This window comes from Brachyistius frenatus, unplaced genomic scaffold, assembly GCF_029030835.1.
Source record: "Brachyistius frenatus isolate BFR_SWC_R1_liver_20210118 unplaced genomic scaffold, ASM2903083v1 Contig_73, whole genome shotgun sequence".
Classification (NCBI taxonomy): Eukaryota; Metazoa; Chordata; class Actinopteri; family Embiotocidae; genus Brachyistius; species Brachyistius frenatus.
The window spans coordinates 505229-632338 of NW_027210672.1; the positions used below are offsets into that span (position 1 = coordinate 505229).

Genomic DNA, 127110 nt, shown 5'->3' on the forward strand with positions numbered 1-127110 from the left:
TTTTCAAGGCCGACCATCACGGCACTTCAAGTTTAAATAGCAGTGTCCCGAGTCCAGATGAACCGAGTTCAAGTCTGGGATGCGCGTTGAATCGGATGTTACATAAGTTGTTGGATGAGAATCACGCTCGTCTTGTCCGGGAACACCGGAGGAGCGATCCTCGCCGTCGCGGCGTTTTCCATCCCAACAACCAGCTGCAATAATCAACACGTTTTATAATATGATCGAATCCGACGAACGTCAAAGTGGTCTCTTAAGCCGAGAGCGATAAAACAGCTCCGTCTTACGTCCTTTCAGCTCATTGTCTTGGTTTTTAAGCCCCTCCTCCCGCTTAACGGATACTTGTTGCTACGGCACTGGGATGTTCGACACTCGACTGCCGAAGATGGAAAGTTTTCTCTCACGGCGACATAAAGCAGGATTTTTGTGGCATCACAAGTTCGGGGGGGGGGGGGGGGGAACCGACGTGCAGCTTCCACAAATTTGATGCGGAAACTTGAAACCAACATACATCGAGAATTCGCTTTTCCAAGTGAGCTCGGCGACGTGTTGTTCTCTCGTGGTTAAACCTTTGAAACGAGTCGTATTTGAATATCTGGAGATTCAGGATTTGTTCCCCTGATGAGCTTTAGATTATCTTGAAGTCATTGTTTAAGAGGCTAACTGGTGAAGGAAATCAACAAAAGTCAAGATCAACTCTTTTGTTTTTTTCTGAAAAGATTCGATATTCATCAGGTGGTAAAAAACAAAAAACAAAAAACAAAAAAACATGATTGCGGTTGGATCGTGACGTCGCCGTGTGTCTGCCGGAGGTGGAAGAAGGCGCTTCTTTGGCCACCTAACAAATCTGTCAGAGATCTGAGGCCGCCTGCTTCATCTGGAGCCGCCGAAATATGATTAACTCGCTCAGCTTCCGGCTCACTGCTTAAGCGAGGCTTACACACGACCCGATTGGCCTATCTCGCTGTCAATCAGCGGATCATTAGCGCCGGTCCTCGTGAACGAGATGAAAAATCACAGCCGTTCGTAACGAGTCTTCGATTGGTGTTACGAGCAATCCCGAGTCTTTGAAATGGAAAAAAAAAAAACCTGAATGTGCACACAGTTTACTAAATAGTTGATGGTTATTTACTGGTTATGATGAACTGTTCTCATTGTTGGTGCGTTGAGCCTTTAAAGTCAGATGCTTCGGTTTGAATTGAAGTAAAAAAACCTGCACATCAAGTCTTTTTTTGGAGCAGACGAAAAGCGCCGCGGTCGGCTCTGGGGCGAGAAATTCAACTTTTAGATAATTGTCTTGACTAAAATGTATCGATGTCATGTGACCCGTTTAAAATGTCACGGGACCATATCAAGTTATAACTTCCTGCTCGCATGCGTGGAAGACGATGTGTTCCTCCGACTTCTATACAAAACGGTCTCCGGAGAGCGAGTCGGTGAAACGCCTTCATCAGCTGACAGAAATATTGTAACCGGGTCTACTGAGGACGTATTTGGAGAATCAACCTGCATATCTACAATATTTTGGCTCATAAAAGGTGTGAATGTGTAAACGGACACGGTTGCGATGGAGTGGAGAAGCTCGACTTTAAACAGCACGAGATCAAAAAGAGCTTAAAGTTTCAGTTTAAAGGCATTAAAAGCTCGCACTGAAATTGCAGGGAAAAATGATCGGTGAACCTAAATTCTACATTATAATAATAATAGTAATAATAATAATAATAAATTCTACAGCGTGACAGCAAATAGTCGCTTCTAATAGTCCCCCGTTTAGAAATACACATTGTTTTTCTGAAGAAGAAACACCAGTGCTGTGAGCAAGTGGAGGACTTCTGAGAGGCAGATACTTGGCAGTTCAAAGGGAAATATAAAAAGCACAGTTTACGGCCTGCGACACATACATGTCATCACAGGAGACATTCGGGAAGCACTCCAAAATAACTGCATCCCATCCGTGACATGACAAATGAATGATGCGGATACTTATTTATGCAAATTGCGTTGTTGTTGGTTCACGGGTTGGAGATGTGCACCTGCTCCAACTTAAGCTATTATTGGCATCTGAAAGATGTACAAAAGCAAACAGAAATGACTTATTTTGTATTTTTGAATGCTGCGGTTCAATTCACCAGCAACGCTTTGCTTATTTTGAAGTGGAAGTCCAGTTTTGACCGCAGGGCTTTTATTTTGTAAAACTGATTGTGTGCTTTTACAGCGTGCTCTTCCTTGCTGCTACTTTTGCTGTTTTGGCCCCTTGCGAACCTCCTGAGGGACTCCTTTGGGTAAGCCAGCCTTATGTTGGGAACATCCAAATATGTGCACTGTTGTTTCTTCCCATCCTCACTCAGGGCCATGTGCTTCCGGGGAGGCCCACCACAAACACTTAGTCTGCCTCTTTGCCCCTGTCACCACTTTTATCACACTTCAATCTCTGCTAAACTTTTCTTCCTCTTCTTCTTTTTCTTCTTCTCTCCCCCCCTCCCGCCCCCCCACCCCCCCCAAAAAAAGTCTCTATAACTGTCAGCCACCCGCCACCCCAGATGCCATATTTAGGATACAAATGTGAAGAGATGACAGCGTTGTAAAATGGTGCCCGTGCTGAGATTATAATTAACATTTCCAACCTACATCACTCTCCCTCCCACTTCTCCTTCTTCTTTTTTTTTTTTTTTTTTTTTTGCTTTGCCCTATTCACTCACTCCTGTACAATAAATGGGAAAAAAAAATGCACGAAGAAGAAGAAAGGAGAGAAGGGGAGAAGGAGAAGAAAGGGAGAAGGAGGAGGAGAGAGTGAGGGAGGGAGGGAGGGAGAGAGAGAGAGAGAGAGAGAGGGTGACCAAACGGAGGGAGGAGGGAGGGGGAAACGGCGTATGCTTGTATACAACCCTGATTTCCATTTTTTTCCCAACTCGTAATGTATTTAATTCAAGTGAAACGTAATCATGACGTGTCGTGTCATTAATCTCCTCGCCGCCTCTCCCGTAAGTACACTGAGTCTTTACTTTCAACGTATATCCGATATCTTCCTTTATCTAGTTGAATTTTATCTACCACTATGTTTACATATACACTTTTATGCGTGGCGGCGTGAAACACCGGTGATGAAACATTTCCAAAAAATTGGTGAATTTACTGCGACTGTTGTTGCCCTTTTTCTTTCTTTCTTTCTTTTTTTTTTTTTTTTCCTCCACGAGCAACACACGGGATAATGGCCAACATAGTTGTTGATGTGTTTTATTTCGCCGCTTTTGGAGAAAAAAAAATTATAATAATTTCGCCGTTCGGGCCGTCTGAACGTGTGTGTGTGTGTGTGTGTGTGTGCGCGCGCGCGCGTGTGCGCTCGCATGTGAGTGATTGGCACCGGAGCATGTATGTAACCGCGCGCTCCGGACCACTTTAACGTGTGTGTGTGTGTGTCATGTATGTAAGCCGGTGTATGTTGTTGGCGCGCGTGGCCGACATGCACCCGAGCTTTCAAAACCCCCTCGCGCTACAAAGCCGTGACATGACAAAAATAAAAGCGGAGAAATGCACCGTTCCCGCTGCACAGTTGAGGAGAAACACTCCCGGGCGGAACAGTTAAAACAAGTCGATTCGGCAAAGTCGACCCGAAATGAAACGCGACTTTTAAAATGGTTGCAAGTGCACGAAAAGTCACTCGGAGTGCTTTCAAAAGATGGATTTCAAAAATTCACGTAACTTCAACCAAGTTCCTCTCGTCAGCTAGCACTTATTTTTTTTTTATTTTTTTTTTTGGTGGGGGGGGAGGGGGGGTTGAGGGTGAAGGAGGGGGGGGGGGGGCTATCCACGCGAGGCAGTTTAAAAAAAAAAAAAAAAAAAAAATTATTAGAAATGTGGCTGCTCTTCTTTTCCTCTTTAACCTCCGAAAAGAAACGACTACCCCAAAAAAAAAAAAAAAAAAAAAAAAAAAAAAAAAGTAGTCGCTTTCATAAAAAAGAGGAACAAGTTCTCGGTGCGTAACGGAGGATTTTCGATAAGCCGCAGACATATTGTCCAGGCGTAAAAGTGTATTTATTTATTTTTTTGCACGTTATCAAGTTGATTTACAACGCGTTATTTCGTAGGTAGACGCGATTAAGCTCGACTAAATTCTTTTGTTGGACTCACATTAGGCATTGTGTGTGTAAGTGCGTTGTTTTCGGGATCACTTCCAATGTGGGGATATGCGCAAAAAAAAAAAAAAAAAGAAAAGAGAACGCATCCGCCGACGGGAATAGAGCTTTAAAAAAAAAAATAATAAAATCGGCGTACTCCCCCGCTACCTTTTCACTACAATGTGTTTACTACAATCCGTTTACTTGTCCTAACATCACCTCCGGTGTAATGGAAGCTCAGAAAAGTAGCATAGCAAGTGTGGCGTGTCGCCGTGTGTGTGTGTGTGTGTGTGTGTGTGTGTGTGTGTCTGCAAAACGCGTGTTGCCCAAAAAAAAAAAAAAAAAGAATTGTGCTCCGTAAAAGACAAGTTACCGGTTTTTAATGTGTGTAGGTTGTTTTTGTTGTTGTTGTTTCTTTTTTTTAAAACGCCTGTGTGGTTGTTGTTGTTTTTTTTCTTTCGGACGTGATGTCGCTTTTCTGGGACTGATGTCGGTGGGAGATTGGCAGAGGATTTCAAGATGAAATCCATGATGGCACTTTTTTTTTTTTTTTTTTTTTTTCCTGCCGTCCTCTCCCCGCTCGCTCACTCGTCTTTTTCCCCTCCCTTAATCTTTTGTATAGAAAATTTAAGAACAAAATGGAGCAGGGGAGAGCGCGATAGATGGGGCTGACATGACACACACGCGCCACCCCCGACTTCTCCAAACTACATCCTGCACTGTTTATGATTTTTAATCGCGTTTTTTTGGTTTTTTTTTTTTTTGGTGTGGATCGTGCGCGAACACCATCTGCGAGCAGGGTTAATCTCATTTCGGCGCGCGCGCGCGCGTGGACGGTGGAGGGGGGGGGGGTGTTTATTAGTGCATTGTTTGTTGATGGTTATTTATTTCATTAATGTGCCTCTAATTGAGATGGCCGCGAGAGAGAAGAGGGGAAAGAGCGTACTGAAAATGGTTGCACGTTATTGACGCACATCATAGGGGCGAGGAGGAAATTCCTCTTGAGATAAGGCGCAGACGTGTCATCTGGGTTGACCGAAGACACTCCCGTCGCCTTTTCTATATCCAATGGAATATGTTTGGGGATCCTGAAATGCCCTATTTTTACATCCACCCAAAATGTCACACTCTTGAGAGCGTGTGCATAGTGGAAGTAGGTTGACATTGCCTGCATGTCCTATAATCAGGGATGTTGTTTTTTTTTTTTTTTGGAGGATCCTTAAACTCTCTTTTACTTAATCTTTTTTTTATTTTTTATTATTTCCTTTTATTTGGACGTTTTTTAAACCTTGAAACTAATTAACTTAAAAAAAAAAAAAAAAAAAAAAAATCTACTTTTAACAAAATAAAAGCTGAAGAAACAGAACAATCAGAAAACGGATCCGAAATGAGTGCTTTTCTTTTGATTATCACCCCCAAGAGTGACTTTTTCTGATCACTGAAGCTCCCTCTCCCCGTCCGGGCTTGATTAACAACTAATAACGCAAACACTTTTAATGTTATCTTTATCTAAAAACATAAAGATAATCACCCCTCGGTCGGAAAAAAAAAAGTACCTCTACCCCCCCACCGCCCCCTGCCCTCCCCTCCCCTCCCCTCCCCTCCCCGCACATCTACAGGTTGTCTCGCTTTCTGGATCCGAGATGGTGATTTCCTCAGGAACCAGCTGTACTTGAATATAAAACACTGGGCCAACATTAAAAAGGCTCTAATGGTTTCTGCTTCATTCAGACCTCTGTCTGCTTGTTGTGCTCAAGTAGTATCCTCCTCCTCCTCCTCCTCCTCCTCCTCCGCCACCATCAATGCCGCCTACTTCCCATCTTTGTACATACTGTACTGTACTCGAAGGGGCACATACACGCCATCCAGGTGGCTCTTGGGAACGCGACGGAGAGACAGAGGGAGAGAGAGTAAAAGGGAGAGGAGTGTAGCACCAATCAAGGCTTCTGATTGATATAATTGGGTCATTAGTGCGCTGCGGGAGAGGCACCTGCTTGCCCTCAGTTAGGGAGAATCTACTGCATTGTGACATTTTGAGACTGTTGAGAGTTCTGCTGGCTGCTCAGGATTAGTGTGTATTTAGAGCATTAGGCTCTTAAATAGTACGCTACTTTTGCCACTTGGCGTCGAGTTTGCAGACCGGTTTGAAATGCTTTTTTTTTTTTTTTTTTCAGCTGTGGAATTGAGCAGGTTCGGTTTCCCTGCTGTACAGGTTTGAATGTATCGAAGCATAATGTCTTTTCTTTCTTCTTCTTTTTTTTTCCGGCAGTAAAGAAGGTCACGGAAGGCCTCTGCCGTGATTTAAAACGGCAAAGTCAAACAAAAGCTCGTGTTACAGGAGTTTCTTTTTTTTTTTTTTTTATAAGTTTCCAGAACCAGCAGCCGAAACCATGTTTAGCGCTTCACGGAGCCGTCGGTCCGGCGTGTCGCAGAAAGCTTCGCCCCTCAGATCAACTCCACAACTTTTCTGTCACTTTTAGTCCGTTTCAGCAGCTTGAGCGCACGTTAAACGCCTCCCGGGCAGTTCTGTACCACTTGTCCTCGTATTTAAATAATGATTCCCTGCGGAGGCCGACTGAGCTGACCTACAGCGTCCTTCTTCCCGATTAGATCCTCACCTTTAGGCTCGCCTCCCACGGACAAAGAAAGTTACCTCAAGGTGCCCTTGAGCACAAAATCCCACCGAGAGGTGTCGATTCAAATATTGACACCTCTCTCTCTCTCGCGCACACACATATTATATATACATGCACTTACAGTGTAACCGAGTGCGCTTCCAGCTCAGAAAGAGAACACATCCTCCTCAAATTTCCCCAGAGCCAATACAGAATCAACCTATTACTACTTTACAGCTGCTGTTTTTTGTTCCACAGCGAGGCTCCTCGATGTGTTCACATGTCGGATATATGTGAGACACAAATTCCACAAGGAGGTCGCGGTGTAGGGTCAGCACCCCCCGGGGGGGGGGCTCGTGGGTAGTGGGTGTCTCGCTCAAGGACACCGACGAGACGAGGGCGTCGCACGGGACGGGGGACGGGGGAGGAAAGGTTTTCGGACGAATAGTCGTGATTTGATTGACAGGTATCAGGGATAGATTTCGATTCATGATAAGGGTTAAAAAAAAAAACAAATCCCACAAAAACACCCAAAAAAACTCATCAGGTGGGTGTTTTTTTTTTGGGTCACCTGTAGGATACGTGATGGCTCCCTCCCAGCAGGTGGTCCTTGGTGTGCACGGATAAGCCTTTTAAGAAGAACGTCGGGTGATTTTAAATGCCCCGACCGATTCTTCTTTTTAAGGCTTTCAATCTCGTAATCCTAAATCAGATGAGTCAAGTCTCGCTCATCGGTTTAGACGCGGCGGGCGTCGCACGAGTCGCCGTGATGTTTCCAACGTCGGAGACGACGCGCGCTCGCTCAGACCTGCCGCCGCGCCGCCGCCGCCGCGAGTCGGGAGTGCGTCAGCCGGAGGAGGAATTCATTCAAGAAAAAGAGAAGGAGGAAAAGCTCAAGAGGGGGGATGAAGAGGTGTGGAGGAGGAGAAGTGAAGTGGCGAGGGGTAGAGAAAAAAAAAAAAAAAAGAGCGGAGGCGGTCGCAACATGAAGGCGGGAAAACGCTTCTTCGCGAGGATTTTGCTGAGGTGGCCTCCACCCGGTTTAGAAAGAGATGAGAAGGACGGGCCGCTTTTTTCTTCACCCTCCTCAAAAGTGATCTTGTCAAAAAGGTCAGCCGCATGTCAGGTTTAGCTTCCGGAGGCCGAAGGGAATCATTTCGCTTCCGTTCTCGGACCAAAACGACAAAAAAAAAAAAAAAACGACACGTAAAGGAAAACATTCATCTGAAGGAGCAAACCCACGACTTCCATCCTCGGAGACTTTCACCCCGTTATCGCCGCTGAAGACGAGGGGGAGCGCGCCAGCCAGCCAGGCAGGCAGGCAGAAGTTAGCAGCGAAGCAGAGTGTGTGTGTGTGCGAGAGTGTGTGTGTGTGTGTGTGTGTGTGCGAGAGTGTGTGTGTGTGTGTGTGTGGGGGGGGGAGTTCAGGGAAAGGTGAAGTAAAGGAAATGAATACCGTCTGTTGGGGAAGTTCGCCACGTGACCGCGTGATAAAAACCACAGGGCCGAATTATTCTGTACCACAGAGAGCGGACTTCCCCCTCTCTCGCTCTCGCTTTCTCTCTCTCTCTCTCTCTCTCCCAGTCACTCATCTTCTCTTTCACACACACATTTTAAAACATTTGTTGCGGTCAGTCTCTCGTACAGGCGCTCACCCCGAGCGGGGAGCCGCATGCCGACGGGCCTGGAGACGTGGACTTTGCTTCGGGGGCCCCGAGGCCTCGAGACCTCGCGGATGTCTATTTTTAGACACGTAGATGAGGGCGTGCGGGGAGAGGAAAAAAAACAACAACAACAACACACACACACACACACACATGCTCAGATTATTAAAAAAAAAAAAAAACAACTCCAAGGTAGCTGTTCCTGCAGGACGAGATCCCTCGAGAGGTCACCGAAGGTCAAGAAACATTTTGGCGGTTTTGCCTTAGATGGCGCGCGAAGCGAACCGTCGCGAACGCTAAAGAGCCGACGGACCAAATTGTACAAACCGCGAGCAGCTATAAAAAGATTGAGGGAAAAAAAAAAAAACAGCGACACACTCATTAACGTAAAACTAAAGGAGGCATTGCACTTCCTGCCCACACACACCGTTACGAAAAGTAAAAGGTGTTCACGCCCTGATATTTACAATTAAGACGTGCAGCTCGCCGGCGTGCAGGAACCTGCACCGACTTGGCTGCACTATAAAGCTGTGGATATTTACACAATGAGATCAACCCGCCCACCTCCCCCCACCACCACCACCCACCACCGCCACCCCCGCACAGCACCACCACCACCACCACCACCACCACCGCACAGACACAAATAAACTTGTCTGAACATATTGTGCTCCTACTCCCTTGGCAACTACGCTATTTATCAGGGATGTGATGTATGACTCAGCACCCCCCCCTCCCCCTCACCACCACCACCACCTCCCCACCAACCCCCCTCGACACACACCTTGTGGCAGTATTTAAACAATGGCCGTTTTGTGTTTTTTTTTTGTTGTTTTTTTTTCTTTTCTTAATGGTTGAAGGCACAAAAAAAAAAAAAAAAAAAAAAGTCAACACACTGACCGGGGTGATAAAAACTAATTTCCAGTGAATTCAGCACTTGAAATCAGTCATCTCCGTGCCCACAAAGTTACGCTGTAATTACTGTAATGACAACATCGCGGCGAGGCTTAACACAACAACGATATGCTTTTAAGCTGTCATTACCGAGCGAATTGCAATGTCATTACACCCCGACGCGAACGCTGCAAAAAAAATAATGATTAAAAAAAAAAAAAAAAATGTCAGGGTCAGAGGGGAAAGAAAAAAAAAAAAGCCGGAAATAAGAAAAGAAACACAAACAAAAACAACAACAAAAAATCGGCAAAAGTTCAAGAGAAATCTTTTTTTGTTCGTCCCCCCCCCCCCCCTCAACATGCATCTCACCTGACATCGAATATGCTTTTCCGCGATGCACTTTTAAAATCATCCGGTTTCTCCTCCCTTGCGCAAGAAGTAGCGCCGCGCACGTCCTCGCATCCTTCATGACTGACACCTCTCGTACCTGCACCCCGCCCCGTTGCTCCGGGTGCTGTTGTGTTTTTTTGGGGGGGGGGGTGTGTGTGAGGGGGTGGGGGTTGGAACACGGGGTGGGGGTGGGGGGTATGGATCGCATTTGTCGTTAGTGTGACTGCGTTTCTTGGGTTCGTTTTTTGCACCTGGCCTTTTTAAGTGCTTCTGCTCCACCTGATTTCCAATCTGATTGCTCCCCCTCTCCCCAACCCCAACACACACACACACACACACACACACACACACACACACACACACACACACACACACACACACACACACACACACACACACACACACACACACACACACACACACACATTTTTTCCCTGCATCCTTTGCAGCACCTTATCTCCCTCTCTCCATCTATCCAAATTTTTGTCTTTATTGGCTTGACGGGGGGCCGGTGGTTGGTGACCACCGCCGTCACGCTGCAACAATGCATGGTGATGCTGATATTCATATGATAATGCCATCAGACTTAACAGTGCTGCAGATACATTCAGATAGCCACTCTGCCTCTTTCTCTTCCTTTCCCGCTTGCCTGCCTCTCTCTCTCTCTCTCTCTCTCTCTCTCTCCCTGTGAATATTTCTGTGTTGACTTTTGAAACGATCTTTAAATCTGTTGTTCTCTTCATGTTATGCCACAGCCTGCCACTCCATTACTCTGATTTCTCTGCTTCCCTCTGTTCCAGCATGTCTCTGTTTTTACATTTTTTTTTTTTTTCCCCTCCCCTGCCATCCTTTAACCCCCTCAAACACCACGTTGGCCATCGAACGAAATCGTTGTCATTCACATGGCTTCTGACCATGTTTTTTTTTTTTTTGTTAGTTTCAACGCTGCCCAGTTTGTAACTGCACACTGTATTCCTCTTCTCTCTTTCTCTTTCTCTTTCTCTCTGTCTGCTTCCTTTCTCATTTCTGTGCTCTTCGCCATGTTGGCAGGGCCCAATCTACCAGCTGATATCAGCATTCCCTGGCACGCTGCCAACTGGCAACTCTGCAGGAGAGAGAAAAAACAGAGAGAGGGAGAGAGAGAGAGAGAGAGAATGAAAGAAAATTAGTGAATAATAGACAGAGGGAGGGAGCGAGAGAGAAAGAGAGAGGGGGATGGGAGAAGTATGAATCGGGGAGAGAAAGGACGACAGAAAAGGGAGAGGAAGAACAATAATGGTGGATTAAGAAGGGAGTCTGTGTGAGTGTGCGTCTGTGGTTGTGTGTTTACGTGATTGATATGGTGTGATATCCCTGTGAGTCATAGCTGAGCTAAAATGTCAACTGGCTACATGAGAATCTCTTTGTCATCCGGGCTCAGTCACACACACACACACACACACACACACACACACACACACACACACACACACACACACACACACACACACACACACACACACACACACACACACACACACACACACACACACACACACACACAGACATTCAAATCCAACAGATCACGCAAACACGTATGTGCGTGACACACCTGCGAACACAGATGTGCCATTGTTGGTGTCTTTTTGCCACATTGATTTATGACCTTTTGTTTTGTTGTGGGCGCCCGGCCGCTGCTTCTCAACGCCACCAAACGACGGACAAAAACAAGCCTATGTGCATAAATCCGGTCGACCCGACGCAAACTGCTGCGCGCTCCAAATATTTTGGGCGTGTGAGTGCGTCCGCTTGCCAAAAAAACCCCCCAAAAAACCCCGCTCGTGTGATCAAATACGCCGTATATCACAGTTTACGTTTCAGCTGACTCCCGTTATCTGGTGCTACAGTCAGACCACAATGAGCCTTATTTGGAAATTACTCCAGCAAGTAACCATGACTAAGCAATGTATGGGCGAATGCCACCACACCCACGCAGCAGATTGGGTGAATATCGTTGAGCTTAAGTGGAGCCATACTCTGTGTGTGTGTGTGTGTGTGTGTGTGTGTGTGTGTGTGTACAGTCGGGATTTAAGCAAAAAGGAAAAAAAAGGAAAAACCTGCTACTGTATGAGTGTGCAGGAAGGGCGTGTGGGGAAGTCAAAACATTGCGCGCCCATCCTGTTTGGGACAGTCCATGTCCTGTGGTGGTGCCCTTAACGCCTAAAAAAAAACCACACACACACACACACACACACACACACACACACACACACACACACACACACACACACACACACACACACACACACACAGAGACACACACCGATGCACACTCACACTCCGGCTAATCATCCCATATGTGCTAACAGTATGCTGGAGTCTATTGTGAGCGCGCGCAGGAGGCAGAACAGGTGCACACCTGTTACACATTAAAGCGCACGCGAGCGAGCCCACGCAGACCGAAGAGGAAAACGCAGATGAAATAAGGATCTGCTTTGTACTAAACACGTACATACATTAAAACGCACATTCAACACGGTGCTGTAATGGATGTGCATATGATTCTTTGCTATTAGCATTTGTGACAGAACGCATTTAAAGAGCAAACGGCTTTTAATCCGGGTTAATGAAAAAAAAAAAAAAAAAAAAAAAAAAAGAAAATCTGTAGATGGATAACAGCTTCAATAATGTGCTTTTTAAAAAAATGTATTATTTCTTTTATTTTTTTTTAAACTGCCGACGACACCAAGCGCTGTAATTGTTTGATTTTTAATTGCAAACGAGACGTGTGCGTTTTTGTCATCATGCGCTCATTGGATTCATCTTTGTCCCCAGAAAATTAAAGGAGGAGGCTGCCACAGAAGAGCGTCGCCCCTCAGCCGAGACCCTGAAGAATGGCATAACATCCCACACACTGCTGGTGAGTGTGCTGCCGTTCCCGTACGCGCACAAACGCTATATTTGTGTTGTTTTAAAGGAGAGCCGGTCAAAGTATTCTTACGGTTCGAGATAATTACGCAAAACATGCAAATTTAACCTTTTCTGGAGTTGTTTTTTTTTTTTTAAACTTCTCTCGAGTCGTCACAGTCACTCACTGTCTCTCTCTCTCTGTCTCTGTCTCTGTCTCTCTCTCTCGGTGTCCGTTTTGTGCCGACAGAGGATGGATTCTCCGCCAGAGTGTGTGTTGTCTCTTTCTTGTGAGCAGCCCCAGTCTCCCCCAACACTGCCGTCTCTGGACCACAGCCCCCGGGCCTCCTCTCCGCACGCCCAGCTCTCGCTCCCCGGCAGCCCCGTCGTCCTGCCGGTCCTCAGCCCCGACGACCCCTCCCCCCGGAGCCCGGACACCGCGCCTTATTTCCCCCTCTCTCCCTTCCCCCTGCACGAGGACGACGATAACAACCACCACCCCGGTGTCGATGAAGACGAGGACGAGGACGAGGACGAGGACGAGGACGAGGAAGGGCTGGATGGAGTCCCTCCGTCCCCGACCCCAGCGGTGGCTTTGTTCCCAGGAGGAGGGGGACAGGAAGCTGGATGCAGCCCCTGCTTGGACTCCTCTCCCCCGGACACGCCGTCGGCGCCGTTGCTCGGCTACGGCGCCCTGGAGCTCGCCCTCTCCTCGGGACAGAGTGGACACTGCAACGACGAGCTTGACCTCCAGCTGTTCCAGAAGGAGACGGTCACCCGGGCGATACCTGGAGCGGGAGGGGCCTCGTCGGGGCCTGCGCTCAGGTTTCCCTGTCACGTGTGCGGGAAGAGATTCCGATTCCAAAGCATCTTGTCTCTCCACGCGCGAGCTCACAGTCTGGACCGCGACCGCCGCGCTTCGGCCCTGTACCGGTCCGGGCTCCCCTCGGCTCCCCTGAAGCAGCACGTCAAAATCCAGCAGAATCACAAAGACCTGATCCCGAATCACAGAAGTCACTCGAACCAGCGCTTACTGCCGGGGACTCTCATCCAGCATCTCACAGAGGAGGAGGAGGATGTCAACGGCGAGGTCAAAGGTCTGGACGAAGGCCTGCAGACGGAGCAGAGCCCAAACTTCTTACTGGACGACAGCACGCCCTTGACCCCGCCGCTGACAGAGGACCCTGTTCCTTTGACCTCTCCCTATTCTTCCGCCATCGCGGAGGGAGTATCTGCTTCAATAGCGCCCACGTTTCGCTGTCATGCCTGCAAGGGAAAATTCCGCACGGCTTCGGAGTTGGCGCGCCACGTTCGCATTCTCCACAACCCGTATAAATGCACTCTTTGTCCTTTCTCTGCCAGCCAAGAAGAGAGCCTGGCGTCTCACTTGCAGGAGTGCCACCCTTCCCCTGAGGTACCTGCCCTGCCGCCGGCCTTCAATTCCAGGCCCATCATTGCCACCCCCGACACCCCGGTGCCCACCCCGACCCACACCCCGGCCCCGACCCCAAGTAACCCTCAGACGACGTCCGCCGCCGCCGCCGCCGCGTCCCCCACGCTGCCAGCGTTTCGTTGTGAGACTTGTGGCCAGCGGTTTACCCAGTCTTGGTTCCTGAAGGGACACATGCGAAAGCACAAGGACTCCTTGGACCACAAGTGCCAGGTCTGCGGCCGTGGCTTCAAGGAGCCCTGGTTCCTCAAAAACCACATGAAGGTTCATCTCAACAAGCTCGGCCTAAAAGCTGGGCTGGGAGCCGCTGGGGGGCCAGGAGGTGCTGACTCCAAGGGCTCTGCCAGTAATCTCAACGCCCTCTACTCCAGCCTCCTTCTGGCCCAGCGAGGAGGCGGCGGTAGAGGTGGACAAGGAAGATTAGACAGGGAAACTGGAGGTGGGATTGGGATGGGCTTGAGCAAGTCAGCCATCCTTGGCTATCTGGGCTTGCCCAGTGATGGCAGCGGCGCCAGCTGCATGGAAAGACTTCAAGCAGTTGCTCAAGTGGCAGAGATGGGAAATGGTGGTGGTGGTGGTGGTAGCTCAGGAGGAGGGGACCCGGGAAGAGGAGGGGGCACAACTAGAGGAGGGGGCACAGGTGAATCTACAGCGACCATGTCAGAAGGAGGGGACCAGGCCACCTGGTGGCAGCTGGTGGCTCGCAGCCTGGCGGTCGCTCAGCAGCAGCAGCAGCAGCAACAGCAGCAGCAGCAGCAACAGCAACAGCAGCAACAGCAGCAGCAGCAGCAACAGCAGCAGCAGCAGCAGCAGCAGCAGCAGAGGCCCCATCAGCGAGGCCAGCAGCACGGCCAGCGAGGCCCGGGTCGAAGTTCTGTGATCACCGAGGCCGACCAAGTCAGAGCCTACCTCGGAGGCCTCGATCCAAGAGAGGAGACCGGAGGTACGGGGGGACCGTGGGAATGCCCGGACTGTGGAAAGCTATTCCGCAGCCTGCAGCAGGTGGTGGTTCATGCTCGCGTTCACACTCAGAGGCCCCAGAAAGGAGGCGGCGGCGGCGGCGAGGAGGAGAGGAGCGGCGGCGGCGGCCGCAGAGGCGCCGGGCTCGGAAGAGGAGGCGGCGGCGGCGAAGTCAGACAGGAAGCTCAGCTCCACGGCGGTGGATCCCAACAAATGGGAGAAGTTAGACAGGAATCCAAGCTGAGCAGCAGTGGATCCCAAGCAGGCGCGGCGACAGGGTTTCACTCCGTCATCTCAAGCTTCAAAGGTATCACATCTGCTTTTTCTATTTTGTCTTTTGGGCTGTGTTTGTTTTCTCGCATGTAATGGCGTTTTTTTTTTTTTTTTTTTTTTTTATATGACAAGAGTATATTATTTTCAGACTGCTTTTGCGTTGTAAATAGAAGCTCTCTCGGGGCCTTTCGCACCAGCTGCTAGCGTTACATTTTTCCCACCTCTTTCTCCACTTGCAGGAGAAAATGGCTTGACAGCAGTCTCTTCCATACCTTCAGTTTCCACCAGGGAGCGAGTGCGCGGTAGGGGAATAAAAGACTGCCCCTACTGTGGCAAAGCCTTTCGCTCTTCACACCATCTCAAAGTGCACCTGAGAGTTCACACAGGTGAGACACTGCTGTGAGTTTAACAAACCGCAGTTACTTTTTTTTTATTAAAAAAAAAACAAAACCTTTATAAATCCCTGGAAAGGTCTCATTGAGCATCCTCTCTTTTGCAGAACTACCTTTTTTTTTTTTTTTTTCTTTTTTACACATTCACCCCAGAGAGCTGGCCAGCGCTAATCATAGCCCTTCTACTGCCGGCAACCGAGCGGCTCCACTGGAGCAACTCCTGCTTAAGTGCCTTGCTCGAGCGTATATTAACAGTAGTTTCTGAGGAAAAAAATAATATATATATATATATTTTTTTTTAAATCAAGCCACTCCAGGGATTAAAACTGGGAAATAGCTCACTTCTCTCACTTGCCTGTAACCTTAACCTCAATAAAAGGTAAAAAAACCCAAAACAAAACACGTTTTTGTTCCCTAATTAAACAGCATTTTCGCGAATTTGATCCGGATACTTCAAAATTCTGCAACATGAAAAAGGGTTCGGCAAAGTTTTTATTATTTCATCATCGTTATGAAATTAAATACAGCATTTGCTCAGATTTCTTGTGCTTAATCTTTTTGTGTTTGTTTGATGAAAAGAACCCGTAATTGCTTCCCTTAAATTTACCACCAATACTCTTTTTTAAATTATTGTGACTGCAGGAGAGAGACGCATAATACCCCAATAATTTCCAGGTTTTTAAGACCAAAAAAAACCAAAAACCCTCATGCTGACTGTCTGGTAGCAAGTAAGTAGGACTTTAATGAAAATTGGGATCTTTCACAGCACTCACTCACGCTCTTAATTAACGATCCATATTCATAAGACTTTATCAGCATCGTCTTTTTTTTATTTTTATTTTTTATTTTTTTTATTATTTGCCTTCGCTTGATGTATTTGATCAAAATTAAAACCCCTTCTTCCATTTTGGAGACGCCACCAACCACCAGCAGCTGGTAACTGGAGCACATCCAAGTCCTCGCAGTAAGACAGTGGCCAGAATGCACTCAGTAAAGTCTCTTTAGCGTTGCCATCGTCATTACTTCTCTGTGGCTGTCGGGACTTATCACATCGCTTTTATATTTTGTCACGATCACATACAGCTCTTTTTCTCATACACTGCTGCTTCTGTGCCATCAAGTGATTACCACATGGTCAGTGATTTAAGCGATGGTATCAAATTATGATAATGCTCTCTTGAGAATATCATTACCCCTCGAGACTTTTACACCATCATTACTTTTAGCTTCGGCAACAAAAAAAAAAAAAAAATTCAACTGTTCATGCATTTGCATGTGAATCTGTATTCATCGCCAGAGCTGTGCTCTTCATGTGGGATCTGTTTTTCGTTAAGGTGAATAAGATCATTTATGCTTTTCATATGTTTCCTGCTGTTGATGTGCAACATCATCCGCTCTATCTTTTCCAGCTGTGTAATGTCTAATCAGTAATGAAATACTGCCATCTTCCTTTGAAATGTGTAACTACAGCTCAACTGAGATGATCGCTGATGAGATAGCTTGTTGACTATAACTGCTGGCCATTTTATAGTAAATGCTGAAGGTTATTAGATTATTGAATGAATATTTTGACCTATCCAGGCAGCCATTGCTTTTTTATTTTTATTTTAATTTTTTTATCTATCAATCAAAGCCAATTAGACTTTTGAAAACTTGCCCTTAAAACAGTGAACTTCACATCTGTATCTAATTTAGCAAAATGGTTCAGACTAAAGGCAAGTTTGTCTTTATCACCTTAGCGTCCCAAAGCACCATTTAGCCTTTCACCCAAACATTTACAAGAACCTCGCCGGCCATCAGCAGCAACTTGGGGTTCAGTGTTTTGCCCAAAGGACACTTAAGCATAAGGACAGTAGGAACCGGGGATCGAACCGCTCACCTTGCGGCCACCCCCAGTTTGTTTTCGTTCCGTTTGTGGACGACGCATTGTAAGATGCTAAAAGTATACCATGTGGCCAATAAGATCCATCCAATCTAAACGTCTGACTCCTCTTTTCTCCAGGTGAAAGACCCTACAAATGCCCCCACTGTGACTACGCGGGTACTCAGTCTGGCTCGCTGAAGTACCACCTGCAGCGGCACCACAGGGAGCAGCGCAACGCCTTATCCGCCGCCTCCGGCTCCTCCCCCTCCGCTCTCACCTCCACAATCAACAGCCTGACCTCCGGAACCTCTGGACTGGCCAAGCAGCGACGATCTCAACTCAATCACTGTCCGGTCAACCGAGGCCCCACCGACACGTCCACCTCTCGGCCCGGCCAGCAGTCCTGGCTGCTCGGGCTTCCCGACCAGCGGGAGCATCGGAAGGCCTTGGCCGCTCTAAGGGATGTCGACCTGGAGACCCAGTACAGGTATCTGTCCGGCGTGATGGGGGCTCTTTACCAAGGTGGAATGGAAGGAGGCTGGATCAGGGAGTCTCCCCCGCCGAAGGCCCCTAAAGTGTCCCGGCGTAAGCCCCTCACGACGAGCCGAATGGTTCAGCCGTCGAGCGACAACGAAAGACCGGCGCCTTCGACTCACGAGGGCGGGTTTGAACCCCTGGATCTGTCCCGCCGCACCTCGCCTGGCCTCGGAGGGCCGGAGGAGGACGGACTCATGAGTGTCGGCGAAGGAGTTGGCGGCGATGGCGGAGGGGACAGTTCGACGGAGGTCCAACTGAGCCAGTGTTTGTTCTGCCCGTTCCGCACGTCGTCGGCCGAACTGATGGCCATGCATCTGCAGGTCAACCACACCAGTAAGTCCAGGCGCAAAAGAGGCTTTTCCACCATCATGGATGAGGATGGCACCCCAAAGGCCACCAAGCCGCGGACCGATCGCTCCGACATCGACCCTCTGACAATATGGAGGCACGTGAACGAGTCCCAGGCCCCCCTGGGGGAATGGTCCTCGACTCAGGCCCAGACCCTCAACGGTCTCTCTGAGCACACGGCCGAACATCTGGACGACGCTCTGGACCACCCGGACTCCATGGCCTCGGCGTCAAAGCGCGCAAGACGCAGTCCGGCGCTCCAGGGGAACATGGAGGTGGAGAGAGAAGACCAAGAGGAGGACTTTGAGGAGAACAGCAGTCTGGAGGATTCACAAGACCAGGATCTGAGGATGTCCCTCGCTCTTTCACCGGCCCTGAGCCCCAACCACATGGTGGGAGAGGAGGAAAGAGTCTTAACAGATTAAAAGCCTGTTGAATGACACCGTTCTGCCACAGATTTTGAAGAAAGGTGAGGAAGCGCTGCAGAGAGAAAAAGGGGTTCACGGTTAAATGAAGTTTTCGCCCCTTCATAGCTTCATTTTTTTGGGAAAGACACGAGGAGTCATGAAAACCGATGTTTGAGAGGGGGGAAAAAAAAACAAACCCCACAGCTGTGATGTTTCCTCCGACATTATTTGTCTACTTGAGTTCTGACTGTGTGGTCCTCCACAAAAATACACTAAAATTCCTGTAAAAAAAAAAAAAAAAGAGGTTGGATGCATCTTTTTGGGATTTTGTAGGCCACTTTTTTTTCTATTTTCTTTTCAAGCTTCACTCCAAGATGGATGATTTTTAAGATGATCTCCATTTTGATAAATGAAAGAAACGCGGGCATCATTCCAGAGTCGTGCATTTGCTCCTCACTAATTATGGACTGTGCATCCCAGACTACTACACCGACCAAGTCAAAGCCAGCTGTGAAGAGATGCTCTCCCGACTGACACCTTCGGCTTCAGGTTCCTCCTCGAAGCGCGACACGTACACGGAGGGAAGTTCAGTCTGGAGAAATTTCAAGCAAAACCTCGGCTCAGCTGTTTGGCATTACGTTAAGGCGCGAGGTGACTGCTGCAGGCCGTGTGCTTTTCCTTCAACTATGTATCACTGCCTTGTTTGTCAGAAATCTCGATGACTGTCCAGAAAGAAAAGTTTGTAATATTTTTTTTTTTTTTTTTTTTTTTTCAGTTAGTGCCTGTTCATGTATGTTGTCGAGAGACTCTCCGGTATTCCTGCCCGTCGAGGCTGATAGGTCATTCATTTTATCTGAATATACAGTTTAAAGCAATTTAAGTACAATATATTTGTTAAAAGTGGTTCTAGGGTGTTGTGAATAGTTAAGTTGTAAAAGAAATGCTACATCATAGCGTAAATGTCCTTGACACAGACTGTAGCTGTTTGCGGCTCGGCTCGAAAAGAACAACAACAAAAAAAAAAAGTAGATGAAATATGTGGTGAAAAATCAAAGGCTGAGCGAAAAAAAAAAAAAAAAAAAAAAAGAAGAAATGGGTTCATTATTCAGTGTTTACAATGGTAGCGAATGCGGGTTGGGGTTGCCAAGGCAACTCAAGGTCATCGTAAATGCGCGGAAGCGGGCGAAACGCAGCGTTTACGCTCTCGTAGGGGCGACGAGGCTCGAGCTCCTGAACACAATCAGCTGACACATTGTTTTAAAGAGACTGAGACTGTGTCGCAAAAAGAAAAAAAACATTTACATTTTTTTTTTTTTTTTTTTTCCTCCACAGGAGAGAAGATACAAGGTAGAGAGCGAAAAAGAAAGCAGTACCGCTGCCAGACAGGACTAAACCTGAGAAACAAACTGTACTCTTGGGTTTATGGTGTCTTAGATGAGTAGATTCCCTCTCTTCTTCTTCTTCTTCTTTTTTTTTTTTTTTTTTTTTTATAAGAAAAGAAAAGACAATGGTAGGAGTAATTATTAAAAAACTAACAAATGCATAGACATCCCAGTAGAATATGTGTAGCTTTTGTAAAGATGAGAAGAAAAAACAAAAACAAAAAAGCAGCAGACTTTTGTTTATTTTCATTTCCAGATGCTTACGGAAAAAGGTTATCAATATAGGTAATATTGATTATAATGTTTGTGAGCTAAGACTAGTTGGAATGTCTATACAGAGCACTGTGCAAGGTTTGAGTTCCCAAAGTAGTTGTTTTTGATTTTGACTTTATCGATAGACCAAACGTTATTTTTTTTCAATGGCAGTTGTCACTTTCTGTTGTCCTTCTTTTTTTAAAGAACGTGTGAAGTGTGTGGTTTTGTTAGATTTACCCCGGCGATTAGCAAAAACCTTTTCGATTAGGTGGGTCAGTGCGTCAAACATCCAACCGCCGAACTGGTTGTTAAAGAAAGTTCAAAATCAAAGTGCGTTTTTTTTGTGTGTGGATATATCAAACACATCGAAAAACTAAAAAAAAACAAAAAAACAACAACAATCTTATTATAAACTCTCGTGGTTTTGAAGGTATATTTATGAAAAAGAAAAAAAGATGAATGTGAGACATTAATATCCACTTAGTCTGGTTTAAAACCACTATTTATCTCCTTGGACTACATTCGATGGGGTATTCTATGATTGCAGCCACACTTTAACGTGCATTAATGTGTCTTTAAGTTCTTTTTTTTTTTTTTTTAGAGCACCTTATGAGTTCTGTAGTGAAAGTCCCTTAGTGGTGTCTCCTTTAACAACTACTGTCAATGCCACCGTGCCTTCTGTTTCAAGCACTTCCTGGTGTATTTTGTAAAACTCACCAAAAGCACTTAGCCTATATCGACACACTCTCTCTTTCTGTCCTTCCCACTTCCCTCCCCTTTTCCTCTTCCTCTTCTCTTCATCACATCAGCCCATTTTCCTCATCTTTTTCTCATGTCTCTTGCTGTATCTCCTGACCCCTCTCTCTGTCTCTTGGGGTGGGTGGGGGGGGGGTTCAGGCCTGTTAGGCCTTAAACAAGGTCACTAGGCCTTATTTTTACCCTCTAGCATGGCTAGACTCTTGCAAGAATGGACTACCTAACCCTTAGATGAGTAAAAAAAAAAAAAAAAAAAAAAAAAAAAAAATCACTGTAGATGTAGGGTTGGACTACTTTTGGTCTTAATACTAACCCTCGGTAAACCAAAGCCCAAATCTAAGACTAATGAATCTTGTATTTAATCTCATGAGGTGCCAAAACATGTCCGATGTGACACTAAAACATGGTTAAACTTGACAACCCCCCCCCCCTCTCTCTCTTTGCCCTCTCATGCTTGCTCTTCCTCTTCCTCCGTGCCCCCCCCCCCCCCGCCCTCCCACCACCTCGTCTGTAAACTGTCTCTCTCTTAGCACCACTCGAAGGTGACGTGTACTATCTGGTATTGAGGCCTTTATTAGATTTTCATTTCAGTTTGTGTGGTGTTTGTTCAATGCCGTTGAGATGGAAAAATGCTCTTATAATGATAAGTATTATTGTTTTGACATTATGGTTGAAAAAAAAACAAAAAACAAAAAAACACTACAAAAAAAACAAAAAAACAGAACTGTGTTGTTGAATGTTGTACAGATAGCACTAGAGATGTTGTGTTTTTTTTAAAGAGAGCACAAACTTGAGTGATGGTCCCTTCAACTCCTCCCGCTGGCAGACGGGAATAAAACGGCCTGCCAATCATCGCAGATGTCTAATCGCGGAAAGGAAAAAAAAAAAAAAAAAAAGTCCCTCGGCGATGACATGTTTTCAAAGTAAACCTTTTGTCTAAGCAGCGCACTTCTCTGAAGATTTGAATGTAAAACCTACGACTCAAAACTCCATTTCCAAATTTACCGCACAGAAAGGAAAAAAAAAAATTCTCTTTGAAACGACTGAAGCAGCACTCGAGGGAATCATTTTTTTTTTTATTCTGTTGAAGGTTTTAGTCGGAGTTGAGAGAAAATGGAACTTCTTTTACCAATTCAGTCCGAGTTGGACAAACACGAGGGCGCTTCGGCACGACGGGAAGTCGTTTCCAGCGCGCGTCTATCAAGGGGGTCTAGAAAACTGGTGAAATGCACCTTTACGCTTCTCCAAAGATGGAGATGGCTAACCGCCCGATACTGAGGGGCGCATTTCTGGAGATGCTGGTTTCCCTTTAAGAAGTGATATTACGTCAAACGCCTGTTCAGCCACGGTGGGGAATTTTTCGGAGATGAAATAGTTCCCGAACCAAAATGTAATTATCACTTTCCCCGTGTACTTCAGCATTTTAAAGTGCAACTCCACGTTTTTGTTTTTGTTTTTGTCAGAAGCATCTAATTAGACGTTGATTAAATTGTTCGCAAAGCAAAGGGTGAGCTCGCCGTTTCACAAACTGTCTTCAAAGAAACGAAGCATCCTCCAGTTCGTCGTGAGAAAAGTTACAAAATTCCCCGCAAATCGAAATAATCCCTTTTATGTTTTGCACGTGTTTTTTGTTGTTGTTGTTGTTGTTGTTTGGGGGGAAGAGGGGTGTGTGGATTCGCTCTCTTGTGATTTACAAACGGCCCCTTACCCTTCTGATTGTGAATCAGAGTACGTCGCAGAAAGGTTACGATTATAATTTAATGGGTATCGGATCAAGCTTGTCGTACTTATGCGAGTGCGGTTATTTTTCAAGCGTTTTTGTAAAAAAAAAAAATTTAAAAAAGGACAAATGGTTGCGAGGTTGAGGGGGCCACGCTGGGTTTGGGCTCTTGTGTAGTTGACTGCCATTGCAGTGAGGGAAAACTGACCTAACATAGTAGTGACTAATATAACTTTGTGGACAGATACAAAAAAAAATACAAAAAAAATAAAAATAAAACACATTAGAAATAAATAAACACAAACAAATTACCCCGTGTCTCTTTTGTTTTGTCTGTCCAGGATGCACTTTCTCTTTTAGGTTTCAATACTGTACATTTGATGTGATTAATACGTGTTTGTAAGATTGAGTGTTTATGTTGAGGGAAGTTTAAGACGCTTCGGAGCGAACTGGCCTCAATCTACAGTCCCTGATTCCCAGAAAGGAAAACTACTTTGTTGAAAAGAGAGCCCTCCTGTGGACATGAGCAGCACTGCAGACAAGTTGAACATTTTAAGGTCAAAAAAATGATCTCAAATGACCTGGAAAAGGTGAATAACTAAGTTACAGGCAGTGTTAGAAATCGGAGGACGCACGCTTATTATCCACGGGTTCATTCGTGCTCTGCATTAGTGGATCCCAACGTTTTTGTCTCGGCGGAAGGACGGATTCACAAGAATCTACAAGCGGTCAAATCTCCAGCAACACCTGCAGTTTGTGGAACAGCTTTCATATCAGACCAACGCGTTTCGGCTCGTGGCGTTCTTCGGGGTCAACAACGGGGATCGATGTGGATAATAACAACGTTTACGCCGAATGAAAAGCCACGAGCCATGTGGTCCGTTGGTCTGATGTTTAAAGTTGCTCCACGCGGTGTAAGTGTTGCTGGAGTCTTGACCGCTTGAACCTACAGACTGGGCTGTAGAAGAGTAGAGGCTTTGCTTTGGCTGGTGATGTTTCATTAAAAAAAAAAAACCCCTCTTTTGACACGAAGCTGCTGGCAAGTAAGAAATGAGACACGACGACGTTAGGCTGTCTGAATTTAAAAGATCCGGATATAGTTCAGCCATTTGGGCTGTTTCTTTAGATTCTTATCAACTATCATGGTAAATTGGAAAATGTTTACAAGTGACTCTTTTATTTTTATTTTATAGCGCGTAGGTTAAATTACTTATTTATTCCGTCAGTAAGTCGAGTCCTGATAACCCGACTGTCCCTTCTTGTAAACGTTAAGAAGCATTTGAATTATGTGCGTGTTTACATTCACTGGTTAATTATTTGACTTCGTTTATCTGCAAGTGAAAAGGGTTTAGAGAGGTTTTGAAATCTCAAATCAGAGGCAGTGTATCAGCTGATTATATTTGACGCAGCAGCCCCACCTAGTGGAGACATTTATAACAGGGTTGAATAGAGTTGGCATTAGATTTCCAAAGCCTGGGACTATAGAGTGAGGAATAAACGTGTCTGAACTTTATCTCAACCTCATTCTGACTGTAACCAACCATCTCTGCCTACTGGTCAACCCCATAAACTCAAATGAGGTCATTTTCAAATGACGCTAAAATGTAATTACATCGATTAAACTATGACAAGCTACTAGTTGATGTGTAAAACTAATTCAAGTTTGGTTGCACAGAAATGCAGATTAACTCCGGTAAAGTCAGCAGAACGTTTTCACAAAACCGGATGTATTTAGTTCCTTCAAAATAAAATTGTAAAAACTTGTAACTTAAAAAAGAAAATACCTCAAATTCGTACTGTATATCTACAAGTATCCCATCAAAGGTGCAACAAACAAACAAATCATATTACATACGGAATATTCTGTTCTTGTGCTTTAGAAAACTGGATTTATTTTGAAAAGCCAGACAGGAAATCACATGCTAATTTAAATTGACTGCAAAACTGCAGGTGTAGAAAATCGAATCGCTGTACTACGACAGCGAAAAGTTTATTGAAAAAAGTGCACTTCCATGTCTTTTATTTTGTTAAATTATAGGACACTCGTGTCTGCGCGGGCTAAATGGGCCCGGGTGTGTTTTCAAAGTAAAAGACAATAAATCTAAAACGTCAATTAACACTATTCCGCGCGAGGCAGAGCTAAATGCTCCAGGGTTGGCCGTATTATTATGTACCTATTAGCCTACATCCCTGTACTAGGGCAATAGTCTGCTCCCTGGTGACTGGCTGAGACTAAGTGGGCGAGACAGGGAGAGAGAGACAGGGAGAGAGAGAGAGAGAGAGAGAGAGAGACAGGGAGAGAGAGGGAGAGAGAGAGACAGAGACAGGGAGAGAGAGAGAGGGAGGGAGAGAGAGACAGGGAGAGGGAGAGAGAGACAGAGAGAGAGAGAGGGAGGGAGAGAGAGAGGGAGAGAGAGAGAGGGAGAGAGAGAGAGGGAGGGAGAGAGAGCGAGACAGGGAGAGAGAGAGAGAGAGGAGAGAGAGAGAGGGAGAGAGAGAGAGAGAGGGAGGGAGAGAGAGACAGGGAGAGAGAGAGGGAGAGAGAGAGACAGGGAGAGAGAGAGAGAGAGAGCGAGAGAGAGAGGGAGAGAGAGACAGGGAGAGAGAGAGAGACAGGGAGAGAGCGAGAGAGAGGGAGAGAGCGAGAGAGAGGGAGAGAGCGAGACAGGGAGAGAGAGAGAGAGAGGGAGAGAGCGAGACAGGAGAGAGAGAGAGAGAGAGAGAGAGAGAGAGAGAGAGAGAGAGAGAGAGAGAGAGAGAGAGAGAGAGAGAGAGCTCCTGTTGCCCATAAACCGCACCGTTACAGCCGCTGAAGCTTCCTTCCGTCATCTCTACCGGAGCAGAGCATCACTCCGTCAGCCCGCCGCTTCACGCGCCCCTCGGAGCATCATCGCCGCTGTTTTATCGCTTTATTCCTCCACAGTGTCTCTCTCGCTCTCTCCACACACACACACACACACACACACACACACACACACACACACACACACACACACACACACACACGCGCGCACACACACTGCAGCACTCTTTTTACGCTGTGGCTTCGGCTCTGAAGGACTGAACGCGGAGAAGACACTCAAGTCCACTTCTGCTGCAGAACGTCTCCAACATGAGTGAGGTGAGTCTCAACGCGGACGAAGCATTATTCGCCGCTATCAGTTTCTTCTCTTTTTATTTTATTTTATTTTATTTTTTTTAAACATTTGGCGCAGCCTGGCTACAAGTGCACTTCCTTGAGTTGATTTTTGTTGTTGTTGCGCGCTGGGGTCTTTTTTTTTTTTTCCCTCTCTCTCTCTCTCTCTCTCTCTCTCCATCATATAAACCCGGTGTGTCAACATCTGCACCTGACTTAAAACCGTGTCATTGCACTCCGGCAAGCGCGCGCAGCCAATTAAAAGCCTGGTTGTTATTTTCTCTCTTGCATGCACTCCCCCCCCCCCCCCCCCCCCTAACCCTTTAAAAAAAAAAATTAAAAAAAAAAAAAATACCCGCAACCAAGGTGCGGTTTTAACATGAGAACAAAATGTTTTAGCGCAGCGCTGCTCGACTCGGCTCGGCTCGGCTCGGCTCCGGTCCCGGGCGTCTTGACAGAAAGCGCCGCAATGAGAGGGAGCGCTGGAGCAGCAGTGCCGCCAGGTCGCAGCGCCAGTGGGCACCATAGACATCTGATGGAGAGAGTCCGGGGACCCCCGGTGGCGGCTTGTGAGGGGGGTGGGGGTGGGGGAGGGAGGGAGGAAGAGGAGGGGGGGGGGGGGGTCTCCATGAGATCCAAACCGATGACATTTAAATCTAAGCTTAAGGATGATTTGCTTTCCTCTTGGCATAAAAGGAGCGAAACGAAGCAGGCGGTGCGGTGCATTTTGCGGTGCCGCTTCAGGTGCAATACGGATTTTAAATACCTGCTCTGTCCCTGCAGGATGTAGACAGCGTTACTTCCCCGTGTAATCAGAGCTTATTCTCCTGCACAACCCACTGCATGGGTCGTCCCCACACTTGCTGCATCGATTTCCAACCTTGAATAATGTAATAGTTGTTTTTTGTTGTTGTTGTTGTTGTTTTTTAATCAGGCTCCGAATAATGAAGCGGGCTGTTGAAAGTACACAGCTACTTTTTGGTTGTTGCGATATGTCTGTAAGTCTACTCGCCTAAAACCTAACGGAGCCTTTCCAAGACGACGTTTGACTCGCAGTCGGTCTGTTTGGGCTCTCTGTCGTGTGCTTATAATCCTTCAGCTTCACTTGGAGATCAAAAAAAGGAAAAGAAAAAGGAACGGAAAGATGTATTCATCTTTAAATATGCACCCTCATATTAACAGCCCGGGTGCAAAACCTTATCCGATATCCATCTAAGGCGGGATCACGGTGGCTTGCCTATCCGTCAGACGGGCACAACGGGAGCGATAATCAGGCGAGATAAAAAAAAAAAAAAAGAAGAAGAAGAAGAAGAAGAAGAAGAAGAAGAGAGGTATCGCCGCGTTATGTAATCCACTAACTCGTACAGTAAAGCGTGTCGCGTCAGGAGGCTGCGGAGATGAATCGATCGATTCCACGTCGATAAAAAAACAACGCGTCCCCCGCGGGGGGGGGGATCGCTTCCCCTCCCGAAGTCGAGCGTCGCTCCGGCGGGACCGTTCATCTCTCTCCGCTCGCTGCTCGCTCTCCAGCCCGCGGGGGGGGCAGGCGGGACGTGCGTCGGGCGTCTTGATACGTAGCGGATGATGCCACCGCCGCGCATGGGAGGTGTGAAACGTAAACACAGAAGGATGGATGGAGTCGGTGGGGGAGCGTGTGTGTGTGTGGTGTAGGGTGGAGGGGGGGACAGAGGGTGTGGGGGGGGGGGGACGACGACGACCCGAGTCGTCCTGGCGTTCTTGGAAGAGCTGTTTCCAGTCAGAACTGGGTTTGAACGTGAAACCGTTTGGGAGGGAAAAAAAAAAAACCCCCCCCCCCCCCCCCCCCAAAAAACCAAGCGCGTCTGGTGGCGGAGGTATCGGACGTTTTTTTGGTCTGTAAAATGTAGAAAATCCTGCGCTCATTGAAACGTTTTAAAGCCTAAAGCAGATATTGAAAGGTCGGCGAAAATCGGTGCTTCCCGCGTTATAATGTTTCTTTGATTACAATCATTGTTTTAACGAGGGCCGAAACACTCGGTCGGTCGTTCAGCCGCCGAGTAAATCAACAAAAAGAACTCGCAGCCGAGGCCGTCGTCTCGCCAACGCTCGTCGATGCACCGCGTCGCGTTTTGTTTTCCCAAACTGAACACGCAAGTTTCGGTTTTCCTGAACGTGGCCTCGGGGTTCGCCACGCTTTGGGCGCAGGCAAAACGGTGACAGACACGGTGCCCTCTAGTGGACCGGTGGGTGTATTACACACCGTCTGTTCTGTTAACTTCCACTTTGAAATCTTTCAAATGGGCAAAAAAAACCAACAATTGATGGTTTTATCACACAGATTATAAAAATAATCTCTCCACGTGGCCAAAGAAACCTGAAACCGACTCCCTCTCTGGTGTTTCTCATATTTTCTGTTTCCCTTCGAGTAAAAAAAAACAAAAAAACCCCCAAAAAACGTCATTTCCGACACGACTGTGCTCTGCACAACATCCTCGCTTGGCCTTTAAACGTGGAACTTCTCGTGCCGTCCGAACGAGGGCGGCGCTGTATTTCAGCGGCTGACATTAACGACCCGGCCGTCGTCACGGCGCTCTTTCTGAACAGGCTGAAAGTCTCCGGCGGTCATCCCCGCTTCTGACGACGGACACGACTTGAACCCCCGTGACCTCGTTGCATTAGACCGCGGCCGTGCCACAGTCCCAGTGGGCTGAGGCACTAAGTGGAGTGTAAAAAGCATTTCTTCTCTCTCCCCCCCCCCCCACCCGCACTTCAGCTTTAAAACCTTCTCTTCCTCTCTTGACGTTTCGTCGTATAAACACCGAGCCCTGAAAACAAAAACCAGGATGCGGCGCACACGTGTGCGGCGCGAGGACGAGCGATAAATAGCTGATTGATAACTACGAGGAGATCTCACCCCCCCCCCCCCCCATCCCACCCCGTAGATCAACTCAACTCGCACTTCCTCTCGGTGTTAATTTGCGGAAGGAGCTGAAGGCGTGTGTCATAACTCCGCGGTGAACGCCGGGCGACACGCGGGTTTTTTTTTTAAAAAATTTTTTTTTAATGCGCTTGAAGTAACGGCGATGAGCTCTCGCCCCGGCACCTTCCCACCGCTTTGACAGACTGTCTCCTCCAGCTGAAACCCTGTCACCCACTGCCTCATTTCCTCCTCTTTTCTTTTCACCAGCTTCTATTCATCTCCCCCCCCCTCCTTCAAAGGCTTGACTGTATTCTCCTTAGCAACAGCGAGAGGACCCAGGCAGGGTATTAACACTTGGCGTGCGCACATCCGGGAGCCAACATCTGCACAGCGTGAGGCGCTGAAGTAAAAAAAAACAAAAAAAACATTACCAGAGAGAGAGAGAGAGAGAGAGAGAGAGAGAGAGAAGGAAGGGGAGGAGGAAGCAGAAGGAGGAAGAGGAGGAGGAAGAGGGAGGAAAGGGGGTCGACACTTTTTTATTTTTTTTGTAGGAATATGGAATACGCAGGGATTCAAATGAGTTTTCTTTTTTTTTTTTGGGGGGGGGGGTGTTATGTAACTCGTGTTTGGCACTGGCTCCACTCTTGACAGCTGTTTGCAGGATTTTCCTTTCATCCCAGCTCTCAGAAAGCAGGACGGCCTTAGTCATAAAAAAAAAAAAAAAAAAAAAAAAAGAAAGAAAAAGAAAAAAGAAAAGACTTTTTAAAATAAGACCTTGTAATCCAAAAAGTGCCTGGTGCGTATGGCAGAGTGTGCAACGCGCTATGGGAGAGAGAAAAGGTAGCTTTTTTTCATTATGCTGGTAATTAACACTTAGCCCCCCCCCCGTCCCGTCCTCCTCCCCGTCAACGTGTTGGCAGCGGGCTGGCAGGGGATAATTATCAGGGCCTGATGTGGCTCCGAGGGCCGACCCCAGAGGCTCGCGGAAGTGAATCTGAGAAAGCGTCAGCCCCTGCTTCTCTTTGTCAGTCAGTCCGTCTCCTCTCCATCTGTCGGTCCCTCTCTTTCACTTTCTTAACCCCCCCCCCCCCCCCCCACACACACCTTTTCTTTCTTTCCCTGTATCCTCTCCTTGCCGCCCCCGCCTTCCCCCCCCCCCTAGTCCAACCGAGATTTCTACAGCATCTGGCACGTCTGGAAATCACTGGCTTTCCCCTTCTCCTTCATGGAGGTATAATCCTTTTATTTCTGTCTATAAATACATTTCTGCTGAGCTTTTAGAGGCTTTCTGCTGCCTCTTTTTCCTCCCCAACCCCTCCCACCCCCCCCCCACCCCTCCGACAGCAAGTGCAGCACTAAGCCTTACGTGTGTGTGTGTGTGTGTGTGTGTGTGTGTGTGTGTGTGTGTGTGTGTGTGCGGTTTAAGAAATGTACTGTATGTGTGTTTTTTTTTTGCCAAAAAAGGAGAGACATCATTGAGAGCTGAGCAGAGACGAGCACGAGAAAACCTCAAATGTGTCCTTCGGGTTGTTGCGCCTGCTTTTTTTTTTTTTAAGCCATCGTTTTCTTCTCCACACCGCCATCATTAGCTTTGCCCCCCCGCCCCCCCCCTTCTTTTTTTTTTTTTTCCCCCTCCTTTGGTCTTTTTACCCAATCATCTTCCTCCGTTTCCCGAAGGGGGACGAGGCTGGAAGTGTTTATCCGCGATATCAAACACCGACGTGTGCATATATGAACGGTGGATGACAGGGAGACGTGCTTCGTATGTCAAAGTACGTCAAACCGACCGCTGAATTTCTCTCTTCTCATACTGGCAGCTGTTACTCGTATCTGTCTCCTGCAGTACGGCACAGAGGGAACAGTCACGCGGGTGTTTTGTGTCTTTTCACACTAGGAAATTGCGTGCAATAATCAGGCTCAACAGGGGAGGCGGACCTTAATTGCAAACGAAAAAGTTGCCCGACGGGACGACTCCACATCATTTGTCCATGAGACAAAATGTATTCTGTTTACAGCGGTTGAGAACAGCAGAGACAAAGCCTGTCATTTCAGAGGCTGGAAGGTGCCGACGTCTTCAGCATCACCAGCTGTGTGGAGTTCGGGGTTGGAAGCAGCGGAAACCCACCGTGGCGCCACCCGTTGGTTTGTGAACTTTGAGGCCACCGTGTCTGGCGTTTTGCCGTCAAGCGACCATATTTGGCCGAGTTGGGGAGGAGCTGAAGGAGTGGATCTGACTGAGAGCACCGGGACGCTGCGCTTGGCAACATGACTCCACCCCAGGCCTGTCAATCAAACCACACACACGCCTCCAGGTGCGCCGCTCTCCGAGGCCTGACATCTGATCAATTATGAAATTAATTCCAAAAACACTGATCAGAAAGGTGGGAATTTAGCGAATGACAACTTCGATGACTTGTGGAAGACATTTGTTCACTTCCTTAACGAGAGAAGTTGACGCTCTTTGAATTGTCTGGTGCCCGGTGGCCCTCGGTGGTATTGCACTTCACGGCACTTTTGCTTCGGCGTGACCTGAAAATATGTCGACAACTTTAGGTCCGACTGCTGCGGACTTCGTACAGACGTCCACGATTCCCTCTTCACGGAGGGAGCCGACATTTGTGGTTTTAAGTGAAACGTGACGACATATATATTTATGAAATTTGGTCCAGACAGTTTTGTTCCACTGAGAATGAATTGTAAAAACCAAAAACCCAAAGACATTCCCGTCAGCCTCAGCTTGCGCTTCGTGTTTAGTGCTAACTGGTAAATGTCGCAACTACGCTGGCACAATAAGCTAAAATCATTACAACACAGATCATTCGGTTAGCGTTCGCTTTTGAAGCATGCTAAGATCAGCACCCGCTTCAACTCTCTCCTGTTTCTGTTTCCGCTGACAAACGATTTCATTTGTCCCCCGTTTGTCATGTTAATTATTATTCATGTTTTTGTCATCCGGTCCACAAACACGTTTTGGTTTGTACGGGACAAAAGCCGTCGTGTTTTTAAAAAAAATTTTTTTTTTTTTTTACTAACGGCAAACGAAACCCGCCATCTCGTCGTCCCGTTCCCGAACCGTTTGCGCAGGTTGTTGAAAACATTTACTTTCATTCATTCAAGTAGGTTTTTAGTCGCAGCTAAAAGAAATCAATAAATCCAAACTGCGGTTTGGCATATAATCACACGACGTCTAAAAATAGATAATGCGGCAATTATATTGACACCCATACGCTCCACTGATAAATATTTCATACCAAGTGCCTCTCATGCAGCGCCGACCGACACGCCCGCCTTCCCCCCAGGAATCGCAACTATTTCTGAGTCCTTCTCTGGCCGCGCAGACCCCCACCCACCGCCTTATATAAAGCCATTAACCGCCGTGGTGCTATTTTTAGTGGGCAGGTACAGCGTGTTTCAGTGTGAGGTTGTCAGGGGCCCCGAGAACAGAGGCTGAGCTGCAGAATTTAACAGATGGAGGAACGGGCTTTGAAAATCAAAGTGGTCACGAAGTCAAGGGAGAAAGAAAACGGGGTGGGGGGCAAAAAAACAAGGACGTACAACCGCTGATTATTATTTGCATTACGCTGCTGTCGGTTTTTGCTCGTCTGTTTTTGATGCGGATCATGTTCACCGTGTTTATTTGGATGCAGAGCGCAGCTTTTGATGGACAGCGATAGATTAAACCTACGTAGTCCGCACGGGTTAATCCTTTAAGATGGAGCCCGTCCAGCACCGGAGACTGGAGCACGTTTTATAGGACAACACATCCATGACGGGAGCGTAATCTCGTGACCCCGCCGCCCCCTCCCACGTCCATTAAATCTCTTCTCTGTTTGTCCGACTGTGTCTCGCGACCATCGGACTCGGTCGTAGCTCGGGAGCTCGGCTCTAATTCTGGTTCTATCAGGGCCTTAAAAGTTCATTAGAACCTGCGGCCCATCAGTCCATTAGAATCTGTAATGAAGCTGCGAGAGCAGCCGGTCGGACGGACGGAACCTCTGGCTGCACGGAGAGCGTCCCGGCGGAGGAACAGCTCGGCCCGCCTAATGTACAGTAAGAGCGGCTCCCAGCAGATGTTCGGGGCTCGCGCAGCATCGCGCGCTCGGCACCGACGCACATCTGGCCGCCCGGCCGAACGCGGACCTTTAGCCGAGCGTTCTCAGGGAAGGGGAGGAGGAGGAGGAGGAGGAGGAAGAGTACACGGAGGGGGAACGCAGCGCCGACGAGATGGAAACAACGACTGAGTGGGTGTAAAATTGAAGGGTAGAGAGCAGAAGAGGACAGAAGAGGAGATAAAAAGAGACGAGAGCATGAGTCCGCCCGGGCTACAAACGTAAGCACTTGTGAAAACTATAAGGTGGATAAAAACAGCCCACCAAATGGCGTGTTTTATGTAAGAGAAGGGAAAAAAGAAAAAGAGGCAGGGACACGAGAGATGGGTAGTTAAGACGAAGGAAGACCCGGCGAACGGCAGCTTCCCTTTTCACTCGGCGCGCGCGCACACACACACACGCACGCGCGCACACACACACACACACACACACGCGCGCGCACACACACACACACACACACACACACACACACACACACGCGCACGCACACACACACACACACACACACAGACGAGACAAAAGTCAATAAATGAATTAAAAAAAACGGCGCTAACAACGTTGCCTCCCACGAATGAGGCGTCGTCCCTCCAGACCGAGCGATAATGAATCCAGTAACGTCATCCTTATTTTCTCACGTAATTATCGCAGCCCTCCCGGGAGAAGTTACTTTTATGGGTGCTCATTTTTCCAGTTTTCTTCAATCCCAACTATGTTTTCATTTTCCTAAATCGTCAGGTAGAAGTATTGTTTTTCTGGAGCGTGGTCTCAATCTCTTTGCGGTCCACTTGATATCGCATGAGACAAGCTGTCTCGTTCGGTGTTCGTCAACGGAGGCAGACCGCGAAGCAATTAAGAAACTTCCTGACGGACTAAAGTAACATTACACTAATTAATCAGCCGGCTGGAGGAGCGCACGAAGTTTGTGTATTATGTAGTGATGCTGAAGCGGATTGGCGTGTTTTTATTGCGCTGCATCTGCGAACCGCCTGCGGCCACGTCTGTTTGCTGCTGGACAACATTTGGACTCGTCTCTCTATTTGCATACTTCTGCCAGCGCACCCGCGTGAGGACACTCCGTCGCGTTCGGGGCGAATCCCGATCCGATCGGGAACCCGACGACGCCACGTGCCGCCCACCTGACCGCGCAAACGCGCCTGTCAATCAAACAGACACGCGGACCCCTAATTCATCGTTTCATTCGCTGCTTCATGCAAGAGTTTCAACCGCTGATGATCAACGAGAGCGCAATAGAGCAAAGAGTGAGCAAAAAGGGGGCAAATCAATCCAACGGCAACGCGAGTAGTAAATGGTGTGAAATACTTGCGGCAAAATTCTAAAACTTCACTGGTTATGATTGTTTTATTGTTTTTCACGTCTTCTGTAATCATGAACTTAAGAGCGATCGTTGGCCAAAACGAGCACAATCGATATTTTGACCAATTTTGTCCATTTTCTGTCCATTTACAGACCAAACGTTTAATCGGCTAATCGGGAAAATAATCAACAAAGGTATAAATGTTTTAAATATTTGTCACGTTGCAGCCCTAAACTGAAACTTGTGGACGGACGGAAACACTGAGATGATCCGCGGCCCTCAAATCTCCCACAAACCTAAACAACTGGTGCCCGTATAGTAAGTTTGGATTCTACGTTCAGACGGGAAGAGTTTGATTTGAATCATCTCCGACAATTGCAGGCGTCTCTCTCGGACCTTATATAAGTCATTTAATATTTATTATTCCGTGAAGACTTGGCTCGGGGACCGGGAGGACGGTGGAAAAGGGCCAGCTGGGAGCGGATAAAGAAATGCGACGGGAAGTGTGAGGGAAAACAGCTCGGAGAGGTGCGTGCTCCCCCCGAAGGGAAAACCCGGTTGTAAATGAAGTGCATCGCGCCGTGCGAGGGAGGTGAGGGCCGGGCCGGGCCGGGCCAGGAGGGGTGTGCACGTGTTCCCCGGTCTCCCCCGTGTTTGTGTGTACAGTGCACGTGCGCGTCCATCTGGACAATTTATGCCAGCTGAGTCTTTCTCAGAGTAGACGGTGTACGTTCCAATTTCTCTCACCAAGGTTTTTTTTGTTTTTTTTTTACCACCCTCTTGCTACAATGCCTGTCTCTCTCTCTCTCTCTCTCTCTCTCTCTCTCTCTCTCTCTTGCATGCCTCTCCCTCCATATGTGTCTTTCTCTCTCTATCACCTTCAGTGGCTCCCCAGGGCAGCCTGTTAAATGCTGCAATCTGTCTCTGTCTCCCGTCCTCACCCTCCCTCCCTTTTCTCTTCCTCTCTTTCTCTCAGCCGTTCTCCGAGGCTCATGAATCACGGCTCTAACTACTACATGTAAAAGTGGGAAATCCCTGACTAAAAGCAGAGGGGGAGGAGGGGGAGGGTGATAAGGATGTATCTCGAGGGGGTGTTAAAGCCGGCTCGTCATTTGTGATTAAAAAAAAAAAAAAAAAAAAAAAAGGGGGAATGTGGGCGAAAAGAACAAGAGGAGACGAAGACGGGGCGGGATGTAAAAAAAAAAAAAGAAAGGAAAAAAGGACGGACAGATGACAGGAGAATTATTATCGGAGGATATCGAGGTCGGCGGGGGTTACATTTTAATTTGATTTCAGCTCATTCGGAAAGTTCATTTGTGACACCATTAGACGCGGAAAACATCTTGGCGAGCAGAAAAGTGCTGAAGTGGAGGCGAATAAGGTCGCCCCGGCCGGGCTTTGATACAGTTCCTTCCCTTACAGGAAGCCACTCGGCTCAGTAACATTAATCTTGTGTCGATCACGGAGCGGCTTCACTGGAGCAAAAGGGGGGGTTAAGTGCCCTTCCAAACTAATGGTGGTAGTGGAGGGTGTGTGGGTGTGTGTGTGTGTGGGTGTGTGTGTGTGTGTGTGTGTGTGTGTGTGTGTGTGTGTGTGTGTGTGGGTGTGTGTGTGTTTCTAATAACGCTATTTCCAAGCAGAATTTCCCAGCAGGTCTGCGACACGAACTGACAAGCTACCCCGTGGTTACTGCTTCTTTTACCAAACAGTGACTCAGCTGTTCAGCCCCCCCACACCCTTTTTTTTTTGTTTTTTTTGTTTAAAAATTCTGAAAGCGTAGAAGCCTTACTCACAGTGCAGCGCACGGTGATTCAACAAGCGCCTATAGACAACCGAGGAGGAAAACTGCTGTTTGTCTGTGCTGCGTTTTTGCAAAGTAGGGAACTATTGCTGCTACGAGACCGGCATCTGAAAGTTGGTGCGCACAGTTTGAATGCCGAGAAACGTACATGTGAATTCTCCCTCGGCTCAGTCTGGTGAGCGTCGCGAGGTCGGATGACGTCACCGCCACTTATATTTCATCGAATACGACCAGGAGTGTCATCTATAGCACGGACATTGGACACCTCTGCTGGGTTCGCTTCAGGGGTTTTGGAATACAATAGAGGACCTGTGTCGTCGTGGTTACAGTAGGTGTGAAAGGGGAAACAAAAACAGCAGTCCCTTTTAAAGCAGTCTGGGTTAATAGAAAAAAAAGATGCTCCCATGTTAAAGCCCTGTGTTCGGCTGAACCCGTCCATCCGCCCCGGCATCCTCATACCTAATTTGGGGCTCTGTGACTACATCACTACGGGTCATAAGCTGCTTAAAAACCATAAGAACCACAGACTGAATATAAAAGTGGTCTGAAAAACGAGGCCGATGCGGAAGTGCCTTATTGCTGCAATACCACTGAGGGCCACCAGAGGTTAATTAGAAAATAAGCCTTAAAAATAAGCCACGTTTTGGGAGGGAGGGGGGCATGTTTGTCTGATTGACAGGCCCGTGGTGCAGTCAGGTCACAGCTATCGGTGGGCGGGACGTAGTATCGCCGTGTTTCCAATCAGATCGAGTCAGATCCACCGTTGGCTCACACCCAGCTCGTCCAAATATGGTCACTTCCTGCTCCAAACTAGCAGAGATGGCGCCGGCCAAATTCCGGACCGGAGGCTTCAAAACGGCCGTTCACAAACACACATCTTCCGCTATTTGAAGCTTATGTCTCGTGTCTCTTTTGTCTCTCTCAGTTTAAGTGTCTCTAAATCGTCCCCCACGAATCCTACTCGCTGTCTCTTACCGGCACTCTCCGTCTTTCTCAATGTCTCTTTCACTTATCTGTCATCCAACCCCATTTTGCTGCAATGAGGTGCCTGCTTACCCTCCTGCCCCCCCCCGCCCCCCCCCCCTCCCCCGCTAGTCATTAACATCTAATGGTGTTTGCCAGTCACCAGATCCACACATATCCAATAGCGACAGTAAAAAGCCCTTCAGGACTTTAAAGTGGGAATTCGGGAAGAGGGGGAACGAGACGATGAAACATTTTTTATTCTGTGTCGTGTTGAGTTTTATTTCTGAGCCACAAAATCAGGTTTGAACCATTTGGATTTCGTTTGCTTCATTCACACTTGTTTGCCACCCGCTGCCAGACGTAAAATTTAAAAAATAAAAAAAAAAAAAAAGCCACAAAAGAAGTGGCTCAATCTCTAGAAACAGGTTCAAACCATGAAGTGACCCTTTTTTCTCTCATGTATTCAGGTTCCTGCTCTAATTCGTCCACCGACAATATGTTTTTATGTATCTGCCTTCTCTCTGTCAAGACTTTCACCTGTGATTTTTTTTTTCATCCATGCCGTCATGCGTGTTAACGCCGACCACGCAGCGTTTCCTCTCCGTCTCTCTGCAGTGCTGCAGACTCGCTCGCTCGTATCCTGCAGCCTCTCTCTCTCTCCCTCTCCACCTTTCACACCTTTCTGTTTTTAGTTTTCGCCTCTCGTTCTCTCTTTCCTCTTCTCTCGTTCTGTTGCACCTCTGTTGTTCCTTTTCCTTCTTTTTTTTGTTGTTTTGTTTTGTTTTGTTTTGTTTTGTAGTCGCTTGCCTTGAGGTTTCGCCGTTGTTGCAGCAGTGCGGTACGAGAGCTCCTTTCTCTCGCCGGTGGGGGCTCAAAAATGTGCGGAAAACAGCAGATTGCAACGTTTCGGACCACGATGGCGATTTTCATTCGCGCTTGCTGAAATAAAGCACCGCCTGATCTAAAACACGTGGTGAGTCTGCGTGATAATACACAGGTCAAATAACACCGCGTCTCAATTTAGTCTGAGAAAAATCGGATTATAGTGGAATAGTCGTCCAGTTTCGGCCCCATTTATTTACACCTTACATCAAGCACGTATCTAATGTGACTTAGTATTATTATTATTATCAGTATAATTATGTTGGTTTGTGACTGTTAAGTAGCCCTGGCTAATTCTCCTTTGAATTTACGTCCCGTATTGAGAAATTACATCAAGAGATGAACTTGTTGTCACTCGACATTTAATATGAATGTGGTATAAAAAGTGGTGTCATTATTATTGATAATAGTTAAATAGCCGGCGGGTGATGGATGGATGGTGCTGCAGACAACCAGAGCTGCTTAAGCTAACATTATAACAGCCCCGTCTGACAGGATGAAATGCTTCGCAGCCCCAAATCCCACAAGTCCTGCTTCACAGCTTTAAATGAAACCAATTATGAGACGAGTCAACCGTCTCTCTTGGCCGGCAGTCAGCTATTACTCTGAAGGAAGGACTCGGATGGCGAACTGTTTGCTGCCGCGCGGCTGAAACCACTTTTCTTATCCAAACATCTGCGTTACACAGACGTTCGTTTTCCCTCACGTGTTTATTAAACTACAAAGGAAAAACGATGTACGACTAAATCTACAATATATGAATTTACATTTACATAAATTAAACTATTAATCTATTGTTCTTCTCTCCATGTTTGTTTAATGGCGGCTGACAGACAGCTTTTAGGCGCATTACCGCCACCTTCTGGCGGGAGTAACGCATTACAAGCAGGCGCCGGGGGGGGGGGGGGGGAACGGGAAATATACGCGTATACTGATAGATTTTTGTTTTTATTTGAATGACTATTTGAATATTGGAAAATCACGTCCCATCCCCGGTTGTAAATACCACAAGAGAGATGTTGACTCTTCTCGTAAACGTTGTAAAGCGACTGGACGTTAATGTTATTAGCGGCACCTGTCCTCATGTGGAAAAAAAAAAAAAAAAAAGAAGAGCCCTATTGCAGCTTGTCGTTATCACAGTTTGCTCGGGGGCACGTCGGAAGAAATCCTGCGCTCTTACGACTTCCGCGTGACTCGCTTTGTTATTGCGCTTTTGATGCGAAAGCATTTCTTTGCTCAGACACATCCAATTTCTACGTGTTTGTTTTGCCTGCGACTCCCTCCGTGACGCCCCGTCTCTACCTCGGCCTCCTTGCCTGTCATATGAATTTCCTCTCTCCCAGCTCTTTGTCTCTCCTCCTCTACCTCAGCGTCTCTCTCTCTCTCTCTCTCTCCCTTCTTTCTCTCGGGTTTCTCGCCCACTCTCTCTCTCTCTCTCTCTCTGTCACTTCCACCCGACACATACTGTAAACACTCAGTCGCTGAACATTAGTTTTTCCTCCCGGTCTGGCTTTTGAACGTGAAACCCGGGTTTTGGCTGCTGACCCAGACGCCGCCGCCTTCGCCTTCTTCTTCTTCTTCTTCTTCTTCTTCTTCTTTTTTTGCACACACACACACACACACACACACATCATGCTCACACACTGCATGAGTGCGGTAAAAGCTCCCACACAAATCAACACATCAGCTCACACGTGCACTCATGCATGCTTGAAGACATAACGCGCGCACACACGCGCGCACACACACACACACACACACACACACACACACGCACACACACACACACAGAGCATAGACAAAGTTACTGGCAGGGCTGGAGTGCTTCACCAACTGATTCACGCTCTGCCGGAGGATGTGTTATGCATGGGCCATTTGCTACTCGGATCATAAAGTGCAATAAGGACAGTTAAGCACGGACAGACGCACACTCGCATACGCACCGCTATGTATGCAAACACAAACGCTCGGACCACTTTTTTGTTTGTTCTCCGTCACGTACGACACCGCATATTGCGTAATCTCGGTATCCGTCCGAGTCGCTCCCCTCCATCTCCCGCTCCTTTCTGCCCGGCGCACTTCTTCTCCAACTCCCTACTCCTGGATCACTGACTCGCCCGGCGGTCGCAGCGCGACGCCTGGAGGGTCCCCGAGGGAAGCTTTAAGGGTGAAGGACGAAGCGAGTTTAGAAATCAGACGGAGACGCGAGGAAGCTATGATGGAGAATATTTAAACACGGGAGTTAGAGGAAAGAGTGGGATAGTAAGAAAACAAGAAAATATATATTTTTTTTTAAAAAGGAGCGTTTAGACGAGTCGGTCCCTCCAGGATCTGAGTTTTTGTGATTGTTGCGATCAAAAATAGATTTTGCTTTGGAAGTGAGTTTTTTTGGGGTTTTTTTGCAGTAAAGTTGTGGGAATTAGAAAGAATTGCAAATGTTTTTATTTATTGAACTTGGGACTCAAAAGTTACTAAAAAAAAAAAAATCCCTAAAAGAGATGCAACTTCCCAGAACAGACAATCCGTGGCTGTTCTATGGAAAACAAAGGCTACATTCGCCGTCTCTTACAACTTGAAGTCTCTATAAAACTAATTTACCGGACAGTATTCCTTATTTCAACGAGAAGAGCACATTTCCCGCTTCAGTTTTTCTCTGGCGCAGACTTTTGCTGTCCAGAAGAGAACGAGTCGACCCTCTCTGATCGTAAATAAGGAGTTATTTTTGCTAACAAAGGGAGTTTTGTTTGGAAAGGATACCTTATGCCGTAATAGTCTCATCAGAGCCTTTTTGCTGAAAAAAATCAAGGATATTTAGCAAATTTACAAACTCCCACGAACGTCGCGGAGATCGAGTCAATTTGCGTCGATTACTGTTGATTGCAAGATCACGGTTTCCCTGGAGGGAGTAGAGAGAGGGAACTTCGACTGTCAAGGAAAACCTTCCGGGATAACAGCGCGGCAAAAAAAGAAAGAAAGCAGAATGAGAAGTAGAGATCGTTCAGCTTTGTAAGCAAACACAACTTGAATTCAAGACAAGGGCACTAATAAAAAAAAATTAAAAAAAACGCCGATGGCGACGTGCAGCGCATAAAACGAGGCAAAGTGCGACACGCCACTGTCGGGCGGCGCCGTTCGGCAGAAGAGGTTACGCGAACAGATTCGGGGACAGATTTAACCGTCGCGCGCGTGGGAGTCGCGACAGTTATTAATAAAGCGAAGACAACCGGGCCATCGAGGAATCTGTTGCTGGATCGGGCCTTGGTTTGTACCTCGTATTGCGCAACAATATTGTTGATGAATATCTTGATGAAAAAAAACAACAACCTGTATCTCCTGACGGGGTCTCTTACTGGGATTCCTTTCAGATTGTTGGAGTCCAGCAGCAGTGCGGTGATTTTACAGTGCAGTGAATACACGGTGCTTCAAATGCTGTTCTTTTGTCTCTGCAGCTCGGATCCACTAACTCTGCTAACAGCAGCCAGACGACCGCAGCCGACAACAAAGGTACGTCACCCTTTATGATCCCCATCAAGAGGCTCGTATCTAAATTCATGTCGTCTCCTACCGTATTTTTTTTTTTTTTTTTTTTTTAATTTTGCCTTCTGTTGTTTGCATGCTTATGAGGAAAATGAAATAAAGTTAGAGTGTAGGAAAGCAGCTGCTCAAACCGATGCTCAGTTTGTAACTCATCGGACCTTTATAACATGATTCATCGGGGGATTTCCCGCGGACACGGACGTCTCGTCTCCGACCCGCTGTCCTTCCAGACAGTGCTCGTGATTGACACGCAGTGCCCGAGAAGCCCTTCGCTAAAAATACACGTGGTCTATTTTTTGATTGACACGGCGTCAAATTGCCCGGAGCAGATAATGCCGGGACAGGAAGCCGGGACACCGGAGCAGTATAAGGAATCCAGTCGGTTTTCAAAATAAAAGCACCACCCTGATCTTTCAAGAGATTCACTGTCCTCCTGCTACGGACCCTGTAGGTGAAATAGTACAGTGAAATAATGATGAGGATGAATGTTTTTTAACAACTAAAAAACAGCCGACTGTATTTACTAACAAATTTGGTCGCATTTGAACCAGGGAACGTGTACAAAATACATTCATCTCACAAAGAGAAGAGATGCTTTGTACCCTCTTTGTGAAATAAATGTTTACAGGAACGCAGATTTTTAAATCCCCCCCCCCCAAAAAAAGCCACGAAAGCCAAAAAGGTGCAAAGTCTTGTTTTTGATTTGTACTTCATGTAATTTAAAAGGTTTTAATTTGTTGCAGATAAAAACAAGGCGAAGGGAATCTGAAAGCAACTCCCAAGTGGCAAAAGTGTCTGAAAGTCCAGCTGTGTTTCCTCCACCGGCTGTTTTCCCGCTCGTGCCCGTCCCCCCCCCCCCTGACCTTCCACCGTATAAGAAATGTGACATTCTGCTGTACGCAGGGATCAGACCGCTCACTAATTTTCCATGAGCTAAGCAACCGAGGCAAGGCGGCGTTTTGGCAGGAAGCAGCGGCGTGTCAGCCAGGAAAAAAAAAGAAAAAAGTTGGCTGCGGCGGAACCTCAGTGCGACATTTGCTCATCAATAACCGATTCCAGCGGCCGGAGGAACATCCCATCCGTCAACGCGCCGTTCGGTCAGCCGCGGCGCTCGTATAGACGCGCGCTTCTCTGTTCCCCCTGAGCTGTGAAATACCGCGTACCATTTCTTTTTTTTTTCTACTCCAACGTACCTGAAATGAATTGCGCATAAAAGGATTTTCCGTTCTCGCCCGAAGGCAAAGTTCACCTGCGGTGCCTTGCAGCTGTATGCGCAGTAGAGATATAGACAGCCCAAGGTTATTCATAGTGCTCTGATTCACACCTATCAGACACGCGCAGCTACGCCAGGCGCTCCAACCCTCTTGTGTAAATTCACGCGGTGTCGCACGATAAAAGCCCAGTTCATGCTGCTTTTTTTTTTTTTTTTGTTTTTTTCTGCTACCGAGGTCGACGGCAAAACCCCATTTCTGTGGACGGTGATCGTGATTCAGCGTGATGAAACAAGCCCCCCCCCCCCTTTTTGTCAATTTCGCTCCTCTTTTTCTGGGGCAATCTTATCAAATAAAAGGAATCGGCGTTTCCTCCAGAAAACACAAACTATCGTGCTTCCCGTTCTTAAAGTGCCCACTTCACTTTATACGTTTTCTTTACTGTAGTATGTTTTTTTTTTTTTTTTTTTTTAAGCAGGCAGCAGCTTACGCTTTAATGTTTATCCCAGTTCACGGTGTTTTACGCGGACTTAAACTCTCTACGATAAGCTCGTCTTTTGCCAAAGAGGAATTTTTATGTGGAATATCTCGGTGCATTTCACCCCTTGGGAATACAACCGTTAAATGTCTGTGAAAAGGACGAGGTCCTTGAGCTCTGTGAACATAAAGGCTGCTGAGTCTCAGAGTGTACCGATCAATCTGATGGGTCTTGGGTACACAAAGACATTTTTTTTGCTGACTGGACACGTCGTAAGGTCATTTTTTTTTTTTTTTCCTTTCTTTCTTTTAATGGGGATCGAGCTGTTATTCATAACCGAACAATTGCAGCGACATCTTTGGTTTCACAAAATGTCCTTTGCTTTTTAACAAGCGCAAGATTTTTTTGATGAGATTTTCCGGCTTGCCTGCACTTATCTTACTGGATGTGCTGTTTGTTCATCCACACTGTTTGCAGAAGTCACTGCGGATCAGGCTGACACGCAGTGTGTTTTTTTTTTAAAGCACCATCAAACACGGATTTGTTACTGTCAGTTAAGTGCATTCAAAGTCTGTAGCTTATACCGCTTCTTTTTCAGTTTTTGTCGGGTTTTTTTTGGTCTTTGTTGTGATTTTTGCCTCTCAAATCGAGACATATCGTTTTGGAAGAGACGTTTCCCGAACCTCCGATAGATTTTCAAATTTTCCGCTCCCTAGACAAGCCCGGTTCGGTCAAGAGGAAAAAATAACCTGCAGAACTGCTAAAAAAAAAAAACCCGAAGTATTGACAGACACTTCCTGTCTGCTCCGCTGCGTATTAACCTCTACTTTTCGTCCTCTGCCCACCCCCTCCCCCCTCCTCCTCTTCCTCCTCCTCCTCCAGAGAAGGCATCGGCAGCGAAGCCTCAGGAACAAGAGGAGGAGGTCGACATCGACCTGGAGGCGCCGGAGACGGAGAAGGCAGCTCTCGCCATCCAGAACCAGTTCAGGCGTTTCCAGAAGAAAAAGAAGTAGAGTGACTGACTGTGATTATAAACGGAAAAACAAAACAAAAAAAATGACGAAAAAGAACAAAAAAAAACCCAAAAAACTTTCCGCAGATGTACAGAATTACAGTAAATGATTGAGAGTGGTTTGGGAGGGCGGTGAGGGAGGGAGATGGGGGAGGGGTGGGAGGGCAGGGGGGGGGGGGAGGGGGCGAGGTGACGGAGCAGGGATCTAAACTGTTCAGGATTTATTGTCAAATTATGCAAAGTGTCATGAAACGCCTTTTTGCATGAGAGACCGGCTGACGAGAGGACGAGGAGGTCGGGTGGGGTGAAAGGAAGAAGTGGGAGGGGGGTGGGGGGTGGAGGGGAAGTTAAAAAAAAAAAGAAACAAAAAAGGGGAAAAGGTGAAGATTTGGAATTTATAATCTCGCATGACGAAATACTGTAACCTCCCGTCACCACATTAACCTTCGCAAACGTCCCCGCATTTCACCCCGTGCGCCCCCCCGACGCTCCCCGAGCATTTAACCCCCCCCCCCTCCTCCTCCCCCCGAGAGTCCTCGTCCCTGCTACACAAAGCCACGGCACACACACGGCAAAGGTGTGCTCACTCGCAGGCGAAACACTTTTTCCTCTGTCTGGCTGACAGAACAAGCACACGTCCTTCAACGCTGATGAAACAGGAACGCACAAAGAGAACACGAGCACACTCTCTGGTTTCCAGGTTTCCTTTTCTGTTTCGGCCTCCGTTTGCCGACACAAGGCTTCCTTTCATTCTCTCTCTCCCGCTGTGCGCGGATAAAAATAACCCGGAGTAACTGTCTCAGGTGTAAAAATCACCTCTGCGTCGCCGCCTCTTGTGTAAGGCCTGACATTGGATAGCCGCTGCCAGTCTGATCTCACAGGTGACGGAGGCGGTGGTCATGGCAACAGGCTGCCAACTCGACTGGGGGGGGGGGGGGGGCAATTTGCCGCGGGGCGAGATCAATATGTGGTGGAAAGTGGGCGCGCCGCGACGCCACTCGCACGTACCTGCGGCTAATCATTGCGACGCATCGTCGAGTGTCGCCGTGACGACGCCCCCCCCCCCCCCCCCTCCCCGGAGCTCGTAGCGGTCCGCCGGGGACACGCGATGCCGTTTAATGTCAGCGGCCGCGGGACGAGCGGGTGGAAATTCATTCAAATATTCATACCCGCTCCTTTAAAAACAACCCCTTCGAGTGGCTTCAGATGAAGTCGGGTGTTATAAGATCTGCGGAGGCTGCGGTCGCGGCCGTCGCCGCCTCCGTCACCGATAGCCGAGGCTTTAATTTAATTAAAGACGTAAGGGAATACTTTCTCTCACACTTCTTGTGCTGTGAATTGACTTTGATCCGTGGCCGGTAAAATCTTTTGAGCTGGAGAAGTCGTGAGCGACCGCCTCGCCTTCTCCAGCTTTTCTGTTCTCGCCGGTGCTTCTGTCGTGAGCTCTGACAACCGGGGGGGGGGGGGGCTCAAAATCTTTCCTGTTTTTTTGGGGGGGGGGGTTAATTGTGGCGAGAAAGAAATACGTCACCGGCATGTTGCAGATAAGCTAAAGTCAGACATTTTATTGGTTGGAGCCAACGTGTTAAAAATGAAAAGAGTTTTCAATTTGAAACTCATTGCTATTAAAAGCAGAATGTTTTGCTTCCACGTGGCTTCTTGTTTGTACTTTGAAACGTTAGTGCGACATTATTTTACACGTAAAACGTCATATTTAAGGACTAAGAACGACAATTTCATCTCGAATTAAAAAAAAAAATTCTTGAGATTATGTTAAGCATAAAAGTTCCTTTTGGACTTTGGAAACAGTCCTTTGAAGTAAAAAAAAACCCCAGCTTTTTCAGCCCAGCGGGTCAGAACGCAGGTCCGAGGTCGCCGGTACAGAAAGACATTCGCTCGTCCCGACGGCCGGCGTCGCGTCGCTCCTCCGCCATAAGTCACGTTCACGTCGTTTTAAAACGGCGACCGTCTACGGCCGGGAGCTCTCAGCCGGCGCTCGGTGCCGGGTTACCCGGCGGCCCCCCCCCCCCCACCACTCCCCGCCGGTAGGAAACCCAAACCTCCGCACCCTTAAATAAACGCTTGATAATGATTGGGAGCAGATGCCAGCCTCGAACCTGAACCCTCTCACCTTCAGATCAGACACACTGCAGCTGCTGGACAGAGATGGAAAGAAAGACTTCCCAACAATTAACAACAACAACAAAAAAAAACGCCCCTTACTGTCCGTTAGACTCGAAGAAACATCCAAGCACGCTGTACAAATTAATAATTCCTACAATATAGGCTATGTGTATATACATATAATGGGACAACACACACACACACACACACACACACACACACACACACACACACACACACACACACACACACACACACACACACACACACACACACACACACTCCTGTTTCATCCACATCCACCCCCCCATCTTGGATGTATGTAGCACACTGAACTGCTTCTAAAAAGCCAGACTATCTCTTCATTGCTTTAATAATAATAATCTCACTAATTACGAAAATTATTATTGGAATGTAACCTCTTTTCTATTTCGAGGACAGGAAGCGGTCGCGAAAGAAAAAAAAAAAGAAAAAAGGAAAGCGCAACCGGCGCGAAGCTGCCGCCCGCCCGCCCGCCGGCTCGCTCGTCTCCGTCACGGTCCCGCTGCGTCCTCCTTCCTTCGCGGCGTCAAAGCAGATTTGCCGATGACATCACCTGAGTTTGATATCAAACGCTCCCCTTTTTCTCTCCTCCTGACAGGATTTGACACGCTTTTCAAATAATTACCTGACGCACACAAAGTAATGCGGATTTAGGTGGATTTGATTTGGCGGCACGCTCGATAGACACATCAAGTGAAAAGCACATGGTTCTTTAAAAAAAAAAAAAATAAATAAATTACACAAAATAAAAATTCCTAAATCTGTTTGGGCGTATCCAGCGGAGACACGTTTGTACTTGATCTGAGAGGATTAATACCAGTGCAAAATACCGCCGCTGACATTCAACCTCCTTTATATACCCGCGTGGTGACATCCAGCTGTTCCGCATCACAGCGACGCACCGCAGAGTCGTATCACCTGAATTTGGTCAACACACACTTTCTCTGAGTGCTATAAAGGCCCGGAAAGCCCGTTTTCTTTTTTCTTTTTTTCAGTCATCTTGTTACTGTGAGTGATGGGTTCTCACATAATCCCCATTTCTCTAATGAAATTCAGACTCTTGGGATATTTAAAGAGAGATTTTGGATCTCAGAGGTGAAGGTCACTGGAATAATGGAGACAGCTAAACGTGTCTCCTGTTTGTCGCCGTATACTTTAGATAGCTGCCCTCAGAAAGATAGTAAAACTCCTTCGAGTCACCGTCATTAAAAGGGACAAATTGTGGTTCAATCAATGTAAAAGACTCGTACCTACAAAATCTAACATTTTCTTGCTTACTTACAGTTCCATCAACTCTTTCCAATTCTTTTCTGTTCTATTATTTCTACCAAAAACAAACAAACAAACAGACCAACGGTGCCGTCTGACGACGTTTTCACAGCTGAAAGTTCTGAACCGGGGCTCATGTAAACATTTGATCGGCTTCGTTCGGTTTACCCGTCCCAGTGACACACCCGTGACTTGACGTCGATTGGTTCGTAAGACGGCGCGAGTCCGTCGGTCCAGTAGCCGTTTCCTGTTGGATAGAGGACAGTGAAAGAAGAGAGTCATTAAGTTGCCGTTAAATTTGAATTTACTCGTGTTCCTCCCTGAACAAAAAAAAACAACAACAACAAAAAAAAGGTTATCTGTTTTTTCAAGCTGAGTTTTGGTTTCTCCCTCTGACCAAATTACAGTTAAGCACCCTCCTCTTCCTCTCACGTGCTGCTTGACGCTCGTCGTTAATCAGCGAACTGAAAAGTCCAAAAGGCTCAGATCAAACAGGGAAGCTGTGAGAGGATCCTGCTCGGAGTCTCCGTCTGGAGGCTCTAAATAACTACCTGTCAGAAGCTGAAGAACCTAAATGTTGCTTGGCAACAGACTCAAACTCGAGGAAAGTAACGCCGAGCCGGTCACCTCAACGTGAAACGTGTGCTGCGATGAGCCTGGTGGATTTGAGGCTTCGAGGTCACTCGGGCGCTTCGCCGGAGGCGTCCCGCGACTGAAAGGTCGCGGGTTCGATCCTCACAGGAGTCGTCAGCCGGCGCCGCCGTTCGGTCGGTCGGTCGGCCTTCGAGCGGCGTCGTGCGAGCTGAAAAACGCCTCGGCTATAAATATCAAAGTTTAAAACAAAAAAAACAAAAAAAAAAAAAGGGGAGAGATGGAGTTTGATGCAAACTCCGGCGTAAAACGTAAAGTCGATAAAGCCATCGAAGTCGCAGTTCCCTGTGATCCTGCGATCGCACGCAGTCAACCCCCCCCCCCCCACCCCCACCCACCTACCCCGAGTTTAAATCTCTTTCCTACAATCGGGCAGGGATTTCCCTGACCGACCTTCGCTCCGCTCCTCGCGCGCAGCTAATAAACTGTTAATAAGCCATTTGTGCGGACGCACTTCGCTCCCTCAGCTCCGGTCGTTCTCACGCGACCAGATCGCCGCTGCGTCCCGCCGCGTTGTTCGGCGTGTGGCCCGCGAGCGTCAGCGACGCGTCGACTCGCATCGAAGCTTCGCATTGCCCCCGTGTCTCGAAACGCCGAGCTGCACCCCCCCCCCCCCCCACCCGGTGGACATTTCTTTCCCCTTTTGTCGACGCTTTTGTGTTTTTTTTTTTTCTTTCGCTTCGCTTTTGTTCGCCTGACCTCGTTTTCACCCCCCCCCTCTCATTCTCCCTCCCCCACCCACCCACCACCACCACCACCACCCGAAGGCGAGCGAACGCGGGGGTTTCGGCGAGCGCAAGCGCGCTCGCTTGTTCGAGAGAGAAGGTGGAAGGGTACAAAGCTTCGTCTCACGGCTGTGATCATGAACGAATGGAGCGAAATAAGAGTTTGTTTTTTTGCTTTTTTTTTGCCCGAGATTGGCTTTAAGTGAAGTCCCCGTGTCCTTCCTTGAAATAACCTCCCGACGTCACGGCGAGACAAGAGCTTTTGTACATAAACTCTCTGCAGGCGTCTGTACAGCGTCTCCCTGAAAAAAAAAAAAAAACACAAAAAAAACCAACCACGCTTGCTAAAGTAATATTCTCCTCCGCTTGCATACGTTTATCTACATTCACTTCTTAATATGCTTGACAAGAATATAATGTGCTCGATAAGCGGGAAGTAATCGGTGCGGTATCGCTCGCGAGCGGCTGTTTGGGCACAGCTTTACAGCCTAGAGATGACGTCAAAGCCATACTTTAGAGAACAAAACAACAACAACAAAAACACACCAAAAAAAAAACCCCACGTATATTTAGATAATCTCTTCTTGTACATCCTTTCTTTATGTTGTCTGTAGTACCGAAAAAGCGACGGCGAAGCATCCCCGACGACGAATACAATCGGCTGTTTGACGAGAAAACTAAAAAAAAAAAATAAAAAAAAAAAAGTGTAAAAAGTAGGATTTTTAGTTCGTCTTTGAGATGATTGTACGATCACAGCGTGGCCAATCAGTGGCCACTTTGTCCTTTCAGGGAGGCATCTGCCAATCAGGAAGCTCTACAGGGCCACCCGCTAATATTCTTATTGCCTCGTTAACTCCTTCTACCACGACGATTGATGCTTTATTTATTTACTTATTACGTTTCTATAACTTGCGTGGATCCCGACGTTGTTGTGACCTCCCTCCGACCTTGTTTTTGTTGTGTTCCTGACGTGAAGGCATGTGAACTCCATATTTGTATGTTGTAGACTATTAATTCTCCCTCTTGTGTATTTTGACATTTCAATCTATGACGTGTTGTTGTTGGACTTTCGGGACAAAAAAAAAAATATAAAAAAAAAAAAAACGGTGGCCGAGGTGAGGATGCACAAAAAAAAAAACACTCCCTGTATTGTGTTTTCTGCACTAAATAAAATTTGCTGCATATCGCTTTGAACTCGAGCCGGCTGGTTTCATTTTTGTCAATTAGCATTAAAAAAATATATATATATCAAAGATACGAACACTGATAGTTAAGGGGCCATTTTCTATGGCTTTATTATACCAATGCAAATCTGAATGTAGAGCTCCAAAAGTCACTTCAGTTGCTTTCAGGAGATCTCTATGACCCGGACCCTTTGGGGGTTTCTGGTATTGCTATGAGTCCACCACTACCACCCACACCACCACCACCACCCTCCCGCAGGAGCTAGTTTCAATCCGGCCCCCTCTGGGTGCTGTTCCAGTTCAAACAGGCCCGTGGACGACCGAACCAGCGTCGCTCATTTCAGAGCTGGAATTCAGTAAATTAGAGCACTCAATTACACGCCGGGCAAATAGGACGCCGTGTCTTTGCAAATCCCCTTGACACAAATTAGTTTAAATTACAAGAGCAAATAGTACAACAACCAAAAATGAATACGACTGTTTAAAAGTAACAAAAACGATGTGATATGTAGTGCAGCCTTTGTCAAAGACAATTTGTCTTGGACGTTAAAAAGCTGGATTGTCCCGACACCGGACATTTGCTGGTACTATTTTCTTTTATCTCCCATGCGTAGTAGCTTTTAATCACCTCAAACGCTGACTTTAAATACGAGTTTCCCCATATTGCGTTTGTTCCAATCAATTCCTTATTGAACTGCAACCTCCCTCGCGGCTCTATTTCTCTCTGCTGACGATCAATTTCTCAATCGATCAATAATGCTTCCTATAAATGTTTCCATAAATCACTACGGACACAAGAAGCGGATGTTCACGCCGGCCTCGGGGTAGAGATTAAGAGGCCTGCAGTGGTTTTAAAATCCCACCTTCACGGCGAGTGACAAAACGAGAGAAGCTAATCTCGCGTCCGTTCGATCGCCGGCGTCGCGACGCGGGACGGAAGAGGAGCTCCCGTTACCGCAGATGAGTTTTTGGTCGATACGCACGGCGTGCGTGTTACGTAAAGAAATAAAATAAAACACTGCACGAGGTTAAAGTTCACGCTGTTTATGCAACTAAAAAGCAGGGAGAGGGAAAAAAAAAAAAAGAGAGAAAAAAAAGAAAGAACAGAGGGAGGTGTGTGTGGTTGGGGAAGAGAGGATGAAGCTATGTGTCACGGCTTTGGAAATAGTTCCAAATAAATACCAGTTAGCGTATGAATGCTGTTTGGATAAGTAGCTCGGATCAGGGACGAATGGAGAGAAAACAGCTGGACTCGAGATCCCTCAGCTTCGCCTGCCTTCAGCCCCGGATTGCTCTTTGATGTTGCATTTCATCACTCGGCTCAAACAAAAGAAAATCCTGCAGCTAAAACGAATCGCTGCTCAATAGTTTCTATTTTTAAAGGCCTGGATTTTCTTCGCGTTCATCGAACCTCGTGATCTTTAGCCTCAAAACGCCCGGCGCAATCAGGAGACGCGCCGCGGCGCCTTTTGTCCCGGGCCGCCTTCGCGGGGACGTACGCGGGACGATAAGTCAAATTTGCGAGACGCGAGAGCCGATCGGACGGCGTCGGGTGAGATCGGATCACGTCTGAGGGGAGAGAGGGGCGATGATGCTGCCTGTCAAGCGCCCGGCGGTTTTAAGCTGTTTAAGCAGAATGTGGTTTTCAGAAAATCCCACGTTGGCCCGAAAGCGCGCGCGAGCTTCTCACGTCTCAATTACATTTAAAAAAAAATAATACAAAAAATAAAACGACACCAGTCATCAAAAGGGACAAACGGCATGTGATGCATGAAAAGGTATTACCTGATACGGGTGTGATACACATATTACAGTCAAAGAGCTCACTGGAGGAGATTCACTACCCTCCATCCAACTCTCACACACACACACACACACACACACACACACACACACACACACACACACACACACACACACACACACACACACACACACACACACACACACACACACACCGGCAGAGAGAGAGAGCACACATGCAGCAACAGGCGAGATCTGAAGGAGCCGAGCAGCTCACAAATTTGAGTGCCGCATGTGAATGAAGCGCTGCGGTGTCGTAGCTTTTCATCGCGCAGTCACACACACAAAAAAAACCAAAACGCTTAAATTCAATTCTTTCAGCGCCGACATTGTGGTTTGATTATCTACATTCGGCAAAAGTATAAAAGCAACACTGGTTTTCGGGCCACATTTGCTATGAGCCGAAGAAAAAAAAAAAGGATCTACGACTTCCATTGACACAAAAAGGTTTTATTTCTCTCAAATTGTGTTAAAAAAAAAAAAACATCAATCAACAACCTGATGGACTCTTAAGGGAAGGAGATCTGCTTACAGCAGATACTGACCTCTACCGGAGCTCATCTGTTTTCCAACTGGAGATTTCCTTGTCCAGAAATTGACCGTACAAAAAGAAAAATTCAACGTTAACAAAACCAAATTTAAAATAAAATACCAAATATCAAACATTTCTGAAGCAAAATAAAAACAACAACCCCACATTTAAAAAAAAAAGAAAAAAAAAAGAGGTTACTCGGTAATTTGTAGCGTGCTCGGTTTGCATTACAAGCTATGTTCTCTCTTTTTGTTTTTCATTCACGCTTTCATAAAAATGAACACGAGCCACATTCAGTCGAAGCTGGAAGCGAACAAACTGCTCCAATCCGGCACCGGTCGTTCCCGCTGGCCAGGCCAGCTGACTTCCCGCTCATGTGCTTCTTCCAGACTTTCCAAACATGACTGAACTGAACGGTTTAAATTCTGACTGCAGAAATGGGTAATTTCACGTCTAAGACGGACGCTCCTTTTCCGCCGGGTTTGTAATGATGCAATTCGGCCGCCACGCCGAAAACTGCTGACCACGTCTTCCTCTGTGTACCTTCCGAATCTGAACTGGCGTCGCCTCCCAAAAAAAAAAACTCCTCATGTCGCTTCCGCAAATGAACGTTCCTTTCGGAGAGGCAACGATAGTACGTCGGATTTTTCAGCTACCAAAGAAAGCAGAAAAGCGCACGCGGTAGCTGGAGGAATCGACGAGTCAGCGCCAACACTGCTCCCATCACACACGGTGTGCAGCTCGCGTGTTCAGAAACGCGTTTGAAGTTAACTTGCCGCGCTTTGGTGCCCTTGAGCAAGACGCCCGAGACGACGTTCGCGCGGGCGAGGCCGGCGGGGGTCGCGCACCCTCGTCGGTTTTGTTTCGGAGGGTTGTCCGACCCGGCTTCGGCTTATCGTCGGGACCGGAGACGGGAGCCGCGTCGGCGGACTGGATTCCGATCGACACGGGACGGGTTGAACGTGGGGCCGACGACCGCCGGCATCGATTTGAAAAGCGCGCAGCCAAGGAGTTCAGAGACTTCTGCTGATGAACGGAGAGCGCGGCGAAGCTGCGGCCTTCGAGAGGAAGCGTTCCAAGTTACGTCGCTTCAGCGCCATCCGGGCCCGTGGACGTCGACCTCCGGTACGCGCGCACCTGGGGATTTCGCCACGGACCTGAAACTTGAGCAGAGAGCGCGGGTAAAACTGTGGTCACAGCAACATGCGTAACTCACGTGGTGATGGTGATGATGATGTTCAAGCGACGTAACCTCACACACTTACTTCCGAAGGTTATAGCTTCGCCCTGCTCTGTTCACGTCACAGTGCTGCACTCCGTCGGCGCGCAACAGGAAGAGTTTCTGAACTTTCAGATTGCCCTTTTTGTCGTATTGGTACCAGCTCTCCATTTCACTTCCTCTCTAAAAAGTCCAAAGAGAAAACACCAACTGGGATCTGCACGGCGTCTCGTTGTGTTATTCGGAGCGACTGCCCAGAGTTTCCCCGCCGAGAGACGTCACGTGATCAGATCGAGGAAGCGTCGTTTCAGCTGTTTTTATTTATTCTTTTGGGTCCTCTGGTTTGCTGGGGCGCAGCGAGGTTATCAGTAACATAGGGAGCGTGACACTATCCGCGCTCGCTATCAATAACGCTCACTAGCGCTACCGTATCCCCCCCCCCCCCCCCCCCGAAGGAGGTGAGAGCGCTGATACCTCCTCTCCAAGAAACCGGAGAGAACCCCGAGGAGGAAGACGGAAGACGGCAGATGTGATCCGGAGGAGGGAGGGAGGACGCAGAGGAAGCAACATGCTGAGATGTGAGGAAAAAAAAAAAACTATAGAGAGGGAGCTCACTGGTTGGTTTTGTGTTCGAGAAGGATGCCGAGGACAGAAAAAGCGAGTCGAGCAAAAAAAAAAAAAAAAAAAAAAAAAGAAATTCTCGAGACCTGTGTTTATTCGCAGGCAGGGTTCTTCAAATTATAACATGAAAGCAAAGAGATGGAGGTGCAACATGAGGGAGTTGGAGAGAAGAGGGCGGAGGAGGTGGAGGGGGGAGGTGGGAGGGGTGTTCAAGATAGGGGGAAACAGTGCAGTGGAGCTGCAAGCAGAGACTCTGCTAAGTGGCGGAATGCAGTGAAGGAGAGGGGGGGGGGGAACAACAGGAAGCGATCAGAGAGAGAGAAAAAGGAAAGGAGGGGAGAGAAGGCAAAAAGGGAGAAGGGTATAGCTTCTATTTATAGGCCTGAAGGGAGAAGAAAAAAAAACAACCAAACATTTGGATAGGGTTATGGAAAATGAAACAATGAGAGAAGGAACAAAGGGGCAGTAACAAGAAAAGACAGGCAGATGGAGGGAGAGAGGAAGATGAGAAGAGGAAGAGCTGCCAATGGACAAGAGAGAAGAGAGGAAGGAAGAGGGGGAGGAAAAATAGAGGGGGGCATACGTTTACCTTGACTGACACTGCGACAGGGAGGGAAAGCAGAACCTCCCCCCCCTCCCCCTCCCCCTCACTCCAAGAAATTGTAGCTCCATAACATCATGCGACATAATCTCTGCAGTGGGTTTTGTTGTGTTTTTTTTTTGCAGGAGGGCCACAGGGACGACGACCATGCAACGATGCACAATGCAAGCGCGCAGGTCAACGTGACGTGCGTTGCACCAGTGCATATCACTAGACATTAAAAAAAAAAAAAACACTAAAAAAAACCACTGCAAATGCGCACGGATTCACTGCAACTATTGAGATTTTTTTTTAAAAATAATTAAAAAAATAAAACAAGTTTGAAACAATTTAGAACTAATTGTTGCTCAAAGCCAGCAGCGGGGAATAAAGTTTCACAGCAGAAAACGAAGGAAATGAAGACGTACGAGAGGATCGATAACGCGCAGCGGATAAATAGAGCCGCAGTGACATTTGCAGGAAGTGAGGAGGATCGATATCGTCTCAGAGACCCGGACAAGTGGTCATTTTTAGAACAGGACCCCCCCCCCCCTCCTCCTCCTCCTCCTCCCCCATCTAAAGTGTTATTGACATCAATGCTGTCAATATGCTGCAGTGCAAAGGATAAATCCATCTTTGAGACCTGAGTGGTGGGAAGCAGAAATAGAAGAGTATATATCTATATCTATAGATATCTATCTATCTATCTATCTATCTATCTATCTATAGATATATATATGCTGCTTTGTGATTGTCAATTATGTGACAATATGTGAATAGCCTCAGAATTTCCGCCTGCTCTGTCGTTGTACTCAAACGTTGCTATGGGCGACAGCATCAGCTACTGTATAGGGCAAAAATGCATGATGAATATAAAGTGTCTGTCAGCAGGAGACCGGTGTTTTAATCACCCCCAGCACGAGACCGCCCACTAGTGGTGGATATGAGGAATAGCAGCTTCATGATGCATCTGACTGTGTTGTCTGCGTTCAACTGAAAGCTCCTTAAAAAAAAGAATACGAATAAAAGATACTGCTATTGATGTTCAAGGCTCTCCACCGTTTATAATCCATTTTTTGTAAAACTGCTGAAGTGACCTGATAGCAAAAATATGAATGTCTTCATAGGAGACGTACATATCACAGTGTGCACGAATAAAGGGGAAAAAAGCAGATCGAAGAGCAATAAATATCTAGTTTTTAAAATTCATAGTCCCTCTTTTGCTCAATCACTGCATGATTGCCCCCAAAAAGGGCTTTAAAAGTGATGCATAAATGAAAAATGTTGTCTGTTCAGTGTTTCTGCCCCCACCCACCCACCATCCCCCGCCCCCCTCAGCGTGTTTGACAGTCTGATAAGTGGAAGAAGATTTGATGAAAATCCGCATGAAAAAGACTGATAAACTGCGTTGTCACTGAAGGCGATCTGAACACTGGAGGCGATTTGATAAACTGAGCTATTTCTGTTCATTTATCCGCTCCGTCATTTGTCACCGAACACGTCGGCGGCGTCATTCATCACACTGGTTATCGTGCTCGGTCCCTCCCCAACGGAGCTGGAGAAAGTCTAGAAATGTGCAGGTTTGTCACTTGTACCGAGTCCCCTTATTGGCAGGAGCAAAAACGAGATCAGAATATAAACGTAGAATTGAAATGTCACGATATCGACGTACAGGTTTTCACCAAAGCGCAGTTTTCTCTTTAATTATTCTGAAAGAATACATGAAACATCTTCAAAAGTGATAACCTGGTATCGCCGTGACTCATCGATCTGGCTGTGATTATCTTTGAGAAAGATTATAATGGCAGAAATTCAGCAGCAAACGGTGTAAAACATCAGCAAAAACTCCCCTGACCCGGTGATCTACTTCAGCGGGGCCATAGAAACCAGAGCGTGATAACAACAGGAGGGCATGTGTGGACAGTCGGGTGTGTCGCGCCGAGAGTGGGAGGCCCCACTTCAAGTTTCAGGAAGAGCTCAGCAGCACCTGTCGCTGCTGTGATCCACAGCAAAGTACAACGAGTGAAGGACTGCGCTGCTCCACGTCAGCAAAACATGCAGAGTGAGTTCCACTTTTTACTGCTTGTTTTTTTTTTAGTCGTGTTTATCTCTTCTTTACACCGCTATGTTTTCGTGAATCTAATGTGAAGTCGAGTTTTCTGGTCGAGCTTGTACCGTATGTACAAAGGGGAGAAATGAAGTTGGGACACCATCTGCTCGAAGAAACTATTTGAGAAAGCCTCTTTGAGTGTCATTTTAATTCAACATTAAAGCTGAGAGTATCTATTTGTGTGTCTAAAATAAAAATGAACAGCTGCCCGACAGCTGATTAAACATTTGTGATATGACGGGGCGGGAGCCGATTTGTTTGATTCTCATCTAAATCAAACCTCGGAGCCTGACAACAGTTTAGATTTGGGTTGAACTGAAGTCCAGTTAAAACTCTGCCAGCAGTAAAGGACTGATTGAGTCCAGTGTGAGTTGTGTTTTCCTTTAAACTGGAGGCCGGTGCGGTCGGTTAGAAGGTCCTGAGTTTCTGCATTCCTTACATAGTTTTTCCACCTGCCGCTGAGAAGAGAGGCGCTTTTAAAAAACACTTCCTGATTTTGTGACACTTGGTTTGTTACTCAATGTCAGATCTTTTTATGTTTTTTTTATGAAAAAAGTTTTTTTTTTTTTTCTTTAATCAAAAATCAGGGAGTCTGTCAAAGTTAAATAACAACGGTAAATCAACTTATCCAGCAGCATTGGGTCGGTGGTTCAATCCCTGGCTACTCCTGTTTACATGTGAGAGCGAGACGCTGTTTAAAATGTCGGTCCATTTCTAAAAAGACAAAAGAGGGACAACTTTACTTAAACTTCCCGGGCACTTTTCCTTTGTTTCAATACCTCGGAAAAGAAACCGAGAGCGTTAAATCCTCTGAACATAGGCCTACCGAAACACCCGCATTCAGGTACAAATATCGTTTTGTCTCTCTGCGTCTGCGTCTGTCCTCATGACGTAACGAGTTTTTATCCAATATGAGTCATGGCCAAAATATCACTCAAACACCTAAACAGCACACGAACAGCTTCCAAGAACACTAAAACATTACGACGGTTCGAGGTGACTAAAGAGTGCCTTTTAATTTCCGTGTGACACAACCTCACAGTTTTCTCCGTCCACACCGAAACATTCGTCCACTTAGAGAGCGTTTTGGATAAACTTCCTTTTGGCTAAGAAACATAGTCAGAAAAGAGTCCTGAAACTCACGGGAAGAAAAAAAAGAAAGAAAAAAAGAAGCATTTTTGTGTGCGCACTCTTGCACTCCCTTCAGTTCCTCGATATGCTGAAGGCCAGGCCCGTCCATCAGTCCATTCAGTATTTAGTTTTTTTGTGTTGATCTGGAAACGTACCTAAAGTCGTAATAACTCTATCTTCCAGGCATTAGCTCTTCGGGGGGTCAAGTCCTCTCCGAGGACCAGTTCTCCTGCTCCATCTGTCTGGAGGTGTTCGTGGAGCCCGTCTCCACGCCCTGCGGCCACAGCTTCTGCAAGGCCTGCCTGCAGGGCTACTGGAACCACAGCAAGAAGTTCCTGTGCCCCATGTGCAAGAAGAACTACTCCAGAAGGCCGGAGATGAGCGTCAACCGGGTCCTGGCCGAAATATCCACCCAGTTCCAGGGGCTGGTGATGGCCGGAGGCGCCGAGGGGACGGCGCAACGGGGATCCACGCTGAATCTGAGCAAAGGTACGGGCCGCAGCGGGTCTCCGGGGACGGACACCGGGGAGTTCGCCCAGCCCAGGGAGGTGCCCTGCGATGCCTGCATTGGACGGAAGCTGAAGGCCATAAAATCTTGCGTGAACTGCCCCGGCTCATTCTGCGAGACACACCTCAGGCATCACAAGAAGGTCCGTTTGTGGCTTGTAGTTTCGTTTCAGGATTTACAACATGTTTCCTTTTCCTTTTTATGCGTGTATCTAAAAATATTCACTGGATTTCCCCTCCCGCCTCTCGTCATCTCTACATTTCATCCCCGCACTCCCCTCACCAGGTCAAGACTCTGATGTCTCACCGTCTGATCGAGCCCACTTTCCACCTCGAGGAGAAGATCTGTAAGAAACACGAACGTCTTCTGGACGTCTACTGCCGCACCGACCACGCCTGCATCTGCGCCGCCTGCGCCGAGGCCTCACACAAATCCCACGACGTGTCCTCCGTCGACCACGAGTTCAAGAAGAAGATGGTGAGCTGTGGTTACATATTTCCTCAAGGATAAGTGATTCCAATTGAATCGAACTGTGCCGGAGCACACGTTTGCTTGACTGAGATTTTATAAAGCTGTGTGGATATTGACTTCGGTTGCTTTTTTTTTCGTCTTACAGAATATTTTGGGAAGGAAGAGGTCAGAGGTGAAACACTTGATCAAGGAAAGAGCCAAGAAACTGGAGGAGATCAAACAATCCATCAAGGTCATGAAGGTGAGTCCACTGAAGGCTTCGTGGCGAGTAGATGACAGCGTGGTTACACGACATCTTTGTCAATGATCATGGGGTTGGAATTTAAAGTTGGTTTCCACGAAGAACGTAAGCTGCTAATGTTTTTTGTTTTTCGCGAACTCAAATCAAATCTCTCAATTTTGGAAACAGTTTAGATTGGATTTTCTTTGGACCACTACTTATCAAAAAGCTGTATTTTATCGGAAGTAAATGGTCCCGACAGAAGTTTCTATGAGGAGCGCTCAGACTTGTACGGAACAAAAGAACCGCCACAAAAACACATGGTGCAACACAACAATACCCGGAGGCGGGACTCGGCCCATCTTCGAGGACGGAGCGCTCGTTTGAGGACGTTAATGTACAAATACTGACGGCCTGAAAGAAAAGTGACAAGACGCCATCTACGCCAGACTGGGACGACCATCACGCGACAGACGAAGCGGTCTACGACACCGTTTCTCAGCCGCTTCCAACGCAGTCCTGAGATCCCTCCCGAGGGAGCTCAACATCCACTCACACCGGGACTCGTGCGTCCGCTGGGACGGCTGGTTGGGTCTCACGGCGAGACCTCAGTGACCGGAACTCGGTACGAGAGTTGAAACGTCTTCGAGGACCTGGAACAGAAACTTTCAGAGAACACTTACACTAAATCGTTGGTTTTACACTTCAGGGTAGATCAGTACTTTGTGCCCACGATTTCAAACACGTGTTTGACGCGTTGCTGTTGTAAAATGCTTTTATACTGCATGTTAAATATTTGCCCAGGACAGGACTGAGACACGGTTCACTTCCAAACTCGCTCAGGTTTTCACCACTCGTACAAAACGTTGACTTTGTTGTCAGAGAATAGAAAGTCTGCTTGGCCAGGCTGCTGCTCACGTCCATGTCGTGCCTCTCGTGCTCGGTGGTGACGGAGGAGGCGGCGGCGCGCTAAAGCACTTTGTTCTTCTCTTGCGTACACAGACTCAGATCCACGTCTGAGGCCGTCTAACCGGTGACACCAGTTTAAACATTTACCTTTGGTTTCTCACAACCTGTTTTTTTTAGTGTTTTTTTTTACCTGCAGTCAAACACACCCGAAGACTTAAGAAATTAAAACTCAAAGGATCACACACTCCAGCGGTTTACAATCCAATGGAGAGCTGAACCCAAGAGATCCAATCTTACCAGGCTAAAAGTAAAACGGGTGCTGGGCTGTATTTTAGATTTTAAATGTTACACTGAGAAGCTCTGCAAAAAACAAAAAAAAAAAAAAATTGACTTTAGAGCTTTTTGTCCATTTGAAAACATTTGTTTTTTGCACATTTTATCTTCACATTTTTCTGATTAGCAAAACTCCTGTTTTAGTGCTACCTTTGGTTTCTTGTTCTGTGACATTTTTTGAATCTACTTTTACAAATACAAAGAGGATTCAGTTACCACGGGGTTGAATATCAGGATGTCCGCTGTACAAACACATGACTGCACATGTGCATACAGCTGCGTGGGTCCAACCGTGTGCTACTGACAGACGTGGCGATAAAGGCCTTTCAACTTTGCGGCATATATACAGTAAATAACGTATCAATGAATATAACGTGCACGTTTCTGTCCACTTCGGTTGCTGTATAACTTTTGTAGTGGAGTAAAACCCAGGACCGGAAATGTTGAACATTTTTCAGCTTTGAGGTTAAAACACGTAACCTGTTGGTCCAGTTTTACAAGTGGCAGAAAAACACTCGGCAGCAACTGATTGAAAAAAAGAAATGGGATTTCTAAAACGGCAGCATTTCACACGTTGATTTGTTGGAATGTAACTGGGTTTGATGGTTTTATTTGAGGCCTTGTTCTGTCAGAAACTGTATGTGGGAGAGAGACATTTGGAGAAACTCAAGGCCAAAGATATAAAAGACACAAGGCTTCATAAAATGACATGTAAATAGGACTTTAAAGAGTTAAATAGAGTAGAAGGCAAATCTATTCCGACATGAAATTTAAAGCTAGAAATATGTAAACGAAATATGTGTAAATCAATACACTTTAAGAATGATGATGAGGTGAAACAAATACAGTAAACTTCTGTAGAATTACTTTGGACTTGATCTGGAGGAGGATTTGATTTGTCTGGAGTTTTTAAAAAATTTTTTTTATCTCGGTTAATGACATCCCCGCGGTGTCTGTTCCACGTTCGCCTCCTTTGCAGGCCGGCGCTCAGAGGGAGCTGGAGGAGAGCTGGATGGTGTACGCCGAGCTGCAGCGGCTGGTGGAGCAGAGCCAGGCGGAGCTGGTGGAGCTGATCGCCGCCAGGCAACGCGAGACGGAGCGTCACGCTCAGGAACTGGCCAGGGGTTTGGAGAACGAACTGAGCCAGCTGAGGAGGAGGAGCAACGAGCTGGAGGCCTGCGCGCACACCCAGGACAAAGTGCTCTTCCTTCAGGTAGGCGACACCTACCGAGGGACGAACTCCAGAGAAACTGGCGCCCAGCTTTTCTTTCTTTCTTTGTGTTTTGATGCAATAAGAAAGAAGTCATTTCAAATTTGTTCCAAGAAGTTATTGCTTCCTTTCTGTCAGTAACGATGATCGTTGTCAGGACATGATGCGAGGTTTCTTATTTGTCCTTTAGATTTTATTATAGTTCTTCTATTTTTGGGGGGGGGGCTATTGGATGCTGAAATAACAATTTTAAATATGCAAGCTGGCATTTTAAATATGACTTCATTAGTGGTTCGTCCATCGTCTGGCCTACATTCTAAGAAACACCATTAATATGCATGACACGCATGCATATTACCCAACAAGGGAGCGGGACACAACAAGGGAGCTTAAATATCGGAAGACTAAAGAAATAAGAGTTTTAGCTGCTGTGTCATACTTACAGTAAAGAAAATCTGAGCAACCTTATACTCTCACTCTATTTTATGTCTCAGATTTTTCTATTGTGAAAACTTCACACAGTATTTACTCTAAATTCCAAAGCCAATTATCCAGCAGAGATCCGCGGCTGCACCAGCTGTGGTTGCTGTGAGATTTGAGACACAACATCAAAAGCATCAATGCTCAGAGCCCGTCTGTTATGGACACGCCCCCCCTCCTGCATTTTATCCTGCACTGTTTACATGGAGAAAATGGTGATTCTTTCATTAAAGACGTCTTTGAAGTCACCAATTAAGACTTTTTCCACCCGGTATGACTGGAAGCAAAGGCTTAAGAATCAAATTAGTTGGTTCAAGAAAGTTTTTTGTTTTTGTTTTTTTTACTCTAAATCTGTCTAAATCAATAGAACAGCACTGAACATCTGCATCATATTTAATGTCTTTTTTTTTTTCGTTGTTATTCTCTGAGCAGTCATTCAATTTTCATTTCATCTCACTTAGCCCCAACTTTTTTTTTCTTCTACTTCCTGTAGAACCAGGTGATCTTGTCCTCCCCGCTAGAGCCCACTGATTGGTCAGTGGTCAGCATCAACACCGACCTCTACCTGGGAACCATCCGCTCCTCCGTCAACAGCCTCATCGACAAGTTCCAGGAGGAGCTCAAACGGCTGTACGGGAAAGGTGAGGGCAGCTGGCCAAAGACCTTTTTAATGCAACTCATGATAAAACACAAGATGATGATTTGCCAATTTTTTTTTTTTCCGAGAGCTTCACTGTGTCCATAAATAGAGTGAATATATTATATGAAAGAATGACTGCAAGGTTTCCGAGATAAACTGTCATTACACTACAACATTGCATTACCTGCTCAGTAAATATTCATATGGTATATGACAAATTACACCACCTTACAACACCTAATGGTAGTGTAGCCTCATTCAACAATACTACAAACTGGAACAATTTTAATGAAATGCCTTTATTTTGTCAAATCTAAAGAATTTTTTTTTTTTTTATTGGATTGCCTAATTAGGTGTTTCTGTTATTTTGTACCTCCCCTCTATAACAAAATGCGTTTTTAAATTTGATTAATTTGCTCCTAAATATGAATTTTTAAATCAATTATTTAAAAATGCTCATACTCGTGCAGTATTTTTGCTGACAACGTGCGTGGTATACTTTCAAAATAAGAGGAGCCAAACTGAAGGGAAAATAAACAGCTGTGGTTGCGTCACGGTGTCCCTGTCAATTAAAAAAAAAGGAAGAAGAGAAATCAAGCACACAGAGCACGCGCGTCTTATCCATGAAAAGTTACAGTAAAATCCATCCTCCCTTCGTCTGATGCGAACCACACACGCCGAGCAAATATCCAAAGCGGGGATATGTAGGTCACTGTGCGAACACTTCGGAATAGAAAAGTGACTCATCATTGCACCACACTCGCACATACAAGATGGCTGGACAGATGGAGATGGTGTTGATGCCGCAGTTCATCCGCTTGGAATGACTGCAGAGGCCGCTGACTGACAGCAGCACATGTCTCCGGCATGTACAGCTCTGGATTAGATCCACATGTTTACCGCCCACACGTGCCGTCTGCTTTGACTTTTGACGCCTCAGCCGAATGATTTGTTGACTTTGGTCTTTTCTTTTTCTTCTCTCTCCCGCTCTGTTTCTGTTTTTTTCTCCCTCCCTCTCCATCGCTGTCAGAGCTCCGGAAGGTGCAGAACTACGCAAGTGAGTAACACTCAGTTTAACATGTTCAGTTCTCCAAAATGTCCACAAGATGGTGCTACTTCCTCACACGGTCTGAGCAGACGAGTTCAGGCGCAGGAAGTCCGCGATGGTGATGGTTGTTCTGCTCCGTCCCGTCCCGTCCAGGTGAGGTGATCTTGGACTCCGGCACGGCCCAGAAGCACCTGGTCGTGTCCGACGACGGCCGGCAGGTGAAATACGAGGAGCGCAAGACCTCCAACTCCGAGGGCGCGAAGCGCTTCAACCCGGCCCTCTTCGTCCTGGGCCGGGAGGGTCTCAGCTCCGGGCGCCACTACTGGGAGGTGGACGTGGGGCGCAAGACGGCCTGGACGCTCGGCGTCGCCCGGGCTTCGGCCCGCCGCAAGGGCGAGATCAAGGTGAGCCCCGAGGGAGGCTACTGGTGCCTGTGGCTGAAGAACGGCGAGGTGAAAGCTCTGGCGTCGTGCCGGCTGCCTCTGATGCTGCCGTCTCACCCCGGGAAAGTGGGAATCTTCCTGGATTACGAGGGCGGCCAGATTTCCTTCTACGACGTGAAGGCGCGACTGCACCTCTACAGCTTCCTCGACAGCTTCAGCGAGAGCCTGTATCCCATCTTCAGCCCCTGCCTCACCCAGGAGGGGAAAAACGCCTCTCCTCTCAGCATAACCGCTGTCAAACACAGCTGAGGTCGGCCTAGTCGAGTCGGCAGGAGGCGTCACACTTATCTGAAAAGGGTCGGGACAAAGTGCAGATCGACGTTTTTTTTTTTCCCCGTTTGAAACGGGTAATCAAGCCATAAAACACGATGCTTCTCTCCACAGAGAACCCGTTTTATGACAGCTTGACTTGTTTGCAAAGCGTTTTACCTCAAACAACTTCCAGTCTCATTAACTATGAACAAAGCACGTCATCTTTACAGCCACTACAACACTCTCTCATGGTACTATGCGCCATTGTATTTGCTGAAGTGATTACTTTATTGACTGACATTTGTTTACTTTAACGTATTCCCCGCACGCCGTAATCGCTCATCTCAAATTGTATGTATATAGAACGAGAGATATTATGGTGAGAAACATACGAAGGATAAGAGATCATTCTGCCAAATATAACTTCAGGTTCTGACTTGTTTTTTTTTTTTTAGCCCAGGTTCAGTTGGACATGTTAATATCGGAGTTCGACCTCTCTTTACTACGTATTATTATCTATAAATCTTTATTTAACTGCAGCTAAAAGGCTTTGGAGACTTTACGTATTGACCCAATGAAGTTAATGGATGTCAAAATGTCACGTCTTGAGGGGAATCACATGATTTTTGTACATGTTGTAATGGGCATTACTGTAAAACTTAAAGGTTTGTTTTAAGGGCCATGGAACTGCTGTATGTTCTGCACTTTTACATCAAACAATTGCTTTCTGAACTTGTTCAATAAAGATTATCGGTCGCAACGTTTCTCTTTTATCGCCATCCCAAAAGGTCCAACTCCCACGTAGGAGGGGATTCAGTTGATTTGACTCAAACTGCACGAATCAATAGTTTCATGTGAACAACATATCGAGTTATTGTGGAATGTGAAGCTTTCAAACCTACAAAGAGTTTTCCCAATGCAGCACTTCCTCTCGGCTCAAAAAAAGAAAAGAGCATTTTAAGCATGTTAAACACAATAATTAAATCTGTCTGGCAAAATAATTATAAAAAAAAAATAAAAAAAAAATGTTTAGCTTGCTTTTTTTGTGGACAAAAATATGGTTTTGAAAGTACAAGGACAGGTTGGACATTTTCAAACGTCATCGGCAGAGAGACGCTCAGTGACGTACAAAATAGATGATTAAACAAAAAAAAACAAAAAAATGCCTTTTGGATAAATAAACAGAAAACCCATCATCATTTAAACATTTAAAACCTGACAGCCAACCAAAGAGTTGTGTAAATTAAGATTGATTCGCCTTTTTATTAATTAAAAAGTTGAGGCCTGTTAGCTTAGCGTAGCAAAGACTGGAAACCCAAAAGAAAACCAGAACTCGTAGTGTTTCAACACTTTTGGCTTTTCTACAAATGAAAACATGAAACGTGAAAATGATACGGGTAAGTAGAGATTTTCTTCAATGCGTCAGGCAGACTCAAGCTTGTGATTGCTAGTCTTTATGCCAAGCTAACCAGCTGCTAAATCATTTATATTGAAAAAAAAAAAAAAAAGGTCATATTCAGTTTGCCTATTAATAGATAAGATAAATTCTTTAAAAAGAAAAATTGACAAGACGGTGCTTATCCTCGTTGATGAAGCGCATAACAGAGCCTTTCACACCGCCTTGGGCTTAAGGAGCTGATAGCCTCGGGCTAAGAAAGCCTTCAAAGGATTTGTCTGGCGTATCATATAACACACCTTTAACAAAACTATAATTACAGCCATTAAAAATAAACACCAACTTAACTGCCCCACGCTCTGAGCAGAAACCCAACGGGACTGCACCGTAACGTGGCCTCTGCAGCATGTCTGTCGTTTTGTTTGACGAGCTCCTGAATTTGGACCCGAACAGGAGGAAGGCGTTTCAGACACTCGTCCTGGAGCTCCGAGGGCCCACAGACGGGGAGTGTAAATCTGTATCTGGGGTAAAAGGAGAGGGGGAGGGGGGTATATTTTGGGTCTGAGGTGTGTGTGTGTGTGTGTGTGTGTGTGTGTGTGTGTGTGTGTGTGTGTGTGTGTGTGTGTGTGTGTGTGTGTGTGTGTGTGTGTGGTCACAGCCTGTCTCATATGTCATATGCGTTCAGCCGGATCTCGAGGCAGCTGCTCTCTGGTGAGTGTCCTCCACAGCTCTGTTTTTTTTTTTTTTTTTTTCCCCCAGTCTCTCCTGTGTTTTAGTTTCTCTCCTGTCACATCTGCTTCTGTGTGCACACGCATATCTCTTCGGGGAGTGTTGTTGGTGGATTTCTTTATTTAATACTGTTTTGGCTGATTAAGAGCTGTGACCTCAGCTAAGGACTTTTATGCGTTGCACTCAGTTTATGGAAAGATTCAAATTCAAGACCTCAACCGTAGCCACAAGTTGGAATTTGCTTTTATAGGCATCGGGCGTTTAAATGTCAAAATAAGCGCTGCAAGACAGTTCACGGGCTTGACCAATATTTTTGGAAAGATGTTAATCGGGTCTGTCATGAATACCGAGGCCTCAAGCAAAGAGCAAACTCACGTAGTTGCAGCTCCACAGACACACTGCCAGAGTACCAGCACACAAACAAGCGTTATATTTAGCTTTCACTTCATGTAATGTGCAAATTATTTTGTTCAAACTATTACAAGATATTATCCTCTGAATTTAGCTTATTGCAGGTGTATTGGTAATATTGTATTTGTTGGCTCAAAACCATACCACTAATGTGAATTACCATCTGCAATATACATATAGTTTGTACAACACACAATACAGTTGTTGACCAACGAGCAACAATAATCATATTTTTTCTTTCGTTCAGAAACCTATATATATTCACACAAATATATATAATGTTATTATTATGTTATTAAGCATGTAATTTTTTTCACAGAACAGGTAAAAGGTGTATTCCGTGTATTTCATGTATATAGCTTGTTTGTGTGTGTATTTATACATTCGTCATAAATTATTGTTTTACATTTTTTTTTTTTTTTTTGGTTCTATTGTATTTTTATAGTTTGTTTTTTTTGTGATTTTTTTCTTTGTATTTTTTTTTCTTCTGTATCCATGAGCTGCTTTGACGACTAAATTCTCTCACTCTGGGATTTTTTTTTAAAGTCTTATCTTATATTTTTAAACATTGCAGTGCAGAAATTGAAAAACAGTGTCGCCGTTACATAATTTGTCCACCAGAGAGCGCTAAAGAGATGTATAACGGTAAAAGTCCTTTTATGTATGTTATATATTTTAGGAGATAAACACGAAATACATAATAAAAACTTTGCTTATTTTATATGTTTTTGTATGAATATAAGTTGATATGTCTTAATAAGATTTTTTTTAAGCTCCCAAAAATGTACATGTATCCGTCAAGCTCAATAAAAACAACAAGAAAAGCACAAATATTTGGTCCAACAACACTTCCCTCAAGACTCCCTGGACTCATTTATAAAAACTTTTTTTTTTTTAAAGTTGCACAAAATTGTGAATTGCCAGAAAACTGTATTGATAAATGAGTCCCATCATGCTTTGCTTTGTAGATTTGCATGCAGATGACCCTAACAAATTGCTACCGTCTAATCTTCGCGACCTCAATATCACAGCAGGTTTGATGCCCCGTTGCGCTGAAAATGACCCTGCCTCTCCGCCGTGTAGGAATGGCCACCACTGGCAACCTTTCCGAAGAGCAGGTGCACTGCTCCATCTGTCTGGACGTCTTCACCAGCCCCGTCTCCATCCCCTGCGGACACAACTTCTGCCAGGGCTGCATCCTGGGATACTGGAAGACCAGCCCCTTGTACCAGTGCCCCATGTGCAAGAAGTCCTTCTACAAAAGGCCCGACATCAGCGTCAACCACGTTTTGAGGGAAATCGCCGAGCAGTTCAAGGAGATCAGGGTGAAGAACGCGGACGGGAAGAGGAGTGGCGAAGAGCGAGACGAAAAGACAATGGAGAGAAGGAAAAAGGAGGATGAGGAGAGGCTTCTGGAGAAAGATCAGAGGCAGCAGCTTCTGGAGGAGCTGAAGCAGAAGCAGAAGCAGGAGAAAGAGAAGGAGAAGGAGAAGGAGGAGAAGCAGAAGCAGGAGAAAGAGAAGGAGAAGGAGAAGGAGGAGAAGGAGAAGGAGGAGAGGAGCAAGAGGGAGGAGAAACAAGGCGAGAAAAGGTCCCCACAAGAGGAACTACCGGCGTTAATCCCTCCGACATCAGCACCTAAAACCTCTCCTCCGTTGTCACCCCAAGTCTCGGCTCTGCGTCCGCCGCCTCCGCCGCCCCAAACATCTCCCCCGCCCTCGCCTCAAATCCCCGCCGCGGCGCGAGCCTTACCGTCGCTTCCTTCTTCCGTAACCCCGCCTCCGTCCTGGGAGGAGGTCCTGTGCGACGTCTGCCTCGGCGAAGGCCGGCCGAAGGCGGTCAAGTCCTGCCTGGTGTGTCTGACCTCCTTCTGCGAGGAGCACCTGAAGTCCCACGCCGCCCGCTTCACCAAGCACAAGCTGATCGAGCCCGTCGCCAACATGGAGGACAGGATGTGTCCGAAGCACCAGAGGCTCCTGGAGCTGTTCTGCAAGAAGGACCAGACGTGCGTGTGCGTCCTCTGCACCGAGACGGACCACAGGGCGCACTACACCGTCCCTGTGGAGAGAGAGTGGACGGACAAGAAGGTGAGACGCGTCGGTCGTCGGCCAAACGCGCAGTTCAGAAGGTCGGACGGCGAAACAGCTGTCACGGTAGAAACTTCCCCGCGTAGAAATGTTTGAATTAAAATTGCATTTCTGTTTTCTTTTTAGCCTTGGTGAACAAATATTGCACGGGGCAGATAGAACAACGTCACAACAACAATATAACAACAAAAGGGACGCAAGGAGATGTTATTAAAAGAGTGCCAGTCAATCCTCAATGTAGAAATATGACATTTCTGTTACTTTCATCTTGCTGCTGTTAAACAGACGAATCGAAAGAAGTGGAGCAGTAATGCTAAATAATGACACCCTGCTCAAATAGGTGCAATCGGGTGATTACGTAAGAATCGTGTGACTCACATCCGCCACGGTGATTTTGAAATGATGTGTTCTTTCACGGACGCTGTCGGGTGTCATGTAATAGAAATCTGTTCTCACGTCTAAGCGTGCCTCCAGCCGTAAACATGAACACACAACCTCACTCCGAACCGACGGTGAGTCTGTGAACACCAGAGATTATTGCGTAATCCAGAGTGAAGGCCACCGGGTCTGCAAGCGTGTCGGTCTACGGCCCGGTTAGTTTTTAGCTTCACCGTTTAAAAAAGAAAAAAAACAAACTCTCCCCAACGAGCAAACGATCGCCAACCGAGTTCACGCCGAGTGTCTTTTCCCGGTACCGGGCGTGCGCCCGTCGTCGGCCGCGTTCACGTGAGATTATTCTTCGCAGGCGCAGCTGAAAAGGACAGAAATAGACGTCCAGCAGATGATCCAGGACCGAGTGAAAAAGGTGGAGGAGGTCAAACACTCGTTGGAGCTCAACAAAGTGAGTCCGCATGGGATCAAAGGCAGACTGTTGTCACACACACACACACACACACACACACACACACACACACACACACACACACACACACACACACACACACACACACACACACACACACACACACACACACACACACACACACGCACAGGATTATTCAACACAGAGCTTCTGTATTGTCAGGCGAGCGCTCAGAGAGAGATCGAGGAAAGCATGCAGGTGTTCTCGGAGCTGGTGCGCTCCATCCAGAGGACTCAGGCCGAGCTGGTTCTGGTCATCGAGGAGAAGCAGCGGCAGACGGAGCGGCGGGCCGAGGGACTCGTCGCCGAGCTGCAGCAGGAAATCACGGAGCTGCAGAGGAGGAACACGGACTTGGAGAACGTGGCTCGGACCGACCACATTCACTTCCTAAAGGTGGGAGAGGATTTCTCACGAGGGCGGTCGGGGATCGCTTCAAGTCGAATGCCAGTTTGAGCTTTTTACCCCTGAAAGTTTTTTTTTTTTTTAAAGTATAGATCTGGATTTGGAAATCATCCGTGATTCTAACGAGTGCCATTTGAGTGCTTCTCTCTTTAGATCTCTTGCTGAGGTGGGACTGTTGTTTTGTTCTGTTTTGCATTGTTATTATCGAGGAGGATAATTATGGAAAAAATGAACTTCTTCCACCACCTGCTTACGAACGTAGTAGCACAGTGCTGGAACAACAGTGCCCTCTTTCTGTTCTGCACTGTACTGCAATCCAAACAAATGGGATTTAAAATAAACTTGGGAGATTAGAAACTCCCAAAGAATCTAAGTAGATATTTACCTTTAAATCTATGTGATGGTTTAGTTTGTTTGAAGAAAAGAAAAAAGAAAAAAGAAAAAGGGGAAAAATCCTGATAATTAGGACTCAAAGTTTTTATAAACAAAACATCACCACGGCCTTATGAACTATGCATTAAAAATCAGATTTTGTTTCTGAATCTCGTGCTGTGTGCGTCTGTGCAGAGCTTCCCGGCCCTGATCACTCCTCCAGCGGTTAAAGACTGGTCTGAGACCAGCGTTCCCACCGACACGTGCGTCGGCATGATCAGGAGATCCGTGTCCAAGGTGGAGGCCGCGTTGAGCGACGTGATCGACAAGCTGTCTGACAGCGGTAGGATTTCCTTTAACGTGCCGATATACGCCGTCTTCCATATGTTTCTGTTGAGAGCACGTCCACATGAAACTCAACAGGACTGACGGGTAATTTGTCTTTTTTTACAGAGATCAAAAGAATTCTGAAATATTCAGGTACATTTTCTTTTACTTTCAGACATCTGTATTCGCGTCCTTTAAAATGCATACTGCTTATTTTATATTTTAACTCTTTGTGTTTGATTTTATGCATTTTATGTTCTTCTGCATCTCATTTCTTTTCTATATTTTTAAATGTTCCTTTATATCTGTTTTTATGTAAAACACCGCATGTAATTCTGCTGTTGAAGCACTTTGAGCTGCATTTCTTGTATGAAAGGTGCTATACAAATAAAGTGTATTATTATTATTATTATTCTATTTTTTCATATTAAAACGATCCAGCAAAATAAAAATCCTTCGTTGTGTCTCACGTGTCTGCAGTGGACGTCATCCTGGACCCCGACACAGCCAACCCGTGGCTGCAGCTCTCTCAGGACAGACATCAGGTGAGACACCTGGGGGCCTGGCAGGACCTCCCGGACAACGCCGACCGGTTTGACACGGTGGTCATCGTGCTGGGCCGGGAGGGCTTCACTTCGGGCCGACACTACTGGGAGGTCCAGGTCGGCGACAAGGACGACTGGTACTTGGGCGTGGCCAAGTCCTCCGTCAACAGGAAGGGCCGGATCTCTGTGAGCACCGCACAAGGCTACTGGGCTCTGGCCATGAAGAAAGGCCACGGGTACCGGGTGTCCACGTCCCCGCCGCTACCGCTCTCCCTCGACCCGAAGCCCAGGAGAGTGGGCGTCTACGTGGACTACGAGGAGGGCCAGGTGTCGTTCTACGACGTGAGAGCTCGGACCCACATTTACACGCTGGAAGACACGTTCACGGAGAAGATCATGCCCTTTTTCTACCTGTACTGTTGCGACAAGGCCTCGGATACCATGGTGATCTGCGCTGCGAACGAGAAAAGCCTCATCAAGCAAAGCTAAGGACGAGTTTGACCAGAAAAAAAAAAAAAAAAAAAAAAAAGAACCCATCAGTGGAGAGAAGAGCGCTGACGGAAGTGAAAACAGACTGGATTGTCTAGTAGTCACACCTTAAAGACTCGGGGACTTTTTGACTTCTAAAGCTCAGTAATTAAAGGAATAGTTTGACATTTTGGGAGATACGTTTACTTGCTCTGTTGCTAAAGGTTTGATGATGTAGATACCGCTCTCACATCAGTGTGCTAAATGTTGTCTTAGAGGCCAGTTAGCTATCAACGCAAAGACTGAAGCGCACGGCTCTGACACGAATTTACAAAATCTATCTACAAGACTCTTAAGCTTACCGATTCATGTGTTGACTGCAACACCAACGAGTGCAGCTAGAGGTCGGCTCCTCAAAGCCTCCAGCTCCATAGACTCCCATTCAACTTCTCTCATGAAACACAAAGTCAACACATGTTCTTATTATGATGTTGTTAGCTAAAGACACGAGCTTTCTGATGGTAGTTTTCTGGCGGTCCATCTGAAAATAATCACATCATCGATTAAAAAGCAGCATGTTTTTTGGGGGTGTGTCTATCAAGTTTCAGGTTATCGGTGGGCGGGGCTTAGTGTCCTTGTCGCTGTTGGCTGCCGCTTGGTTGAGGAATATTTCTTTGGTTTTTGTATGGCTTACAAAGAAAAAGAATATAACGTTGTTTGGGGAACTTCGGAGGTGTTGGTAGACTGATGGGCTTTTAAAGCTGTATATCTTTAGCCCAGGGCTAACGATAGCTCTGAGCTAAGAATATGCTGTATGAAAAGTCGAAACGGTGCCAGCTAAAGTCGGGGTTAGCCCACTTTGGTCTGTGCTAGTGTGAAAGCATTCTTAAGACGAGGCTAACAGCTCCCAGTGTGAAAAGCATATGCTATTGCCTAAAAGATAGCCGTTTCTCTCTGCTTCCAGCCCTATGCTAAGCTACGCTAGCAGGCCACTGGAGTCACCTTAGTGTTTACTGCACAGACACAAGAGTGGTATCTTCTCATTCAGCTCTCAGATGTCAAAAGAAGCCAAAGAAAAGTTTTGTTTTCACTCATCTGGTTTCATAAATGCATGTTGATATTTAGCGTATCTGATCCTGTGAAAGCTGTGTTCTGCTAGAGAAGTGTTTACAACAATAAATGTTCTCAAACATGCTCAAAATTGCCACCACCTCTTTCTGCGTGATCAAAAACTATTTTAAGTTTCATTTCAGTAAAATTACACAACTTGACCACACCCACCAAAGTGATTGGAGCCGCCCCAACTTCTCCGGGTTCCTTTATAAAACAATTTCAGTGTGGATTGTTGTCAGTGACTGAATTGCGGCGTATGATCTTGCATTTGAGAGTCAGTTTCAACCTCTCCTTCGTCAGGTGAGTCTTTGTTCTGGGTAATTTTGCCTTTTCTGTCCTGTTTTGGCTCTTAAAATACAGAGCTGTAAGAACATTACTCATCCTTATTCTATACTTGCAGAATAAGGATGTGAAAGCGGATTCACATGAACATGACTCACCGGGCGGGTCCGGACTGGCATTGTTGACAGCTTTGAAATAGAAATTTTGAAATACCTATCAAACTTTTCTCCCAGTTTTCGTTTCTACATTCAGTATATGACAAAAACATTTTTTAGATTTCATCTGATGTAAAAAGGCTAAAAGAAGCTTATCGATCACATTTTCTCCCACAGCGATTCCCATAATGTCAGCGTTCAGTGGCCTTGCTTCATTGCCCGAGGGTCAGTTCACGTGTCCGATTTGTCTGAACGTCTTCAGCGACCCGGTCACCACACCGTGTGGTCACAACTTCTGCAACTCCTGCCTCAGCCGGCAGTGGGAGCGCAGCGAGCTGTGCTGCTGCCCGACATGTAACAAAAGGTTCTACGCGAGGCCCGAGTTCTCCACGAACACGGTCATGGCCGAGATTTCAGCCCAGATCAAGAGGAGAAAAGTGGAGACGCTTGAAACGGCCGAAGCGCCGTGGCGAGTGAAGTGCGACGTGTGCGTGGCCTCGAAGATGAAGGCCTCGAGGTCGTGCCTGGTGTGTCTGACGTCGTACTGCGAGGCCCACCTGGAGTCTCACCGCAGGGTTCCCTCCCTGATGAGGCACAAGCTGATCGAGCCGCTGGAGAATCTGGAGGAGAGGATTTGTGAGAAGCACGAGAGGCTGCTGGAGTTTTTCTGCAGGGACGAGCAGGCGTGCGTCTGTCTGCTGTGCTGCGAGACGGACCACAAAGACCACGACACGGTGCCTGTCGAAAAGGAAGGGGCTCGGCAGAAAGTAAGACGCTCGCTTTTTGAAATTCTGGTTCATTTTGTTCCACTAAAATTATATTTAAAAGACAGCCGTGCCCTTTAAATGAAGAACTAATCACATTTACTGTCTTGTAATTCCGCATTGTAGAAAAATATTGAGTCTAAAAAAGCACAGATCAAACTGATGATCGAAGAAAGAATGGAAAAGATAAAGGCATTCACGGATTCCTCCGAAATGAGGAAAGTGAGTATTTCTGTACATGCAAAATTTAACATGAATGTAAATCTTTTCTAATATCATCATTTTCTATGACAGGAGAACATAAACAGAGAGATTGAATTCAGTGATGAGCTCTTCCGTACTCTGATGAATAAGCTAGAAGAGATGCACACTAAACTGATATCCAACATCAACAAAAAGCTCCTAAAGTCACAAGACAAAGACGAAGAGATGATCGGAGAGCTGCGTGAGGAAATCGCAGAGCTGCAGAGAAAAGACTCGCAGCTGGAGGAGCTCGCACAAAGTGAAGACCACCTTCAGCTTCTGCAGGTTAGTCGACAATATAAAACTGGCCGAAGTTTGTGGGTCTGAAAAATGAAGCCGATTGGGAAGTGGCTTAAAAGTGTTATACCGCTGAAGGCCACTGGGGGGCTGGCTCCAAAACAAATCCGGCACCAATATAGACTGCATATAAAAGTAGACGTAGCTTCCGGCTCTGAAAATGAGGCCGATGCAGAAGTGCCTTACGCTGCGATACCACCGGGTGCCGCTAGAGGTTTGGTTCCAAAAAGCTCCATGGACTCCCATTCAACAAGTCTCAAAAGATTCTCAGTGAATCAAATTTCTCCACGAGTTGTCTTAGTGTGGTTAGTTAGAGTCGCTCTCTTATTTGTTTTCTGGCCGTCCATCTGAAAATAATCCGTCATTAATTATAAAATAAGCTTCAAAAAGCCGTGTTTTTGGGGGCGTGTCTGTTTGATTGGCAGGCCTGTGGCGCAGTCGGGTGACGGCCATCGGTGGGCGTGACGTAGTATCACCGGGTTTCCAATCAGATGGAGTCAGATCCCCCGCTGGCTCCCCAGGTTGCCAGTATAGATTGGCATATGTCGTGTCTTTGGTTTTTCAGTCAAATCCGCCCCTCGCTCCTCCTCAGCTTGTCCAAATATGCTCACGACTGCCTCCAAGAAAATCAAAATGGCGACGGCCAAAATGCCAGACTTGTAGCTTCAAAACAGCAGTTCACAAACCAATGGATAATGTCATGTCATAACACCTACATGAGCCACAAACATTCACTGCTAGATGATGCAAGTTTACGACATGTTCACAAGAGGTGCCACAAATTTCTTTAGTCTTTATCTTGTTTTCCGCCGCTGTTGCATTTTTTTTTCCAAAAAAAACACCCATTTCTACCGAGTTAAAATTTTTTTTTTTTTTTAAAAACGTGGGTATTTCATCGTTTAAGTCTCTGCAGGCTTTGAGCAGCATCTCAGACACCAAGGACTGGTCCCGGATCAAGGTTTACTCAGAGCTGTGTGTGCAGACGGTGAGGAGAGCCGTGGGTCATCTTGTGCACAGTTTTCAGGCGGAGCTGAAAGCTCTGACAGACACCGGTGAGTATCTGCTGCATTTGTCTTATTCGCGAAGACGTCATGAGTTCGCCATAATTGTGCCGTCGTCTTTCCGCGTCTTACAGAACTGAGCAGAATGAGACGATACAAAGGTGAGATCATAAATATATTAAATGTACTTTTCAGTGATGATTACCAAAGATGACAGCTTCAGCTCAACCTATTTTTTTTTTTCCCCCAGAATCGGTGACCTTCGACCCGTCCAATGCTGGCGGTCACCTCGCGGTGACTGAATCTGGGACTCGTCTCAAGTACTACAAAATCGCACGCTCCCCTTTCTTAGAGGACTCAAACAGATTCACGTATCCCATGGTTTTAGGGACGAAGGGCTTCACCTCTGGCCGGCACTATTGGGAAGTCCAAGTGGGCCGGAGAAACGACTGGGATGTCGGCGTTGCCAAGGAAACAGTAAAAAGAAAACAAAAGGTCCCTGTGGTAAAAGAAAACGGATTCTTTGCCATCGGAAAAGAGGGATTTGATTACAAAGTCCATTGCAAACCCGACACGGTCCTCCACCTGTGTCCCAGGCCAAGATGTGTCGGCGTTTATCTTGACTACGAGGCCGGCAGAGTCTCGTTCTACGATGTGAACGAGAAGCGGCATATTTACTCGTTCAAAGGCGAGTCTTTCACAGAGAAACTCTTCCCGTACTTTTATCTGCACAGTGGGGCAAAGAAATCTGAGCCGTTGCTGATCAGAAATGTATCAAATTTCCTCCCTTTCTCATGAACCTCCTCTCTAACCAGCTGAATAAAAGAAGAGTGTTGTAAAGTCAAAACCTACAACTCCAATTAGGTCCTCTGAGATGAAAAGCCTTCGAAATTCGCTGCAAGTAAAACAGATGCGTTGTTGAGTAATTTGAACTTCAGTAAAGTTTGAGATCTAAAAAGGGCAATTTTGAGCCAGTGTTGCAACACCGTTCTTGGACGCCACACCTTCAGTTTACAGATGACACCCTGTAAAATATGCAATATACACTACATGATAGCTTCAGTTTTTATGCTCCACATATCTGGAACAAAGTCCCAGAAACCTGCAGGTCTGCTGCAACTCTCAGATCCTTTAAATCAAGACTCAAGACTTTTCTGTTTGCTTCCTTTCACTGAATCAGATTTGAGGATGTCTTAAACTGCACTGTAACGTTTATCCTATTTTTTTTTTTTAGCTTGCTTAATGTTTTAATCACAGTTTTTAATATTCCAATCACTGTTTTTAATGTTTTAATCACTGCTCTTGGTTTTATGTGAAACATTTTGAATCGCCTTGTTGTTGAAATGTGCTATACAAATAAACTTGGTTAGTTTGCCTAAAAGACTTGTGGGTAAATATGCCTTTTTCAGGCAAAATTTCTGCATTTTCATCAGCTTGTGCATGTTGAACTCACAATAATAAAATACACAAACAATCAGGGATGGGCATTTCAAGCAAAACTACTATTTGAAATTAATTTCGAACTATTAGATTTTTTTTTTTATTTTTTTATTTATTTATTTAATCGCTTAATAACAAAGAACTGACGATTTAAGCTTTTTTTTTTTTTTTTTTTTTTTTTTTTTTTTTCATGTATTCTTTTCTAAAATGATGAAGTAATCCCCAGCAGCACATCTACAGTAGTCAGATTGTGTGTTTGCTTTGTTAGCCGTTTCCGAGGGTCTCCAGTCATTGTGCTGAGCTAAGCTAACAGGCTGCAGGCTGTGGTCACTTAACGCAGTGGTTCTCAACTGGTGGGTCGCGACCCCTTGGAGTTCAGTGGGAAAATAATTCAAACTTTTATTTTGAAGTCTAAAGAATTTCTGATGCTGCGCATTTATTTTGAAGGACAAAGGAAAAGTATTTTCCCCGTGATGAAGGATGCATAGTTGCTTCCTTCCCTTCACTTCCCTTTTGAGGAATGTAACTGAACACACGAAAGAAGTGCACACGCTCAGAGGGAAGACAAAGAGAAAGCAGACGCCTGTAAGATGGGAGAATCTCAACAGCTGAAATTTAACTTTATATGACACTATAATATGTTTGTATTTGCATTATGTTTTTCTACAACTACTTCAATCCACGAATGCTTGAAGTTAAAAACAATGTGACCTTTGACGCAGTCTGCAGTGGTCGTCCCTCTTATCTGGAGTTGGAACTGCTCCCTCGGAGGTCGGAGCGAGATCCGTCTCAGAGGACCTGAATCACAGAAAGACGGGATGGATCGTACGTGTCTTTTACTAACTTTAAATAATGACTTAAAAAAAAAAAAATTGTAACAGAGCGACTTCCTCTTACAGGGGCAAACTTCAGACCACGTAAATCTACGCGGCGTAATTCAAGTAAGTTGTTCTTAAATAAAAACCTGCTTTAAACAGAATCCGAATCTTAATAACAAACCGTTTTGACTTTTAGATACTGCTGCTGTAATTAATGCAACATCACCAGAGGCTTTCAGCGCCTTGTTCCATGAAGGTGAATCTTTACACTTTATTGTGGTTAATTTGCATGAATTCCTTTTAAATGACATGCATTCAAAACTCGGCATAGATGATTTGAATTATCTGCCACATTGCTGCTGTTTTTTTCTTGAGGCTTTTGACAATAAAAAAAAATATTTTCTTGCATTTCAAAGTTTTTTACTATTACTGATATTACTACTATGTCTTCATTTTTGTAAGTTTTTTTTTATTTTTTTTTAATTAAAACTTTTTTTCATCGATGACATTAAGTGATGAGAGCATGGACACCAGCACGGACGATGCAAATAACATCAACGACACCCAACCGATTCAGGAAGCGCCTGATGATGTAATATTCATCCCCGACACCCGACGAATTCAGGAAGCGCCTGATGATGTCATACTCATCCCCGACACCCGACAAATTCAGGAAGCGTCTGATGATGTCATAATAATCCCAGAAGCACAACTGTCTCGGCCAATCCGTAGGGAGACGTCTGAGGTTCTGGTGACGCCTCACACACTGCAGGTATCAGACGGAGGAGTTCCAATCAGCGGTGAGTTTATGTTTGTTGTTTAACCTCAAAGCAGAATATTCTGATTTGATTGATAATTCTCTCTCGGTTTTTATGGCAGAAGAACTCGGGTCATCCCCGGCAAGGCCAAGTTCTTCCCCAACCGGAGCGATAAGGAGGGGAAGAAGAAGAAGAAGAAGAAGAAGAACAGCTGAACTATCCGTCGACGAGGAAGTCCCGCAAGAAGTCTTGGCTATGGGGGCAGCAGCCTGGAGGATGTCTGTCAGATTGAGGGAGATCAAATAATCTGTTGTCTTTTACTTCATCTGAAGCAGATCGTTGTTAATAATGGAAGAAAATAACCATTAAGGTTCCGTCCGTAATTCAAACTTTACAGTCAGAAATTGAAGACAAGAGGATTTAAGACGGAGTGATTCCTACACGCCCGCACCCCCCACCCCTACTGCGGAGGAGCCCTCTGATTTCCAGCGTCTCCATGATTCGAGGCCCTCCAATCGTCTTCAACACTCCGATTTCCGGCGTCTCGAAAGAGTTGGGCGCGGCCCTCGAAAGCGTAGCCTCTACCGCCGCCGCCGTAAAACACGTTACCACCCTACATATACCCCGCTGCAAACCAGAACCCGATTTCACCGAATGGATAAATGGGTCTGGGAACCCTCCGGAATTTGTTTGCCATGCTTAAAAGAAACTTCTTTCGTTTTAAAACTTGTATTAAGCATTTATTGCCTTTCCTCACCAGAATAAAAGCCAAGTACGCTCCAAATGTGTGTGTTTGCATGACTGACGTAAACAGATCATTCCTATCTGTTGCCCTTTTTTGGAGCTTCAGCTGAACGCCTGTGAGGAAACTTCACCTCCGTTTTATCATGTACACATGGACAGGCATATATGGCTTAATGAGCATCCAGGAAACAACAAAGTCCAAAAGGGCCGCCCCCTCTTTTTCTTTTTCCCAGCAGTGCCAGTGATAGGCGTGTCTGTGTACCCATCGAAGCAGGAACCGACAGATCAACTCTCTTAAATCGTCAGCAAAGACAAAATCGTAGTTACAAGAAACACAAGAAAGGTAGGTTGAGTTCTATATTTGAATTGAATGTTCAGATATTTATAAGGGAAGTTTCTGTTATTAAACTGACGTGTGTTGACATTCACGAGAACTTGTTTGCATTGTTTATGGTTCACGAAAGTTCTGAATGAATCCGTTTCATTTTCAGCAGCTGCTGATATTTAGACTGTGAAGTGTCGAAAACGTGATTCGACATGCGGAAATTTAGCATGACTGTAAACCCTGTAGGATATTTTTGACAAATGATGGAAGTCCACCAGTCATCTTGGATTCATCTTCATCTGGATTGTGATTGGCTGGCGGATGTACAATGTTTTGAAATCAGAGGCTGATGTAGTTTCTTCTCAACTCTTCTGAATGAATGGCGTACTTACACGAATAGAAGGCTTGATTCATTACAGATGTATTTGTGTATTGAATCACTATTACCCGCATATTTATGACCTCTACAGGGCCTCACGAGTAATTTCTGAGCCGGGATGAATTGCTTTGTGGTTTTCCAATTACTGAAGAGTTTGGTTGGTGTGTGCTAACACTTATAACATATTTAGCATTTTTACGATTATTGGTATTGAATTTTTGGTTTTGTTTTTTTTGTATTCACCCGCCGATCAAACGAATTCACGTCAAAATGCGCTGCTTCGGCTCTGATGCGTCGTCTCTCTCCGTCTGCGGGTGTTGCGCAATGTCCCGCCCACGGCTTTATCTGATTGGTTACGAGTATTGGCCAATCGACGCTGAGAACCTCTCTCCGCCACGGAGGAAGCTCGCTTTCGCTTCAGTGGCAGAGAAAGCTTCCAGCAGCTGATCGGAGCTGCGTTTCAAAGGGAAAACAGAAGTTCAAAAACACACCACGCTCAAGTTGCAGGAACGACACGTCATATTTAATTGCTCTTTTTCACAGTTTGACGACAACACGTTGTGTTTCGTTGAAGTTCGTCTCACACCGGTAGCGACTCGTCAGTGTTTCACCGACCACCGCCGGTAAAAACACACCAGATCTTCAGTTATTTACCGAGTCCCGGTGCTGCCGCTTCGTTTCAGCGCCAGTGTGAGAGTCGCTCATGCATTTTTATGTCACTGAAAATCGCGCTAATTTCTGTGCTGCTGCTCGTGTGTACAATGCAGGGAGGTGTGTGTGTGTGTGTGTGTGTGTGTGTGTGTGTGTGTGTGTGTGTCTCTCTCTCTCACACACACACACACACACACACATTACGCAATAAAAAACCCAAAGTTAAACTATCAATGGAGAAACCGCAAGCACATCCTGCTGGTGCTTCAGTATTTTTTTTTTTTTATTATTCACAATAAATAGCCCACATTGCAATATGTACCTTCATAATAAGATTACATAGTGGCAGCATTTCTATTTTTAAAGTCATTTCAAATAAGTTTTGTTATTCCGAATTTTGACATAAAGATTTGTACTTTTGCTGCAAACACGTGGGTTCATCGGGTGTCTTTAATGACCAATGATCGGTATCGAACCTGAAAAAGCCATGCAGGTCGACCCCGAGCTAACACCACGCTTGTGTTTTTCGACAGAGTTGCATGCATGTATACACACATGTCGGAGCCTCCTCAGTGCTGCATCTGCCTGGATGAGTTCAGCAGCCCGGCCTCCCTCCCCTGCGGACACGGCTTCTGCCTGGGGTGTATAGGGGAGTACTGGAGGATTCACGGGGCCTGTCAGTGCCCCCTGTGCAAGGCCGTCTTCCCCACCAGGCCGCAGCTCCAAACCGACCGGACGCTACGGACCGGCGACGCGCCCGCGCCTTTAAAAGCCGGAGAGGTTCCCTGCGATTTCTGCCCCGCAGAGCGCCCGGCGGTCAAGTCGTGCCTGGCGTGCCTGGCGTCGTACTGCGCCCCTCACCTGGAGACTCACTACCAGAGGGAGGATCTCGGGCGCCACCTGCTGATCAGCCTGGTGAAGAACCTGGAGGGCTCGGTGTGTAAACTGCACGGGAGGCGGCTGGAGAAGTTCTGCAGGAGTGACCGGACGTGCATTTGCGCCATGTGTGCCCAGACGGAGCACAGGGGCCACCACTTGGTCTCCGTCAGCAGGGAGGCGGCGAAGATGAAGGTGGAGTATAATAAAAGCGCGATGCAGTCGCGTAAACACTTGTGAAACGGGAATACTGATTTTTACAGACAAAAGATTTTAGTGAGACTATGCAACTTTCAAAATAACAGTTGAATTCACAAGCATAATAATAATAATAATAATAATAAATAAAAAATAATTAAAAAAAAAACACATTCAAGTTATTAAACAGGGATTTTAAGCATAGCCTGGAATGACCGCTATCTTATAATGGCTGGTGTTGACAAACTTTAAGTTTTATTCTGCAGAGAGTTTGTAGTCTTCTGTGCTTGAGCTAAATACAAAACTGCTGTTAAATAAAATTGCCATTTAGGATAAGTCCATAACTGTCTCTATTTGCAAATGATGTTTGACAAAAAGTTACTTTTGTTTTTCATAGGGACGGGACATGATTTTCAAATATTGAAATATTCGAATAGCCGTTATGATATGAAGAAAATCGATTAGTACGTGCGACTGTCGTTCTTCCTTATTTCCGCTGTTTTTAACGGCGCCCGGTTCTAAAACCGCAGACTTGACACGAAGGTTTCAAAAATGTTCCGATTATACAAAGTACCACCGTTAATCAAACAATGATCCCGATTGCAAAACAAACCAAACGACATGGAAAGTTAATGAGAGCGAAACCTTCATGCAACACTCGGAGAACAACCATCTAACCACCGGTTCCTTTTTACGTCACTTCCAACGTGTCTGTAGTTCGTCACGAGCCGACTCGGCGGTACTGACGTTGATGTCTTCAACCACACAGGTTAGCCTGAAACGGAGAAAGACGAAACTCCAGCAAGAGATTCAAGAGAGACGGAGTGAAGCGGAGAAAATCAAACTGTCCGCGGAGCTCGGCGGAGAAAATCCAAAAGAGACGCAGAGTAAAGAGCTCGTCGAACAGCTGGAAGAAGAAATCGATGAGCTGCAGAGGAGAAGCGCCGAGCTGGAGCAGCTCTCGCAGGCCGAAGACAACATCCATTTCTTACGGGTATTATATCAGGCAGATCGCAGATCAAATCGTTGAACTCATTATTTCCCTATCAAAATAGCTTTTGGGACATTAAACACGGCACAACAACCACTGACCTCGACTCTCTCGTCTCTGCAGAGATTTCTACACGCGTCTTAACAACTGAAAAACTGACGAGTCGACAGGAGTGCTGGAACGAAGCTTTTTTTTTTTTTTTTTTTTTTTCTTTTTGCAGTGTTCTTCTCTAAAATGATGAAGAAATTCACATCTACAGATAAGAAGAATCATTTCACTCCCACATTTTTCGTCATGAAGATAATGGCCAAAACTAACAGCGTTACGTCGGCAGTTGGCTCTCCTGTGAGCATTTGTAAACCGTTTTTAAGAGTTAAATAAGCATTTTTGGTATTTCACGTTTCAAAGTTCACTGCAGATTCTTGAAGCTTGTTTGGGAACCATGCGAGCCTGTAGTTCACAGTCTGTCTGCCTTTAATTTCACATTCGATAGTATTCCCCACTGAACTGTAACTACTTCAATTTCTTTTGTCGAAATGAATCTGAAACAAAAGACAATATATGCTGATTTAAAGAAAAGGTGAATGAAGATCCAGTAAATGAAAAAAATGAAGTGAACTTGGCTGCATGAATGTAACTTATACCTGAATGGATGATGTAATAAAGGGAAGTAATTAGTCATTAACAAAGACTGAAAAAGTAATATATTGTGCTTTTGCCAGGAAAGAAAACATCATTAAATTCACGTTTTGACTTGCTTGTTGGGAGTTCTGCCTCTGGCTCGTTCACCAATGATGAAACTTGCAGTTTGGGTTTACTTTCAGTTTTACAGGGAAATGGGCATTTGCATTGAGCAACGATTCTTTAGGAAACGAAACTCAACACTGATGGAAAGTTCCCAAAGGAATGAGACACGCCCAAGACGTGGCTGTGAAGATAAGAGAGGAGAATCCACGCCCTGGGAGTCAGCAGCATCTCCACAGCTGAAAGGTAACGTATCAAAAGGTGTTCACCTCTGCTTCTTTTCTTCAACATGACTTTATGGTTCCTTCCTTTTTTTTTTCAAATGACTTCACAGTGTGAGATGCTTTTTAAACTGTGTGGATCTTGCGTGGTGTGTTTGTTCAACACTTTTGTAACTTTCGGGTATGGTGATTTAGCACGCACGCACCAGGTTGATTTACTCAGCAGGTGTGGGATCACTAATACCTCGGAGCTACGATGGTGCGACGCGTGTGCTAGTATTCAACGGTCTGGAGAAACTTTATACTGTAGTTAATTGCACATTTGTGCATCTAAAATGATATATTGGGAATTGTTTCTCACTCGGAAGGAGTTCTGAAATCCAAAATTCTCAAGAACTGTTAAATTGAATTTAAATTTCTGGAATTAAATGACCTTTTCTGTAACTATGTTTTGTATGACCTGTAAATTATTGTAGTTAGTATTTTTTTTTACAGAGGGATTTGTTCGTAGATCATTAATGGCCTAATTTATACAATAACTTTATTTTTTATAAAATATTTGGGCTGTTAACAGTATTTACTGATTTTTTTTAATGATGAAAAGAGAAATCTATGTCGACAAAATGACAGAAGGATTTTGAACCCGGCTCCATCCAAGGTTTTACATTCATGTTGTGGAAATGTATGCAAATCGACACTTAATTACGTAAAGTCTCATTTGCATATGCAGACATGCAAATTCAAAAATGATTATTTTAATTTTGATAAATAACTGGGGAAGTTTCATGGTGATATCTTTTTTTTTTTTTTTTTTTTTTTTTTACCGGTAGTGTTTGGCTTCAAAAAGATATTTCTAAAATGTCATCATTCTGACTTCCCTGACTCCATCACCCTTTTTCTCTTCTCTCTTAAATTTGCAAGCTGCTGCTTTATTTCCTCAAACATTTGAATAAAAAGCAACAAAAAAAAAACACGCGCCGACACTTCACTGTCATATCTGTAATTGGTGAATCTTTCCGTTGCTGTCTTTGAGCAGACATGGCCTCCACTTCTGCACCCACCGCCGAGCGCCGCTCGCTGGAGGACAACCTGATCTGCTCCATCTGCGAGAAAGCCTTCGAGTATCCCGTCACCACGCTCTGCGGCCACTCCTTCTGCGAGGAATTTCTCCACTGCACCGTCCGGTACAACGAAAGCGTGTGCCCGCTGTGCAAGACGCACGTGAGCAAAATCCCCGAGGTGAACGTCGTCCTCCAACAGATCGCTCAGCGGGTGAAGACGAGGGACGAGGACGAGAACGAGGACGAGGATGAGAACGAGAACGAGGATGAGAACGAGGACGAGGACGAGTTCGGCGGCGGTGCCGGCGAGGTGGCGTGCGACGTCTGTGCGCCGCCGAAGCGGCGGGCGAAGAAGTCCTGCCTCTTGTGTCTCAACTCGTTCTGCGCGACCCACCTGGAGAACCATTACACGTCCAAAAGGCTGAAGGGCCACAAGTTGGTGGAGCCCGTGGAGGATCTGGACACGAGGGCCTGTCTGGAGCACGGACGCCCCTTAGAGCTGTACAACAGGAGGCGGCAGATCTGCATCTGCATTCACTGCATGGAGGATGGTCTGGCGGACGTCGTCTCCACCGAATGCGAATGGGACGCGAAGAAGGTAAGAGTGACGCGTGGAACGCCCTCGCGTGTTTTAATTCTCGACGGCAGTTCATATTGACGTCACGTCATCCGACACAAACGATGCAAATGTGAAGAGTTTTGCGTAATAATTTGCATTTTGTCTGCTACAGGCTGAACTTGACGAGATCAAGGCCAAGTTTCAGCAGAAAATTCACGGGAGAGAAATAAAGCTGGATGAGATCGACGCAGATCTCAAGAGCATCAAGGTAAGCTGACGCGAAGTCAGGACGGATCTGGGATTTGAAAAGTCAACCGGACCGGTCCGTCGAAGTTAAATATATATATATATATATATATATATGCGTTTAATCGTTTTTTTGACAGAAGTAGCATCGAGCTGCACGGCATCAAGAATCTGGTCAGCTTTCAGAACAAAACACCTGTTTGTCTATTATTATGACAAAGTCGTTAGTTCCTGGTCTTTCAAGTACTAACAAACACTGTATGTAAAACAGTTATGAAATTAGTACGAGAATAAAGGTATGTTTTACCACTTTAAACATGGCCAACTATGTCAACGTTATTTGTGGGTAGGTAAGAACAACAATACACACAAAGCTGAGAAAAACTAGACCTCGTTTAACCTCTAGAGGTGCAGAATCAAGGGAAAATAATCAAATCAGGAAGTCAACAAAATTGGGCAGACAAATCGCCGACAAAGAACAAAACGGCAACGCACACGTGACGTGTCCGACCCGTGGTGCTGTCAGGAGAATTGGAACTTTGAGGGCCAAACACCAAACCTGACCCAGAAATACAGTCAAGATTCGTTCGCACCAAATCACTGCAGTTCAATACGAAGCTAACGTTTCAGATTAATCACATTTAATTGTTGATTTCAAGTTCAGAAATCAACTCTCAGTGCCAGATGCAGGACAGTAAAGAATAAAAAGAAAAGGAAATGTCGAATAGACAATGAATGCACTGATTTTTTATTTTTGGGGGGGGGGGGGTGCATTTTAAGGACAAGCTGGAGGATGAGTTGGGCAATATCAAGGCTGTGTTCAACGCCATGTTCACCATCCTGAAGGAAGCGGAGGCGAGAATGCTTCAGCCGATAAAAGAAAGGAGGCAGGTCGTGGAAAAAGAAGCGGAGGACCTCAGCAACGAGCTGAGAGCAGAGATCGAAGAGCTCCAGATGAACATCTCCAAGATGGACGATACATCTGCGCTGGAGGATCACATCTTGTTCCTGCAGGTGAGAGGGAAGCTTTGAACGTCTCGGGAACGGACAACTGTCGAGACGAGATGTTTGACGGCTGAAGGGAAAGTGTGCACGGTCAAGAGCTGCATAACAATAAAATGACTTCTTCATCATCAAAAAAAAAAAAAAAAAAAAAAGGCCTTATTTCTGGATCATCTCTTCTTTTTCTCAGAGCTACCCGACTCCTCCAGACCCGAACAAAATGACAGACAAGGAGGTCAAGTTCAACACCTCGCTGTCCTTGGGCACCCTGAGGAAAACCATGGCAACAATGATGGAAAAAATTCAACAGGAACTGGAGACGCTAACCTCCATTGGTAAGACTTGACTTAACGACAGTAAACGCTGCTGTGACGACTACATTTCTCCACTGTGGGATTAATAAAGTCTAAATGCTGAAAGGCAAAATGTTGATTTTAATTGATCCAAAATTCTTCCCTCACTCCACAGAACTTGAGAGAGTCCCAGAGTTTACAGGTATGCGATATGTGTATTTTAATTCCTCCTGACAAGATCTTTAAAAGAAAAAAAAGACTGTTTATATAATCCAATTAACAATCCGTTAACAATTAACTCCAATTAACAGTGGACGTGAAGCTGGATCCGACCACCGCGCACCGCCGCCTCATGTTTTCTGACGACGGGAAGGAGGTGATAGACGGAGGGAAGGACCAGGGAGTCGACGACACTCCCGGGAGGTTCAAGCTGTTCGGCGGCGTGGTGGCGCGCGACAGCTTGACCTCCGGGAGGTCGTACTGGGAGGTGGAGGTGCGCAACAAGAGCGGCTGGGATCTGGGCGTGGCGAGCGGCAAAGCCGACCGCAAGGGGAAACTCACGCTGAAGCCCGACAACGGTTTCTGGGTGACGGCGCATTACGAAGGCAACAAGTTCGCGGCCCTGACGGCGCCGCCGCGTCGCCTCTTCCCGCCAGAGAAACCCGAGAAGGTCGGCGTGTTCGTGGACTACGAGGAAGGCCTCGTCTCCTTCTACGACATAGCGGCTCAGTCCCACATCTTCTCGTTCACCGAGTGCTCGTTCCAAGACGAGCTGTACCCATACTTCAGTCCACACGTGAAGAAAGATTATGACAACACCAAACCTCTGATTATATCTCCTTTGAAAGGAACCGGAAATCACACGGGATGATTCCTAAAAGGAAAACGTCTGTTTTGTTACGGGATTTTAGTGGTCCAGATTTCAGTAGTGTTTGTGATTAGACCTGTTACAAGTCTTACATAATCACCTTGATTGTAATCATTTCTTTTTCAATTGTTTGAGGTTTGACTAATGCTCTTTTAAGTGACATCATTTCATTGCATTTATACTCCTTATTTCTTCCATAGTTTAATAAACATGTGAGCCTAGAATTTAGTGCAACACACCAGAAAAGAGGACTCGGCACTGGCTTTATAGGAAAGCCAGATTTACACAGACACAACGATGATAAAACAACAACCACTGTTATTTACTACTATGATGATGATGATTATTATTATTTACTTTATTTACTCACAAAGCAGCTGATGTAAACACAAACACGACTCCGGCTCTTCTAAGGAGCCAGATTTACAAAATATCTTCATTATGAGATCATCAAAATATGAAATATTTATGAACAAATCAAAAACATGAGATCACCAAATAAACAGGTCATAAATAATAGGTTGATGAGAACTACATCTCACTGTACAGGTGCTTCCTATGCATATTTTACTTATTTATTTTTCAACTGTTTGTTGTATTTTTTATTTTATTTTTTATTTATTTTTTTAGCCTTTAACCCTTGGACACACAACTCAGACACATTGCTGTCTTTTTTGGGGGGCACTGCAGGTCATGTTATTTAGCCTCTTCCCAGCAGGTCCTCATTGACACCAGCAAGTTTCAAATGATAGAAGTATCTTCAGTCTAGTTTTAAAGCTAAGTGGCTACAGCTGCTGAAAGACGGCAATGTGGGCGGGTCTCTGAGGGTTACTGTGGTTTTTAAACCCAATATAAAACACCTGGAGTTACAGTTGTGTAATTGATATCTCTACTGTGAATAAACTTGACTTACCTCATTATCAATCTCTTTGAGCTCTTCTTTGCTGCTGTTAGCCGCAAGCTTATTCTCCTTAGCTGCTTTACCGGCAAACAGCGCGCGAGTCACTTGTGTTGTTGTTGTTGTTGTTGTTGCACGTGCTGCTGTCAGTTCTTGCTCTTTTTTCGTGGCTTCATAAAATAAAGCCCAAAAGCCGCTTTTCCGTTGCACATTGTTGTTGTTGGCTGTTTTATTTTTATTTTTTTTATTTTTTTGGGGGGAGGGGGGGTCACGTCCTGTCCCGTCCCGTGAGACCTTTCACCTGCCAGTTTGACCTCACGCGTCATTTCCGGTCGGACTGAAAACGTGAAAGACGGCGAGACCATAAATTGCCAGTTAGTATTTAACTTGGTGGAAAGCGGGATGTACGGATTCCCGGTGGTGTACCAACTCCTTCAGGGGTATCTACCTTCACCTGGAGGCATGTCGCTCCTTTGCCACCGGTACAACCCGTGTGCTCGCGGCATTTGCCACATTAAAGTGGTAGACTGTATTATAGACGTCTAATGCCAGGGTAACGCCAGGTACTGCTGTAAATGTGTTCTTTTCTGCCATCATCTTGGGGCCTATGGGCCCAATGTCCACCCTAAACCATCATCATCATTTAGATAATTATCAGAAAAGGCATTAATATCAGTAAATCAAATGCAATTTAAACATTAAAAAAAAAAAACTTTACATGGTAAATTTTCTTTTCTCAATACATTATCTTCGGATTGTGTAGCCTCTCAGCCATCTCTGGAAAAGAAAAAAAAACTTCAGGCAACAGGATGTAGGTTAGCAAATATATTTTAATATATAATATTTATATTCATTTTAGCACAATGACAAAATGGCATAATTTCAGTTCAGTCTCATTTAAATCATGACAAAAAGCCACACCTTGATATTTGTTTGAATACTGTTTTTCATATTTTGTTGCAGTCATTGCAAAGTAAATCCTGAAGCTACGCCGTCTGAGAACTTTACAAAGCAACGTTTCCCATACTGAACAAAACCTTCAGAAGTCAAGCTAGCGGCTGTGAATGATGAATTTCGATTAAAAACTCAAATGTTTTGGCAAAGCCTCCGCTATTTCGAGATTAATATTACAAAACTCACAGATGTAGCCACCTTCACGAGTCATGAGATCATTTGTAGAACACTGACCCATAATTGGACTTTTCAAGTGCTGTCCGACGCCTCCGCTGAACCTACAAGTCCTTTCACGCCAATGTTAGACGCCTTTCGAAACCCCCGAACCGGCACGGGACTGTTCCTCAGCCCAAAAGTTACACCTTCATCCATGGGGGACAGATCACACCACTCCGGTTACAAATGACCCAATTAGCACTGAAACACACATCACTTCAAAACAGCCTCTAAAGTCAGCTTACTGTAAAACACACACAGAGGATCTCTGTTCCCGCCAAAAAAGATTAACGTGACCGTCTGAAATCAGGATTGTTCACCACACATATTGTGAGAAATTGCGAAATGTCGAGCGTATCATGATTTCAAGTCCATTCAGCAGTTTTAACAAGTTGGCACTTTTTTTTTTTATCTACGATGTGAAAGCTTGTTATGTGTGTGCGTGCGTGTGCATGAAATGTAAACTCTATTCGTCACAATGAAAAAAAGAATTGGAAAAAAATGTGTTTGTTTGTTGTGCAGCTCTAGAGAAACGAAAGTACACGTGATACACCCGACTGAAAAGTCACGCTCTTCCTGTGACGGTTGAAAGGTGCAAAGAAAAATAAACAAACAAACAACAACAACTACACTGTTGCACAACTTCCTTCGATGCGACCGTCTAGACATTCAGCGTTCCTGACAATAGCTCACCTGCGTCTCACCATTATACAGCATTCATGTGCAACACCTGCCACATTCACCGCGATAAACAAGACGATGCCGATGCCAAACACACACACACACACACACACACACACACACACACACACACACACACACACACACACACACACACGAGAGGCTTCCCAAAAGTGTGCACCTACATATTTTGCTCTGCTGACACACTTCTCCTTATTTTTTTTCTTTACAAACTCCAAAACTATTTCCTCAAAACTTCCACTACTCTACCCAGCATTCAGTTACCTCTGCCCCCCGTCACTTCATCCACGCGCCCCTGGATCATTCACTAACACCCGACTTCCAACGTAAAATAGCAAAGTGCGAAAGCCTGAAGTGTTTAATATTGAATAGATAAACCGTATAATATAATGGTCCTTCGAGCCGGATCCCAACATCTCCTCCTCTCTCCGGACACATCCTGAAACCGTGAAAGACCTCAGTTTGGACATTGGTGAGACCAGGACTGACTGGAGAGAGGACGAGTGACGGGATCCTAGAACAAGGCTGATTCACCATCAAAACATCGGACACCCGGGGTAAGACAACTTTTTTTGTTGTTGTTTTGATCTAAAGAGTAAGGTCAGGGACCTACTAAAGAGTCTGAGTAGACTAGGTAAACTAAAGAGTCTGAGTAGACTAGGTAAACTAAAGACTCTGAGTAGACGAGGTAAACTAAAGAGTCTGAGTAGACTAGGTAAACTAAAGACTCTGAGTAGACGAGGTAAACTAAAGAGTCTGAGTAGACTAGGTAAACTAAAAGTCGCGCGAACAAAAATAGGTCAGGGACCTACAGATAACTAAGTCGGGGACTTAGGAAATAGGTCAGGGACCTACAGGGAACTATACGAATAAATAATAGATACCGTGAGTGTCCTACAGTGTAAAGGCGGGCCGAAGCCTAACGGTACACTGTATAAAGACCAGTTGCTCGGGTGAACTCCATACAAACTGGTTGGCTCACAGATAGAAAAAATGGGGACATGCTGTAATAAGATCAAAGAGATACCTCTGGAGGGAGACGTAAAATGCATGCACTCAAAAGGCGCGGATAACATAAAATATTTGAAAAAATGGGAAAAGAAACACGGATTCAAGGGAAAACTAACAGCGACAGCATGTAGAAGGCAAGCTGATACTCCCAAAAAAGTTTATATAGATATGCAGCCCTTTTGAACCATGGGATAAACCATGTCTCAACAGGAGGGATGGTATCTATAATAAACTAAGCATTTACAACATATGGCTTTACAAACTACTAAAAAAAATTTTTTTTCTGAAAGTGTTGTGAAGCCTCACGGCATGAGTCAGTGTCATGGTCTAGAAAAGTGCCTCGTCATGGTGTGTAATCAACATATAGGTGTGGATTGCTGAACGGGCCTGAATACACCTCAGCCATTGCAGAAGGATGAGACCTTTGCCTGAACCACATCGCACAGACATATCAGATTAAGTAAGCCGGCATTCCCCTGTGGTGAAGTCTGGCTACAAAGGGAGGTGATACCAATAGGGGTGCTTGTCTCAAACCAGTGAAGAAACTAACAACACCCAGGTGGTTTAGTTTCTGGTGAGCTTATTTTGGTATATCTGTGGACGGACAGTATAGCTAAAATGGCTCCGGACAGCATCACATGGCATCCATTCAGGAGGATAGGACCCTGCGGCCTGAGAGCGATGACTGAAACACCACCCCCTTATGCAACAACAACAATTGTGATTAACATGATTTTCCTCATGATTCTTTTGTTTTTTTCCTTTTTTTTAGGTTTATACTTTGTATAAACAGGAGGGATATGATGTGGAAAAAAAAGGATTTGTCCCTTCCTCTTGTTTGCATTGTGGCTCCGGAAAGTCTCTGTCAAGAAGGCTCCGAAAAGTTTCCTTTGTTTTCTGTCTTATTTGCAAGTGATTCTTTCCGCATCTAATTGACAACTCCCACTGTGTCCTTATCTTGTGCCCTACAACCAACTCTGTATTACCATACAAAGGCAGGTACAAAGGGAATGGGGGTGATGGTCTACTGTTTGTCCCACTGTATAAAAGCTGACCTATGGTGGAGGACTGGGGAGAGCCAGGCTGGGTAGAGCCCGGCTGGGGCGAGCCCTGCTAGAGGACTGCTGGGGGGAGCACTGCTGGACACCTCTCTTTGAGGGTGCATGTAGTTGCTCCTTCTTGCAAGAATAAAATGTCCGATGTGTTTGATTTTGAACCAAGCCTCTCGAGTAATTTTTCCAACATATGACATTTATAAAAACAATATATTGTGTAAAATATAAAGATGAACCAAAAAACTACAAAGTAAATAAAGAAATGATCACAAGGTCAACCTCATTATTATTTAGTGTTATGTCAGCCTTCTTATTTTCATGTTAACTTTAATTTGGTTCCGTTATAGAAATGTAGCCAATTACATGCCTCCAACAGCTGCTACCAAATATATCTCCAGTTAGCTTGTGTTAGCTGGAGCAGAAATAAATGTCGAGGGACTTCCTATTGAACTGACTAGAAGTTGCCACAGCTAACAGGAGCTCGCTCGGTAATTTGGAAATTTGTTCAACAACTTTTGCTCAACTGATCACTTCAATTTATTCACGTGACTGTTTTGTTGTTTAAACGTCTTTGTTTATTTATTTAATATCCAACACTTTGGGGCTCTGTATAAAACTAGAGGGACTGCTTGACTGTTTAACCGGCGGTTCTCAAACGGCTGTCTTTTACACCGAGTCTTGTTTTCTGTGAGTAGAATGAGAAAATATTTTTTACGAAAAAAGATTATGGTTAAAAAAAGAACGTTAAAACAAAGAAATTAAAACCTACTTGTTTAAATTATTCTCACAAGACTGCAAACTTCAAATTAGCGGGTCAACATGTCTTGAATTTGTACATGCACATAGCCCAACATCAAAATGTCCTGCTCCTGGTGCATCCGTGCAAGTGACATCATGTCTCATACGAACAAAATGGCAGATTATGATATTTGCGACTGCTTTTATCTTTTGTCATGATTTGGAAACTTTTGAATAAAATCATTTTACGAGCAGTGACCACGACACATCTGATCAAATACAACACGGTAAAACATAATATGTTACATATCAGTAAATACAATTAAATGAATATCACTTTTTTTTCCTTTTTTTTTGTAAAAGCCATCACCCGAAGCTGAAACAGCAAAACATAAATGAAGAGTATAACATGAAATAGAAAAGTGTTGATGCGTGGCCTGCTTAACTAAGCACAATGTTTTAATCCCCTTGATTTGTTTCCAGTTAGTAAAACAAAATCAGGATATGTAAAAACAACAATATATAGGCATTAAATAAATTAATCAATTTAAAAACAAACACAGTGATATATATTCAAAATACATATTTACAACCTAATAAAATGGAAAAAAAAAAAACAAAAACAAAACAGCAACAACAACAAAAAACAGTCTTATCCTTAAGGGAAAATGTTACTTGTTTGAATGAATTTTAATTGACTGTTAGCTGAAAACCTTCACACAATGTCTACCTCTTCATTACGTACTTCATCTACACTCATGTACTGGTTATAATTAAATATTCACCATGAATACGGATGTATTTTAGTAGGCTTATACTTTTGCAGCATTCACTAAGTCGATATGTACTTGGTACATGGAAATCCCAATTTGACATCATTTGTGACTGATATGTTTATATATTGTGAGCCGATTGGCTACAGAGCAAAAAGCTAAACTATGCCAAACGTATAATCTGCCTCGCGATGAAGTCAAATGGGCTGTGCCACACGGTGACATTGAAATTGGATGGAGGAATGCCACATGTTGACGCCGACAGTAAATAACCTTAAATAAATCTTTGAACTAAGCTTTGATCAGAAGCATCTACAACATCAGGCGATTTGGAGTTTTGTCAAACTACATTCGAACTACTAACAAACTACCACACAGTTGCTAAAATGAGTCCATTGCCTACTGAGATTTTGAGAGAAAGAAGAAAAAAAAAAAAAAGTCACTTGGTCACATACATCTAAATTCACAAGCTGCTATTCAAAAAGCACCTCAAATAAAAAGCAACACAAATAATATTCCATGGCCCTAATCCTCCCTCGCGGTTATTTTGTACAATGGTGGAAACGCGTACTTAGATTTGCAAAGAAAAACCTGCCTTTTGGTTTGTTAAATTACCAGAGCTCTTCACAGGAATTGGTAAGATGTAATCCAACATTTATGGCCAATAATTGCATCCATTTTAACACGGGCAAAGACCGTTACCCACAGGTCATAGCAGTAAGTGAAACTGCCTTCCTTCGCCTGACAAAATGCTCTTGGTTCAGCTCTGTGATAGATGCAGTGGTCCCACTCAAGCTACAGGAAGGCAGCCACCGCTTCACTCGGGGTCTGGCCCTGCACGGGCGACTCTGGACACAGAGAGGAAAATCCACCCTGAAATACTTTGACACTGTTACATTTGAAAAGATCAGTGCAGATATCAGGATATATTTTATGATCAGGTGTTGGGGATTAGAAACCAGATTTACGTGTAGTTGTCAGAGAGAGAGAGACGGTGGTAGCGTCTGAGACCCTAACGGGATTATTTTCTCTCTCTGTACGACTGCTGAATTTTGGTGGAATGCGACAACAATTTAGTTGATGAGTAGCCCTTTCTCTTTGGGCCAAAAGCACCTTAGCAAATTAATACTCGCTAATTTGTGCGGAAAACAAAGTACAGCTGATGTTGATGCGATTTTGACCATAAATCAAAGTAGTGGAAAAACTGAACGTTTGACCTCATGATGGCGCTAGATAAAAAAAAATAAAAAAAAGAAGAGGAGGAATCACCGAAGTTATTCCAATTCAACCTCAGTGAATCATGAATCTCTCCACCAAATTTCATGCCAATCCATCCAACAGTTGTTGAGACATTGTATTCAAATGTCAATCTCATGGTGGACATCAGGATTCCTCCTCTGGTGACTATGAATGCGTACGTCAATGTTCCTGCCAATCAAACCAGTGGCTGTCAACATATTCCAGTCTGGACCCAACTTACATGGACCACACTGTCGACGGCTAAAACCTGAACCCAGTTCAATTTGAAGTATCGCATATCTGGTAAATAACAGCGTTAAAGTATTAAAGGGTGAATTATTCCTTTAACAGTCAAAAAAGCTTGATCTGACCTTGATTATCTGGATATTCTATGCAGAGAAACATGTCTTGTGTTCACAGACCTCGTCGAAACCGCTGCAGGCATTAAAGGACTCTTGAATTTTAAGACTTTGCTTGCAAAAGAGCAGAACGCGCGTTGAACAAGATCTTTTTTCTTTTGAATTCCTCTTATTAAGTGCCACTCCATCCAGCACGTACGTTCATGCAATTTCAACACAGGAATATCAGTCTTGTCAAACACCCTGACTCGTCACAATTAAAGAGCTCAGTTCTTTAGATTTAGTGGTTTGTTTGGGAGGATGTGTTACAGTGCAGAGTTTTCCTACAGACATAAATGCATAGGATACAAATCAGTCCAACACTACAATATACGTACAAAAGAAACAAAAACAAAACAAAATAAAAGATCACGAAAACTGTGATCAAAATAAAAGTCTTGGTCATTGGCACTAGGGTCGGAGTGGAGCGTGGTGGGCAGGGAAAGGAAGCGGAGCTGGGATTAATAACTAGTCATACTATGATAGATTTTTATGTGGTTGCCTCTTCTTTTTTTTTTTTATTAGATGTTTTTTTTAATCCTACAGCTTTGAGTGCAACAAACACAGGTGCAGAAATAGACCACAGACATTCTGTACACGCCGACACTGAAGTCCTTAGCAAATTTCAGAATAAAAGTTTGCGTCGCTCTCTTTAAAAGTGAGAGCCGTTTTTTGTTTTTTTTGACCGACTTTGACGTGTTGTGCCGGCGCTTGTCTCCGCCTCGCACGCAATCTCTCACAGTTCTGAGAAATTTCAGGGAAAACAGAAAATCTGCTAAGGCTTCATCGCAGGGGGGGAAAAAAAAAAAAAAAAGATACACAGTGTTTCAAAAGAGCAGTTATTATAGTTTAGTTTCAACAGTCTTGCTAGCTATTGTGTTGGTGCATGATCGGGAATGGCATAGGTTACGAGCCGTCGTGTGCATTAGATTAGAGATCACTGTCTACTTTATGTACAGTTTATCAAAGTACGTCTTTTATCAATTATCACATGCCGCGTTTTCTTTCTGACGTTTTCTACCATCCTGCACGTTTTTTGTTTTTTTTTCCTTCCAGCGGCCTTTCATTCAAAGACTAAATCGCACTGGTCAGTTACTTCCCGCGCGACAAAAGAAATGTCAACAGAAGGGTGGGGGTGCGGGAGGATGTGGGGTGGGGGTGAAGGAAGGGGAGTTTTCATCTTTTTATGCATCACGCAACGACATTTTCACACAGCAAATATGATATCCAATATCCTCTCTCTCTCTCTCAAAATATACTTTTGTATAGTCTAGTGGAGCCCAAAGCCTGTTTTTTCTCCTCGTGAATGTGTTAACGGAGACACAGAATGGTTTCAGAGTTGGTCAAATTAGAGTGAAAGTCTTCAGTTGCAAAACCAGACTGTACGTACAGTTCGGCGGGAAATTCGCTACTAGAATCAAGAGTTCTCTCAATGAAACATAAATCAATATATTATTTCTACTATATCGTCTCGTAATATATTATTTATATATTTACATCTCTAACCAGCTCATACAAAAGACTTTCACGCTAACTGGTCCACCAAAAAAATACAACAAAAAAACCAACTACGGACAGGGAACTTCCATTGTATAGAAATAACGGCTTTCTATTGTAAATATTTTCTCTAAATAACTCTTGCTATGATTATAAGCTAAAGGCAAATATTGGCTTTTCCTATGAAAATCAACTTTAAATATATTCCTCTAAAATATTTGATTTTTTTTTTGTTTGTTTTTTTTTGTTTTTTTTTGCTCTTGAAACATGATATAATTATCGATGTCAGAGTAAAGGGAATGCATATAAAACCTCTAGCTGTCCTTTACGTTTGACTTAAAGTTTTGTTTTCAAATACAGCAAGCACAGGTTCACTGGTAACTAGTTTTTTTTTTCCATGAACTATATGTGATTTAAAGGAATAGTTAGACATTTGGGGTAAATATGTTTTTTCTGCTTTGTTAAATCAGAAGATTGATGTCTTTCTTTCGGGTCAATGAATATGAACCTGCGGCCAGCAGTGGGTTAACTTAGCTTAGCTTACCATGAAGACTAAAAACAGGGGAAAAACAGCAAGCGCTACTCTGGATAACAAAATCCACCTACCACCTCTACTGGATCTATTTTACGTCAAAAAACCAGGGCGTCAAATGAGGCTGTAGCCATGCTAGCGGCCCCCCCGATCTCCAGTCTTTATGCTAAGGTTCTGCTAAAGGACAGAAGTGAGTGTTCCTTTCAAATTACAAACACGCCTGCAGCTACACTTATAAAACAAGAATCATCACCAAAATGAGCCACAGGAATATGTGTAAGATTTAGATGAATTTCTTTTTACCACGTGATAACTTGAGCTGCAGTTTTGAGTTTAAATGCGTTTCAATCATGTAAAACTTTGTATTTACATGTTTTAGCTTCATTTCATCTTCAGATAGTAATTTAGTAGTTTTCGGCAATTGGCTATTTTGCGCATTCAAATTGAATGAAATAAAAATTAAAAAAAAGAAAGATTTAAGTGCTGTTAAATTATGCTCGTCATAGTAATGCGACACTGTACATACGATAAGGGCGCATATTAATCGCTTCTATGGTTTTCTATCTGCTTTTTCAGAAGTTCTGAAAAAAAAAAAAAAAAAAAAACGTTGCCGTTACGTTTTGTTGGTTAATGTGAAAGCAAGGTTTCTAATTTCTGCTTCCTCGTGGTTGTTTTTGTATGTTGCATGAACACAATCACAGATTACACTCACTCTGAACTGACCCACTCAGCGTCTGGATCGATGTTAGACTTTGGCTCTCTCTCTCTCTTCACACACACACACTCCGTCCGTCCGGCTGATGATTTCTTCTCGTAATGTCTTTAGTTTGTTTCCCCTTCGGCTTCCCGTCTCCTCGGAGCTGGCGAAGCGGCTGCGTCGCTACGATCTGATTGGTTGCTTTGTTGGTGGCTGTCTGCGCGGTTCTGTGTCACGGCATGTGGTACTGCGGGGAGGAGGGGCGGGGCGGGAGGGCGGGTGAGAGGAGTGAGGTGGGGGAGTGATGGGGTTGGTCAGAAATGGTTGGTCGGTTGATTGGACTTCCAGGAGTGAAGAACTCGAGGTGCAAAGATCGGGGCTGAGGATCGTGACCTCACACTTTTTTAGGGGGCGGGGCCAACTTGATGATCTCATCTTCAGAGGGCTGGCGGATGATGTCTTTTTTTTGTTGTTTTGTTTTTTTGTCCAGGGGTGGGGTCGGGGTTTGGGATATTGGATAGAGAGGGTGGAAAAGGGGAGAGGCAGAAGAGAGATATTATTAGAAACCTTTACTTTAAACAAGTTGTAGTCAACAAGTAAAAGTTAGCACGTCGCACCCGTTTTAGAAACTTTGACTCGTTCTCTCTGGAAAAGTCGATTCATGGAGCTAATTTACTGCCCAAACCCCAAAAACACGATTTACAAACGCCATACGATTCAATGATAATGTAGTTTCCGCTTTAGCTGTGCAAACTTTAATTTGATTCACAGCGCCACCTGCTGTTATGGAGGGCAAACTACTCAGGACATTTGTTTAAAAAAATTGTGAGCAAAATAACAAAAATGGCAAATGTCTACTGGAAAACTTTTCAACAAAAAGAGTTGGCAGCAAAAACCAAATAGAGAGGGGAAAAGATTATTTCATTGCAATATGACAACTCTCTTAAAACACATGCCTTTTGACAGTTTATAGATTTTTTTCAATCCATTTCTCAACATTTCTGATGCATAATTAAACCATTAACTTTTATGCATCAGATAGAGTCAAGATTAAAATGTATCAAAACCAAAAAGGGGCGAAAGGAGAAAAAGGGATAAGAACAACAACTAAATCAATAACCAGTATATCATAATATACAGTCTTTATTAGGTTTGTTACAACTCTCACATTTAGATTGGAATCTGGTACCTGTCAGGCTTTAGTGGTTTATAGGCCTGAAACATTTCGGCATTTATTAGATACGTGTCTCACGACAGCATTCAACCAGACGGTCTGTAGATTTTCATTATGAAATATAATAGTTCAGACCCGTTTGTGATGACAAAAGATCCTCATATTTTACCACTTTTCACTTAATTACTGAGAACCCCGGACATAGAGATTGAGAAACACTGGTTTAGAGGATGTTTTTTTTGTGTGTAGCCACTAGAGGGCAGAACTTGACCAGCTTTGGCAGAACAGGAAGCCAATCAAAGAAACCTCTAATGTTCGTGATGCATGAATCTGTCTCTCCGCCTGCATGCGCTCGATAGAGTGCGTTACCTTTGTACTTCTTGGCCGAGGGGATGCGCGTGAGCTTCGTGTCGATCTCGTCATCCTCGGAGATCTTGAGCACGGTGGTACGGTACTCGATCACCCTCGTCAGCAGGTCCGGTCGCCGCGAGATCTCGAAGATGTGCTCGATGTATGACAGGTTATCTGCAGGGAGGGGGGGGATGTTGATAGAAAGATTGTTTGTTTTTAAAAAAGGGCCTCCAGGCGTACCACGCAAAGATGCTCCAGACCTCAGTTAAGGCAAAAATAAGAGGGAAATTGAAGCTGCATGACGACTTCCTCCGTGTGTCTCACCCTGGGCCAGCTTGTCGTTCTTCTCCAGGTAGCTGAACCACTCCTTGGAGGAGGTGATGTTGTTGCTCTGGTCCTCGGGGATGTCCTCCTTGCAGGCCGATTTGAGCTGCTCCAGGTCCTCGTTGGTGATGTTTTCAGACAGGTCGCTGAGCAGAGAGCTGTACTCCGCCATGGTCTGGTGGGGAAAGGAGAGAGGGGGAGACGGTTAGATCGAGGGAATCGAAACGATGCTTCAGGTTACGAGGACTTCAAAGCGAAGCAACAGAAACTGTAACGGATAAAGAACGGCGGCCGGTATGATCCCGGTGTTGTTAAACTGCTCAGTGTGCAGCAGCCCACCTACTTCCCAGACTCCACAATGGAAAACAGTTGGGGAATCTTAGCTAATGATAATAGCATACTGTCAGAGTGGGATGGAAGAGCACAAACACAAATGGAGTCTTCTCTCTCTCTTTTTTTTAAAATTTTTTTTAAGTTTGTTGCCAGGTTGTGTTTTTAGTAGACGGACGATTGACTGAAGAAACACAACAGGACAAAACAGGACAAAACACTGGCTTGAAGTTTAATCAAGAAGGTCTTGAAGGGCAGATCTATCCATCCGTTCGGCCTCCGTTTCCCTCACAAGGTTATGTTTTTATACTGATGTTCAGTTTACTTGAATACTAAGCAAAAGAAATGCAAAGCCTGAAAGAGTTTATTCCAGGTTTCATAGAGCTCTATTGTTGTCCAAATAACTGTTAAAAAATAAATCAGAAAGTAATATCGTTGCACATAGTGACATGCTCCTTCCCAACAATGAACATGGGCTCTGTAGATTTTTTTCGGGTTTGTCACACACACACACACACACACACACACACACACACACACACACACACACACACACACACACACACACACACACACACACACACACACACACACACACCACCCTGCTGCTGTAAACGAAAGACAGAACAATATCAGCATCGTCTTTTGCGCTCGGTAAAGTCCACAAGTGTCCTCAAAATGGACTTTGAGCAACAGTATCGGGCAAATAAACTCGAATTCTAGTGTGATTTTCGGTGGCTCTACGTGTCCCTCTAGTGGAAGGATCGAAGAAGACAGTTTCTGAGTCAGAATCACGGCAGCAGATCTTTGTCAAACCTGTGTGTATTTTTGTACGTGTTAAGAGGACGGGTATCGGTTTGAATAACTGATTTTAAGAGGACCATTTTTGCCACAAAAATGTGAAGGAAAGAAGTTAAGTCCCAGTTTACAGATTTTGGCCTGAAATGGGAGCAGCGGTTGGAGGATTCAGTACACAGGCATGCAGTGGTTAAAGATCGGGCTCGCTTTAAGGAATGGGTGCCGTCAGGATCGCAGGCTTAAGGTCGTCCTCACAAAGAGAGGGTGTGTGTGTGTGTGTGTGTGTTTCTTGTGAGCGCGTGGGAGTGTGTGTGTGTTGGCATGACAGTTGCTTTTCAGAAGTAGGCAGCCAATGTGAATACAAAAAAAACACAAAAACCCGTGAAACAGAGACCGAAAAACAGACAGAGGGATTCAGACATGTTGCGAAGCCGTCTGCTCTGTTCAGCTGCGTCAGTTTTAGAAGAAGCAAAGGAAAATACATTACGAAGCAATCGCAGGCTTCCAACAGGTCAGACCGCAGCTCATATCTCGGTTATTAACATATTTAGGTCAAGCTATTCACATAAGTGTACGTCCAGGTGATGGCAATTACTGTAGATATGATTTTCGGTTTACAGCGCGTGAAGACTTAAGGAGGAACAGTAGCTCCGTGATTTGTGCAGATCTTTTGTAAAATTGTTGGGTTTTGGGTCGGACATTATAATTTATAACGTTTTCCAACATTTGATAGAACAATCCCCGACCAGCGATTTATTTTATATCGATGTGTTGATTCACAAACTTCAAAGATGATGTATTCAGATATCTGGTTTCCTGCAACCAACGGCCCAAAACGCAAAACTATTCTGTTTAAAGGGATATTTCACAAAATAGAAGCACATTTTTCTTATTTGAGAAGCTGGAATTTGAGTATGCTTTGCATTTTCTTTTTAGGGATTTATCGAAATGGTAAGCGATTATTTTTCTCTCGATTAATGAACTGAAGTGATCTAAAGCGATTAATCAAGAAATAAACTTAAAATGATATACTGCAATAAAATCTGATGCTATATGAACCAAGGTGGCGCCACGATTTTCTAACATTCGAAAAAAATCGATTACTCTTGGTCTTAAATGTGCCCTGGCGTCTGCTTGTAATGCGTTACTCTCGTCAGAATGTGGCGGCAATGCACCTAAAAGCTGTTTACCTCCCGCCGTTAAACACAACGAGAAGGAGAACACGTTGCTAAAGGGTCTCGAGCATTGCAGGTAAAAAAAAAATGTGGGGATGAAAAATCGAGTAGTTCGGAGTCATTGTTCGAATAGTTGTTTTTGCTCAAAATCCCCAATTACTGCAGCCGATATCGGCTTGTTCACTTTAAACAATTCTTTATTCGATGCTGTTATGAAATGTTAGGATGGATAGTGCACATTTCTCCCTGTGCTGAGACTTCCCCAGTCCTTAGTGAGTTTAATGAGGCGGCAGATTAGCTTTGAAATGATTAAGGTCACCTAGAAACGGCTGCATTTGAGCTGGATGGGATCCAGCGTCTCGCTCGGGACACACACACACACACACACACACACACACACACACACACACACACACACACACACACACACACACACACACACACACACACACACACACACACACACACACACACACTCCAGCTAACTTTGGGGAGCTGCAAGTTTGCAGCAGGACCACATCCCATCTCTTTCCACCCTGCATTTTTTTTTTTTTTAAAACATATGCTTTCCATTTTATCTCAAGCAGCAGACCCCCCCCCTGGCATCCACGCAGCTGGCGAGAGGCTGCCGCGCCGTGCGGTGCATCATGGGCACTGGCACGAAGCTCTGTCTGCCTCTGATCCCCTCAGTCTCATCACGGATAAACACGCCGTGCAGAGAAGCCCAGAAGAGCGCCGCGATGAGCGGTGTGACCTATATAACGAGAGCCGCCGTTACCCGCTGCCGCCACCAGAGGGCGCCCCACGCCCCGTTCGCCGTGGAGCGTTACGTACCGTGCACGCCGGCTCTTGTCCGTGAAAGCACCTCGCCGTGCCGCGCTGCTATCTTGTACTTGTACTTCGATCGTCTCGGCTTCATCACAGCGCGCGCGTATGGAAAGCACTTGATGCTTCGCCGCCTGCGCTGCAGGCTTTGTCACGGTTTCTCCATGAAAAATGGACGCTCATTCATTCTTCTCAGTTCAATTTGAATTTGATAAAAAAAAAAAAAAAAAAAAAACGCCGCTAGAAATAATAAAAGGAATTTCGAGCTACAACTTGTGACAAATGAATAGGTGACAAAGACTCCAGATCGGCGTGTGACGTGCGGGGCGACACACCACACCGGAGCAGCATGCGGTGGCTAGTGAAACCTTCCCCGGGGCTGATTTAAGGTCAGATTTGCTTGTCTGATCTCTGATGGCTAACGGTGGCGTTTGGTTCGGTTTCTCTGAACCACGATCTCCGCCTCAGGCCGGGAGCATAATGATGACCGAGCGCTTTCACTGTGTGTGTGTGTGTGTGTGTGTGTGTGTGTGTGTGTGTGTGTGTGTGTGTGTGTGTGTGTGTGTGTGTGTGTGTGGACACGCACGCGTGCGTTATTTCAGTCTAATTGTCCCATTCGTCTCCTCTCCAACCAGAAACAACTTGCTCAATCAACACAAAGCTCTGCGTGGGAGAGAGCGGGGATATGCACCTTAAAGCCACTGAATGCAACGCGGGTGTGAATATTGTGTGTGTGTGTGTGTGTGTGTGTGTGTGTGTGTGTGTGTGTGTGTGTGCCTCCTGTCTGCAACTTTGTGAATTGTGCAAGTGCTTAAGTGAATGTGTACGCTTCACCTCATGAGCTTGTGAATTGTGTCTTTGATGGAGGAAGACTGACTGAAAGAGTGAGTGTGTGTGTGTGTGTGTGTGTGTGTGTGTGTGTGTGTGTGTGTGTGTGTGTGTGTGTGTGTGTGTGTGTGTGTGTGTGTCCCTGAGCCTCCTCTCTCGACCCAGGTTGCCCTGCCTGATCTCTGTTTTGCACCACAATGGACTGGCACTGCTTTTGTGTACTTTTAAAGGACGAGGGGGGGAACAAACACAACAATGGATGGAGTGGCTACATTTAGTCTTTCTATCCCACCTCCTCCACATCGCTCCCTCTCCCTGCTGCTGTTAACTCTTTCTCAACCATGAATTAAAGATGTTTTAATTGAAAAAAAAAAAAAAAAAAAAAAAAAAAAAAAAAGTACTTTTGGCCATGCTTAACAAAAGAAAAGAAAAAACTATTCATGTTTTGGTTTTGTTTCGAACTTTTTCTTGTTTCCTAAGTTGGTGTTTTCAATTGTTTTGAGCTTTTTGTGATCACTTGTTTTTTGTTTTGCACTAAAATCTGTTACTCCGACATGGAAGCTCATTATTGCCACTGCCGAAGGGAAATCTACTTTTACCAAGTGCTATTAAACACGTAATGCTCATTTAGGTTATTTTTTTTGCTTCACTTTTTATAAAGCTACTAAAACAAAACATTTTATTATTTTTAAGTATCCTCACGCGCTTCTTTCGTGCAATCCTGTAATTACAAAAAATACAATTGACGAAATTGATTAATTACACACAAGTAAATCAATTGAATATTAATTTAGTTTCAATTGAGAGAATGTGGGCACAAACAAACTTCCATATACAGTATAGGTGCTCAAAATATGTTTTTAAAAAATGAATGTAAAAAAAAACCAATGATGTAAATTGTTTTGTTTGCATAAATACATACTGTTAAATATGGATAACACTTGGTAGCAGGATTGAGACTCACTAAGACTTATGACTATAGAAATACAGATGAATGTGATGGAAACGTCTGTAAAACTGGGTTTCAATGCAAGAGATGAAGGGGGGGGGGGAGATGCATTTTGAAAATGGTCTGCAATGTTGTAGTCATGCTCTGAGGAAAAGAGTCTGTGAAATCCCCTCAAACACACACACACACACACACACACACACACACACACACACACACACACACACACACACACACACACACACACACACACACACACACACACACACACCTCCCCCCCAACCCGGTCTCTCTGGGACGAGCCTGACACTGCTTCCATACATAGGAGACCCACTGTGCTTCACATTCTCATGAACACAAACATGCTTTTGTCTGTTCGTTCCTCTGTCTCTGCTGCCTCTGTGTGTGTGTGTGTGTGTGTGTGTGTGTGTGTGTGTGTGTGTGTGTGTGTGTGTGTGTGTGTGTGTGTGTGTGTGTGTGTGTGTGACACAGCAAGAGCAAGATAGCTTGTTCACTATATACAATTTTGCTAAGTATTAAATACAAAAAAGTGGTTTGAAGGTTAAACTTGAGAGAGAAAAAGAAAGACAAAGGTTTCTGTTGTAAATCAAAGACGATTAAAGACTCAACTTCAATGATAAATGTATTCAGTTAATGCTGTATTTGTGTTACGGGATTAAATATGGAAGTCTATTAGTGTCGAGAACATTGGTTCGAGCGGTGAATCATATCTAGTTGTGATGAATCTATGAGGGGAAGTTGCTAAAGAAGAAGTGAATGCTCATTTAAAAAAAAAAAAAAATTCAAGTTCTGGACGATTTTAAGCTTTTAGGGGAACTAATCAACAACTTTTGGCACGTAGAATTAAACACAATTACACTTCCTTTTACGGTTCAAGTTATTACAGGAAATCAGAATCAGAAATACTTTATACGCGGAAACTAACGCCACACACACACTCACGTCCGCACTGGGGAAAAAAAACAAGAAATTAAAAGCAAGATAATAAATATAATAAATAACCATATATCAAAAAAATACAAAGGTTAAAATACCTTAGAGTGCACTATTTCCACTCCGGGGTGACATGCAGAGAGTTAAAATAAGTGATCGATATCACTCACAATATGAAGCTAGGGATTAGCTTAGCGTAAAGACTGTAAACGAAGGGAAACAGCTAGCCTAGCTCTTTCCAAGGATAAAGAAATCTGCCTCCTACGCACTCACTTCCCCTCGTTCCCGTCTTTATGTTAAACTGAGCTAACTGCATCCCGGTTTTAGTTTTGTCGCCTGCGAAAACGAGTTTTGGTTTTCGCATCTAATTCTGGACGACGAAGCAAAATGAAACTTAGAAGAGCTCACTCTGACGTCACTGCAGTGAGGATTACTTTTTTTTTTTTTTTTTTTTTGCACGTGGGCAATCACCCGAATGGTGCGACACTGAAAACAGTGTGCGAAGGAAGCCCTTCAGCTCGGTCATATCTGGAGACGCAGCCCTTCTCATCCCGTATGCAGACGCTCGCAGCTGAGAGGCAACAGCGAAGCAGTCAACCGTCGACGATCCTCTTTTTTTGTTGTTTTTGCTAGAATTTTGTCAAAGAAAACAACACCTTGCTGTGTTTCAGCGCGGGTGGAGATCAGATAGCCACATTGCCGCATCTCACGACTGAAGCAAAAGAAAGATCCAGTTCTATTTTAAGCTACAAAAGAAAGTCGAAGCGGCACAGCTTCGCAGGGCAAAAAAAAAAAAAAAAAAGCTCGTGCGTTAATTTAAAAAGGAATTGCCGCTTTCACTTTTCACAGAAAATGTCTGCGAACACCTTTTTCTCACCATTATTCCTTTTGTCTGCGTTTGAATTATTTCGTTACACGTCCATAGGTCTCCGAGTAAATGGAGGCCGAGCTGGCTTCTCGCGCTCCATGACTAAACTGTCAACCCCCCCAACCAACACCTCCCATCGTCTGCTGCTTTACATTCTCCAATCAGGCCATTATGCATCCAGACACGACCCACTGTTCTCCCTCTGTACCACTATTTTGGTCTCATTTTTGCACCCCTTCTTTTCTTTTCTTTTCTTTTCTTTTTTTCTTGCTCCGTCTCTCGTCTGTTTTGTTTCCTCGTCTGATTACGAAGGCTTTCATGAATGTACAGCAATGGGCACGAAAAACATGCAAGCACAACCATTTGCCCTCGAGTAGATCCGTGTTTTCTGTAAATAAATGCAGACCCGAGGGCGAGCAGAGATGATACAAACGGATGAACAAATCTCGGGTGGAAAAAAAAAAAGACCTCGGCCTGAAAGCTGCGACGATGTCTGCCGTTTTCCAGTGAACGCCTCGCGCGTCACTCTTCTCTTTCCCGAGTGTGTCGACGCTCAACCTGCTGAGTGCTCGTCTTTGTCGAGGACTCACAGAAGAATAACACACACACACACACACACACACACACACACACACACACACACACACACACACACACACACACACACACACACACACACACACACACACACACACACACACACACACACACACACACACACACCACAAACCGCCAAAACTCCATTCACCCTCCACACCAATGACGTTGCCATGGAAACCAGGCCTAGCTTTGCCTTTAGGCCTGGAGACTGTTACCTAGCGACAGGGCAGAGACCACCACCCTCCCCTTTTCACCTCACTTCGCACCCTTCCCAACCTCATTCAGAATAAAAGCGCGCCCCCTTCCCCCCCCCCCACGCATGGATGACTGATGTAGGAAAAAAAACAAAAACAAACAACAACTATGAAATGCATGCACAATTCTTTTGTTTGCATGTATTTATAGAAAACGTGGATCTACTCAAGTGCAGATGGTGTGCATGTATGTTTTTCGTGCCGTCGTTCTGTTGCTGTACATTCACGAAAGCTTTTTGTAATCAGACGAGAAACAAAACAGATGAGAGATGGAAAAACAACAAGAAAAAGAAGGGGGCAAATTTGTTGAAAGTTTCCTGTCCAATTAACAAGACGAAAACACTTCATTTTATTCTCTCCAACAATAGTTACAATTCAAAATCATCGACTCGGTAATAGGATGAAAAAAAATAAAATAATAATAAAAAAAACAAAATCACCAGGAAACACGACGCACATGAAAAGAAAAGAGACAAATATGAGGGTGCTGATCTCTCGACTGACATCGTGACAGTCATATGATCAATAGAAATGCTCAAAACACTGCAGCTCTGTGTCCTCTGTCTCCCCCTTTTATCAAAGACACATGAACAGACACACACTCTGTCTGTCACACACACACACACAAACACAACGCTGGCCAACTGTGCTGGACTCAGCGTGGAGACAAGCCTTTAGATTTTACCATGGCAACCGAAGCACCAGGATAGCAGCTCAAAAATCTCTGAGATCTGCAGCGAAGGAACAGACTCTGCTCCTCCGTTCTTTATACAAACACTGTACGTCCAAACTGTTTGTCTGGTTTATTACCTTTGTTTCCTTCTTCTCCCCCCCCCACACACACACACACACACACACACAAAGTCTTTTTGTCTTTATTATTACTGTTGTTTCCTCAAACATCTTTCTCACCTGTTTTGAAATTACAATCTCTCCTGCAAGGAATCTAATAAGAAACACACACACACACACACACACACACACACACACACACACACACACACACACACACACACACACACACACACACACACACACACACACACACACACACACACACACGGGGCAGACCTAGCACATAAAACACATTCATCTTCATTCATCAGATGTTTTCGGGCGTCTTGCATCTGACCAACAACAAACCTGCAGGTCTGCTGCAACTCTCAGCTCCTTTCAATCGAGACTGAAGACTTTTTTTTTGTTTGCTGCCTTTCACTGAACCAGATTTGACGATGTCTTAAACTGCACCGTAACTTTTATCCTATTTTAAGTTTTAATCACCGTTCTTAATTGTTTTCACGACTTCCCATGATGTCGCCACAAGCTCACGAGTTCTATTCGAACGCAGGATGCGCTTACTCACACACTTACGTTAAAATAAGTCGATATCGACTTTTGCTTGTACACGGTACACGCAAGCGGCGGTCTCCTCGGCGACGGTCGTGTGTTTGATCCATTTAACCGACCCCTGACCTCCCACCTGTTGCTGACTTTGTCGCTCTTGCGCTACGTCTCCTGACTTCCCGTCATAATTACCGCGGCCACTAGACGTCGCAAAAAAAATGTAAATATGGGTCACAATTACGTTGCTTGCAGAGACAATCTCCACAGCCATGTTTTAAGGAGGGAACGGTCGGCTTTTATTGCCTCCTTGTGCTGTGAGGGGAAGCAGCCAAGTGGCACCAAACAGAAGTTGCAGAAGGACGACCAAAGTCTGTAAAATGCTCACGTCCAAAGCCAAAGTAAACAAAGTAAAGACTGATACTAAATACTGCACACCTCCCCTCACCCCTAACTCTTGCCTTCCTCTCTCCGTCTGCCTCGTTCCTGATCCTTCGTGTTGCACTAGGCGAGGCAGAGCAGCTGGACTCCATCTTGTTCATTAAATCTCTCGTTAAACATCCCCTGACCTTTCAGAACCTCCCCCTTCATCTCTCTCGCTCTCTTTCGATTTCACTCGATTGGACCGAGAGGCAGAGAGAGTAGGAGTCCCGCCCACTCTCCATCTTCAAACCTCACATGAACGACTTCACAAAAAACAAATCTGTTTCGCTCTCTATGTGTGGCAAAAATCCATTCTAAAACAGCGTAGTTCATATTCCAGAAAATTATATAATTACCTGATGCAATCTCTCTCTAATTTCAGCAATAGTCACTTTAACCAACGTTTGAGGGATCTTGCATATCTCCTCCAAAATCTCTCCCTCTCAATTTGTCTCGTTTTCCTACATCTCTCACTCTCGGTGCAGTCGAGCGTCTCCGTGTCTTTCACAGAATGTATCGTCAGCGTTGCGGCAGCAGCAGGAGGCACGAAGGGATCAGAGAGTGGGAGGAAGAGGTGCTCGCGGTCGTCCCAAATGTCCGCCTCCAAAATCCAGCTCTCGGGTCAGAGGTCTCTCCCGCCCAACAACAGATATAAAAATGTGCATCTCTGAGCATGTTACTAATTCAATTTCCCTCCAACCCACATGCTTTGCTGTTTTTTTCCATCTTTGCGCCGTCAAATTACATAAACAAAAATCAAAAGCCGACAAATGTGTCTGAAATGATCGTGAAATGATATTTAAAAGAGACTCAGCTGCTGTTTCTGGTGTTTAAAGTTTAGTTTAAATTTATGCACATATTTGTCCTCCATCCTTATGTTGCTGTTGGCCTGCTGCCCAATGCAGCAGAACTGTATTTACCAAAGTGACTACGTGCATTACTAACAATAAGTAACTGCTAAATCATTCTGTATATTAAAGCCGAAAGAGATAACAACCGTTATAGATAGTTTGTAAGCATTTAGACTATGAACAGGGTTCACATTTTGTTTAAACGTTACACGAGTACGTGCCGTGTACAGTCATTGTAATGCTGGTACTTTGTTTGTCTTAATGTGATTTCAAATCTAAAAGTTAAAGAAATAGAGGGTCATAAGTCCGATTGGAAATATGAATTTTAAGTACGATCAAAGATGTTTCCTTAGCTCAATACTAGTGTTGCATAAAGTGAGTCATTCTGAACGAGGTAATGAAAATTCTGCTCTAAATCGCTGTGTTTTACTGCGTGTGGTTGTCGGCCTTGGCAGCAGCCGTGATTAAAAAATAAAAAAATAGGTCGAATATTTTGGTTTTCATAATACCGCCTCTACCCTTATGTCTGACATCACAGCCGGTAATAAGTGATTTAATCTTTTTCTCTCGCACATGCACACACAGAGAGGAATTAAAAATGTTGTGTAGAAGCACCATTACTGAATGTTGTTGTGACATTAAACAAATGACTAATAAATGCAGAAATATCTACAATACTTGCCAAGATCTAAAACGCTTTCCCTTTGAAATATGTGTCTAAAAAGGACTTACAGAAGAGGAGACCTGTAATTCTATATAAAGATGAAGTTTCCTGTAAGGAGGAGAAACATCATAGAATCAAAAGAAAGGTCCTTGACACTTGACATCCATGCTTTTGGTCTTGACAAAACAATGAATCACAAAATCCCATTATCTACACATTTGTTTACCGAACTTAACACATCAACACTTTTCAGGCGTCGCACAAGCTTATGTGCGAAGGGATGCCTTTTTAAAAAAATTTTTTTTATACTTCAATGAAAAAGCATTGCCACCTTTCAGAGCATGTACCTAAATGAATATAGGAAGGAATAGTCCAGTGATTACAAACTTACACACACGCACACACACACAAAAAAAAAAAAGATTTCCTCTGTACACGATTGATACTGGGTTGTCTAAAAGTATGGCAGGATGGGAAGGAATGCTGTGACTTTCTTGCCCACTATACTCATTACTCTAATACACGGCTATAAACCTGGTGACCTTCCTGCTGCTATCCAAACTGTTTACGCGACAGACCCCGAAGTCCTCCATGCTTACAAGTCACTTTAGGATTTAGGCAAGAGTGTGACATGAAACGCTCAAAATCTCAGGCTGTTCACCCTCCATTAAACTTACCCACAGTACATCTGACTGGTTCTCGAGCAACAGGCGGCCATCGATCAGCGCCGTAGGCGCCAAATTGAGCCACTTTACCTCCCTGCAGGTTTCTTGTCCGATATGAAACAACAAACAGACGCCGCCTGCAGACGGCGACCGAGGGGGCGAAAGCGCCGCCCGGTCACCACAGGGACTCGACCGCAGGGACTCGACCGCAGCACACAGTCAGCTTCATCCACCGCTGCTACACCGCGGCTTCCTTCTGTGCTACAGAATGACACCAAGCTGTTAGCATGCAGCTGTGTCTCCCATTTGATTTTTACAGGAGGTAGATGGGGGAAATATGTGAAACACAGTCAGAAAACGTTTTCCACGAGTCAAAGTTGTCGGACACAGGTCCCTTATATTCCGACGATACTACATCCCGCCCCCCGATAGCCGTAATCTGACTGCACCACAGACCTGTCAATCAAACAGACACACCCCCAAAAACACCCCTTTTCAGGGCCTATTTTCTAAATAATGATAAAATTATTTTCAGAAAACTAAAAAGGAAGAGTGACTTTAGTTTACAACTCCATAAAAACTTGTGGAAAACATTTATTGGCTTTGTATTTTTTTTTTTATGAATGGGAGTCTATTGAGCCTTTTTGGAGCCAACCCCTAGTGGCACTCGGTGGTATTGCAGCTTAAGGTACTTCCGCATTGGCCTAATTTTTCTGACCAGGAAGCTACGTGCGCTTTCATATACAGTCAATGACTAATACTAAAAGTATTAGCAAATTAACAAATTATAATGTTCATATTTCACTACAATGTATTTAATACTGGAGTATACGTATAAAATGACTTCATATAAAAAAAGCACAAGTACGGTTAAAGCACTTTAAGTGCTGTATCTACTTATAGCACTCTGCTAATGTCCTTTCAAGGCCAGCAAACATTATCACTTTGCTGACATGGATTCTCATAATCACATCTGAAAATATGAAATGGATTCAGTGATGGACACTTGATGATTTATTCATACCAGTGATGAGCCGACAGGTCGGTTCTGTTGAAGCACTTAGTGGACAGATGTCCCATTCTGCAAACAGCGAGGTTTAAGGGAGGTGGACTTAAAACGAAGACGACATCGATGTTGCTCGTACAGCATGTGTTTGTTTTTTTTCACGGCTAAGCGTAAGCGCTGCCATCTGGTACACGCGTTCTTGCTCACGCTCACAACTCAAAATAAAATTACAATCCTGCCACCGAAAGGTCAAACACAACGCGAGGTGGTTTCCATCCACCTCCTCTCCGCAGCCACATCATTGTCAACCTCCATCACCGGTCTGCCAATACGTTAACTCCTGTTTTTAAAACCTCCCGGTGCTCTTTATGGCGCCGACACGGGGTTCGACTTTGAAGTCGTCGTCATCACAGCAGCATCTCGCTGGCGGGAAACATTAGAATTGATTTCTGTCTATTAATCTTACTTTGATGTCTCTTTCTCTGGGAACACTGCCTATTGCTTTGCTTTGTTATTTTTACCTCCTCGGCCTCCTTCCGTTTCTCCCTCGGTCTGTGTTTACATGCTCTGGAGGAGATTCCTTGCACTCTGCCAAAGGATTAACCCTCATCTGGTCAGTCATGTTCCCTCGCCGCACACTTCCCCTTTCACACCACAGGCCCGGACAGTGAAAAGAAGCATATTGGAGCGAAGAGGAAGACTGGAAAAGAGTGATATTGCGCGCAGGATTATAGGATGAAAAGGGAGGAAGAAAAAAATAAAAGAAGAAGAGGAGGAAAACTGAAAAAAAAAGAAGAAGGCTCGATCTTTTTCCTCACAGACGGCCTCGTGTCCAATGAGGCAGCGAGTACTGCCAGCACTTATCAGTTCAAAAGCCCAGAGCGAGAGAGCAGGAGAAAGGGAGGGCGAGAGATGGAGGGAAGGAGGCAGCGCTAATCTGGGGAGAAGCAAAACGCCAGAGAATATAGGCCAGTGGCCCATTTTTCATTGAGAAGTAAAGAAGATTTGCAGTGTGTAAAAATAGTGCCATTGAATCAGATATCTTTCTCAGTTTAACAATCCGTCGGTTTGTTTTAATTTCTTTTGATTAACTGCTCCTCTCTCTCTGATTTGATTTGGCTCTTGAGGCCGATTTCCAAAACTCGGTACCTTCTTTTAGATAATTAAAAAAAATGTCCGCTTGGCTCCTCATCTCGTGCAAATTCACTCACACGTTTGTACAATAAATAGAAAATTTGAGGAGTCAGCATTGTGTTGAGTGTCAACGGCTGCTGAGGCAAAGAGACCAGGAAAAAGAGGAAGTAACTTTAACAAGATTTCAAATCTACAGCCATGCAAACGAATGTGAGGCTGTGATTTGGCACAGCAGGGCTTTGGGGTAGCGAATGCTAGCAGGGCAGCAAGCTGGAGGAAAACGTGAATGTGTCCAGGACAATTATTGGCAATCCATCCAATGGCCATCACAACATTTCACTAAAAGCTTAAATGTGAACCTTGTGGTGGCGCTCCAGCAAAAGTCAGGAGATCACCAAGTTTCTAAGTTACCTAGTCTGGAAATCACTAATGTCTTCATTGCTATCAATCCCTTCGTTCTTACGGTATCAGTCTGGACCACAGTGGCGGACCAAACAACATACTAATGAGCTGTTCTGCTGGCTTGTTGGTAAATTCCATTAAAAAGATATAAACCAACTATTAGTTAAAGCTGCTGACAAGTTTTTCTGCCAAAGGCCGATAGAGCTTCATCATCTCTGCCTTTGAGCTTCATTTTTTGGCAAGAATTAACTGTTAAAAACACCGTGTATCAATCTGCAGCTTAAAATAGTCACAGACAAATACACAATTTACTCCTGTTTGAGAAATGTTGGCTGAAAAGACTCGGGCGTTAAGAAAACAACGTCTGACACAAAATGTCAGGTTCGTGACCCTCTTTAAATATGTTGGTGTCAGGGGTGATTATTGTTCCAAAATTTTCAATACTAGTATCGATACCTTGATTTCGGTACCGGTCTCTGAATTATATATATATATATATATATATATATATTTTTTTTTATACCAATTGTATAAAATTAATTTTGAGAATAAAAATGGAATCGGAAATTGTCATGCCGTTTAGAGGAGGAGAGTGTAACAGAGGTTGTTTTTTGTATCTACAACTAATAAACGTCCCCTCAACACCTCGCTGAGATGCTGCAATTTACCGATGTCACTTGGATGGCCGAGGTGTCCAGGATTTGAAACCAAATGAAACGGGTTTTTAATTTTTTTTTTTTTTATAGTAAATATTATTAAAGTAATTCAGTCTGAGCCATAAAAGTATCAAAGTTCGGTACCTGGTCCTTAACAGGTAATACAGGACAGACAAGATAGTTGGAGAATTTGGAGTAATGGACAAAAAAAAAACATTGTAGTTTTGGATCTCTTTTGTGTATTAAAGAGAAAATATACTTGATCTCAACTTTTAGGCCTGAAAGTGCCCTTAAAATGTGACCAACTACTTTACTTCTGCCGCAGAAGATCCTGTGACACGACCAGAAGGGGAGTTTGGTTTTGTCAAGAAAAATAAAGCATATCCTTTAAATCCTCAGCAGTTACCGTTACGACGCAACTGGCCTCTACTCTCAGTCAATAATAGTGATTTTTAGGCTCTGCTAACATTTCATACACGGCGAGGGGAACGCATTTAATCTGTGGTATTCTTCAGCGAATAAGTCTTTAATCGAGTCAATCAAATTTTCAAATGGACCCAATGTTCAACCCGAATGAAACTTGATCATAAGATGAATAAGAAGCTGATTAAAGCTTTGTGCTTCCTGAAAAGGGCTCATGATTAAACCTGCTGGATTGCTGTTAAACCCGTTCTTTAAAAAGTAAACCTCAACAAGTCTTGTTTTACACTCCTTTTCACTAAGATCTCCTTGTATCGTGTATTTTCTGAAGAAGAGGGTTTCCTTTTGATCATCTGGGCCGGAGCTTGCGAAAGTCTAAAGGGTAAATTCACCAAAATTACAAAAAACACATTTTCATTTTTAGTGGCATCTAGGACGGATGGCCAATATATCAATATTATATCAATATCACGATACCAGACTAGATATTGTCTTCGATTTTGATTGTCAAAATATAATGATATGGTGTAAAGTAAGCCTGGGTACCGAACTTCGGTACTTTTATGGCACCGACCAAACTGGTTTGGTATTACCATGTACCAAAACTAAAGATTTGGAGCATAATATGCCAAGTTTTGATTTTAATTGTGCGGAGTTGTTTCTGCCGATATCCAAATACAGCTAGAATTGAATAGAAATCGGTTTCTGTTGTTTACAACTCTGGATAATCCGAAAGCTTCACCGCAAACACGCGTCATCGTAATGTGTTTTCAACAGACAATTAGTCTCTCCGTCATGAAACTGATTCGCTGTTGCATCCGTGCATGTGCACCAAAAATCCTCGTGTATCTTGTGTACCTTTGTTAAACCAGCTTTTTATTTTTAATGTACGCAAACATGCAAATACATTCATAGTATTTATGCGTTGACATGTATGTTTGCTATTTCACCTCCCGCTTATTTGTCTCTAGGCTTTAGAAGAGCGGCAACGCTGAGGAGGTTCGTGTAGGCAGAGCCAACAATCCCTGGTGACACACACACACACACACACACACACACACACACACACACACACACACACACACACACACACACACACACACACACACACACACACACACACAGTGGGCACTGTGTGGATGTGTTCTGCATACAAATACCCCTGATTTTTTTGGCACAAGCTTGCGTGAAGCCAGAGGCTAAAGGTCACCAAAAGAGAGAGAGGGAAAAACCACCACGGGAGACTTTCAAGCAAATAGATCGAAGCGTTTCGCCGAGTGAAACGCCGGAATGAAGTCGAAACATGAAAGCGTGAACCCACGTTGAAGAATGAAAAGAGTCCAAAGGTTTGTTGTTCAGGAGTACTGTTCGGTGCAGACAGGGATTGATTCATTGGTGAAGTCGCGTAGCTCCAAAAAAACAGTAGGCAAACAAAATACAGACGGAATCGCCTCAGAGCATTTTCTCCTGTCTTTCCTCTGTGATCCCGAACAAAAGTAGAAAACTATAAACCAAAAAAAAAAAAAAAAAAAAAAAAACGAGGGATTTCACTGCCGTTTTTTATTTGAAATCGCCATAAATTTTTTTTTTTTTTTTTAAATTTTTTTAAACGAATTCGAACTGTCGGAGCTGCAACGGTTAAGATGAGAAAATATTTCAAGTGTGTTTGTGTGCCGTGGAAACCTGGCTGCGACCGACCGGGCCGAGGCTTTACTTCCTGCCGTCGCCATGGACACACTTCCTGGCCCACGGGTCTGGGGCAGCGGAGAAAAACAGCGGCAACAGAGAGAGAAACAGAAACAGAAGAAAGAGATACAGCTCGAGAGGGGTGAGAACGGGGAACGAGGAAAAAAAAAAAAGAAGCAGCAGCTGGACTCGCCATCGGAATTAAAACTGGAGCTAATCCCTTCTGCTTTGTTCAACATGACCCTCTTCCTCTTCTCTCTCCAACTCTCCCCCCCCCCGGTTTTCCCCTCAGTTTTGTGGAGGGACATTTTTGAAGACTGTTTTCTCATTTGTCAAATAGTTTTCTAAAAAAAAAATACAAACGGAGGCTGCTTCAAACAAGTTGAGGCTGTATATTATTAGACTTTGCATAACGGCTTCTTTTGCGCCGCCTGGTGTCACGCCAAAGCATGTAATACACCCGTCAGTCCACTAGAGGATGCCGTGCCACCAGCTGGCAACCAACCATGACGACGCCCATCGGTTTGCGAACCGCCAATCAGAAGCCTCGAGTTTGTCATTTTCGGATCCGACTCGTGTAGCGGAGATCTGGCTGCACCACAGGCCTGTCAATCAAACGGACACGCCCACAAAAACCTTTTTGAGGCCTATTGTCTTATTAACGATTGGATTATTTTCAGATGGTCCGCCAGAAAAGTAATAAGAAGGAGTGACTTTAGTGAATGACATCCTGATAACAAAAGACCAGCTGAATGAAGCCAGAGCTTTTTGGAGCCGACCTCTAGTGGCCCTCGGTGGTACTGCACTTTATGGCGCTTCCGCATCGGCCTCATTTTTCAGATACAACAGATTTACGTCCACGTTTATATACAGTCTGAGTTTCACACAAGACTGAAATCAACCCTTGATGTTTCACTGACCCCAACTGAATCGTTCGGGTGCCTAAACCACGTGCTTTTGCTTTTCACGCTCTGGTGAGGCAAACGCGTGACACCGACACGATAGCCTGCTGTTCGATACCGCGTCGATTTACAACAGGTGACGTTTTTATTACTGTTCAGGACGGTCGTACATTTACAGTATGAAGAGAATTTACAGCCTTTTAAATTGCAGCTCACGCAATAAATACCGCGAGAAGTTCTTAAAACATTCTCATGGTCTGCACGGCGGTGCACACTTGACAACGTCTTTTAACTGTGTGCACGAAGAGCTGAATGAATGCGAACAGCTGCAGGTGTCACACACACACACACACACACACACACACACACACACAGAGAGAGTACTTCCTCTGACCTGTAAGCTCCGGGGAAACCTCCGTGACCCCGCAGGCCCAACGAGGTGACAGCAGCGCGCAGTCACGCAAACGGGCCTCGGCGACGCTGAGCCGCCGTCAAGTCCAATTTTCTCTAATCCACTGCAACGCTGCTTCCATGCGGCTAAGCTACCGTAAGCAAGTCAGTAACCTTCAGCACCCGATAAGTGGGAACAGTCAAGAGTCATTACGAGCAATTTTAAGCCGCCAGTTGCTCTTATTAGTCACGTCGTTTCCTTTTGTTCTGATGATGTCGTCGACGGGAGCTCGCGGAGGAACGTTTCTCCGGCACCGCGGGGAGTTCTGGTAACTGAACTCGTCACGGCCGTCGAGAATTTAACGTCAAATTAAGAATTACAACATCGACCTCGAGCTTGATGAAAGGAAAAATAACCTTGACTCAAGGTCCACTTCCTGGATTTGTTTTTGGAGTTTTCAACCACACTTTGCTGTCGTCCGGAGCAGAGGGAGTTTCATCCGTTGCCGTGGAGATTTCATGTTTTTTGTTTTTTTTCTTCGTTTTTTGTTTTTCATTCTCCAACTGAATGTCCACTTCAAGTTTACACAGCAGCTGGATTTCTGTTAGTCCGACGGATTTTTCCAAGATTAAAGTTGAGTAATGGACGAGTCCTATTTGTATTTCCTGTCGGTCGTTAAGAGACCGAACGACGAAGCCGACGCTTTCCCGTCTGTCACTGCCTACGTTAAACTGTGACAGTCCGTCATCTTCAGGGATGTCATCATGTGTTCAGACGAAACCGTCAGCGATCAAATACATCAATTTTATTAAGAAAAAAAAAATAGATTTGAAGCCCGGCCGACACTCTGCCACCGCTGCTGCTACCTACAACTCGTGTCCATCAAAGTGTTGTTGGATTTTTCTGAGCATGACAAGGCGGCGAGTGTTTATTCTGCGACTGGCGCTGAAAGTTTGTAGTTTTGTGTGTGTGTGTGTGTGTGTGTGTGTGTGTGTGTGTGTGTGTGTGTGTGTGTGTGTGTGTGTGTGTGTGTGTGTGTGTGTGTGTGTGTGTGTGTGTGGAAAAAAAAACCCTCAAATTTGGTAAACTCTCACTTTTTACCCAGCTGTCCAATCACAGTGTTGGATGGGCGGGACCAAAGCGCCTAACTACCAACTGGCTGGCCGCTGATTGGTTAGAACGGCTGAGCGCCAACAGGAGCGGCGCGACCGCACTGAAGCTGCGGGCCGGGCGGGGGTTGAGGGGATTTGTAGCTATAATTCAACACCGTTCAAACGTCTGATATTTGAGTAAATTATAACTGTTGGGATGAAGCGAGGAATAAATCGACTGATTGGCAAACACGGCATGAACGGAGGAGAGGAACCTGCACCACCACATCCGCTGCTTTCATAGTGCGCGCACGCACACACACACACACACACACACACACACACACACACACACACACACACACACACACTGGATACCCGTGAAGCGCCGCACGATACACGCTGTATGTTTGCAGAGGATTATCTGTCATAAATCCTCATGACTGATTATCAGAGAAGGGGCGCGACGCGTCGCTTCAGCCCGATGGCGTTGTAGAGGAACGATCGCATGCGCCGCCCGGGATGTTGAGTCGGGCGGTCCGGCCGCGACGCCGACGAGTCCAACATCAGGCTCGGTGACAGTCTGTTGCATCACCGGAAGCACGTCCCTCGACGGCAATGACATGATACGAACGTCTCTTGCGGGCAGATTTAGTGATTTAAAATCCCACGATGCAGCGAAAAAAGAAAAACTGCAGATAAGGTGGTTTTTTTTTTTTGTTCTTCTTCAAACACGACGCAACCTTTCACTCATTTCTAATGTGAATGGACCGAAATATATATAAAAAAAAGTGTCTTGAGCACAGGGCCGTATTTGTATCGGAGGAGCCGTGGATCTTTATATGACCGTCAACTGTTTCATTAAAAAAAAAATATATATATATATATATATATATATATATGCTCGAAACAAGTAAATGGACCAGAAATAAGTGGGATGGTCTCCCTCCGCCGCCTCTCTCACCTAACGAGCTTCACGATTAAACGGCTACTTCAGATGCGCGATAATCACAGAAATGCGTCGGGCACAACTCCGAAATGAAATAAATAAATAAATTTAAAAAAACGCAGACCCTCATCGTGACGGTCTATGTTCACGACAGCAGACGGCGACGCTGCGGTGTGTCACGGCGGCGGTACGAGCCAGATAGGAAAAAAAAAAATCATGGAAATGTATGTGTGTCGTCGATGCTTCATTAGCGTTCGGGCTTTATGGAAGATAAAAATATCTCTGCGCCGCTGGGAGGAAAGGGGATGAGGAGGGGAGGGGCCGTGTGTGTGTGTGTGTGTGTGTGTGTGTGTGTGTGTGTGTGTGTGTGTGTGTGTGTGTGTGTGTGTGTGTGTGTGTGTGTGTGTGTGTGGAGACCAAATGAGGACGCAAGAGGTTTTTTTTGGTTGTTTTCCCTCTATTTTCTGTTGCGAGTGTGTTTCCGGTCTGTTTGCGTTTCGGGCAACTTTTGAGCAAAAACTTCCCCGGCGAAATGCGACAGACAGAAGGTGCAAATCAGGAGCCGACGTCGGCTTCTTCAGACATCCGACTGTGCAAGTCGAGTCAAAAAAAAATAAAAAATACCCCCCGCCCCTTTCTCATCTCTGCCACCTTCGCGCCCATCCTCTTCCTCACGTCTGGAATCGTGAAACCGCTCCTTCATCAAAACCCCACTGCAGGCTTTTGTGGGGGCACGAATGCGGCAGCGCATGAAAACGTGTGGTGGTGGTGACACACACACACACACACACACACACCAAAAAAAAAAACACAAAAAGTTGGAGGAGAAAGAATGACGTCTTTTAAAATGCGTAATTTAAATGTGTATTTTCAATGAATTCAACCGTGTGGCACTAAAATTCAAAACTCGTGTTCACACATCTCATCCGAGAGCAGTTTACCACAAACGCCGACGCGCCGCACGACGAGCGACAAACGCACTTTTCTGTCCCTTTCTGGATAAACGAGAGTAAACGGGGCGTCGTTATGACAAAATGCACTCATTTCTAAAGATTTGTTCATTTTTTCGGGAATTTCAGTAGCCGAAGGTGGAAGAACACGTTTTTAAACAAAAAAAAGCTTTTGTATCCAAGAAGAGATATCTGCGTGTGCATGATGATCTGCCATCCTGCATTTTGGAACCAATCGCGCGCTCCGAATGTGCAGCGTGAAACCAACGCAAATGCTGCAGAAACGTTTGTGTCGCTATCAAAGCCAGAGGAAACAAGGACAAGAACAGATTTAACAGATTCATGTAAAAAATATTAAACCTCGACGTGTAAAGTTTCGAGTTAAATATTACTTTGCACACATATCGACCATATATGTTTTTAAGAAGCTTAGATTTTTCACATATTTCATCCAAGGTGGGGGGGATTTTCTGAATACAAGGATCATGTAAAAAATCACCAGATGTGAAGAAACGCAGTATTTTTTTCTGAACACTGTTGCTGATCCGTTTTATAGCTACGGGGATAGAGAGGTTTTCTTAATGTCCAACAGTTTTTAATAAACACATTTCATTCCGCTTGAAATCCGGACGAATCATGAATCCAATCTTAATAAACAGGATTATGAATTTTGCTCCCCCACCCGCACCCTCCTCCCCCCACAGTGTGCGCCTCTCGCTTGGAGAAAGCCAGAGAAACAGGTGGCAGGTAGTCGAGCGTGAAATCTAATTAAGAGGCAAAAACGTTCAGACACAGTCGGCCTGCAGGGAAACGCTGTCAGACGTTTTGATCGGTTCTCCAATAATCAAGAAAATCAGGCGCCATTTGTTGTTGTGTTCTTTCTTGACGCGGCCGGCCGTACGTGTTTGTTTGTGGATGCAGAATTAAAAAGGACACGCGGAGAGAGGCCCGAGGCTGGCGGGAGACGGAGAGGAAGAGGAGCGAGAGGAAGAGGAGCGAGAGGAAGAGGGGTGAAGCGGGGTTGAGATGTTAAAGCTGGTGCAGCGTGTTGCGAGTTTCACCGTCGGGGGGAGCTTCCGCGTTTAAAACGCCGTCCTGACGAGAAGATGAAAGCCAGACGGCCCGAATGGCACCTCGTTTCCTCAAATGGGTCAAAGGTCACGGCACCAATTCATCCCATTTCTTCACAAGGAGGTGAAGAAGGGATGAGACCCCGTGGACAGGAAGCGGAACAAGACACTACATATCAGATTATTGACATTTGATCCACAGGAGACGATCCTACAGACGCACTTCATTTATTGCTCACGAAGCCCTTTGCTGTCCTAATTTCACGTTTCCAGCCGTTAAGCAGCCGTTGCTCCGGAGCTCTCGTCCTCCTCTCCGTCGTTCAGTGATAATCTGGCGATGTCGTGGCTCTTCTCCAAAACCGGCGCCGAACCCCCGACGGCGAAAAAACAAAACAACTCGGATCATCTTGTTTACTTCGGGACTCAAAATCTGTCGACACACGCCGAGTCCTAATTACACCTTTTGAAGTTGTAAATCACGCTCAGAGGGAGCACATGAAGGCAGCGCGGCGTTAAGAAAACGAAGGATACAGAAACTAACAGGAGTCTGCTTCAAAAAGGAGAAGATCCTAATTACTGTTAATCGTGCACTTTAACTGATTTTTCTTCATATTTCTAACATCCGCCTGAATGCTGCTACTTTCCAAATACGCCCGTTTGCAAGCTGCAAGAGGAGCCTGCAGCGAGCAGGTTCGGTACGTGTCGTTATAAAAGATTCCCCGCATAGTCGGCAATTGGGATTCATTTTGGCTCATTAGTTTATATTCAGTTATTATTCTATATCACAAAATGTTGGGTTTCATGATGGGAAATTAGCCCAAAAAAAGCTGAAAAATCCAGCTTCAACGAAACATATTTGTAACACAGACGATTTGTTTTCAGAGATTAATTTGATCTTAATCTGACTGACACCAAACCTAATCTGAGATCTAATCCCGCCCGCTGTCGGCACAACAGCTACAGCAGTATTGTGATTGGATAACTTCACTGCAACTTCACTCTAATATCGATCTAATATTTGGGATACAAATGATATGAAATCCAAATTACAAGAAAAGGAAAAAAAAAAAAGGACGTTACACATAAATCTTTAGTTTTCGCGCAGTTTGGAGGGGGAGTGTAACCCATGTTATTTTGCTGTAGCTATAATTTATGTTCATGTCCTTAAAACTGCGTCACAGTGGTGCAGTGATTAGCATTGTCGCCTCGCAGCGAAAAGGTTCCGGGTTCGAATCCGGGCCCGGGCCTTTCCGTGCGGAGTTTGCATGTTCTCGCCTGTTCATGGACTTCCTGCATTTTATTTTTTGTGTGCTTTTATGGTTTAGGTTAGCTTAGCTTAGCATAAGGACTGGAAACGGAGGGAAACGGCCAGCCTGGCTTAAAGTGACAGTGATGGCAAGACTTCCAGAAGTTACTCTGCTCCGGAAAAGAAATAATCCGGCACAAAACTCTCCATAAAACCCACAAACTGGCACTTCTACTCTTGGCATTGATCTGTAACTCGAGGAAAAACACGACCTGCGTTTCCTTCGAAATGTCTTGGCTGTTGAAAATGAGTTTTTTTTTTTTCATAAAGGTGATTTCTAAGGAGACGACCTCGTTTCACAGAACTGTAAATCAGAAAGTCCAAAATGCTTCTCCTGCGGAAATTACACGATTCCAATGTGTTTTGCAGCTGCGATCCTCTTTCAGCCGTCTCGCTCTGTGTTTCTACTTCTTTCTTTGGAGGAGAAGAAAAAAAAAAAAAAAAAATCCCCCAGGTGACGTCAGCCCAGCCGAGTGCTGCAGACAAAAACTACCTCTCCTCCGCCCCCCCCCCCCCTCACATCCTCCGACACCTTCTCGTCGCCATCTCCTCCTTCATCAACGCCGCTTCGCTTCCTCCGTTTACCCGCCGAGCGTCTCCCCGCCACCTCTTCCCTTTTCATTCACTCCGTCGTCGCTTCTCTCTTCCTCCTGCTCGCATAATATCTTACATTTCTATTTTGGCACTTTTTCTCTCTCTCTCTCTCTCTCTCTCTCTCTCTGCGACTCTTCCGATCCGTTTTTTTTTTTTTCTTTTTTTAAGTGAACGCAGTCGCTCGCCCTCTCGATACTTTGTTTTGTCTATTTTTGGCGGACAACCTTGAGAATAAGGACGCGAATGAAATCGAGACATCACAGCGATTTAGGATGCTTCAGGTTAAAGAATAACCCCCCACACACACACACACACACTCACACACACACACACACACAGTCTTTGAGCAGTTTCAACTATTAGCAGAAAGTGTTCAAACATCAGTTTAAGCAGCAACAGTTTTATTTCGGTTAGATAAGAAGGTCGATGCCAGAAACCAACTTTCTGCAAACGTGTGGTTTTAATATTTACTTTTGATTAAACAGACGGTATATAAAAAGGTGAGAATGAATGAGACTTTAGAAGTTCTGGTAAAGTACGGGAAACAAAGTTGGTAAACACGTCGAATAAACGGGTTCAACTCCGAGTCGTTTTGACACGTCATGTTGATGCAGCGAAGCGCTCTTGATTTGACAAAAGTGTCCAAGATTAAAATAGTTTTATCATAAAATAATGATGCACTCTAAACAACATCCACGCTTCACACAGTCCCAGTTTAGCTTAAAAACTGAGAAAAAAGAAAAGAAACAGTTCCGCTGAGTCTGCACTAATTGACATATTAGACTCTTGTTTGCTTGACGTGTACAAAAACGGAAGTGCAAACATGCAAAGTTTTGGTGTCACGGGACTAATTTTTTGTCCCAAGGCAGTGACTGTGCAAATTCATCACTTTGTCAGGTGAGTGGCAGCGAAAAAAACCAACAACAACAACAAAAAAATCAACCCTGTTTTCCAGATGGCTTCGAACTCCGTATGTACCGAAACCAGAAGCAGAAACATCTGTCGGCTGAATAAAAAAAGAAAGTGATTCCATTTTGAAAAAGAAAACAAACAACATCCGCAGCAACGCTGCTGTTGTTCAGATGTGCAGATGCCTCCACCACACTTCCTCCCCATCTCTCGGCAATATGCAAAAATAAAGCAAAATGAAACAAGCAGAGGACCGAGTGACACACACGCACACACACACACAATACACGCACACACACACACAATACACACACACACACTGGGTAAAACAAACGGAAAAAAAAACCCACTGATGCAGACATGCAAAGCAACGCTGATAAAAGGCCCACTCAGGCTTTGATGACAGCGGGTGCGCTCCCCTCTCACTTTGCATGCAGCAACCTTTGCATAAATAACTTCAACTGAACTGACTGAAGCAGTTCCTGTTGCGAGAGTTTTACTCTTAATTACTCGCGCAGGTCCCTCTCCAACTAACGCCCTCCGCTTCGCCCGCCGCGTAGTGTTTCCGGGTCTCTCATTTCGACAGACACCTGCACGGATCCACGTTCTCACCTTCTCCGAAGCCGATACCGACGTGTGAACGTTGCGCCTTCGACAGCGCGTTCGCTTTTTCTCTCGGTCGCCTGGCCCCGCGGTGTTTACGAGTCTGGAGCATATGCCGCCGAGCCTGCGACTCAGGGGTTCGTTCGGTTTGATTGTCGGCGCTCGTGCGGCAGCTGGAAAAAAAAACCCAACAAACAACAACCCAGAAATCGCTCCGCTGCAACACATTGAAGCACTTTTCTGATACGATGATGCCGCTAGTAACAGAACAGCATCATTTGTTTGTGTCTCCCAAACATCGTCGTTGAAAAATGACATCACGCTTGAACGCACAGCCAAGCTCCGCCCACTTATTGCTCACAGCTTCACTCTTTGCCGTGATTATAGGCCGGACCGATCGGCGACCAGTGGGAGTGGCCAAAGAGCGAAGACGCGGAAGAAGTCACAACAACGGCAGCGGTCAATGCCGACTGGTTGAAGGCCGCGCCAATAGAATCAAAACGAACCCGAGGTCGACGCCCATTAGGACGCAACAGGCGGAAGCATTTCTCAATCGAGCGCGGCCAGAAT

General features: G+C 45.2%; 7 protein-coding genes across 12 annotated transcripts; 6 read left to right on the top strand and 1 right to left on the bottom strand.

Moving 5' to 3' along the window:
* Positions 1 to 2852: 2852 nt before the first annotated feature.
* znf219 (zinc finger protein 219) lies at positions 2853 to 18975 on the top strand. 2 transcript variants are annotated; one of them, XM_069707943.1, is made up of 5 exons: positions 2853 to 2981; positions 12493 to 12577; positions 12815 to 15281; positions 15487 to 15633; positions 17642 to 18975. In XM_069707943.1, exons 3-5 carry the CDS (start codon positions 12818 to 12820, stop codon positions 18811 to 18813), a joined length of 3783 nt encoding a protein of 1260 aa, XP_069564044.1. In that variant the 5' UTR covers positions 2853 to 2981; positions 12493 to 12577; positions 12815 to 12817; the 3' UTR covers positions 18814 to 18975. The 2 variants fall into 2 exon arrangements, with proteins under 2 accessions (XP_069564044.1, XP_069564045.1); XM_069707944.1 differs by lacking the exon at positions 15487 to 15633.
* Positions 18976 to 55702: 36727 nt separating this feature from the next.
* btr12 (bloodthirsty-related gene family, member 12) lies at positions 55703 to 65528 on the top strand. The gene is given in 9 exon segments (XM_069707935.1): positions 55703 to 56943; positions 56946 to 57066; positions 58429 to 58895; positions 59039 to 59230; positions 59370 to 59465; positions 61666 to 61899; positions 62870 to 63017; positions 64047 to 64073; positions 64218 to 65528. Coding segments are annotated over 9 exon segments (1851 nt in total). The 5' UTR covers positions 55703 to 56916; the 3' UTR covers positions 64757 to 65528.
* A 1281-nt stretch (positions 65529 to 66809) lies between these two features.
* On the top strand, positions 66810 to 72554 carry LOC138626358 (E3 ubiquitin-protein ligase TRIM39). Of its 2 annotated transcripts, none has more exons than XM_069707939.1 (7): positions 66810 to 66866; positions 68379 to 69382; positions 70128 to 70223; positions 70407 to 70637; positions 71214 to 71361; positions 71472 to 71498; positions 71826 to 72554. In XM_069707939.1, exons 1-7 carry the CDS (start codon positions 66824 to 66826, stop codon positions 72377 to 72379), a joined length of 2103 nt encoding a protein of 700 aa, XP_069564040.1. In that variant the 5' UTR covers positions 66810 to 66823; the 3' UTR covers positions 72380 to 72554. The 2 variants fall into 2 exon arrangements, with proteins under 2 accessions (XP_069564040.1, XP_069564041.1); XM_069707940.1 differs by having other exon boundaries at positions 66819 to 66866; positions 68327 to 69382.
* A 1140-nt stretch (positions 72555 to 73694) lies between these two features.
* On the top strand, positions 73695 to 77692 carry LOC138626357 (E3 ubiquitin-protein ligase TRIM39-like). 2 transcript variants are annotated; one of them, XM_069707936.1, is made up of 7 exons: positions 73695 to 73771; positions 74086 to 74675; positions 74799 to 74894; positions 74967 to 75200; positions 76117 to 76264; positions 76348 to 76374; positions 76464 to 77692. In XM_069707936.1, exons 2-7 carry the CDS (start codon positions 74097 to 74099, stop codon positions 77009 to 77011), a joined length of 1632 nt encoding a protein of 543 aa, XP_069564037.1. In that variant the 5' UTR covers positions 73695 to 73771; positions 74086 to 74096; the 3' UTR covers positions 77012 to 77692. The 2 variants fall into 2 exon arrangements, with proteins under 2 accessions (XP_069564037.1, XP_069564038.1); XM_069707937.1 differs by having other exon boundaries at positions 76126 to 76264.
* Positions 77693 to 79971: 2279 nt separating this feature from the next.
* On the top strand, positions 79972 to 83671 carry LOC138626369 (E3 ubiquitin-protein ligase TRIM47-like). 3 transcript variants are annotated; one of them, XM_069707964.1, is made up of 4 exons: positions 79972 to 80316; positions 81862 to 82399; positions 83172 to 83396; positions 83614 to 83671. In XM_069707964.1, exons 2-4 carry the CDS (start codon positions 81872 to 81874, stop codon positions 83629 to 83631), a joined length of 771 nt encoding a protein of 256 aa, XP_069564065.1. In that variant the 5' UTR covers positions 79972 to 80316; positions 81862 to 81871; the 3' UTR covers positions 83632 to 83671. The 3 variants fall into 3 exon arrangements, with proteins under 3 accessions (XP_069564065.1, XP_069564064.1, XP_069564063.1); XM_069707963.1 differs by lacking the exon at positions 83614 to 83671 and adding an exon at positions 83517 to 83603; XM_069707962.1 differs by lacking the exon at positions 83614 to 83671 and having other exon boundaries at positions 83172 to 83432.
* A 513-nt stretch (positions 83672 to 84184) lies between these two features.
* LOC138626363 (E3 ubiquitin-protein ligase TRIM39-like) lies at positions 84185 to 88997 on the top strand. Its single transcript, XM_069707950.1, has 7 exons — positions 84185 to 84383; positions 85395 to 86017; positions 86151 to 86246; positions 87005 to 87238; positions 87417 to 87561; positions 87695 to 87721; positions 87831 to 88997. The coding sequence occupies exons 1-7, from the start codon at positions 84185 to 84187 to the stop codon at positions 88388 to 88390; spliced, it is 1884 nt and encodes a 627-aa protein (XP_069564051.1). The 3' UTR covers positions 88391 to 88997.
* Positions 88998 to 99395: 10398 nt separating this feature from the next.
* Positions 99396 to 101121, bottom strand: LOC138626376 (astrocytic phosphoprotein PEA-15). Its single transcript, XM_069707975.1, has 3 exons — positions 100947 to 101121; positions 100641 to 100796; positions 99396 to 99556 (listed from the first exon to the last, which is right to left on the bottom strand). Exons 1-3 carry the CDS (start codon positions 101116 to 101118, stop codon positions 99492 to 99494), a joined length of 393 nt encoding a protein of 130 aa, XP_069564076.1. The 5' UTR covers positions 101119 to 101121; the 3' UTR covers positions 99396 to 99491.
* Positions 101122 to 127110: the final 25989 nt, after the last annotated feature.

Coding starts and splice junctions, on each gene's coding strand:
- znf219 (XM_069707943.1), top strand. CDS start 12,818: ATGGATTCTCCGCCAGAGTGTGTGTTGTCTCTTTCTTGTGAGCAGCCC. Junction 15,282..15,486: donor CGTCATCTCAAGCTTCAAAG/GTATCACATCTG, acceptor CTCCACTTGCAG/GAGAAAATGGCTTGACAGCA. Junction 15,634..17,641: donor GCACCTGAGAGTTCACACAG/GTGAGACACTGC, acceptor TCTTTTCTCCAG/GTGAAAGACCCTACAAATGC.
- LOC138626358 (XM_069707939.1), top strand. CDS start 66,824: ATGTCATATGCGTTCAGCCGGATCTCGAGGCAGCTGCTCTCTG. Junction 66,867..68,378: donor CTCGAGGCAGCTGCTCTCTG/GTGAGTGTCCTC, acceptor TCCGCCGTGTAG/GAATGGCCACCACTGGCAAC. Junction 71,499..71,825: donor AAGAATTCTGAAATATTCAG/GTACATTTTCTT, acceptor ACGTGTCTGCAG/TGGACGTCATCCTGGACCCC.
- LOC138626357 (XM_069707936.1), top strand. CDS start 74,097: ATGTCAGCGTTCAGTGGCCTTGCTTCATTGCCCGAGGGTCAGTTCACG. Junction 74,676..74,798: donor AGGAAGGGGCTCGGCAGAAA/GTAAGACGCTCG, acceptor TCCGCATTGTAG/AAAAATATTGAGTCTAAAAA. Junction 75,201..76,116: donor ACCACCTTCAGCTTCTGCAG/GTTAGTCGACAA, acceptor TCATCGTTTAAG/TCTCTGCAGGCTTTGAGCAG.
- LOC138626369 (XM_069707962.1), top strand. CDS start 81,872: ATGTATACACACATGTCGGAGCCTCCTCAGTGCTGCATCTGCCTGGAT. Junction 82,400..83,171: donor GGGAGGCGGCGAAGATGAAG/GTGGAGTATAAT, acceptor TCAACCACACAG/GTTAGCCTGAAACGGAGAAA.
- LOC138626363 (XM_069707950.1), top strand. CDS start 84,185: ATGATGAAACTTGCAGTTTGGGTTTACTTTCAGTTTTACAGGGAAATG. Junction 84,384..85,394: donor AGCATCTCCACAGCTGAAAG/GTAACGTATCAA, acceptor GTCTTTGAGCAG/ACATGGCCTCCACTTCTGCA. Junction 87,722..87,830: donor GAGAGTCCCAGAGTTTACAG/GTATGCGATATG, acceptor TCCAATTAACAG/TGGACGTGAAGCTGGATCCG.
- LOC138626376 (XM_069707975.1), bottom strand. CDS start 101,118: ATGGCGGAGTACAGCTCTCTGCTCAGCGACCTGTCTGAAAACATCACC. Junction 100,797..100,946: donor GAACGACAAGCTGGCCCAGG/GTGAGACACACG, acceptor CCCTCCCTGCAG/ATAACCTGTCATACATCGAG. Junction 99,557..100,640: donor CTCGGCCAAGAAGTACAAAG/GTAACGCACTCT, acceptor AACAAAAAAAAG/ACATCATCCGCCAGCCCTCT.